Here is a 144,179-nt window from a genome sequence, read left to right on the forward strand (position 1 = left end):
ATTTTAACGGACTTTGTTATTCTTAATATTCCCGAGGACAATAGCATGTCTATTATTCTTGGAAGACCCTTTTTGAATACTGCAGGGGCTGTAATTGATTGCACCAAAGGTAATGTCACTTTTCATGTTAATGGTAATGAGCATACGGTACACTTTCCGAGGAAACAACCTCAAGTCCACAATATCAATTCTATTGGAAAAATTTCAACAATCACAATTGGAGGTTTCGAATTTCCTCCTCCTACTGTCAAGAAGAAATATGATATTCTTATTGTTGGGGATGTGCATATCCGCGTTGAGGTAACCTAGTGTTATTCAAAAATTCTCCAGTTTCATGTTATTCGAAATGAGTTTGTTAAAAAGACCTAATCAACCTTGTTAGTGGATTCCTTTTGATGAGCATGAGATGGATGAATTTAGAAAACACAACTCTCTGTGCCCTCTTTTTACCTTATGTTATTTATATTAAATAAAGCAAAAATAGTATTTTCTGTCTGTTTTTTGAATTATCCATGCAATAAAACATACCCCGAAAATAAAAGTTCTCCAAATGCCGTGAAATTTAAATATGATTTTTTCTAGAATATTTTAGAATATCTGGCATTGAAAACACACGAGGGGGAGCAGCCATGTGCCCACGAGGGTGGAGGGCGCGCCCCTGCCTCGTGGACCCCGCGTGGGTCCCCTCCACTTATTCCAGCCACCACACACTCCTTCCTCCCAAAAAAATCACTAGCATACATTTTCCTGTTCTACGGGGCTGTTTGGATCGATGCCCAGAGATGCCCTGCCAAAATTTTGGCGTTGACCTGGCCTAGCGCTTGTGTTTGGATGGTTACCAAATCATTGGTGTGCCCTGCCCTGGTTGGCTGTCCTAGTTCAATCTAGCGCCAATTTTTTGGCTAGGCGCTGGTGGTGGAATCGGCCGCCAATTAATTGGCGCGCCCGCAGTTGGCGAGGCTGGTGCTGGCGCAATCCAAACAGCCCCTAAGTTACTTTGCAATATTTACTAGTAGATGCTTAATTGGTCGCGGCAACTGTTGGAACCTTAGTGCTCCTGATATTGTTATTTTGCACCTGCCTTATTCCAAGATACTACTTTCAGTTTAGGCGCTATTGTTGCTAAACGTTTAAATCTGAACCGTACTAAGGGCCCCGTCCTTGGAGGCATTTTTGCCTCGCGCCTAGCTGCACACTATAACATACCTATCAGGCATTATGAGAAAGAGGAAAAGTTGATGCCTAATATTTTTCTAGATTATAAGAGCATGGTAGCACATGATTTTATTATTAAGAATAAGAAGAAGATGCTTAACTATAGACTGATTTTTGGTAAGAATAACTTTGAGACTATTACCTTGCCTGCTCCCTCTTTGTTTAACATATTTTCAGGCAAGTACCTTGTTTTACCGAAGGACATTTATTCATACTGGAGTGTGACACCAGCTCCAGAGCCTGAGCCGGAACCACCCCAGGACCCTTATCGATAGTCAGTTTATCAATGGAATCCTGAGGAGATTGCCAACCAGTGGCACCCAGAGGACACTCCTCCTTACACCGGAGAGGGCCACTTTGATCCATGGGCATAGACCAACTTAGGCCAAAATCCTAAGCTTGGTGGAGTACGTATTTCTCACCTTCATTACATTTATGTTCACACACTCATGCCAGTTGTCGGTGCTCATACTTTTTCATTGTATCATCCATGCTAGTTTATTTTCTTTTCAAGCTTTCTTCTTGTGTGTTTGAAAAACCTTAAGAAAAACCAAAAAAATTAGTTGTAGATTTTAGTTAGTTTACTTTCCATGCCTGTAGTAGTAGTAATTAAAAAGAAAACCCAAAAATATTTCTCGTTCTTATTTTTCTTGTTGGGAGCTTTCCCGTGTAAATAGTTTTGTTTCTTTTCTTTTTCCTTGGGGGTCGAGAGGAGAAGACCATAATGAAAATTTTGAGTGGCTCTTATATGCATTATTGTTGATCTAACAAAGAGCCCATATTACCTTGTCTTCTCTCTTGAATTGAATGCTTGCAGATTCCAGCTTAGTCGAATGCACGTGCACTATTATTATTATCCACACTATTCGGTCGTGCAAGTGAAAGGCAGTAATGATGATTATATGATGAACTTATTGAGATGAGGAAAGCTGGTATGAACTCGACCTCTCTTGTTTTTGTAAATATGATCAGTCCATCGTTCCTGATTCAGCCTATTATGAAAGAAACATGTTTGCAATGACAATTAGAGATTATAGTTGCTTATGCCATGCTTAATTAGCTAGGAGTTTATAATGGTTTACCTTGCGTGCCAACATGCTATTAAAATGGTTGTGTTGTGGTATGATAAGGTGGTATCCTCCTTTGAATGATTCGAGTGGCTTGACTTGGCACATGTTCACACATGTAGTTGAAACAAAATCAACATAGCCTCCACGATATTTATGTTCATGGTGCATTATATCCTACTCATGCTTGCTTTCGGTGTTGATTAATTTTAATGCATGTTCATGACTGTTGTCGCTCTCTAGCTGGTCGCTTACCAGTCTTTTTCTAGCCTTAACTTGTACTAAGCGGGAATACTGCTTGTGCATCCAATTCCATAAACCCCAAAGTTATTCCATGTGAGTCCACCATACCTACCTATACACGGTATCTACCTGCCGTTCCAAGTAAATTTGTATGTGCCAAACTCTAAACCTTCAAATAAACATTCTATTTTGTATGCTCGAATAGCTCATGTATCAACTAGGGATGTATGTATCCTCCATGCTAGGCGGGTTATTCTCAAGAGGAGTGGACTCTGCTCCTCATTCATGAGAAAATGGCTGGTCACCGGGATGCCCAGTCCCATGCTCAAATCAAATCAAAATAATTGCAAACAAAACTCCCCCAAGATTGTTGTTAGTTGGAGGCACCCGTTGTTTTGGGAGAGCCATGGATTGATGCTTGTTGGTGGCGGGGGAGTATAAACTTTACCATTCTGCTTGGGAACCGCCTCTAATGTGTGTAGCATGGAAGATATCGAGATCTCTCGGTTGTTATGTTGACAATGAAAGTATACCACTCAAAATATTATTCATATCTATTTCAAAACCAAGCTCTGGCACCTCTACAAATCCCTGCTTCCCTCTACGAAGGGCTTATCTATTTACTTTTATGTTGAGTCATCATCCTCTTATTAAAAAGCACCAGTTGGAGAGCACCTCTGTCATTTGCATCCATTACTGTTAGTTTACATTGAGTATGACTGTGACTGGATCTTTTTACCATGAATTACAATGTCTAGTCAGTCCTTGATCTTTAAAGGTGCTCTGCATTTATGTTTTGCGGTCTCAGAAAGGGCTAGCGAGATACCATCTTGTTATATCATATCATGATTGTTTTGAGAAAGTGTTGTCATCCGAGATTTGTTATTATTGCTCGCTAGCTAATTATGCCATTGATATGAGTAAACATGAGACCTAAATGTTATTGTGAATATGGTTGGTTCATAATCTTTGATGAAAACTTGAATACTGGCTTTACATATTTACAACAACAAGAGCAAACAGAGTTTGTAAAAGTTTTTCTTTATCACTTTCAGTTTATCAACTAAATTGCTTGAGGACAAGCAAAGGTTTAAGCTTGGGGGAGTTGATACGTCTCTGTCGTATCTACTTTTCCAAACACGTTTGCCCTTGTTTTGGACTCTAACTTGCATGATTTGAATGGAACTAACCCGGACTGACGTTGTTTTCAGCAGAACTGCCATGGTGTTATTTTTGTGCAGAAATAAAAGTTCTCGGAATGACCTGAAAATCAACGGAGATTATTTTTGGAATATATAAAAAAATACTAGAAGAAGAATCCGCGTCAGGGGGCCCACACCCTGTCCACGAGGGTGGGGGCGCGCCAACCCCCTGGGCGCCCCCTGCCTTGTGGGCCCCCTGACGCTCCACCGACCTCAACTCCAACTCCATATATTCGTGTTCGGGGAGAAAAAAAATCAGAGAGAAGGATTCATCGCGTTTTACGATACGGAGCCGCCGCCAAGCCCTAAACTCTCTCGGCAGGGCTGATCTGGAGTCCGTTCGGGGCTCCGAAGAGGGGAATCCGTCGCCATCGTCATCATCAACCTTCCTCCATCACCAATTTCATGATGCTCACCGTCGTGCGTGAGTAATTCCATCATAGGCTTGCTGGACGGTGATGGGTTGGATGAGATTTATCATCTAATCGAGTTAGTTTTGTCAGGGTTTGATCCCTAGTATCCACTATGTTCTGAGACTGATGTTGCTATGACTTTGCTATGCTTAATGCTTGTCACTAGGGACTGAGTGCCATGATTTCAGATCTGAACCTATTATGTTTTCATGAATATATGTGAGTTCTTGATCCTATCTTGCAAGTCTATAGTCACCTATTATGTGTTATGATTAACGTTAACCCTGAAGTGACAATAATCAGGTCCATTACCGGTGATGACCATAGTTTGAGGAGTTCAGGTGTTAATGCTTTGGTCCGGCACTCTATTAAAAGGAGGCCTTAATATCCCTTAGTTTCCAATAGGACCCCGCTGCCACGGGAGGGTAGGACAAAAGATGTCATGCAAGTTCTCTTCCATAAGCACGTATGACTATATTCAGAATACATGCCTACATTACATTGATGAAATGGACCTAGTTCCGTGTCACCCTATGTTATAACTGTCGCATGATCGATCGCATCCGACATAATTCTCCATCACCGATCCAATGCCTACGAGCTTTTCATATATTGTTCTTTGTTTATATACTTTTCCGTTGCTACTATTACAATCACTATAAAACCAAAACTACTACCGTTACTTTTGCTACCTTACCACTACTATCATATTACCTTGCTACTAAAAACTTTGCTGTAGATACTAAGTTTCCAGGTGTGGTTGAATTGACAACTCAGCTGCTAATACTTGAGAATTTTCTTTGGGTCCCCTTGTGTTGAATCAATAAATTTGGGTTGAATACTCTACCCTCAAAAACTGTTGCGATCCCCTATACTTGTGGGTTATCAATGCTCCCTGGGCACTTACGTGGGAAGACGGCAAGAGACCGGGGTAATCGGCTATGATGGACACTTCTGTGCCATCGTAGCTTGCCTGATGGAAAACCCCCTCCTTAAGCTCTACAAATATATTCGGATCCTCCTCAAATCCGGGATCTAGGTCCCGAATATGATTCTCCAGCTGCGGAGTAGGGCTATAGATCCCCGCGGTGGCCTTCCGCCATTCTTGTTAAAGATGGTCGGTTTGAGTCCAATTAGTTGAGGCTTAAGATAAGGATTGAATAAGATTCTGGATTGAAAGCTTACCTAGCTAGGGGGTTGTACATGGAGAATCCGTCCCGGCACTTAAGATGAGTAAATTCTTCTTTCTCCGCTTTATAAAGATCCGCCAGCATGGAGGCTAGGGTGGCAAAGTCATATGGACCCTTACACCCGTAGAGAGATGTATCATCCTCCCCAATGTAGTTCCACATGGGGAGTCCTCTGGATTGGAATGGCTAGACGCCTCGCGTTATGGAAATTTCCATGACCTCGATCATGGATAATCCGGATTTGGCGAGTATTTTTATCTTGTCCATTAACATCTTGACTTCCACGCTATCTTCCTCCTCGAGGCTCTGAGGGCGCCAGCTATGGCGTTTCTTTAGTGGTGCGCTGGAAAATTCGGTAAGGCCCATTCGGACTGGGTCGGGGAGGGCGACATCTTCAATATAAAACCACTCTGGGGGCCACTCCTCGGATGCCTTCTTTGACGTGCCGGACAGGTATCCGGTTCCGGCTATGCGCCATATCTCGACGCCGCACACCTCGAATATGGATCCCTTTTGGGAGCGAGGGACGAGGAAGGACAATTTTCTCCATAACTCAAAGTGGGCCTCGCAACCTAGGAACAACTCGCAAAGAGCGATGAAGCCCGCGATGTGTAGAATGGAGCCCGGCGTAAGATTGTGCACTTGGAGGCCATAATACTCCAGGAGACCTCGGAGGAAAGGATGGATTGGAAATACAACGCCCTTCAAGAGAAAGGAAAGGAAGCACACTTGCTCCCCTTCTGAAGGATTCGAGAAACTTTTCGCCAGGGCTTCGCCCGTAAAAGAAGTTAATCCCGCCCGTACCAGGACTAGATCCGCAGGGGGAAGGTAGTCTTGCGCCTGGAGCTTGGTCAGCTGGGCGTGGGATATTGAGCATCTCTCCCAATCGCCTTTTTCGGAGCCATGAGGGCGGGAGTAAGAATTGGGAGCGCTAGCCATGTTTGAGTGGTTTCTCCTAGCAAGCTCTAAAGATTTTCCGCCTGGTGTGGAATGGCATCTGAGATCCAATCCCTTTAAAGAGATGCCTTTTTTTACGTGTTATGTGCAAAAAATACTATAACCTTTTGTATTCGTTCGACATGTGGAAGCAGAAGAGACGGAGGCGCGGGAGCCAAATGGTATGACATTAAATGAAAAGCCAAACATAACTCTTCGGGTCAAGATGCTTTGAAGTATTCGGAGGAGGAACCTGCCTTGCAATGCCAAAGACAACCTGCGCGCCAGACACACCGTCATTGAAGCCTGGTTTGGGGGCTACTGAGGGAGTCCTGGATTAAGGGGTCCTCGGGTGTTCGGACTATATGACATGGGTCGGACTGATGGGCCGTGAAGATACAAGACAGAAGACTTCCTCCCGTGTATTGATGGGAATCTCCTTGGTGTGGAAGGAAAGCTTAGCGTGCAGATATGAATATTCCTTTCTCTGTAAACTGAATCTGTACAACCCTAGGCCCCTCCGGTGTCTATATAAACCAGAGGGTTTAGTCCGTAGAGGCAATCATAATCATATAGGCTAGACAATTAGGGTTTAGCCATTATGATCTCATGGTAGATCAACTCTTGTAACCCCTATACTCATCAAAGTCAATCAAGCAGGACGTAGGGTATTACCTCCATCAAGAGGGCGCGAACCTGGGTAAAACATCGTGTCCCTTGTCTCCTGTTACCATCAATCCTTAGACGCATAGTTTGGGACCCCCTACCCGAGATCTGCCGGTTTTGACACCGACAGCATGACCACAGAAGGTTTTATTCATGTAAACAGAACAACAATTATTCTCTGACTTAAATGAATAACAGTATTGCAATAAACATGATCTAATCATATTCATGCTTAATGCAAACCCCAAATAACATTTATTTTAGGTTCATCACTAATCCCGAAGGTAGAGGGAGTGTGCGATGGTGGTCTTATCAACCTTGGAATCACTTCCAACACACATCGTCACCTGGCCCTTAACTAGTCTCTGTTCATTTTGCAACTCCTGTTTTTGAGTTACTAATCTTAGCAACTGAACCAGTATCATATACCCTGGGGTTACTATGAACACTAGTAAAGTACACATTAATAACATGTATATCAAATATACTTTTGTTCACTTTGCCATCCTTCTTATCCGCCAAGTATCTGGGGTAGTTCCTCTTCTAGTGACTATTCCCTTTGTAGTAGAAGCACTCAGTTTCAGGCTTAGGTCCATCTTTGGGCTTCTTCACGGGAGTGGCAACTTGCTTGTCATTCTTCTTGAAGTTCCCTTTCTTTTCATTTTCCCTTATTCTTGAAACTAGTGGTCTTGTCAACCATCAACACTTGATACTTTTTCTTGATTTCTACCTTCGCCGATTTTAGCATCGCGAAGAGCTCGGGAATCGTTTTTGTCATCCCGTGCATATTATAGTTCATCACGAAGTTCTAGTAACTTGGTGATAGTGACTAGAGAAGTCTCTCAATCACTATATTTTCTAGAAGATTAACTCCCACTTGATTCAAGCTATTTTACTACCCAAATATTATGAGTACATGCTCATTGGCTGAGCAATTCTCCTCCATCTTGTAGGAAAAGAACTTGTCAGAGGTCCCATACCTCTCGACATGGGCATGATTCTAAAATACCAATTTCAACTCTTGGAACATCTTATATGCTCTGTGTCATTCAAAACGTTTTTGAAGTCCCGGTTCTAAGCCGTAAAGCATGGTGCACTAAACTATCATGTAGTCATCATATCGAGCTTGTCAAACGTTCATAATGTCTGCATCTGCTCCTGCAATAGGTCTATCACCTCGCGGTGCATCAAGGACATAATTCTTCTATGCAACAACGAGGATAATCCTTAGATCATGGACCCAGTCCGCATCATTGCTACTATCATCTTTCAACTTAGTTTTCTTTTGTCACAGCAGATGTCCTAGAGGAAGGACTTAGTCGTGGAGCCATCGCGATGGGTTAGCTTGAAGGGGTTAAAGCGGACACAAGGACACAAGAGAGTTTATACTAGTTCGGCCCCTTCGAGGAAGGTAAAGCCTACGTCTAGTTGTGATGGAATTGATGGGGTTTCGATGACTAGGGAGCAAACAAGCTTCGCCTATGTCTCGAGTTGTCGTCTCTGTCCTTGAACCGCCGCCGGGTCGTCCCCTTATATACATGGGTGACGCCTGCCGGTTCAGAGAGTCCCAACACCGGTTCATACTTGTATCCGGGTTGGTCTCTCCTTGTTCCTAACTTATATTACAAGTATATGCACAAAGCTGATGTACGGCTACAGGTTGTAAACCGACTACGGGCCCTGGGCCTTTATCTACCTCTTTGGGCTTTAACACCTTTGAACTACTGATGGAGTTAATCCGGCCCAGGTAGGCCGGTTTATGCCCAGTACTAATATCCCCAACATTAGGCCCCAGATTGATTTGAACAGGTTCATGTCAATCCTTAGCAACAATCTTCATCTTCAACATCTTCTTGTAGTTGTTGAACCGCCGTGACGTCATCTTCTCTGTTTGCTGTAAACCGGCGTGACATCATCTGTCATAAAGAAAACATCCATGATATCTTCTTGTTTAATAGATTCGCAATGACCGAGGTGACCGCCCTACTTCCAAAATCTGCGGTCCCTTGATTCCCGCGCCTGACACATGTCCTTTGCCTTATAAATAGGCCCGAAGGGTCATTTCTTTTCTTCCCTTCGTGCCCTTCCTCTTCGTCTTCCTCGCGTCGCCAGTCTCAGAGCTCCGCCGCCGCCGTCGTCTTCTGCATCACCCTTGGCCGCTGCATCAACTTGAACGCGCCAGAAAGCCGTGGCGACCTTCCGCGTTTTCCTCAGCTCTGGTAGGTCTTCTGTTCTTCTCAACATAGATCTGATCTAGGGCTTCGTGTTCTTGCGGTGTTCCTCACTTGTTCATACTCATGTACTAGCTCCTGGATGCACATGTAAACCCTTGCTTTGTGTAGCGGTAACTTTCAGTATCCGCCGCTAGTTTCCTGCCCAAAACCATAGATCTCACATATACTTCTGCTCATTGATTCAATACTGTTCTGCTTTGATCTTCGACTATTTTTCTTATTTTCTGAACTTGCTTCAGATCCAATGCCGTAATAAGATCTTGTGAAACCTGTTTCTGCATACTTAACCATCCGCAATCTCAATTGCTTCAATGTTTAGGTCAGGCGGTTTAACCTTATAGAAAATTTTCCAAACCGGTATATGCCATTAGTCCCCTTGTTGAACTGCCAGATGTTGGTTGCTTCATGAAACTCCGGTTTAAATAGATCTGCTTCCAGTTTAACATTGCACATACCAATGTACTTTGTAGATTTCATCATGGCCAAGCAAGTGTATGAGTGCAATTGGGTCCCTTCTCGCGTCACAGAGGATCAACTGGACGATTTAGTCCTGATTGGCGCCTTGGGCAGCAAAGACACCGTCCATTGGAGGGCTCCTGGCAAAGAATGCCCCCCCACACCTCGAGAAGGAGAGGTTGTTGTTTTCGTAGACCACTTAGCCCGGGGTTTTAAACCGCCCGGTTCTAAATTCTACCGGGATGTTCTAGCTGATTTCCAACTCCATCCGCAAGACACTGGCCCCAACTCTGTTACAAATATGTGCCACTTCCAAGTGCTCTGTGAGGTTTTCTTTCAAGAGGATCCCACAGTGGAATTATTCAGAGATCTTTTCCGTCTAAACCGCCGTACTGAGTTTACTGATGGCTCTAATACGGAGTTGGGTGGCATGGCGATTCAAAAAAAGGAAAGAGGTCACATACCCTCACGCCAAGCTGCACAGTCACCCCAAGGAGTGGAATCAGACATGGTTCTACTGCAAAGACACCTCCCCTGCTGGTGAGAATCCCTTGCCTGGCTTTCGTCCGGAGCGGCTCAGCAATACCCATCCTTTTCCTCAACAATTGACTGCCCAGGAGAGAAGCAAATATGCTCCTCAGCTGTCAAAGCTCAGGGCCTTTATGGCCAACGGTTTAACAGGGGTTGACCTTGCTCGCTGTTGGATATCATGGAGCATACTGCCCCTTAGTCAGCGCTCCGGTTTGATGTGCAAATATACTGATAGTGTGGATGACCCACTGCGACATTCAAGACTCCAGCTCTCCGGTGAAGAATCACAGAGGCTGTGCGTAAGATATTGAATGAACCGGAGCACATCTGCGCTAGAACCGGCCTACTTCCCTTCTGTGCTACCAAAAAACCGCCAGCTGTAAGACTTTGATTTTTCTCTTTGCTGAATCTGTTATTGATATGTCTGGTCATTGTTTTTAATATCAGTGTCTGCATAACCAGGGCGATGATCCATTTTGGAGCAAAAAGCTGCCGCAGGAGAAACTAGAGAAAACAAATAAACCGAAAAGAGCAACCCGGCAAAAAACTAAAGCTGTGAAGAAGACTGCCCACCGGAAAAGAACCACTGCATCTTCTAATCCGGCCCCTGATGACGAGGTGGATAATCCAGACTTTGAGGTAGAGCTTGACTCACTTGGTTTATTTTTCATGCATCTTATTGATGATGATATTTGTCAGGATGATGCCGAAGCCAGCTATGCGGATGTTGCAGAGGTAATTATTCTCTCTTTCGATTCAGAAACTTTGCCTTCACAAAAAATCCGCCAGGCAAACCGGAAAAGTTAAATTTTCTCATCCTCTTGCTTATTTGGATCCTAAACTTCTTATGAAGACTCAACAACACGAAGCTCGCCGCACCACCCGGCACAGCGGCCAGGTAGTTACCTCCACCGGTTTACCGAACAGTCCGGTTCGGAAACATCATTCCGAGGTCTCTAATTCGCTTGTCAGTGCTTGTCCTAAAGCGGGCTGCTTTCGTCAACCTCTTAATCCGTCTAACTCCGATTATCAGGTTATTTCCCACTCATCTTTTGGCGAGTCGTCGGCTACTCAGCTCCCACCGCTCAAAACAGTGCTTGGGTAAGCTATATTTATTGTGATGTTTGTAGTATATTGTCTTAGAACATATGCTATATTTAATTTTGTTATTCTTCTCAGGGCCAAACCTAGGCCGAGCAAGAAGGCCCGCCTGGATAAAGCGGCCGAAGAAGATGTCATTCTTGAGCCAGGCACCACACCCAATCTTGAAGCGGCTATTCCTGAGGATATTCCCAATGATCCACCACAGCCAGATGATGATCTTACTGCTGAGGAAATACCTACTGATACCTCAGGTCCTATCCATCAGCCCACAGGTTCCCTCCGGGTTGAAAGCTCCACCGGTCCTGCAAAACCTACTGACAAGCCAACAGCTCTAGTGCAAACCGGTGGTACCAATGATGATGAAGTTGTCATTACTGGCACTGGCCATACTGAGCCAAGCAATCCTGTCGCTTTATCCAAACATTCTGCCAAGGAAGAACTAGCTGCTTTTGGGAAAGGCAAGTGGAATGCTGATCTGACGGCTTACGCTGCTCTGAACGCCCAAGATATCCATTCCGGCTATCTGAACCGGCTGTATACCAGCCGTGACTATGAAGCCGGTCTGGTTAACATGATGAAGGATAAATATGAGGTAACTTCCATATGCTCCTTCCTACTTGTATGCTTTCATTCTTGCTGACTCTCCTAGCCCCTAAGGGCCGATTTGAAATATTCTTTCAAACCGGGACTTAATAATATGAATCTTAATGCTTTGAAATTTGCTGATGTAGTCCCCAAGGGCCGGTTCAACTTAGCGTAGTTAAACCGGTACTTTAAGTAATTGAAATTGCCGCATCAGAATACATATGATCAAATAGCCATTAGCCCCCAAGTGCCAAGTTGAATACTTGTATTGATCTTGGGACTTTGTAAACAATCGAAAGATGAAGCGGTAAATCGGAGGCCGCTTTAGATCAAATATGCATTAGCCCCCAAGTACTAAGCGCATAACTTGTTATGTGGTTGGTACTTGAATCCTTCTACCAGTTTGCTGAAGCATATATCTGTATGCATGCAGGCGGAGCTGAAGACGAAAGAGAACCAAGTCATCGATCTTCAAGAAGCCCTGAAAACCCAACAAGCTGAAACCTCCAAAGCAAAAGAGGAATTGGCCAGTGCTTTAAGCGCCATGGAACAACTTAAGGAAAACTTCAAAAAGAAACGGGCGGACTGGGCCACTGAGAAATCCACTTTGATCAAACGAGCAGAGGATGCTGAGGCTGCACTAAAACCAGTGGCAGATGAACTGACCAGCATAAAGCGGCACGTGCATGCCATGACTGCTGCTATCTTTGGTAAGCCAGTTTTCCTACTGAATTGGCTCTGCCTTCTGACAAAGTCGCCGCCTTATTAACCCTTTATGGTATTTCAGGGACACGCATTGGTCACTTGGGGTCAGATGTACGGAAGAAGCTAAAAGCCGCCTATACATTAGTTGAACAATTGTATACTGGTGCCCAGCGGATCATCTGTACCGCCTCTCATAACAAACCGGCGCCTACTTTGATTCAAGACACTCTGATGAAACTGTCGGTGCTTCCTGCCCGGATTGAAGAGCTAAAGAAATCTGCTGCTCGAACCGGCGCAATCAATGCTTTAATCCGGGCAAAAGCCTGGGTGCCGGACCTTGATCCTGTTGAAGCGGCTCAGGGCTATCCCAGCTTGAAGGAAGACGGATCAGAATTCGGTGAAGCGGATCTACGAGCGATAAACCGGGAGGTGCGTCCACTAGCTTGTCAGTTGGCTGAGGAAGCAGACTTGTCTCGTTATCAAGTGCAATATGATAGTCAGAACAAGCGAATAGCTGCGCCAATCCATGAATCGGAAAATCTGATTCCTCCAATCTGTAAGCATACTTACGCTCCCGATATTGACCCGTCCTTGTTGATCCACGATGAAGCTGTTTTTCAAGCATTAATGGGAATCGACTGGACAACTGTGGATTTCCAGCCACTGGGTAGGGATACGGAGTATGAAGCGGCGCAGGACGACCCACAACCATCAGGTCAGGCTGGTGACCAAGCTTGAACCGAACGCCGGTTTAAAACTGCCTCTTCTTCACGAAAAACAATTATATTATTATGGGCACCATGTTGCCTTGTAATAGGCTAGCTGATACCTTTGATGTTGATATGCCTTCGTGTGTAATTTGTTCTTCCTGTGGCAATGAACTTTCCAAAACACTTTCTGAAATAAAAAATTCGTCAAGTGCCACCGCGGTTGTACCGTCAGGCGGAATATGATGTCTGCATATATGAAATCAAAACAAAGTTTTAAGTATGACCAAATTTTGAGATACATAATACCTGCCGTCATTGAGCATGAAGTTGGCTTGGCCAATCTTGAAGCGGAGTTTTGCAAACCCATACTGTTTGGAGGAGATAACAGCTCATGTATATATATGACGCTGGTTTACCATGTAAACCGTGCCGGGTTATGATAAACACCGTGTTACTCCATAAGAGGATGTTAACAACAAGGATCAAACCGGACAAGTAGTCTCCGGATTGACGTGAACTGTGTTCCGTCAATTGATTGGTTAAAAAAAACTTTGTCGGTTTAAAGAACACAATAAAAAGCAAAAACCCCCCCCTTCAAAGAAAAGTATGAAGCAAAAGCAACAACAAAAACGTTTGCCAAAAAAGATTTATTTAAGCTGATCAAATGGCGTAACCATGGCCAAACACGACCAAGCTCCCGTTTGGTGTAACTATGGTTCTAGTTAGCCAGGTCCCCAAGTGATTCTTGTGGCATTTATGCCGACCAAATGGCGTGGTCATGGTTCGGGTTCGACCAAGCCCCCAAGTGATTCTGTGGCCTTAGGCCGATCAAGAGGCATGACTGGTTCAGACATGACCAAGTCCCCAAGTGATCTGGTGGCTTTCGCCTATCAAGAGGCATGGTATTGGTTCGGACACGACCAATCCTCCAAGTGATATAACACGATGCTTTTAGCAAAGCGAACTCAAGGGGTAAACCGGAGGCCGTTTTAGAGCAACTCCGTGTAACCTCACATGATGTAAAAGAACAGATACCCCGCTTTAGCTGAGGTTCCGGTTTATTATACTTAATCATAATATATACATTGTATGTACATAAGTATAGCCAATGGCTCAGGTATAGTAAGGCTGAAGATGAGCTATATCCCACGGCCTGTTAGTCTCTTCCTCTGATGTACGTGAGTCCTTATGCTCTCGAATATCGATCAGATAGTATGACCCATTGTGTAGATTCTTGCTGACCACGAAAGGCCCCTCCCAAGGTGGGGATAGCTTATGCATATCAGTCTGATCTTGGATGAGCCGAAGCACCAAATCTCCTTCCTGGAAGGCTCTGGTTCTGACTCGGCGACTGTGATAACGATGAAGATCCTGCTGGTAAATCGCCAACCGGGCGGCTGCGATGTCACGCTCTTCATCCAACCGGTCCAAAGCATCTTGTCGTGTTGTCTCGTTGTCCGCTTCAACATAAGCCGTGACACGAGGTGAGTCATGACGGATATCGCTGGGAAGAACCGCCTCCGCTCCATAAACCATGAAGAACGGTGTGTATCCTGTTGATCTGTTGGGTGTTGTATTGATGCTCCATAACACAGATGGTAATTCTTCTACCCAACAACCCGGCGTTCTCTGCAAAGGAACCATGAGCCGGGGCTTGATGCCTCTCAAGATCTCTTGATTAGCTCTTTCTGCTTGACCATTGGACTGTGGATGTGCCACTGATGAAACGTCGAGCCGGATGTGCTCCCGTTCGCAGAACTCCTTCATAGCACCTTTGGATAAATTGGTACCATTATCTGTGATAATACTGTGCGGAAAGCCAAACCGGAAAATCACCTTTTTGATGAACTGAACCGCCGTGGCCGCATCACACTTGCTAATAGGTTCTGCCTCCACCCACTTTGTAAACTTGTCCACCGCCACCAGGAGGTGGGTCTTCTTATCTTTGGACCTTTTGAAAGGCCCAACCATATCCATCCCTCAAGTCGCAAACGGCCAAGTAATTGGAATCATCCTCAATTCTTGAGCCGGTACATGACCACGTCTTGAAAACCTTTGGCAACCATCACATCGTCTGACCAGATCCTTCGCATCAGCATGAGCAGTTAACCAATAGAAACCATGGCGAAACGCTTTAGCCACTAGAGACTTTGAACCGGCGTGGTGACCACAATCTCCTTCGTGGATCTCCCGCAAAATTTCACGGCCTTCTTCAGGAGACACGCAACGTTGAAAAGCTCCTGATACACTGCCATGATGCAACTCACCGTTGATGACAGCCATGGACTTGGATCGCCGGATTATCTGCCGGGCAAGAATCTCATCTTCTGGCAACTCGCCCCGGTTCTTGTACGCCAGATAAGGAAGCGTCCAATCTGGAATAACATGAAGAACTACCACCAATTGAGCCTCCGGATCAGGAATGGCCAAATCCTCTTCACCAGGGATCTTCACCGACGGGTTGTGCAGCACATCCAGAAAAACATTGGGTGGGACCGGTTTGCGCTGAGAGCCCAACCGGCTTAAGGCGTCCGCCGCTTCATTTTTCCGCCGGTCCACGTGGTCCACCTAATAGCCTCTGAAATAACCTGCAACAATATCCACCTCATGACGATATACTGCCATGAGTGGGTCCTTGGAGTCCCAAGTGCCAGACACTTGCTGAGCCACAAGGTCCGAATCACCGAAGCACTTAACTCGACTTAGATTCATCTCCTTAGCCATCCGAAGACCGTGGAGCAAGGCTTCATACTCAGTTGCATTGTTAGTACAAGGGAACATTAAACGGAGAACATAACAAAACTTATCACCTCGTGGGGAAGTTAATACGACTCCAGCCCCCGAGCCTTCCAACTGCCTGGATCCGTCAAAATGGATGGTCCAATACGTATGATCCAGCTTTTCTTCAGGTGCTTGCATTTCCGTCCAATCATTGATGAAATCAACAAGTGCTTGAGACTTAATCGCTGTCCGAGGCACATATTTCAAACCGTACGGCCCCAGCTCTATAGCCCACTTTGCAATCCAGCCAGTTGCTTCCTGGTTCTGGATGATATCTCCCAAAGGAGCAGAACTGACCACTGTAATTGGGTGCCCTTGGAAGTATTGCTTAAGCTTCCGGCTTGCCATAAAAACTCCGTACACCAGCTTCTGCCAATGCGGATACCTTTGCTTGGACTCAATGAGTACCTCACTGATATAATAGACCGAACGTTGAACCAGATGCTCCTTACCTCCCTCCTTTCGTTCCACCACAATAGCCACGCTGACCGCACGACCATTAGCAGCAACATATAGCAGTAACGGCTCCTTGTCAATGGGAGCGGCGAGCACAGGCGGATTGGCCAATTGCCGCTTTAAGTCCTCAAATGCTTCATCAGCAGCAGAACTCCAGATGAACTGATCCGTCTTCTTCAACATCTGATACAAAGGGATCGCCTTCTCACCAAGGCAGCTGATAAACCGGCTTAACGCGGCAATTCAGCCTGCCAAGCGTTGAACATCATTGATACACTTCGATTTAGCCAGGGAGGTGATGGCTGTGATCTTCTCCGGATTAGCCTCAATTCCCCTGTTGGACACTAGAAAACCCAATAACTTGCCCGCCGGTACACCAAAGACACACTTGTCCGGATTAAGCATCATCTTGTACGTCCTTAGGTTATCAAAGGTTTCCTTCAAATCATCGACCAGAGTCTCCTTCTCCCTGGATTTAACCACGATATTATCCACGTAAGCATGTACATTATGGCCAATCTGCTTGTGAAGACAGTTTTGTACACACCGTTGATAAGTTGCCTAGGCACTTTTGAGCCCAAAGGGCATAGACACATAGCAGAAGGCTCCAAAGGGAGTTATGAATGTCGTCTTCTCCTGGTCCTTAACTGCCATTTTGATCTGATGATAGCCAGAATATGCATCCAAAAAACTTAAACGCTCACAACCCGCCGTAGCATCAATGATTTGATCAATACGGGGGAGGGCAAAAGGATCTGCTGGACAAGCTTTATTAAGATTTGTGTAATCCACACACATACGCCAGTTGCCGTTTTTCTTAAGGACTAGCACCGGATTGGCAAGCCACTCAGGGTGAAAAACTTCAACAATAAAGCCAGCTGCTAAGAGCCTGGCTACCTCTTCTCCAATCGCCTTGCGTCTTTCTTCGTTAAAACGGCGGAGGAACTGTTTCACCGGTTTGTATTTAGGATCCACATTAAGTGTGTGCTCAGCGAGTTGCCTCGGTACACCTGGCATGTCAGAGGGCTTCCATGCAAAAATGTCCCGATTCTCACGGATGAACTCGATGAGCGCGCTTTCCTATTTCGGATCCAAGTTGGCACTAATGCTGAACTGCTTGGACGAATCGCCAGGTACGAAGTCAACAAGCTTAGTTTCTGCTGCCGATTTGAACTTCAGGGCCGGATCATGCTCCGTAGTTGGCTTCTTCAACGGAGTCATGTCTGCCGGATCAACATTGTCTTTATAGTACTTCAACTCTTCGGTGGCACAAACCGACTCTGCATAAGCCGCATCTCCTTCCTCGCATTCCAAAGCGATTTTGCGGCTTCCGTGAACCATTATTGTCCCCTTGTGACCCGGCATCTTGAGCTGCAAATACACATAACAGGGCCGAGCCATAAACTTGGCGTATGCCGGATGCCCAAACAGGGCATGATATGGACTTTGGATTTTCACCACTTCAAACGTTAATGTCTCCGACCTGGAATCACGATCATACCCAAAGGCCACTTCAAGAGCTATCTTAGCAACGGTATAGGCTGATCTTCCAGGCACTACACCGTGGAATACTGTATTGGACGGTTTGAGATTCTTATCTGTAAGTCCCATACGTCGAAAGGCCTCATAGTATAGGATGTTAATGCTGCTCCCTCCATCCATGAGCACCTTGGTGAACTTATAACCTCCCACCTGAGGCACCACCACTAGAGCCAACTGACCCGGATTATCGACCTGGAGTGGGTGATCCTCTCTGCTCCATATGATTGGCTGTTCAGACCAACGTAGATAACGGGGTGTGGCCGGTTCAACAGAGTTGACTGCCCGCCTCTGAACCTTCCGGTCTCGCTTGTCCAAGCTAGTGGTAAAGACATGGTACTGCCCATTACTCAACTGCTTTGGGTTGCTTTGGTAACCTGACTGTTGCTGCTGTTGGTTGTAACCACCCTGGTTGTTCTGACTATTTTGACCATTATGTCCGCCCGAATTACCATTAAATCCTGAATCGGAACTTCCTCCACCGTAACCTGGTCCGGACCCTGAGCCACCGCCAGATCCATGATCATACCGGAAATTATTAGAATTCTTGAACTCCTGCATAATAAAGCAATCCTTCCAAAGGTGGTTTGCTGGCTCCTCCTTCGTCCCATGTCTTGGACATGGCTGGCTTAGCAGATAGTTCAGGCGGTTTGGGTTGGGGTTGGGCGCTCCACTACGATTTTTCGGCCTACCCTTGCGCCGTTGGCCATTGTCCTGTACGTTGGTATTAGCCACAAAATCCATGTTACCATCCGCTTTACGCTTGCCTCCTCCGCCATTGCCTACCCAGTGATGCTGCTGACCTTTGGAGCTGCTGTTCTTCTTCCCCTTCCCTGTCTTGTCATCATCAGATTCGGGATCCTTGGTACTATCAGAATCAGCATATTTTACCAAAGCGGCCATGAGGGTCCCCATGTCGGTGCAATGACGCTTCATCCGTCCCAATTTCAACTTCAGGGGCCCAAACCGGCAGTTGCCTTCTAGGGTTAATACTGCGGTGTCAGCGTTGATGCGGTCTGAGGAGTGCAACACTTGTGAAACCCGACGCACCCAATGAGTCGTTGACTCTCCTTCCTCCTGGACGCATGCAGCTAAGTCCACTATCGACATAGGCTGTTTATAGGTATCCTTGAAATTGTTGATAAACCGGGCTCGTAATTGGGCCCATGAACTGATAGAATTAGTGGGCAAGATTTTTAACCAAGTACGGGCCGTTCCTTCAAGCATCATGGTGAAGTATTTCGCACATGCCGTGTCATCCACATCAAGCATCTCCATGGCCATCTCATAGCTCTCTACCCATGTCTCTGGCGGTTGATCCGCCGTATAATTTGGTACCTTGTGTGGGCCCTTGAAATCCTTGGGCAAACGCACGTTGCGTAAAGCGGGGACGAGGCAAGGCACCCCCAAAGAACTAGAAGTAACACCAGGTTCGATCGAAATGGTTGGACGAACCGGCGTGAGCTGCCGAGCCTGATGCTGTGCGGCTAACTCGGCCTCCCTACGCGCTCGGGCCCGGTTCACCACTTCCTAAGCGTCATCAGCACCACCCGTCGGGTTGTTACCACGGGGTGCTCCACGTCGTTCATTACTCGACACTGCTGGTTCATCCATATGTCTGCTATAGCTCCGGCTTGGACGGGGGGTCGAGTGGACTCGGTCGCGGCTGTACGAGTACGCCTCCTGTTGGGCCAAAGCTGTCCTTAGAAGTTCCTTGACCCGTCGCGTCTCTACTGCTTGCAGCGAGTCACCTTCAACTGGAATGGCCTCCAGTCGTGCAGCAGCGGCAACAAGATTGTCCATTGGGTTGGAGTAGTGACCCGGAGGTGTTAAAGCATCCCGAGGTATAAAGGTGTTTTGACGAGGCGGGTCCATCTGACGGGGCTGAACCGGTGCACCGGTCCCAGGGGCTTCTGCCCGGTTCCCCTCCAGTGGATTACTGGCTCTTGGTCCTGGAGTGTTGAAAAGGTCTCTGGCCTCGAAAACCGGAGGTAAGCGGGATCGGTGCTTCCTTCTCATGACTTCATGTGATGCGCTCTGGTCTAACATAAGCCTGTAGGCCTGTGCGTCTAAAGCAGCCCGCTCTACGGCCATCCTGGTGTCCTCAGCCGCCAGATCCGCCTTGGCCTGGGTGATATGTTCCTTTACCTTTGCAATCTCCGTGTTGTGAACGTCCTGATCTGGCGGATTAACTTCCGCCATAAGCACAGCCAACGCATCAAATAGCTCTGATAGAACCTGAGCCGGCGGGCACACATGGCCTCCTGCCCCGGCGGCCGTTGCTGCTGCTGAACCAGAAATCGTTGCCGCAGCTGTCGAAGAATGAAGCGCTGCTTGTGTTCCGGCCATGAATATTCCAACCCGGTTGGGCAGATCAGAGGGGTCCAAAATACTGTCGCCATCGGAACAGCTCCCAATCCGGCCATCTTGTAGCTGATAAAGAGATTCGGTTTCTCCGGTCGAAGATTCGTCACCGGAACAAATGATAGTCGCCCCGTGAAATCCCGATCCGTCCTCATGACTTCCTCCATGGATGACTCCCACGAAGGCACGCTTCATGGCCGGTTTAACCCGGGCGGATTGCGCATGCTGAGCCGTCTCGATGAGGTCGGTGCAGATGTCCGGCTCAGGGCCCGGTTCACCGATCTTACCAATGAAAACGTGAATGCTACCAAAGGGGACCCGGTACCCGTACTCAACCGAGCCGGCCTCGGGGCCCCAGCCTGCATCGTCGATGTAGAGCCTGCCGCGACAACTCTTAGTCATCCGGCCTACAGCATAGCCCTCGAGTCCTTCAAAGCGGCCCTCCAAGAACCGGAAACCATCGTGCGATAGCCCCACGGTGGGCGCCAACTGTCGTGGTTTTGTCACGGCAGATGTCCTAGAGAAAGGACTTAGTCGTGGAGCCATCGCGACGGGTTAGCTTGAAGGGGTTAAAGCAGACACAAGGACGCAAGAGAGTTTATACTAGTTCGGCCCCTTCGAGGAAGGTAAACCCTACGTCTAGTTGTGATGGAATTGATGGGGTTTCGATGACTAGGGAGCAAACAAGCTTCGCCTATGTCTCGAGTTGTCGTCTCTGTCCTTGAACCACCGCCGGGTCGTCCCCTTATATACATGGGTGACGCCTGCCGGTTCAGAGAGTCCCAACACCGGTTCATACTCGTATCTGGGTTGGTCTCTCCTTGTTCCTAACTTATATTACAAGTATATGCACAAAGCTGATGTACGGCTACAGGTTGTAAACCGACTACGGGCCCTGGGCCTTTATCTGCCTCTTTGGGCTTTAACACCTTTGAACTACTGATGGAGTTAATCCGGCCCAGGTAGGCCGGTTTATGCCCAGTAGTAATATCCCCAACAAGGAACATATCAAAAAAACATTGGGGAGCTACAACGCGAGCTATTGATCTACAACATAGATATGCATAAACTATCAGGACTAAGTTCATGATAAATTAAGTTTAATTAATCATATTACTTAAGAACTCCCACTTAGATAGACATCCCTCGAGTCATCTAAATGATCACGTGATCCAAATCAACTAAACCATGTCTGATCATCACGTGAGAACATATCTATGTTGATCATATCTACTATATGATTCACGTTCGACCTTTCGGTCTCCAGTGAGGCCATGTCTGTACATGCTAGGCTCGTCAAGTTTAACCCGAGTATTCTGCATGCGCAAAACTGTTTTGCACCTGTTGTATGTGAACTTAGAGCCTATCGCACCCGATCATCACGTGGTGTCTCAGCACAACAAACTGTCGCAATGGTGCATACTCAGGTAGAACACTTATGCCTTGAAATTTTAGTGAGGGATCATCTTATAATGCTACCGCCGTACTAAGCAAAATAAGATGCATAAAAGATAAACATCACATGCAATCAGAATATGTGACATGATATGGCCATCATCATCTTGCGCCTTTGGTCTCCATCTCCAAAGCACCATCATGATCGCCACCGTCACCAGCTTGACGCCTTGATCTCCATCATAGCGTCGTGGTCGTCTTGCCAATTATTGCTTCCACAACTATCACTAAAGCATAGTGATAAAGTAAAGCGATTACATGGCGTTTGCATTTCATAAAATAAAGCGACAACCATAAGGCTCTTGCAAGTTGCCGATAACTTCTACAAAACATGATCATCTCATACAATAATGTATATCACATCATGTCTTGACCATATCACATCACAACATGCCCTGCAAAAACAAGTTAGACGTCCTCTACTTTGTTGTTGCAAGTTTTACATGCTGCTACGGCCTTCTAGCAAGAAACATTCTTACCTACGCATCAAAACCACAACAGTGCTTTATCAAGTTTGCTGTTTTAACCTTAAACAAGGAATGGCCGCAGTCAAATTCGATTCAACTAAAGTTGGAGAAACAGACACCAGCCAGCCACCTTTATGCAAAACTAGTTGCATGTCTGTCGATGGAACCAGTCTCATGAACATGGTCATGTAAGGTTGGTCCGGGCCGCTTCATCCAACAATACCGCCGAATCATAATAAGACATTGGTGGTAAGTAGTATGACTATCACCGCCCACAACTCTTTGTGTTCTACTCGTGCATATCATCTACACATAGACCTGGCTCGGATGCCACTGTTGGGGAACGTAGCATGCAATTTGAAAAAATGTCCTACGATCACGCAAGATCTATCTAGGAGATGCATAGCAACGAGAGCGGCAGATTGTGTCCACGTACTCTCGTAGACCGAAAGTGGAAGCATTAGTTTAACGTGGTTGATGTAGTCGAACGTCTTCTCGATTCAACCGATCAAGTACCGAACGTACGACACCTCTGAGTTCTGCACACGTTCAGCTCGATGACTTCCCTCGAACTCTTGATCCAGAAAAGTGTCGAGGGAGAGTTTCATCAGAATGGCGGCATGGTGATGGTGATAGTGAAGTGATCCGCGCAGGGCTTCGCCTAAGCACTACGACAATATGACTGGAGGAGTAAACGGCGGAGGGGGGGCGCCGCACACGGCTAGGAACAATTGTTGTGTGTTAGAGGCGCCCCTGCCCCCATATATAAAGGAGGGAGAGGGGAGGAGGCTGGCCTAGGGGCACCCCAAGTGGGAGGAGTCCCACTTGGGCTCCTAGTCCAATTCGCCCCCTTCCTTTTATCGGACAGGGAAAGGGGAAAGGAAAGGGAGAAGGAGAAGGGAAGGGGGGCCGCGCCCCCTCCCCTAGTCCAATTCAGACTCCTCCCTTGGGGAGGGTGCGCCACCCTTGTGGGCTAGCTTGCCTCCCTCCTATGGCCCATGTGGCCCATATCTTCCCCCCCAGGGTACCGGTAACCCCCGGTACTCCAATACGTACCCGATACATTCCGAAACACATCCGGTGTCTGAATACTATCGTCCAATATATCAATCTTTACCTCTCGACCATTTAGAGACTCCTCGTCAGGTCCATGATCTCAACTGGGACTCCAAACAATCTTCGGTCACCAAAACACATAACTAATAATACAAATCGTCATCAAATGTTTAGCGTGCGGACCCTATGGGTTCGAGAACTATGTAAACATGACCAAGCCACCTCTCCGGTCAATAACCAATAGTGGAACCTAGATGCTCATATTGGTTCCTACATATTCAACAGAGATCTTTATCGGTCAAACTGTAATGACAACATACATCATTCCCTTTGTCATCGGTATATTACTTGCCCGAGATTCGATCGTCGGTATCTTCATACCTAGTTCAATCTCGTTACCGGCAAGTCTCTTTATGACGGAAATATGCCCTAGAGGCAATAATAAAGTTGTTATTTTATTTTTCCTTATATCATGATGAATGTTTATTATTCATGCTAGAATTGTATTAACCGGAAACTTGATACATGTGTGGATACATAGACAAAACACCGTGTCCCTAGTAAGCCTCTACTAGACTAGCTCGTTAATCAAAGATGGTTAAGTTTCCTAACCATAGACATGTGTTGTCATTTTATAAATGGGATCACATCATTAGGAGAATGATGTGATGGACAAGACCCATCCGTTAGCTTAGCATTACAATCGTCCAGTTTTATTGCTATTGCTTTCTTCATGACTTACACATATTCCTTTGACTATGAGATTATGCAACTCCCGAATACCAGAGGAATACCTTGTGTGCTATCAAATGTCACAACGTAACTGGGTGATTATGAAGATGCTCTACAGGTATCTCTGAAGGTGTTTCCTGGGTTGGCATAGATCAAGATTAGGATTTGTCACTCCGAGTATCAGAGAGGTATCTCTAGGCCCTCTCAGTAATACACTTCATGATAAGCCTTACAAGCAATGTGAATAATGAGTTAGTTACGGGATGATGCATTACGGAAAGAGTAAAGCGACTTGCCGGTAATGAGATTGAACTAGGTATGAAGATACCAACGTTCGAATCTCGGACAAGTAACACACCGATGACAAAGGGAATGACGTATGTTGTCATTGCGGTTTGACCGATAAAGATCTTCATAGAATATGTAGGAACCAATATGAGCATCCAGGTTCCATTGTTGGTTATTGACCGGAGATGTGTCTCGGTCATGTCTACATACTTCTCGAACCCGTAGGGTCCGCACGCTTAACGTTCGATGACGATTTGTATTATGAGTTATGTGTTTTGGTGACCGAAGATTGTTCGGAGTCCCGGATGAGATCACAGACATGATGAGGAGTCTCGAAATGGTTGAGAGGTCAAGATTGATATATTGGATGATAGTATTCAGACACCAGAATGGTTTTGGAGCGTTTTGGGAATTTATCAGAGTATCGGGGTTACCGGAACCCCCCGGGGGAAGTAATGGGCCTTATGGGCCATAGGGGAGAGGCAGGGCAGCCCACAAGGAGTTGGCACGCCCCCTCCCATGGGGAGTCTGAATTGGACCAGGGGAGGGGGCGCGTCCCCCCTTTCCTTCTCCCTCTCCCTCTCCTTTCCCCTTCCCCCCTCCGGTAAAACAAAGGGGGGGCGAATTGCAATTGGAGTTCTAGTAAGACTCCTCCCCCCTTGGGGGCATGCCTAGGCTGGCCTCCTCCCTCTCCCTCCTTTATATACGGGGGAGGGGGGCACCTCTAAGCACATCAATTGTTTCTTAGCCGTGTGTGGTGCCCCCCTCCACCGTTTACTCCTCCGGTCATATTGTCGTAGTGCTTACGCGAAGCCCTGCGCGGATCACATCACCATCACCGTCACCACGCCGTCGTGCTGATGAAACTCTCCCTCGACATTTGCTGGATTAAGAGTTCAAGGGACGTCATCGAGCTGAACGTGTGCTGAACTTGGAGGTGTCGTACGATTGGTTGAATCGAGAAGACGTTCGACTACATCAACCGCGTTAAAGTAACGCTTCCGCTTTTGGTCTACGAGGGTACGTGGACACACTCTCCCCTCTTGTTGATATGCATCTCCTAGATAGATCTTGCGTGATCGTAGGATTTTTTTGAAATTGCATGCTACGTTCCCCAACACTTTGCTCGTTCCGTTATGCATCATCCTGTAACTAACTCATTAGTCACATTGCTTGCAAGGCTTATCATGATGTGCATTACCGAGAGGGCCCAGAGATACCTCTCCGATACTCGGAGTGACAAATCCTTATCTCGATCTATGCCAACCCAACAAACACCTTCGGAGATACCTGTAGAGCATTTTTATGATCACCCAGTTACATTGTGACATTTGATAGCACACAAGGTATTCTTCCGGTATCCGGGAGTTGCACAATCTCATAGTCAAAGGAATATGTATAAGTCATGAAGAAAGCAATAGCAATAAAATTTAACGATCAATATGCTGAGCTAACGAAAGGGTCTTGTCCATCACATCATTCTTCTAATGATGTGATCCCGTTCATCAAATGACAACACATGTCTATGGTTAGGAAACTTAACCATCACTGATTAACGAGCTAGTCTAGTAGAGGCTTACTAGGGACATTGTGTTTTGTCTATGTATCCACACATGTATCAAGTTTCCGGTTAATAAAATTCTAGCATTAATAATAAACATTTATCATGATATAAGGAAATATAAAATAACAACTTTATTATTGCCTCTAGGGCATATTTCCTTCAAAACGCACCAGCCACAAGGGGCTGTTGCGCCCCCCATATGGGCCAGCATAAGAGGAGAAGGAAAGAGGGGAAGGGGAAGGAAAGAGTGGAATATGATTCCCCCTTCCTTCTCTCTCTCCCCTCTCTTTCCTTCCCCCTCTAACAAATATGGCAGGGAGGCGCATGGCTTGGGAGGAGCCCAAGTAGGATTCGCTCACATGACTTAGCCGTGTGCGGCGCCCCCCTCCACTGTTTACACCCCCGGTCATATCTTCATAGTGCTTAGGCAAAGCCCTACCAGGATCACTTCACCGTCACCGTCACCATGCCATCATGCTAATGGAACTCATCTACTACATCGACATCTTGTTGGATCAAGAAGGTGAGGGATGTCACTAAGCTGAACGTGTGCAGAACGCAGAGGTGTCGTGCATTCGGTACTTGATCGGTTGAAGCGAGAAGAAGATCGACCACATCAACCGCGTTGAGAAAAGCTTCCGCTTACAGTCTACGTGGGTATGTAAACACACTCCCCCCTTGTTGCTATGCATCTCCATGGATAGATCATTGCATGTGTGTAGAATTTTTGGTTTTCCATGCAACGGTTCCCAACAAAGCGGAGGCGTGCGCGTCCCGTCGATCACCACACGTCATCCTGGCCTGCAGGCGGTTGGGGCCTGCGGAACTTCGCCCTTGCCCTTTGGCTTCGCCTCGAAGCCAAGCCCGAGCGTGCCTTGGGCCCAGGGGCTACTGTCGGCGTTCTAGGAACTAGGGTACCTAGACCTGTCTGCCTGCAGCCCACAGCGTGGCTCCCTCGACGGCTTGGTACGGCCCATCTGCAAGACCGCCAAGACAAGACCCTCGCGAGGGCCCCCTGGCCTCGCGAGGTAGACGACACCAAGACCTCCAGAAGGAGCAGTATTCCCAGGCTACCTCCTGAGGAGCAGAGATTTCTATGCAGGTACCCAGCCTCACGAGGCTGCCATGACGCAAGCCATGACGACCAAGGCCAGGCGGGCGCCAGCGGGCGCACAGGAGGCAGTTTTCTCTTTGGTTCTAAGGAGGCAAGGACAGGCGTGGGTTCCGAGGAATCGGCCAAAGGTTTCCATTATGATGCAACGAGACCAAGACCATGAGCTCGGCAGGACAGATGTCATCGCCGAGCCCACCGTTGTGTCACGACGAGAAGCTTTGCAGGTGAAGATCACCTTTTGTTAGGATAAGATGTACTACTTGTACCCTTTCAAATTGGCCATTGTGGGATCCCTTCCCGCCTACATTTCGTGGAAGAGTACCAAGGCCACTATAAATAGAGGTTAGCCACTGATACGTCTCCAACGTATCTATAATTTTTGATTGCTCCATGCTATATTATCTACTGTTTTGGACTATATTGGGCTTTATTTTCCACTTTTATATTATTTTTGGGACTAACCTATTAACCGGAGGCCCAGCCCAGAATTGTCGTTTTTTGCCTATTTCAGTGTTTCGGATAAACAGAATATCAAACGGAGTCCAAATGGAATAAAATCTTCAAGAACGTGATTTTCTCACCGAACGTGATCTAGGAGACTTGGACCCTACTGCAAGGGATCAAAGAGGAGGTCACGAGGGTGGGGGCGCCCCCCTAGGGCACGCCCCCTGCCTCATGGGCCCCTCGGTGCTCCACCGACGTACTCCTTCCTCCTATATATACACACGTACCCCCAAACAATCAGAACAGGAGCCAAAAACCTAATTCCACCGCCGCAACTTTCTGTATCCACGAGATCCCATCTTGGGGCCTGTTCCGGAGCTCCGCCGGAAGAGGGCCGTCATCACGGAGGGCTTCTACATCATCCTAGCCCCTCCGATGAAGTGTGAGTAGTTTACCTCAGACCTTCAGGTCCATAGTTAGTAGCTAGATGGCTTCTTCTCTCTCTTTGAATCTCAATACAAGTTCCCCCCCTCTCTTGTGGAGATCTATTCGATGTAATCTTCTTTCTGCGGTGTGTTTGTTGAGACTGATGAATTGTGGGTTTATGATCAAGTCTATCTATGAATAATATTTGAATCTTCTCTGAATTCTTTTATGTATGATTGGTTATCTTTGCAAGTCTCTTCGAATTATCCGTTTGGTTTGGCCAACTAGATTGGTAGTTCTTGCCATGGGAGAAGTGCTTAGCTTTGGGTTCGATCTTGCGGTGTCCTTACCCAGTGACAGAAGGGGCAGCAAGGCACGTATTGTATCATTGCCATCGAGGATAACAAGATGGGGTTTATTTCATATTGCATGAATTTATCTCTCTACATCATGTCATCTTGCTTAAGGTGTTACTCTGTTTTTAACTTAATACTCTAGATGCATGCTGGATAGCGTTCGATGAGTGGAGTAATAGTAGTAGATGCAGAATCGTTTCGATCTACTTGTCACGGACGTGGTGCCTATATACATGATCATGCCTAGATATTCTCATAACTATGCTCAATTCTGTCAATTACTCAACAGTAATTTGTTCACCCACCGTAGAATACTTATGCTCTTGAGAGAAGGCACTAGTGAAACCTATGGCCCTCGGGTCTATTCTCATCATATCAATCTCCATTACTTTAATATTGTTTTGCTTTTTACTTCGCCTTTACTTTTTACTTTGCATCTTTATATCAAAAATACCAAAAATATTATATCTATCAGATCTCACTCTCGTAAGTGACCGTGAAGGGATTGACAACCCCTAATCGCGTTGGCTGCGAGTAGCTATCGCTTTGTGTAGGTACGAGGGACTTGAGCGTGGGCTCCAACTGGATTGATATCTTGGTTCTCAAAAACTGAGGGAAATACTTACGCTACTCTGTTGCATCATCCCTTCCTCTTCGGGGAAAACCAACACAAGCTCAAGACGTAGCAAGATGGATTTGTGGCGCCGTTGCCGGGGAGTCTACGCAAAAAGTCAATATACCAAGTACCCATCACAATCCCTATCTCTCGCATTACATTATTTGCCATTTGCCTCTCGTTTTCCTCTACCCCCAATTCACCCTTGCTGTTTTATTCGCCCTCTCTCTCTATCCTCCCTCTCTGTTCGCCTCTTTGTTTGCTTGTCGTCATGGCTAGTCTCATATCTTCTCCGTTGTCTCCCGAGAGTGAAGTTCTAAATTTTAAACAAAGGGAGGGAGAAAATCTAAAAGATGCTTGGTATAGAATTTGCAATGGTCAAAATAGATCTACCAGGAAACAATCTACCTTAGTTCTTCTTCGCAATTTTTATGTAGGTGTTAATCCTTGGTATAGATATATCCTCGATACCATTACCGGTGGGAACTTCTTGGGTAGCCATACTTTTGATTCTTATAATGCTATGATAGATTTATTTGGCTCACCACCTCTTTTGGTTAATGGAACCATGTTAACTTTGGAGCATGTTATGCAAAGACTTGAAATTATTGAAAACAAAGTTGCCACTCTTGAATCAATTGAAAATCTAGATAAAAATATCCACAATCAAATTACTCAATATGGATCTAAGGTAGGAATGACTTTGAAACATATTAAGGAAAAGGAACCCGTAGTTAATGAGAAGATGAACTTAGATTCTACTAGAATTGATAAACTTGAGGGTATCATTACAAATTTGGGAACCGCTTTTTCTTCCGTAAAAAATATTCCTAGTCCTCCTACTAAAATTGCCAAGCTTATGTATATTCCTAAAAATAAGGGTGAATCATCTAGTAAGGAAACTACTGATCTTAAATCTATAAGTATTCATCCCAATCTTTTTGCTATCATTAAAGAACCATTCATTACAAATGAATTTTTCGATCTTGTGCCTAAAATTTTGATAATTAATAAAAGAAAGAAATTCCTAAATATGGTAGATTTCTAATTGAAGAATTTCCTACCAAAGATGGCAATACCTAGATCTATCCTTGCTTGTTATGCCTAGCTAGGGGCGTTAAACGATAGCGCTTGTTGGGAGGAAACCCAATTTTATTTTTATTCCTTGCTTTTTGATCCTGCTTAGTAATAAATACATTATTTAGCCTCTGTTTTGGTTGTGTTTTTTGTGTTTAATTAGTGTTTGTGCCAAGTAGAACCGTTGGGAAGACTTGGGGAAAGTCTTGTTGAACTTGCTGTAAAAAACAGAAACTTTAGCGCTCACGAGAACTGCTGTCATTTTTATTTGAAGAGTTCTATTTAGTTAATTCTTTTTGCAGATGATTAATAGATAAATTCCTCACGTCCAGCAATTTATTTTAGAATTTTTGGGGTTCCAGATCTTGCGCTAGCTACAGATTACTACAGACTGTTCTGTTTTTGACAGATTCTGTTTTTCGTGTGTTGTTTGCTTATTTTGATGAATCTATGGCTAGTAAAATAGTTTATAATCCATAGAGAAGTTGGAATACAGTAGGTTTAACACCAATATAAATAAAGAATGAGTTCCTTACAGTACATTGAAGTGGTCTTTTGTTTTCTTTCGCTAACGGAGCTCACGAGTTTTCTATTTTGAGTTTTGTGTTGTGAAGTTTTCAAGTTTTGGGTGAATTCTTTTGATGGATCATGGAACAAGGAGTGGCAAGAGCCTAATCTTGGGGATGCCCATGGCACCCCCAAGATAATCCAAGTACACCAAAAAGTCAAAGTTTGGGGATGCCCCGGAAGGCATCCCCTCTTTTCGTCCACTTCCATCGGTAATTTACTTGGAGCTATATTTTTATTCACCAACATGATATGTGTTTTGCTTGGAGCGTCTTGTATTATTTGTGTCTTTGTTTGTTAGTATTCCACAATCATCCTTGCTGTACACACCTTTTGAGAGAGCCATACATGAATTAAAATTTGATAGAATACTCTATGTGCTTCACTTATATCTTTTGAGCTAAGTAGTTTTGCTCTATGTGCTTCACTTATATCTTTTGAGCATTATAATTTTGCTCTATGTGCTTCACTTATATCTTTCGAGCTAGATAATTTTGCTCTATGTGCTTCACTTAAATCTTTTAGAGCATAGTGGTGGATTCGTTTTAAAGAAACTATTGATCTCTCATGCTTCACTTAAATTAATTTGAGAGTCTCTTAATAGCATCGTAATTTGCTTAATAATAATATGCTTGGTATTCAAGATTTGTGAAACTTTCTTTTGAGTGTGTTGAATACTAAGAAAAGATTGAAGCATGATAATTGTTTTGAGATATGGAGGTGATAATATTAAAGTCATGCTAGTTGAGTAGTTGTGAATTTAAAGAATACTTGTGTTGAAGTTTGTGATTCCCGTAGCATGCACGTATGGTGAACCGTTATGTGATGAAGTCGGAGCATGATTTATTTATTGATTGTCTTCCTTATGAGTGGCGGTCGGGGATGAGCGATGGTCTTTTCCTACCAATCTATCACCCTAGGAGCATGCGCGTAATACTTTGCTTTGATAACTTCTAGATTTTTGCAATAAGTATATGAGTTCTTTATGACTAATGTTGAGTCCATGGATCATACGCACTCCCACCCTTCCACCCTTGCTAGCCTCTCTAATACCGCGCAACTTCCGCCGGTATCATACACCTACCATATACCTTCCTCAAAACAGCCACCATACCTACCTATTATGGCATTTCCATAGCCATTCCGAGTTATATTGCCATGCAACTTTCCACCATCTAGTTCATCATGACACATCCATCATTGTCATATTGCTTAGCATGATCATGTAGTTGACATAGTATTTGTGGCAAAGCCACCGTTCATAATTCTTTCATACTTGTCACTCTTGATTCATTGCATATCCCGGTACACCGCCGAAGGCATTCATATAGAGTCATACTTTGTTTTAGTATCGAGTTGTAATCATTGAGTTGTAAATAAATAGAAGTGTGATGATCATCATTCAATAGAGCATTGTCCCAAAAAAAGGCCAAAAAAAAGAAGGCCCAAAAAAATAAGGGGCAATGCTACTATCCTTTTTTTCCACACTTGTGCTTCAAAGTAGCACCATGATATAGCGAGTCTCATGTATTGTGCTTCAAAGTAACACCATGTTCTTCATATAGAGAGTCACATATGTTGTCACTTTCATATACTAGTGGGAATTTTACGTTATAGAACTTGGCTTGTATATTCCAATGATGGGCTTCCTCAAATTTCCCTAGGTCTTCGTGAGCAAGCAAGTTGGATGCACACCCACTAGTTTCTTTTGTTGAGCTTTCATACATTTATAGCTCTAGTGCATCCGTTGCATGGCAATCCCTACTCACTCACATTGATATCTATTGATGGGCATCTCCATAGCCCGTTGATACGCCTAGTTGATGTGAGACTATCTTCTCCTTTTTGTATTCTCCACAACCACCATTCTATTCCACCTATAGTGTTATATCCATGGCTCACGCTCATGTATTGCGTGAAAATTGAAAAAGTTTTGAAAAAGTTAGAGTATGAAACAATTGCTTGGCTTGTCATCGGGGTTGTGCATGATTTAAATACTTTGTGTGGGGAAGATGGAGCATAGCCAGACTATATGATTTTGTAGGGATAACTTCCTTTGGCCATGTTATTTTGAGAAGACATAATTGCTTTATTAGTATGCTTGAAGTATTATTATTTTCTATGTCAATATAAACTTTTTTCTTGAATCTTTCTAATCTGAATATTCATACCACAATTAAGAAGATTTGCATTGAAATTATGCCAAGTAGCACTCCGCATCAAAAATTCTCTTTTTATCATTTACCTACTCGAGGACGAGCAGGAATTAAGCTTGGGGATGCCTGATACGTCTCCAACGTATCTATAATTTTTGATTGCTCCATGCTATATTATCTACTGTTTTGGACTATATTGGGCTTTATTTTCCACTTTTATATTATTTTTGGGACTAACCTATTAACCGGAGGCCCAGCCCAGAATTGCTGTTTTTTGCCTATTTCAGTGTTTCAGATAAACAGAATATCAAACGGAGTCCAAACGGAATAAAATCTTCGGGAACGTGATTTTCTCACCGAACGTGATCCAGGAGACTTGGACCCTACTGCAAGGGATCAAAGAGGAGGTCACGAGGGTGGGGGCACCCCCCCTAGGGCGCGCCCCCTGCCTCGTGGGCCCCTCGGTGCTCCACCGACGAACTCCTTCCTCCTATATATACACACATACCCCCAAACGATCAGAACAGGAGCCAAAAACCTAATTCCACCGCTGCAACTTTCTATATCCACGAGATCCCATCTTGGGGCCTGTTCCGGAGCTCCGCCGAAAGAGGGCCGTCATCACAGAGGGCTTCTACATCATCCTAGCCCCTCCGATGAAGTGTGAGTAGTTTACCTCAGACCTTCGGGTCCATAGTTAGTAGCTAGATGGCTTCTTCTCTCTCTTTGAATCTCAATACAAAGTTCTCCCCCTCTCTCGTGGAGATCTATTCGATGTAATCTTTCTTTTGCGGTGTGTTTGTTGAGATCGATGAATTGTGGGTTTATGATCAAGTCTATCTATGAATAATATTTGAATCTTCTCTGAATTCTTTTATGTATGATTGGTTATCTTTGCAAGTCTCTTCGAATTATCCGTTTGGTTTGGCCAACTAGATTGGTAGTTCTTGCCATGGGAGAAGTGCTTAGCTTTGGGTTCGATCTTGCGGTGTCCTTACCCAGTGATAGAAGGGGCAGCAAGGCACGTATTGTATCATTGCCATCGAGGATAACAAGATGGGGTTTATTTCATATTGCATGAATTTATCTCTCTACATCATGTCATCTTGCTTAAGGCGTTACTCTGTTTTTAACTTAATACTCTAGATGCATGCTGGATAGCGGTCGATGAGTGGAGTAATAGTAGTAGATGCAGAATCGTTTTGATCTACTTGTCACGGACGTGATGCCTATATACATGATCATGCCTAGATATTCTCATAACTATGCTCAATTCTGTCAATTGCTCAACAGTAATTTGTTCACCCACCGTAGAATACTTATGCTCTTGAGAGAAGGCACTAGTGAAACCTATGGCCCCCGGGTCTATTCTCATCATATCAATCTCCATTACTTTAATATTGTTTTGCTTTTTTTTACTTTGCCTTTACTTTTTACTTTGCATCTTTATATCAAAAAATACCAAAAATATTATATCTATCAGATCTCACTCTCGTAAGTGACCGTGAAGGGATTGACAACCCCTAATCGCATTGGTTGCGAGTAGCTATCACTTTGTGCAGGTACGAGGGACTTGAGCGTGGGCTCCTACTGGATTGATACCTTGGTTCTCAAAAACTGAGGGGAATACTTACGCTACTCTGCTGCATCATCCCTTCCTCTTCGGGGAAAACCAACGCAAGCTCAAGACGTAGCAACCACCACCGTAGAGGGGGATCAGATCCTTTCCACCCTCACCTCCTGAGCCCTCGCGAGGCAGCTCCGCCACTGTACTAGTTCATCCCCAAACCTCCTTGTGAGGCCAATCCGCCACAAAGCAGGAGTAGGGTTTTACACCGCAAGGTGGCCCGAACCTAGGTAAACTATTGTGTTCATCTTCCTCCCTTCTCATGTGGATCCGGAAAGGCTATGCTATAGGGCGACGAGTTGGCGGGCTCAAGAGGTTGAGTTCTTCACACACGCCCTAGAGTTCTAACCTTTGTGGGTCTGCGGAGCCCCGAATCTGACAGTATTGCAGTTCTTTTCCTCGGTTTGCTAGTGGCCGCAATAAGAATGGTCCACATATGGGCCATTGTCACCATGGCCCTCCTACGGGCCGTAGGATCCATGGTTCATTTCCAACTTAATCAAGGGCCATTGATGGGTATAAATCATTTACTGTTCATTATGGGCCAAAACCACCACAGGTCGTTAAAGGGCTAAGAGATACAAGAGGCCTCATATGGGCCGAAAGACGTCACGGGTCATACATGTGTGGAAAGTGACAATGGGCTAGAATTATATTTGATGGCCCACATGACGCTACTATGCTGAAATCGGAAAGACCATAATGGGCCGTGAGTTACCGGGCCGTAAATGGGCTATATGCTAACAGGCCATTAACAGGCTTTCTATGGGCCGACCCGCTAAGTTTTGACCAAGTCAAATAGACCGGACTTTTTAGCCTATATGGGCCACTGTTGGACCATGACATGTGTCGACATATCATGGATGCGTACCGTCCATTGGATGGATGACATCTGTCCTAGCGTGGAGCTGACACATGGTTCCTTCGGCCAATAAAATTTTACACATGGAAAATCACCATTGGGTCGCTCTGTTAACGGGTTATCGGATCCAAGCCGGAACCTGATAGCTTAACGACAACCCGTTACGGTGGATGCCACGTGTTGGTTACCCTTGACGAAAATACTTCCATGACATGGCATTTATCGTTATGAAAACTGACACTTTCGTGAGATAATTTGAGTACTGTCATGGAACACTTCTACGACAACACATATATTACTATCTTGATTCTATCATTAAATCGTCACGGATGTAAATGCATGATAGAAAACGTGACCTACCATGACAAACACGTATCATCACGTAAGTGTTTTTTTTGTAGTGATCACATGATATAAGTTTTGCTTGGAGCGTCTTGTATTATCGGAAGAAATACAAAGCTATAAGAATCATGTATAATAAAGTTCAAAAAAGACTCAATTACTTTCAATGAATAATTATGATCATAAACCCCCAATTCATCGGATCCCAACAAACACACCACAAAATAAAATTACATCGGATAGAACTCCGAGAAGATTGAGGAGAAAATGGTATTGAAGATCAAAGAGAGAGAAGAAAGCCATCTAGCTACTACCTATGGGCCCGTAGGTCTGTGGTGAACTACTCGCGCATCATCGGAAGGAAGCAAGGATGACGTAGAAGCCCTTCGTGACCGATTCTCCCTCTGACAGAGTACCCAAAAAGGCCTCCAGATGGGATCGCGGAAGAACAAAAGCTTACGGTGGCAGAAAAAGTGTTCCGGGTGGTTCTCTGTTTGTTTTGGAATATTTGGGAATTTATAGAAGTGGAATTAGGTGAAACGGAGTTGCATGGGAGTCATGAGCTCAGGGGGCACACCTACTCCCCTGGGGCACGCCCTGTGAGCTCATGGCTTCCCGTAAATATTTTGGCCTCCTCCCGAACCTTCTAGGGTCCCTTCTAATCCAAAAAAATCACTGTAAAGTTTCATCATGTTTGGCCTTTGTTTGGTACTAATTTTTTGAAAAGGCAAAAACAAGAAAAACACGAACTGACACTGGGCACTGGATTAATAGATTAGTCCTCCAAAATGATATAAAATTGCATAAAATGCATATAAAGCATCCAAGATTGATAATATAACATGAAACAATAAAATATTATAGATACGTTGGAGACGTATCAATAGCAACCGTGTTGGGGAACATAGTATTCAATAATTTTCATATGATCACGCAAGATCTATCTAGGAAATGCATAGCAATGAGAAGGGAGAGTGTGTCCACGTACCCTCATAGACCAAAAGCGGAATCGTTTAGTAACGCGGTTGATGTAGTCGAACGTCTTCGCGATCCAACCGATCCTAGCACCGAACGTATGGCACCTCCGCGTTCAGCACATGTTTAGCTCGATGACGTCCCTCAATCTCTTGGTCCAGTTGAGGACGAGGGAGAGTTCCGTCGGCACGACGGTGTGGCGACGGTCATTATGAAGTTACCGGCACAGGGCTTTGCTTAAGCACAACGAAGATATGACCGAGGTGTGTAACTGTGGAGGGGGCACCGCACACGGCTAAGAGAAGACTTGGTGTGTCTTTGGGGTGCCCCCTGCCCACGTATATAAAGGAGGGAGGGAGAGAGGCCGGCCCCCTAGGGGCGCGCCAAGAGTATGGAGTCCTACTAGGACCTCCAAGTCCTAGTAGGAATCCCTTTCCTTTTCAGAGCAGGAGAGAAGGAAAGAGGGAAAGAGAGAGGGAATAGGAAATGGCAAGGGGGCACTGCCCCCTTCCCCTAGTCCAATTCGGACCCATGGGGGCGCCACCTCCCCTTGGCCTGCCTCCTCTTTTCCCGTATGGCCCAATAAGGCACATTACTTCTCCCGGTGAATTCCTGTAACTCCCCGGTACTCCGAAAAATACCCGATCACTCGGAACCTTTCCGATGTCCAAATATAGCCTTCCAATATATCGATCTTTACCTCTCGACCATTTCGAGACTCCTCGTCATATCCGTGATCTCATCCGAGAGTCCAAACAAACTTCGGTCATCAAATCAACTCACAATACAAATTGTCATCGAACGTTAAGCGTGCGGACACTACGGGTTCGAGAACTATGTAGACATGACCGAGACACATCTCCGGTCAATAACCAATAGCGGAACCGAGATGCTCATATTGGTTCCTACATATTCTACGAAGGTCTTTATCGGTCAAACCGCATGACGACATCGTCATTCCTTTTGTCATCGGTATGTTACTTGCCCGAGATTCGATCATCGGTATCATCATACCTAGTTCAATCTTGTTACCGGCAAGTCTCTTTACTTGGTCCGTAATGCATCATCCCGTAACTAACTCATTAGTCACATTGCTTGCAAGGCTCATAGTGATGTGCATTACCGAGAGGGCCCAGAAATACCTCTCCAATACTCGGAGTGACAAATCTTAATCTTGATCTATGCCAACTCAACAAACACCATCGGACACACCTGTAGAGCATCTTTATAATCACACAGTTACGTTGTGACATTTGATAGCACACAAGGTGTTCCTCCGGTATTCGGGAGTTGCATAATCTCATAGTTAGAGGAACATCTATAATTCATGAAGAAAGCAATAGCAATAAAACTAAACGATCATAATGCTAAGCTAATGGATGGATCTTGTCCATCACATCATTCTCTAATGATGTGATCCCTGCTACCTCTTGAGAACTGCGTTGGTTTTCCCTTGAAGAGGAAAGGGTGATGCAGCAAAGTAGCGTAAGTATTTCCCTCAGTTTTGAGAATCAAGGTATCAATCCAGTAGGAGGCCACACGCAAGTCCCTCGTACCTACACAAACAAATAAGAACCTCGCAACCAACGCGATAAAGGGGTTGTCAATCCCTTCACGGTCACTTACAAGAGTGAGATCTGATAGAGATAATAATGATAAGATAAATATTTTTGGTATTTTTATGGTATAGATTGAAAGTAAAGATTGCAAAGTAAAATAGATTGGAAACTTATATGATGGAAAATAGACCCGAGGGCCATAGGTTTCACTAGTGGCTTCTCTCAAGATAGCATAAGTATTACCGCGGGTGAACAAATTACTGTCGAGCAATTGATAGAAAAGCGAATAATTATGAGAATATCTAGGCATGATCATGTATATGGGCATCACGTCCGTGACAAGTAGAGCGACTCCTGCCTGCATCTACTACTATTACTCCAAACATCGACCGCTATCCAGCATGCATCTAGAGTATTAAGTTCATAAGAACAGAGTAACGCCTTAGGTAAGATGACATGATGTAGAGGGATAAACTCAAGCAATATGATATAAACCCCATCTTTTTATCCTCGATGGCAACAATACAATACATGTCATTTCCCTTTTTGTCACTGGGATCGAGCACCGCAAGATTGAACCCAAAGCTAAGAACTTCTCCCGTTGCAAGAAAAATCAATTTAGTAGGCCAAACCAAACTGATAATTCGAAGAGAATTGCAAAGATAACCAATCATGCATAAAAGATTTCAGAGAAGAATCAAATATTGTTCATAGATAGACTTGATCATAAACCCACAATTCATCGGATCTCGACAAACACACCGCAAAAAGAGTTACATCGAATAGATCTCCAAGAAGATCGAGGAGAACTTTATATTGAGATCCAAAGAGAGAGAAGAAGCCATATAGCTAATAAAGATGGACCCGAAGGTCTGAAGTAAACTACTCACACATCATCGGAGGGGCCATGGAGTTAATGTAGAGGCCCTCCGTGATCAATGCCCCCTTAGGCGGAGCTCCGGAAAAGGCCCAAAGATGGGATCTCTTGGGTACAGAAGGTTGCGGTGGTAGAAATAGGGTTTCGTGGTGCTCCTGGATATTTTCGGGGTATGTGAACATACATAGGAGGAAGAAGTAGGTCGGTTGAGCCACGAGGGGGGAGGGTGCGCCCAGGGGGGTAGGCGCGCCCCCTGCCTCATGGCCACCTCGTTGGTTGCTTGACGTCCACTCCAAGTCCTCTGGATCACGTTTGTTCCAAAAATCAGCCTCCCAAAGGTTTCATTCCGTTTGGACTCTGTTTGACATTCCTTTTCTACGAAACACTGATTAGCCGTGTGCGGCGCCCCCCTCCACTATTTACACCCCCGGTCATATCTTCGTAGTGCTTAGGAAAAGCCCTACGAGGATCACTTCACCATCACCGTCACCATGCCATCATGCTAATGGAACTCATCTACTACATCGACATCTTGCTAAATCAAGAAGGTGAGGGATGTCACCAAGCTGAACGTGTGCAGAACGCGGAGGTGCCGTGCATTCGGTACTTGACCGGTTGAAGCGTGAAGAAGATCGACCACATCAACTGCGTTGAGAAACGCTTCCGCTTACGGTCTACGTGGGTATGCAGACACACTCCCCCCTCATTGCTATGCATCTCCATGGATAGATCATTGTGTGTGCGTAGATTTTTTTGTTTTCCATGCAACAGTTCCCAACAAAGCGGAGGCATCCGCGTCCCATCGATCACCATGCGTCATCCTGGCCCGTAGGCGGTTGGGGCCTGCGGCACTTCGCCCTTGCCCTTTGGCTTCGCCTCGAAGCCAAGCCCGAGCGCGCCTTGGGCCCGAGGGCTACTGTCGGTGTTCTAGGAACCAGTGTACCCAGACCTGTCTGCCTGTGGCCCACAGCATGGCTCCCTCGACGGCCTGGTACGGCCCATCTGCAAGACCGCCAAGACAAGACCCTCGTGAGGGCCCCCTGGTCTCGCGAGGCAGACGACACCAAGACCTCTAGAAGGAGCGGTCTTCCCGGGCTACCTCCTGAGGAGCGGAGATTTCTATGCAGGTACCCAGCCTCACGAGGCTGCCATGACGCAAGCCATGACGACCAAGGCCAGGCGGGCGCCAACGGGCGTAGAGGAGGCAGTTTTCTGTTTGGTTCTAAGGAGGCAAGGACAAGCGTGTGTTCCCGAGGAATCGGCCAAAGGTTTCCATTCTGATGCAACGAGACCAAGACCACGAGCTCGGCAGGACGGATGCCATCGCCGAGCCCACCGTTGTGCCATGGCGAGAAGCTTTGCAGTTGAAGATCACCTTTCATCAGGATAAGATGTACTAATTGTACCCTTTCAAATTTGCCACTGTGGGATCCCTTCCCGCCTACATTTCATGGAAGAGGACCAAGGCCACTATTAATATAGGTTAGCCACCACCATAAAGGGGGATCGGATCCTTTCCACCCTCACATCCTGAGCCCTCGCGAGGCAGCTCCGCCACTGTACTAATTCATCCCCAAACCTCCTCGTGAGGCCAATCCGCCACAAAGCAGGAATAGGGTCTTACACCGCAAGGTGGCCCGAACCTGGGTAAACTGTTGTGTTCATCTTCCTCACCGCTCACGCGAATCCGGAAAGGCTAGGCTATTGGGCGACGAGTTGGTGGGATCGAGAGGTTGAGTTCTTCGCACATGCCCTAGAGTTTGAACCTTTGTGGGTCTGCGGAGCCCCGAATCTGACAGTATTGCAGTTCTTTTCCTCGGTTTGCTAGTGGTCGCAATAAGAATGGTCCACATATGGGCCATTGTCACCATGGCCCTCCTACGGGCCGTAGGATCCATGGTTCATTTCCAACTTAATCATGGGCCATTGATGGGTATAAATCATTTACTGTTCATTATGGGCCAGAACCACCACAGGTCGTTAAAGGCTAAGAGATACAGAAGGCCTCATATGGGCCGAAAGACGTCACAGGCCATACATGTGCAGAAAGTGACAATGGGCTAGAATTGTATTTGATGGCCCACATGACGCTACTAGGCTGAAATCGGAAAGACCATAATGGGCGGTGAGTTACCAGGCCGTAAATGGGTTATATGCTAACAGGCCGTTAACAGGCTTTCCATGGGCCGACCCGCTAACTTTTGACCAAGTCAAACAGGTCGGACTTTTAAGCCTATATGGGCCACTGTTGGACCGTGACATGTGTTGACATATCATGGATGCGTACCGCCCATTGGATGGATGACATCTGTCCCAACGTGGAGCTGACACATGGTTCCTTCGGCCAATAAAATTTTACACATGGAAAATCACCATTGGTTCACTCTGTTAACGGGTTATAGATCCAAGCCGAAACCTGATAGCTTAACGACGACCCGTTATGGTGGATGCCACGTGTTGGTTACCCTTGACGAAAATACTTCCATGACATGCCATTTACCGTTATGGAAATTGACACTTTCGTGAGATAATTTGAGTACTGTCATGGAACACTTCTACGACAACACAGATATGATTATCTTGATTCTATCATTAAATCGTCACGGATGTAAATGCATGACAGAAAACGTGACCTACCGTGACAAACACGTATCATCATGTAAGTGTTTTTTGTAGTGATCACATGATATGAGTTTTGCTTAGAGCATCTTGTATTATCGAAAGAAATACAAAGCTATAACAATCATGTATAATAAAGCTCAAAAAAGACTCAATTACTTTCAGTGAATAATTATGATCATAAACCCACAATTCATCGGATCCCAACAAACACATCGCAAAAGAAGATTACATCGGATGGAACTCCAAGAAGATTGAGGACAACATGGTATTCAAGATCAAAGAGAGAGAAGAAAGCCATCTAGCTACTAGCTATGGGCCCGAAGGTCTGTGGTGAACTACTCGCGCATCATCGGAAGGAAGCAAGGATGATGTAGAATACCTTTGTGATCGATTCTCCCTCCGACAGAGTACCAGAAAAGGCCTCCGGATGGGATCGCGGAAGAACAGAAGCTTACAGTGGCAGAAAAAGTGTTCCGGGTGGCTCTCTGTTTGTTTCGGAATATTTGGGAATTATAGAAGTGGAATTAGGTCAAACGGAGTTGCATGGGAGTCATGAGCTCAGGGGGCGCGCCTACTCCCCTGGGGCACACCCTGTGAGCTCATGGCTTCCCGTAAATATTTTGGCCTCCTCCCGAACCTTCTAGGGTCCCTTCTAGTCCAAAAGAAATCACTGTAAAGTTTCATCGTGTTTGGACTTTGTTTGGTACTAATTTTCTGAACAGCCAAAAACAAGAAAAAACACGAACTCGCACTAGGCACTGGATTAATAGGTTAGTCCCCCAAAATGATATAAAATTGCATTAAGTGCATATAAAGCATCCAAGATTGATAATATAGCATGAAACAATAAAATATTATAGATACATTGGAGACGTATCAATAGCAACCGTGTTGGGGAACACAGTATTTCGATAATTTTCCTACGATCACGCAAGATATATCTAGAATATGCATAGCAACGAGAAGGGAGAGTGTGTCCATGTACCCTCGTAGACCAAAAGCGGAATCGTTTAGTAACACGGTTGATGTAGTCGAACGTCTTCGCGATCCAACCGATCCTAGCACCGAACGTACGGCACCTCCGCGTTCAGCACACGTTTAGCTCAATGACGTCCCTCGATCTCTTGATCCAGTTGAGGACGAGGGAGAGTTCCGTCAGCATGACGGTGTGGCGACGGTGATGATGAAGTTACCAGCGCAGGGCTTTGCCTAAGCACTACAAAGATATGACCGAGGTGTGTAACTGTGGAGGGGGCACCGCACACGGCTAAGAGAAGACTTGGTGTGTCTTCGGGGTGCCCCCTGCCCACGTATATAAAGGAGGGAGGGAGAGAGGCCGGCCCCTAGGGGCGCGCCAAGAGTATGGAGTCCTACTAGGACTTCCAAGTCCTAGTAGGAATCCCTTTCCTTTTCGGAGCAGGAGAAAAGGAAAGAGGGAAAGAGAGAGGGAACAGGAAAAGGCAAGGGGGGCGCCGTCCCGTTCCCCTAGTCCAATTCGGACCCATGGGGGGAGCCACCTCCCCTTCGCCTGCCTCTTCTTTTCCCGTATGGCCCAATAAGGCCCATTACTTCTCCCGGTGAATTCCCGTAGCTCCCCGGTACTCCGAACAATACCCGAATCACTCGAAACCTTTCCGATGTCCAAATATAGCCTTCCAATATATCAATATTTAGCTCTCGACCATTTCGAGACTCCTCATCATGTCTGTGATCTCATCTGGGACTCTGAACAAACTTCGGTCATCAAATCAACTCACAATACAAATTGTCATCGAACGTTAAGCGTGCGGACCCTACGGGTTCGAGAACTATGTAGACATGACCGAGACACATCTCTGGTCAATAACCAATAGCAGAACCTAGATGCTCATATTGGTTCCTACAAATTCTACGAAGATCTTTATCGGTCAAACTGCATGACAACATCGTCATTCCTTTTGTCATCGGTATGTCACTTGCCCGAGATTCGATCGTCGGTATCATCATACCTAGTTCAATCTTGTTACCGGCAAGTCTCTTTACTTGGTCTGTAATGCATCATCCCGTAACTAACTCATTAGTCACATTGCTTGTTAGGCTCATAGTGATGTGCATTACCGAGAGGGCCCAGAGATACCTCTCCGATACTCGAAGTGACAAATCCTAATCTCGATCTATGCCAACTCAACAAACACCATCGGACATACCTGTAGAGCATCTTTATAATCACACAGTTACGTTGTGACGTTTGATAGCACACAATGTGTTCCGGCGAATAAAACGGCAAGGGTGAAGTGGGGGAGAGGAAAATGAGAGGCGAATGACAAATAATGTAATGCGAGGGATAAGAGTTTGTGATGGGTACTTGGTATGTCTTGACTTGGCGTAGATCTCCCCGGCAACGGCGCCAGAAATCCTTCTTGCTACCTCTTGAGCATGCATTGGTTTTCTCTTGAAGAGGAAAGGGTAATGCGGCAAAGTAGCGTAAGTATTTCCCTCAATTTTTGAGAACCAAGGTATCGATCCAGTAGGAGACTACACGCAAGTCACCTAGTACCTGCACAAACAAACAAGAACCTCGCAACCAACGCAATAAAGGGGTTGTCTATCCCTTCACGGTCACTTACGAAAGTGAGATCTGATAGAGATAATAAGATAAGTATTTTTGGTATTTTTGTTGTATAGATTGAAAAGTAAAGATTGCAAAATAAATAGTAAACTAGAATTGTAGATCGGAAACTTATATGATGTAAAGTAGACCCCGGTGCCACAGGTTTCACTAGTGGCTTCTCTGAAGATAGCATATATTATGGTGGGTGAAAAAATTACTACCGAGCAATTGATAGAAAAGCGCATAATTATGATGATATCTAGGCATGATCATGAACGTAGGCATCACGTCCGTGTCAAGTAGACCGAAACGATTTTGCATCTACTACTATTACTCCACACATCGACCGCTATCCAGCATGCATCTAGAGTATTAAGTTCCAAAGAACAGAGTAACGCATTAGGCAAGATGACATGATGTAGAGGGATAAACTCAAGCAATATGATATAAACCCCATCTTTTTATCCTTGATGGCAACAATACAATATGTGCCTTGCTGCCCTTGCTGTCACTGGGAAAGGACACCGCAAGATTGAACCCAAAGCTAAGCACTTCTCCCATTGCAAGAAAGATCAATCTAGTAGGCCAAACCAAACTGATAATTCGAAGAGACTTGTAAAGATATCAAGTCATGCATATTAGTATTCATAGAAGAATCAAATACTGTTCATAGATAATTTTAATCATAAACCCACAATTCATCGAATCTCGGCAAACACACCGCAAAAAGAATTACATCGACTGGATCTCCAAGAACATTGAGGAGAACATTGTATTGAGATCCAAAGGGAGAGAAGAAGCCATCTAGCTAATAACCATGGCCCCGAAGGTCTGTGGTAAACTACTCACACATCATCGGAGAGGATATATTGTTGATGTAGAAGCCCTCCGTGATCGAATCCCCCTCCGGCAGATCGCCAAAAAAGGTCCCCAGATGGGATCTCATGGGTACAGAAGGTTGCGGCGGTGGAAAAGTGGTTTCGTGGTTCCCCTAGGTGTTTTCTGGGTATAAGACTATATATAGGCGAAAGAAGTAGGTCGGTGGAGCTGCGAGGGGCCCATGAGGGTGGGGGGCGCGCCACCCTACCTCGTGGCCACCTCGCTGCTTCCTTGGCGTCCACTCCAAGTCTCCTGGATTTCGTTTGTTCCAAAAAAGATCCTCACGAAGGTTTCATTCCGTTTGGATTCCATTTGATATTCCTTTTCTGCGAACACTGAAATAGGCAAAAAACAACAATTTGCACTAGGCTTTCGGTTAATAGGTTAGTCCCAAAAATAATATAAAAGTGCATAATAAAGCCCATAAACATACAAAACAGATAATATAATAGCATGGAACAATAAAAAATTATAGATATGTCGTTCATCAAATGACAACACATGTCTATGGTTAGGAAACTTAACCATCTTTGAGTAACGAGCTTGTCAAGTAGAGGCATACTAGGGACACTCTGTCTGTCTATGTATTCACACATGTAATAAGTTTCCGGTTAATACAATTCTAGCATGAATAATAAACCTTTATCATGATATAAGGAAATATACATAAAAACTTTATTATTGCCTCTAGGGCATATTTCCTTTAGTCTCCCACTTGCACTAGAGTCAATAATCTTGTTCACATCGCCATGTGATTTAACACCAATAGTTCACATCACCATGTGATTAACACCCAAAGGGTTTACTAGAGTCAACAATCAAGTTCACACCGCCATGTGATTAACACCCAAAGAGTACTAAGGTGTGATCATGTTTTGCTTGTGAGAGAAGTTTAGTCAGCGGGTCTGCTACATTCAGAGTCGTATGTATTTTGCAAATTTTCCATGTCTACGATGCTCTGCATGGAGCTACTCTAGCTAATTGCTCCCACTTTCAATATGTATCCAGATTGAGACTTAGAGTCATCTGGATTGATGTAAAAGCCTGCATCAATGTAACTCTTTACGACGAACTCTTTATCACCTCCATAACTGAGAAATATTTCCTTATTCCTCTTAGGTAACTAAGGATAACTTTGACCACTGTCTAGTGATCCACTCCTGGATTACTATCATACCCCCTTGCCAAACTCATGGCAATCTACACAATAGGTCTGGTACACAGCATAGCATACTTCATAGAACCTATGACTGAGGCATAGGGAATGACTTTCATTCTTTTTCTATTTTCTGTCGTGGTAGGGTTTTGAGTCTTACTCAACTTCACACCTTGCAACACAGGCAAGAACTCCTTCTTTGACTGTTCCATTTTTGAACTACTTCAAAATCTTGTCAAGGTATATACTCATTGAAAAATATTATCAAGCGTCTTGACCTATCTCTATAGATCATGATGCTCAATATGTAAGCAGCTTCACCAGGGTCTTTCTTTGAAAAACTCCTTTCAAACACTCCTTTATGCTTTCCAGAAAATACTACATCATTTCCGATCAACAATATGTCATTCACATATACTTATCAGAAAGGTTGTAGGCTCCCACTCACTTTCTTGTAAATACAGGCTTCACCTCAAGTCTGTATAGCACTATATGCTTTGATCAACTCATCAAAGCGTATATTCCAACTCCGAGAGGCTTGCACCAGTCCATAAATGGATCGCTGGAGCTTGCACACTTTATTAGCACCTTTAGGATCGACAAAACCTTCTGGTTACATCATATACAACTCTTCTTTAAGATATCCATTAAGGAATGCAGTTTTGACATCCATTTGCCAAATTTCATAATCATAAAATGCAGCAATTGCTAACATGATTCAGACAGACTTAAGCATCGCTACAGGTGAGAAGGTCTCATCGTAGTCAACTCATTGAACTTGTCGAAAACCTTTCGCAATAAGTCGAGCTTTGTGGACAGTAACATTACCATCAGCGTCAGTCTTATTCTTGAAGATCCATTTATTATCTATGGCTTGCCGATCACCGGGCAAGTCAACCAAAGTCCACACTTTGTTCTCATACATGGATCGTATCTCAGATTTCATGGCCTCAAGCCATTGTGCGGAATCTGGGCTTATCATCGCTTCCTCATGGTTTGTAGGTTCGTCATGGTCAAGTAACATGATCTCCAGAACAGGATTACCGTACCACTCTGGTGTGCACCTTACTCTGGTTGACCTAAGAGATTCGGTAGTAACTTGATCTGAAGTTTCATGATCATCATCATTAGCTTCCTCACTAATTGGTGTAGAGATCACAGGAACTGATTTCTGTGATGAACTACTTTCCAATTCGGGAGAAGGTACAATTACCTCATCAAGTTCTACTTTCCTCCCACTCACTTCTTTCGATAGAAACTCCTTCTCTAGAAAGGGTCCATTCTTAGCAATGAATATCTTGTCTTCAGATCTGTGATAGAAGGTGTACCCAACTGTTTCCTTTGGGTATCCTACGAGGACACATTTCTCCAATTTGGGTTCGAGCTTATCAGGTTGAAACTTTTTCACATAAGCATTGCAACCCCAAACTTTAAGAAACAGCAACTTTGGTTTCTTGCCAAACCATAGTTCATACAGTGTCATCTCAACGGATTTAGATGGTGCCCTATTTAACGTGAATGCAGCTGTCTCTAATGCATAACCCCAAAACGATAGTGGTAATCAGTAAGAGACATCATAGATCGCACCATATCTAATAAAGTACGGTTACGATGTTCGGACACACCATTACACTGTAGTGTTCCAGGTGGCGTGAGTTGTGAAACTATTCCACATTGTTTCAAATGAAGACCGAACTCGTAACTCAAATATTCGCCTCCGCGATCAGATCGTAGAAACTTTATTTTTCTTTTTACAATGATTTTCCTCTTCACTCTGAAATTCTTTGAACTTTTCAAATGTTTCAGACTTATATTTCATTAAGTAGTTATACCCATATATGCTCAAATCATCTATGAAGGTCGGAAAATAACGATACCCGCCGCGAGCCTCAACACTCATCGGACCGCATACATCAGTATGTATTATTTCCAATAAGTTAGTGGCTCGCTCCATTGTTCCGGCGTACGGAGTTTTAGTCATGTTGCCCATGAGGCATGGTTTGCAAGCATCAAATGATTTATAATCAAGTGATTCCAAAAGTCCATCCGCATGGAGTTTCTTCATGCACTTTATACCAATATGACCTAAACGGCAGCGCCACAAGTATGTTGCACTATCATTATCCACTTTGCATCTTTTGGCATCAATATTATGAATATGTGTATCACTACGATCGAGATTCAACAGACCATTTATATTAAGTGTATGACCATAGAAGGTTTTATTCATGTAAACAGAACAACACCTATCTTTGACTTAAATGAATAACCGTATTGCAATAAACATGATCCAATCATATTCATGCTCAACGCAAACACCAAATAACATTTATTGTAGGTTCAACACTAATCCCGAAGGTAAAAGGAGTGTGCGATGGTGATCTTATCAACCTTGGAATCATTTCCAACACACATTGTCGCCTTGCCCTTAACTAGTCTCTATTCATTTTGCAACTCTTGTTTCAAGTTACTAATCTTAGCAACTGAACCGGTATCAAATACCTAGGTGTTACTATGAACACTAGTAAAGTACACATCAATAATCTGTATATCAAATATACCTTTGTTCTCTTTGCCATCCTTCTTATTCGCCAAATGTTTGGGGTAGTTCCGATTACAGTGACCATTCCTTTTGCAGTAGAAGCACTCAGTTTCAGGCTTAGGTCTAGCTTTTGGTTTCTTCACAGGAGTGGCAACTTGCTTGCCATTCTTTCTTGAAGTTCCCTTTCTTTTCCTTTGCCCCTTTTCTTGAAACTAGTGGTCTTGTTAACCATCAACACTTGATGCTCTTTCTTGATTTCTACCTTCACCGATTTTAGCATCGCGAAGAGCTCGGGAATCGTTTTCTTCATCCCTTGCATATTATAGTTCATCATGAAGTTCCAGTAACTTGGTGATAGTGACTAGAGAACTCTATCAATCACTATCTTATGTGGAAGATTAACTCCCACTTGATTCAAGAGATTGTAGTACTCAGACATTCTGAGCACATGCTCGCTGGTTGAGCTATTCTCCTCCATCTTGTAGGCAAAGTACTTGTCAGAGGTCTCATACCTCTCGACTCGGGCATGAGTCTGAAATACCAATTTCAGCTCTTGGAACATCTTATATGCTCCGTGGCGTTCAAAATGGTTTTTGAAGTCCCTGATTCTAAGCCGTAAAGTATGGCGCACTAAACTATCAAGTAGTCATCATACCGAGCTTGCCAAACGTTCATAACGTCTGCATCTTCTCCTGCAATAGGTCCATCACCTAGCAGTGCATCAAGGACATAATTCTTTTGTGCAGCAATGAGGATAATCCTCAGATCACGGATCTAGTCCGCATCATTGCTACTATCATCTTTCAACTTATTTTTCTCTAGGAACATATCAAAAATAAACGGGGAGCTACATTGCAAGCTATTGATCTGCAACATAATTTGCAAATACTACCAAGACTAAGTTCATGATAAATTAAAGTTCAATTAATCATATTACTTAAGAACTCCCACTTAGATAGACATCCCTCTAGTCATCTAAATAATCACGTGATCCATATCAACTAAACCATGTCTGATCATCATGTGAGATGGAGTAGTTTTCAATGGTGAACATCTCTATGTTGATCATATATACTATATGATTCATGTTCGACCATTCGCTCTCAGTGTTCCGAGGCCATATCTGCATATGCTAGGCTCGTCAAGTTTAACCCGAGTATTCTGCATGTGCAAAACTGGCTTGCACCCGTTGTATGTGAACGTAGAGCTTATCACACCCGATCATCACGTGGTGTCTCGGCACGACGAACTGTCGCAACGGTGCATACTCAGGGAGAACACTTATACCTTGAAATTTAGTGAGGGATCATCTTATAATGCTACCGTCGTACTAAGCAAAATAAGATGAATAAAAGATAAATATCACATGCAATCAAAATATGTGACATGATATGGCCATCATCATCTTGTGCCTTTGATCTCCATCTCCAAAGTACCGTCATGATCTCCATCGTCACCGGCATGACACCATGATCTCCATCATCTTGATCTCCATCAACGTGTCGTCACATGGTCGTCTCGCCAACTATTGCTTTTGCAACTATTGCTATCGCATAGCGATAAAGTAAAGCAATTATATAGGGCTTGCATCTTATGCAATAAAGAGACAACCATAAGGCTCCTGCTAGTTTTCGATAACTTCAACAAAACATGATCATCGCATACAACAATTTATATCTCATCACGTCTTGACCATATCACATCACAAAATGCCCTGCAAAAACAAGTTAGACGTCCTCTACTGTGTTGTTGCAAGTTTTACGTGGCTGCTAGGGGCTTCTAGCAAGAACTGTTCTTACCTACGCATCAAAACCACAACAATTTTTCGTCAAGTGTGCTATTTTAACCTTCAACAAGGACCGGGCATAGTCAAACTCGATTCAACTAAAGTTGGAGAAAAAGACACCCGCTAGCCACCTGTGTGCAAAGCACGTCGATAGAACCAGTCTCATGAACGCGGTCATGTAATGTCGGTCCGGGCCGCTTCATCCAACAATACTGCCGAATCAAAGTAAGACATTGCTGGTAAGCAGTATGACTATTATCGCCCACAACTCTTTGTGTTCTACTCAGGCATAAACATCTACGCATAGACCGGGCTCGGATGCCACTGTTGGGGAACGCAGTATTTCAAAAAAATTCCTACGATCATGCAAGATCTATCTAGGAGATGCATAGCAACGAGAAGGGAGAGTGTGTCCACGTACCCTCGTAGACCAAAAGAGGAAGCATTTAGTAATGCGGTTGATGTAGTCGGACGTCTTCGCGATCCAACACGATCCTAGCACCGAACGTATGGCACCTCCGCGTTCAGCACACGTTTAGCTCGATGACGTCCCTCGATCTCTTGATCCAGTTGAGGACGAGGGAGAGTTCCGTCAGCACGATGGTGTGGCGACGGTGATGATGAAGTTACCGGCACATGGCTTTGCCTAAGCACTACAACGATATGACCGAGGTGTGTAACTGTGAAGGGGGGGCACCACACACGGCTAAGAGAAGACTTGGTGTGTCTTTGGGGTGCCCTTGCCCACGTATATAAAGGAGGAAGGGAGAGAGGCTGGCCCCCTAGGGGCGCACCAAGAGTATGGAGTCCTACTAGGACTTCCAAGTCCTAGTAGGAATCCCTTTCCTTTTCGGAGCAGGAGAGAAGGAAAGAGGGAAAGAGAGAGGGAACAGGAAAAGGCAAGGGGGCGCCGCCCCCTTCCCCTAGTCCAATTCGGACCCATGGGGGGTGCCACCTCCCCTTGGCCTGCCTCCTCTTTTCCCATATGGCCCAATAAGGCCCATTACTTCTCCCGGTGAATTCTCGTAACTCCCCGGTACTCCAAAAAATACCTGAATCACTCGAAACCTTTCCGATGTCCGAATATAGCCTTCCAATATATTGATCTTTACCTATCGACCATTTCGAGACTCCTCGCCATGTCTGTGATCTCATTCGGGACTTCTAACAAACTTCGGTCATCAAATCACATAACTCATAATACAAATTGTCATCGAACGTTAAGCGTGCGGACCCTATGGGTTCGAGAACTACGTAGACATGACCGAGACACATCTCCGATCAATAACCAATAGCGGAACCAGGATGCTCATATTGGTTCCTACATATTCTATGAAGATCTTTATCGGTCAAACCGCATGACAACATACGTCATTGCTTTTGTCATCGGTATGTTACTTGCCCAAGATTCGATCGTCGGTATCATCATATCTAGTTCAATATCATTACCGGCAAGTCTCTTTACTCGGTTCGTAATGCAGCATCCCGTAACTAACTCATTAGTCACATTGCTTGCAAGGCTCATAGTGATGTGCATTACCGAGAGGGCCCAGAGATACCTCTCCAATACTCAGAGTGACAAATCCTAATCTCGATCTATGCCAACTCAACAAACACCATCGGAGACACCTGTAGAGCATATTTATAATCACATAGTTACGTTGTGACGTTTGATAGCACACAAGGTGTTCCTCTGGTATTCGGGAGTTGCATAATCTCATAGTTAGAGGAACATGTATAAGTCATGAAGAAAGCAATAGCAATAAAACTAAACAATCATAATGCTAAGCTAACGGACGGGTCTTGTCCATCACATCATTCTCTAATGATGTGATCCCGTCCATCAAATGACAACACATGTCTATGGTTAGGAAACTTAACCATCTTTGATTAACGAGCTAGTCAAGTAGAGGCATACTAGGGACACTCTGTTTGTCTATGTATTCACACATGTAATAAGTTTCCGGTTAATACAATTCTAGCATGAATAATAAACATTTATCATGATATAAGGCAATATAAATAACAACTTTATTATTTCCTCTAGCGCATATTTCCTTCACACCCCTCTCCAACGAGTTCCGTTGGCTGCTTCCCTTGAGATTCTAAGAAGATTGATTGAGCACCCCTCTCTTAGAGATTTGAGTTTAAAATCAACTGAGAAAAAATCAAGAGATATAAACTTAGATGGTGGTTGAGCATCACAGTAGATTTGAGTTGAGAGTTCTTGTACCTATCACTCCTGAGAGTCGCATACTCTCTAGACAGATAGGTGTCGGCTCAAGTGATGAAGAATAATTGTCATCTCTGAGTCAAATTCTTCAGCAACCAAGAGTCATTGTGGTTTGCAAAGAGTGACCAAGAGTAATTGTGGTCACCAAAGACAAAGTCTATCGAAGGTTTGGATATTTCCAAGAGGAACCTACGAGGAGTAAAATCAACGAAAGTTCGAGGGACTTATAATTGAGGAGAATAGGACGGAGTGAGTTTATCTCCCGTGTTTAATCATAAGTCTCTCCAACCAGACGTTGCTCTTTTGCAAAAGAGTGAACCGGTGTACCAAATCATGTGTTGCCATCTAGCACCACTGGTCATTTCTATCCTAATCCATTTCTTTTAGTAGTTTATTTTTGGTGTTCTTTATTGTCGATGGATATCTATCTATATACTGTGATACTTTGTCTCCCAAGCTTCTTTTTAGTACTATGATAGTGTTGGTGTTGCATATTTTCTTTCGCGGAACTTAAGGTTGTTTGTCTGTATGTTCATCTGCTTTTCATATGTTGCTACTTACTCATTGTGCCAAGTCTTGATCTAATGAACATTTCACAGTAGTGTGCATGTTTTGAATCTTTGATGTCTGTAATTCTATCTATGTTAATCTTTTGTTTATGTAGTAGTTTTGTTTCGTAGAACTGAAACTGTTCAATTCTATTTTTGAAATAGTTTTTTTTCGAGAATAGTTTTTCAGAAATAGTTTTGTTTAGGAAATAGTTTTCTTTTGTTGAACTAAATTTGTTTAGTTTCCAGATGTGATGTATTGGAGTATTTAAGTTTTGAAAGAAATTTTAAATCTCCCCATTCACCCCTCACTGGTCGATATACTTTGGCCCTAACAATTACCCATAATGAATCGTACCCTCCTCCAAGTAGATGGCCCTCTCAGTGTTAGGCATTGCTAGCAATCACCAGAGTACTTGCCTGAGGACAAGCCAATCCACGGAGAGCAAGTGGACTTAACCTCACCTTAGGTTTGTAAAAGTAAATGTTGACACTACCTATTTTCAAGATGAAGGATTGGGAGCTACTGATACGTCTCCAACGTTTCTATAATTTTTTTATTATTTTATGCTATTATATTATCAATCTTGGATACTTTATATGACTTTTTGTGCTGTTTTATATAATTTTTGGGACTAACCTATTAACCTAGTACCTAGTGCTAGTTGTTGTTTTCTGCTTGTTTTTTCTAGAAAATCAGTACCAAGTGGAGTCCAAACGCTACGAAATTTTTTGATATTTTTTTCTGGACATGAGAGACCCTAGAAGTTTCGGAAGGAGACCAGATGACGATCGAGGAGATGGCAAGGCAACAAGGCGCACCCTGTTACCTCGTGGGCCCCACGAGGCTCCATTTGACCTAATTCCACTTCTATAAATTCTCAAATATTGAGAAACCAACAGAGAGCCGCCTAAAACCCTTTTTCCATTGCCGCAAGCTTCTATTCTTCCACGATCCCATCTGGAGGCCTATTATGGTACTCTGCCGAAGGGGGAATCGATCATGGAGGGCTTCTACATCATCCTTGTTGCCTTTCGATGATGCGTGAGTAGTTCACGACAGACCTACGGATCCATAGCCAGTAGCTAGATGGCTTCTTCTCTCTCTTTGATCCTCAATACCATGTTCTCCACGATCTTCTTGGAGTTCTATTCGATGTAATCTTCTTTTGCGGTGTGTTTGTTGGGATCCGATGAATTGTTGGTTTATGATTAGATTATTCATTGAAAGTAATTGAGTCTTTTCTGAACTTTATTATGCAGGATTGTTATAGCTTTGTATTTCTCTCCGATCTATCCGTTTAGTTTGGCCAACTAGATTTGTTTATCTTCAGTGGGAGAGGTGCTTTGTGATGGGTTCAATCTTGTGGTGCTCTATATCCCAGTGACAGAAGGGCACAAGACACATATTGTATTGTTGTCATTAAGTATAAAACGACAGGGTTCATTCATATTGATTGGGTTTACTTTGTCTACATCATGTCATCTTGCTTAAGGCGTTACTCCGTTTTTTATGAACTTAATACCATGTATGCATGTTGGATAGCGGTCGGCTGGTGGAGTAATAGTAGTAGATGCAGGCAGGAGTCGATCTACTAGTCTCGGACATGATGCATATATACATGATCATTGTCGTGAATAAGTCATAACTATACGCTTTTCTATCAATTGCCCAACAGTAATTTGTTCACCCATCGTATGTTGTGTGTCTGAGAGAGAAGCCTCTAGTTAAAACTATGGCCACCAGGTCTACCTTTGTCATTATAAAATCCAAAATACCTTTGCTGCAATTTTATTACTTTTATTTTACTTTGAAATTTATCCATCTACCTATACACTTGCAAGTAACGAGTTCAAGGAGATTGACAACCCTCTTGCATGCGTTGGGTGCAAGTATTTGTTTTTGTGTGTGCATGTGTTATTCACGAGGCTTCGCGTGATTCTTCTATTGGTTCGATAAACCTTGTTCTCATTGAGAAAAATATTTATCTCTACTGTACTGCATCTCCCCTCCTCTTCGGGGAAATCCCAACACAGCTCACAAGTAGTAGCTACCGCTACAATACTAAGTGATGAGAAGGGAGGCTTTGTTGCATCCTAATGTAAGTATATCGAGTATGCATCAGATGCTACCACAACAGATGCGTCAAAAATGCCTGATGGCCTCTCTTTGGCAAACTCTTTGGGGTTTAATCGGGTGGAGGTGGAATCTGACTCGCAAATTGTGGTTGATTTTCTGCATCGGACAATCAAGATGGTGGGACGAGGCTTCGATGATTCTTGCAGAGTGTGTGACGTTACTTCAATGATTGGGAAGGTCAATTATACACATTGTCTTCGCATGTGCTAGCTAATTTCTTTTATTGTAATAAGACTTTGTCTAGTTGCTTTGAGGGGTCTCCTGACCAAATTGTGAGCGAGCTTGCAAATGAAGTACTCCTTATTTCTTAATAAAGCTAGCCATAATGACCTTCCTTAAAAAAGGACAATTGACCATTAACTTCTCTGAAAAAAACTCATGGAGTTAAAAAATCATAAATTTAAAGAAAATATTTATGTGTTTTCATAAATGTTCACTGAATTTAAAATGTGTTTTTGAATTCAAAAATTATTTATTTCAAAAGGTTCATGAATTTCTAAAAAGTTCATGGTTTTTTAAAATGTTTATATGTTAGAAAAAATGTTCACGATTTAGAAAAGAGTTCATGGATTAAAAACATGTTCACACATTTGAGAACATTTCAGGGATTATCAAAAAGTGCATGGATTTTGCGTATCTTAAAAAATATGGATTTGAAAATAAAATCTCAAGTTTGAAAAAAGGTTCACCAATTTTTAAAAATTCCACACATTTGAGCAATATTCATGATTTTTTTAATAAATTATGAATTTGGAAATGTTCCTGGATTTAAGAATGTTTAAAAAATAAAAGTAATAAAAATGCAATAAATTAGAAAAAGTAAACCTAAAAGAAAAATTAAATTGAGAAAAAAGTTAAAAAGAACAAAAAATGATAGAAACCCCCAGCAGAAAAACGTAGAAAAGAGCAAACCGAAAACTGGTAGGATTCCAAAACCGGAACTAGTAGAAGATCACATGGACCTGCCCAGTAGGGGATGCACGTGAGCGCTACTTATACTAGAAACAAAGGAGCTCTAGTCCGGCGCCTAAAGCGTTCGAAGAGGGTGCAAGCGCCCTCGGAGATGGAAATTTGGGGTGGCCCATTAGGCTGGCCGTAACGGCGAGTATCATATACTAGTATCATACATATGATACTAGTGTATAATACTATATTCATAGTGCATAATAGTCATAAGTTAGTATCATAGCTAATATTATTTATTGTCATGCATGACATATAGTAGCGCACCATATGATACAGTATCATGATATGATACTTAATTCTTTCTTTTTTTTCATTTAATTCTATGCCACCTCATCAAATTTTTCTAGTTGGCAGGCATGATACTACCTATTATACTACCATTACGACCAACCTTATACACGAGCGCTTCGTTCGATCGCTCGATTTTTTTTGTCGGATCACTAGATGAAAAAAAGTGGTTGGTTGACCTTTGACCACGACCATGCACCACTGTCCAGGTTGTTGAGTGTTGACTTTTAAATAAAAGTTAACCAAAACTCATAAAAATCATCAAAAAAATAAAAAAATCGAATTTGAAAAGAGTTCATCAAATTTGAAAAAGGTCATCAAATTTGAAAAAAAAATCATTCAATATGAAAAAAGCTCACCAAAATTGCAAAAAGTTCATCTAATTTAGAAAAAAAGTTCATCAAATTTGAAAAAAATGTTCATCAAATTTAAGAAAAGTTCATCCAATTGAAAAACTTCAGCGAATTAAAAAAATGTTGAACTCATCGCATTTGAAAAAAAATCATCGAATATAGAAAAAAAGTTCATCGAATTTGAAAACAGTTAATCAAAATGGAAAAACTTCATCAATTTTGATTTGAAAAAAAAATCATGAATTTAAGAAAAGAAAAAAAGAAATAGGAAAAAAGGAAAACATAGAGGGGCATTGTGTGTATGTAGAAACGAAAAAAAGAAGCACTTATACATAAGCGTGAAGATGGTGTGGTGGCTAGGGCAGTTGGGTTGAAGCAAGGAGATTGCGAGTTGGGATCCTATCACTCTCATTCCCGAACCATTTTCGAGTTTTAGAACAGAAAAAAAACATAAAAATGGGCCGACATGGAACTGAGGTGTAGTGTGCGTCGGTTTCTAGGTTGAAATGAAACCGGCGCCTGAAGCGCCAAATAGGGTCAGCCAGAAATAAAAGAAACAACGCCAAAGGTGCCTTACAGGAAATGGTGGCAGATCCTACCTCCCTTGACATCACGCGCCATATTGGACCCACCCAGTTGGGTTGTTTCTCGCCGGTTTTTGGAAGGATCTAAAACCTTCCTACAACATTTTTCTTTGTCTTTCTATGTTTTTCTGTTGTTGTCTTTTTTTCATTTTCTTCTCTATTTTCAATTTCACAAGCATTTTTCGAATTTTTTTAAAAATTTGGAACATTTATTGAATCTATGATTTTTTTCAAAATTAAGAGAATTTTTTTAATATGCCAACATTTTCTCACAATCATTAATATTTTTTGAATCCATGAATATTATTTCAAAATCGTGAACATTTTTAAAATTTGCGAAAATTTTGTCATATTTAAGAATTTTTTCAATACACAAACATTTTTTTAGAAGTCACAAAGTTGTTAACCAGGTTCTATTTTAATTTATTGCTTGAATAGAGAAGTTACCTGCAGACGCCACAACAAACATGTACTCACTATTATAAGACTATTTTTGTGCCTACTATCTAGTTCGAGTCAAAGCATAAAGCTTGTGACTAAATTTAGTGCTTGCTTATAAAAAAGAAATATTGAAGAAAAATATTAGATTTGAATCAATATGGCACCCCTGGACCCTTTTATTTATTAAACGAAAGCACAGTATCAGGTAGAAGTTGATTCTGCTTATGGAAAAGAAAGCGACTTCTCCAACACGTTTGCTTCCCTTGTTGGGTCCATTTTTTGTATATCCCTAGTTGGGTCCAGTTGAACCCTTAGACAACACACAAGCTTCCATAGGAGTGAGAAGTGGAAGTACCTAACAAAAGAATCTTTTTAATACCTGAACATTTCATGATTTTTTTTATTTTTTTTTCAAAATCATGAACAGTTTTTGAATTTACACGATCTTTCTAAATTCACAAATATTTTTGAGTATGCGAACATTTATTTTGAAATCATGATGATATTTCCACAGTGCGCGAGGGTGGAGGCTATGAGTTTGCACGCTATCTCCGGACCTGCCGCAGGAGCTATATCTCACCCAAGGCGCTGCGCGACAGGGCCTGCCCAGAACAGTAGTTGTTTTGTGTGCTTCTTTTCTATGTGGTTTTTCTTTCTTCGGTCTTTCACTGTTTGGGTCCCGTTTTTCCTGTGTCATTTTCTTTGTCCAATTTTCACTATTTAAATCGGGTTTTCTTGTTTTTTGTTTCTTATTTCTTCTGTTTTCTCTGGTTTTGCTTTTCATTTTTATGTTTCTCTTTGTTTTTTTGGTTTAACAGATTTTCTTTGGCTTTCTTTCATTTTCATTTCCCTTTTTCTTTTAATATACATGCTACATTTTATATCGTAAACATTGTACATTTATATATGCATCAAGAACATTTTTCTAACTTTAACATTTTTCGTACACACTAGCCACCTCCCAACCATAGGTATAGGAGCCACACACGTGCCCCTCTCAGCCCAGGGGCCCTCCGCCGCCGCCGCGGCAACCATGGCAGCCACCACCGGTGATGTCACGGCCGCTAACGAGGGAGCCGACAAAGCTGTATGCAACAAGACGCCCACAGGCGTGGGACGCATCGCTTGCCCAACAGCGTCGTGGCGTGGCAACGGCCAGATCCGGTGCGCAGTCGACCTTGCGCCATGCCCACAAGGCGCGAATGGGTGGCATTGCCCGGTCACGAAGGAGCTGTGGGGAAATGTAGTAGAAAACAAAAAAATCGCCATAAGATCACCCAGGAACACTCTGAAGATGCGATGAACGGTTTGGATCAGATCGTTACCGACTCGGAATTGCAACGGAAAAAGATGAGTCAGCGTAGATCGTACTTGGAGTCCCGTGAACCATACATGAACGCTCCCGCGAACCGCCCACACACAGTCCTCGAACGGAAGGTTGAAAGCACGGCCTCTCTACGAGTTGCAAGCGTACAGTCTTCATGATCCAGTAGCGCTTCGCCGTCCAAATCTAATCATGCCCTGAGAATTAAAGGGAGGAGAATATAACCACACTAGGCTTCTAATTATTAGGATTAGAGAATCTAGGCCAGTCTCTAATTGAGCAACTAGGAGCAACTAGAATTAGAGAACTAGAGGAGGCTCCAAAACTTGTCTAGAGAGAAGGTGCAAAAGCCTCTAGTATATATAGGTTGAGGGGGGAAGGAGGGGCACCACACAAGGGGAAGGACCCCCTCCCCTTGCGCCGGCCCTAGGGGGACGAGGAGTCCTCCCCTTGTCCAATTCGGCCTCCCCAAGTGGGGAAAGGGGGCGCCTCCCCTATTGGGCCCTTGTGGCCCAATTCCCCTTCGACCTTTTGGGCTTTTACGGCCTGTTGATATTTAATTAAACCCCTTTGTTCAATGACTGATAGCGGAACCGTGGATGTCCATATTGATCTTTATGAGTACACGAATGACATTCGAGTGAACCTTTGGTTATCATGTGATATTCCCTTTGCTTCGTGATACTTTACGAAATCCGAGGTGAGATATATCGTATCCTCTTGAGTCATACATATGCTCACAATATCGTTCTCCGCGTTACTGGTTTTGTTCTTCTTTCTCGTTGACATGTTTCGACATCCCCGTGACATGGTCACCTATGTATGGCTAGACAATGATGGATGATGATATCACAAGAGAGGGACCTAATAATATCTCTCCATCGTTGGAGGAGCAAATTCCACTCTCGAGCTATCTAGTCCCTTGTAAAACTTTCTGATGAACCTGTAAGTTGTCGTTATGAATCACCGTGTTACAGATAACATTTGAGCAACCCCAAAGTCCACCGTACGATAATAAGTGACTACGATACTCTCATGGTCTAAGGAAATAAAACACACGTTAACACTCCGTGTCATAACAATTGAGTTATGACGATATTATCTCAGAGTATAACAAACAAGTTTGGGTCAATTCAATATGGCCGTTCTTCTAACGTCATACTCTCAATGTTGTTTTAGGGCTATCATTACACTTAACGATATCCTAAGATCCAGAAAACATGATCACCAACAACACTTGAGACAGTCTTAGAGGCAAGACTAGGAACCTATTCTTTACCTTTACCGTTTATCATTCCACACGTACATATGAGTTTTCCACTGAATCGCTTATTTAGGATCATAGCAGTTATAGCATAGAATATAAACTCTTAATTTATGAATATGGTATAATAATACACTATTATTTTCTTTAGGGCATATTTCCAGTAGTCTCCCACTTGCACTAAAGTCAATAATCTAATTAATATAGTTTCTCTAACACTTAGACTACCCACAGTGGGAGTAACATAGGTGGTAACATCATATATCTCTAGGCAAAACAAATGATGTGTCGAGTAATTAATGAGGAAAGAGAGGCATGTGGTAACATAGCTAGTTACTGTAACATCACACATACCAAGACAAGATGAGTCTACAACCTAATAAATGAAGTGTTGCATGACACCACACATATGTTACTCCCCATTATGGAGGTAGTAACATAGACTAGTAACATATGCATGTTACTAGTCAAAGTTACTATCAGTTGTGACTAGTCTTATGGCTATCCGGTGTTGCTTATGCTTTGCTCGTGGTAGAGCCTTCGTTGTCGGGTCTGACACATTCAAATCAGTGTCAACCTTGAGAACTTTCACAAAACCCTTCTCGACATACTGTCAAATAATGTGATACTTGTGTTTGATGTGTCTGGTCTTCATGTGGGATCTTGGTTCCTTTGCTTGAGCAACAACACCATCATTATCACAATAGAGCGTCATCACATTCATTGCACTTGGGACCACACCAACTTCTTCAAGAACCTACTTGATCCAGACCGCCTCCTTTGAAGCTTCTGAAGCCGCAATATACTCTGCTTCTGTCATAGAATCCGCAATCGTGTTCTGCCTAAAACTCTTCCAAACCACCACACCACCATTAAGTGAATAAACATATCCTGATTGAGATTTATAGTCATCTATATCAGTCATGAAGGTAGCATCGGTGTAACCATTTACTGATGGAAATATGCCCCAGAGGCAATAATAAAATGGTTATTATTATATTTCCTAAATCATGATAAAGGTTTATTATTCATGTGAGAATTGTATTAACCAGAAACTTAAATACATGTATGGATACATAAACAAATACCGTGTCCCTAGAGAGCCTCTACTAGACTAGCTCGTTGATCAAAAGATGGTTAAGGTTTCCCAACCATAGACATGAGTTGTCATCTGATAACGGGATCACATCATTAGGAGAATGATGTGATGTTCAAGACACATCCGTTAGCTTAACATATGATCGTTCAGTTTATTACTATTGCTTTCTTAATGTCAAATACATATTCCTTCGACTATGAGATTATGCAACTCCCGGATACCGAAGGAATACCTTGAGTGCTATCAAATGTCACAATGTAACTGGGTGATCATAAAGATGCTCTACAGGTTGATACATCTCCAACGTATCTATAATTTTTGATTGTTCCATGTTGTTATATTATCATTCTTGGATGTTTTACAATCATTTTATATCATTTTTTGGTACTAACCTATTGACATAGTGCCAAGTGTCAGTTGATGTTTTCTGCTTGTTTTTTACATCGCGGGAAATCAATATCAAACGGAGTCCAAATGCAATGTAACTTTTTGTGGAATTTTTATGGACCAGAAGACACCCAACGGGCCGGAGAAGCACCTAGGGGGTGCCCCGAGGGGGCACAACCCACCAGGGAGCGCCTAGGACCCCAGGCGCGCCCAGGTGGGTTGTGCCCACCTCGGTGGCCTCCCACACCACCTCTTTACTCTATAAATACCCCAATATTCCAGAAACCCCAGGTGGAGTCGACGAAAATCAATTCCAGCCGCCACAAGTTCCAGAACCACCAGATCCAATCTAGACACCATCACAGAGGGGTTCATCGTCCTCATTGGTGCCTCTTCGATGATGCGTGAGTAGTTCATTGTAGACCTACGGGTCCATAGTTAGTAGCTAGATGGCTTCCTCTCTCTCTCTTTTTATTCTCAATACAATGGTCTCTTGGAGATCTATTTGATGTAACTCTTTTTGCGGTGTGTTTGTTGGGATGGGATGAACTTTGAGTTTATGATCAGATCTATCTTTTTATCCATGAAAATTATTTGAGTCTTCTTTGATCTCTTATATGCATGATTGCTTATAGCCTTGTATTTATACTTCGATATTTGGGTTTTGTTTGGCCAACTTGATCTATTTATCTTGCAATGGGAAGAGGTGCTTTGTGACGGGTTCGTTCTTACGGTGCTTGATCCCAGTGACAAAGGGGAACTGACACGTATGCATTGTTGCTATTAAGGATATCATGATGGGGTCTATTTCTACATAAATAGATCTTGTCTACATCATGCCATCGTTCTTATTGCATTACTCCGTTTCTCTATGAACTTAATACACTAGATGCATGCTAGATAGCGGTCGATGTGTGGAGTAATAGTAGTATATGCAGGCAAGAGTCGGTCTACAAATCTTGGATGTGATGCCTATATAATGATCATTGCCTGGATATCGTCATGATTATTTGAAATTCTATCAATTGCCCAATAGTAATTTGTTTACCCACCGTTTGCTATTTTTCTCGAGAAAAGCCACTAGTGAAATCTACGGCCCCGGGTCTCTTCTTTATTATATTTGCCTTCGCGATCAATTTTTATTTGCTTTTATTTTCATATCTATTAAACCAAAAATACAAAAATACCTTGCTGCAATTATTATATATTTATTTTATCTCGTGTTCCCGCGAGATCTATTTATCCAATCTACTACAATTTTACCTATCTTTTTACCCGTGAGGGATTGACAACCCCTCTCTTACGCCGGGTTGCAAGTATTTGTTCTTTGTGTGCAGGAGCTATTTACGTGGTGTTGCGTGGTTCTCCTACTGGTTCGATAATCTTGGTCTCATCACTGAGGGAAATACCTACCATTGCTATGCTGCATCATCCCTTCCTCTTTGGGGAAATCCCGACGTAGTTCAAGCAAGCATCACAGGTATCTCCGAAGGTGTTTGTTGAGTTGGCATAGATCGAGATTAGGATTTGTCACTCCCAATATCAGAGAGGTATCTCTGGTCCCTCTTGGTAATACACATCATAACAAGCCCTGCAAGCAAATGAGTAATGAGTTAGTTACGAGATGATGTATTACGGAACGAGTAAAGAGACTTTCCGGTAACGAGATTGAACTAGGTATGGAGATATCGACGATCGAATCTCGGGCAAGTAACATACCGACAGACAAAGGGAATTACATATGTTGTCATAACGGTTCGACCGATAAAAGATCTTCGTGGAATATGTAGGAATCAATATGGTATCCATGTCCTGCCATTGGTTATTGATCAGAGAGGTTTCTCGGTCATGACCACATAATTCTCGAACCCATAGGGTCGCACGCTTAACGTTCGTTGACGCTAGAGTAGTATTGGGATATTTGATGAGTGGTAACCAAATGTTGTTCAGAGTCCCAGATGAGATCCCGGATGTAACGATGAGTCTTGGAATGGTCGAGAGGTAAATATTTATATATGGGAAATCATATTTTGGGTTCCAAAAAAAGGTGCAATTTTTTCGGTATTGTACCGAGAAGCTTCCAGAAGGTTCCGGAGGATTTCGGAGGGGTCCGGAAGTCCACAAGTGGGTTCACCATGACCCAAGGGCTAGCATGGGCTATGGGGAGGCGCTCTGGCCTTATTGGTCTAGGCGCACCAAGTCCTCAAAATCCCATGTGGCTAGGGAAGGCAAAAAGGAAGGAGTCCTAGTTAGGAATAGGATTGGACTTGGAGTCCAAGTCCTCTCCCCCTTAGCTATGCCCTATGGCTTGGAGGGGCTGTTTCCCACGCCTCTCCACCTATATATAGAGGGGAGGGGGCGCCCCAAGAGGATACACCAAGCCCTTGGCATCCTCTCTCTCCCGTTACTCCGTAGTTCCACCGCCTTGTCCCGACGACGCTTAGCAAAGCGTTGTCAGTGCTCCACCACCACCATCACCACCACGCTGTCATGTTGATTGTGATCCCATCTAATTATCCTATCCCGCTTGCTAGATCAAGAAGGAGGAGACATCATCGAGCCACACGTGTGCTAAACTCGGAGGTGCCGTCCGTTTGACACTAGATCGGTTGGATCATGAATGGATCACGAAGAGTACGACTACATCAACCGCGTGATAAATGCTTCCACTTAGCAATCTACAAGGGTATGTAGATGCTCCCCCCTCTCGTAGCTATGCATTTACATGGATAGATCTTATGTGTGCGTAGAATTTTTTTGTTTTCCATGCAACGTTCCCCAACAGTGGCATTCGAGCCAGGTCTATGCGTAGATGATATGCACGAGTAGAACACAAAGAGTTATGGGCGGTGGTAGTCACAGCTTACCACCAACGTCTTATTTTGATTCGGTGGTATTGTGGCATGAGACCGGTTCCACCGACTGACATGCAACTTGTTTTGCATAAAGGTGGCTGGCGAGTGTTTGTTTCTCCTATTTTAGTTGAATCGAAATTGACTACAGTCGGTCCTTGAATAAGGTTAAAACAGCAAACTTGATAACTCACTGTTGTGGTTTTTGCGTAGTTAAGAACGGTTCTTTCTAGAATCTCATAGCAGCCACGTAAAACTTGCAACAATAAAGTAGAGGATGTCTAACTTGTTTTTGTAGGGCATGTTGTGATATGATATGGTCAAGACATGATGTGATATACGTTGTTGTATGAGATGATCATGTTTTATAATATCGACAACCGGCAGGAGCCTTAGGGTTGTCTCTTAATTATTGTATGAAATGCAAGCCCCATGTAATTGCTTTACTTTGTTGCTATGCATTAGCACTAGTTGTAGAAGCAATAGCTGGCAAGACGACCACGACGCAACGATAGAGATCAAGGTGTCGAGCCGATGATGATGGAGATCATGATGATGCTTTGGAGATGGAGATTAAAAGCACAAGATGATGATGGCCATATCATGTCACATATGTTGATTGCATGTGATGTTTATCCTTTATGCATCTTACTCTGCTTAGAACGACAGTAGCATTATAAGATGATCCCTTCACTTAATTTCAAGATAAAGGTGTTCTCCCTGAGTATGCACCATTGCCAAAGTTCGTCGTTTCGAAGCACCACGTGATGATCGGGTGTGATAAACTCTACGCTCACATACAACGGGTGTAAGCTAGATTTACACACGCAGAATACTTGGGTTAAACTTGGCGAGCCTAGCATGTACAAACATGCACTACCGCAGGATGCTGCTAACACGACACTAAGATCAGAGAGCCTCCGACGAAAATGTGTGCGATGCAATAATCGCAAACGGTGGTGTAAAAAACCCATCAAAAAAGATGCAAAACATTTGCGATGGAGGATGCATCAAACACGGTTCAGATTTTAGCTGCGTGTGCGATGTAGGGCATACAGTTCAGTTCAATTAACTGTTTGCGATGAGGAGGAACAAAAGAAATGGGCAGCCAGATGAAGGTGTTGCGATATAAAGCATACGGTTTGATCGGATGAACTGTTTGTGATTAGGCAACACAGAAGAAATGGTCAGCCAGATGAAGGTGTGTGCGATATATGACATGCGGTTCACTCGGATGAACTGTTCGCATAGAGACAATAGAACAAACGGATCAACTTAACAAGATGTGTGTGATATGCGGCAAATAGGTCTGTAATCGGAAACGTGTACGAAGACCGATAACAACGCTGACGATTGTTGCTAACAAGCCGTGTGTGTTGTGAGCAAACGATTGCTGGTATACAATTGTGAGTGATTGATGAAAACATCACCGACGGGTTCCATTGTTTAGTCCGTGTGCGATGTGATTTTCTTTGTCCTCACAACATCTACGCTCTGTCTACAGAGCATCAACATATATACTTAAAAAGACAGCATTGCATAACCAAATTAAGCATACAATTACACAAGTGACTACACACATAACATTTCCACACACCAAAGTAAGCAATTACATGCATACTAAACTAGGAGAAACGAGGATCTAATCATCTACTTATTGTTGTGACGATGCTTGCCATTGCTCTGCTTCCGGCTGGATCCCTGGCCGTTTTGGGGAAGGAGGCACTTCCTCATGTCAACGATCCTCCTATACATGTCATAGCTCGTGTATGCCTCCTTGGACGCATACACGACATGAGCTTTGTCGAGTTTCTCCATCCAGGCCGAGTGCCAGGCATGCTAGTCCTTGTTGCACGAATCCTTCATGTCTCTGTAGTAGGGGTCGATGATGGCCTCGGTGAGGTGAACCAGTGAGTCCTTCTCATGCTCCTTGCTGCCCCAGATCTTGTATTGGCCCTGGATGTCAACAAGATTCTGGCAGGCGATGCCCGAATTCTCGAGCGCCTTTACATCATTGGTGATGTCCATCGTAGCGAACATGTAGTGGGGGCTATTGACAAACCTGGCGAAACGTTCGCAAGGACTTGTGGCCAGGCAGTAGTGGTAGACGAGGACGTGGTGGCGCACGCACATCTGGGCGACGACGACCTTGGGACGAGACCCGACACGAGCGTGGGTGTACTGGAGGTCGAACCTGACCACCTTGTACTTCTCCTCGGCAAGCAACAACTCCATGATGTGGATGGAGTGCTCCACCCAGACCGGTTCGTTGGTGTACACCACCGAGAGGTCCATGAACCTTCATTTTTGTGAAATAAATGTAGGGCAAACCTCATTACCTTCAGCACCCTTGCTCTGAGAACAAAGAACATAGCGAATATAATCTCCGGTCAGGTCCCTCAGTAGGAGTTCAAAGTAATTTCTGAGAGATGCAGATCTAGGCATTTGACATGATTGTTATATTGTATCACATTATCCACCACTAGGCCTAATCTTATGTACAAAAGAAGAAAACGTGTTAGTGCCTACATGCAGTTTTGAACACTACTACAGGCCTATTTGGTTTGCAAGATTTGTAAAATGCACTAACATGCCATCTTTGATCTAACATGATTAACATGGGCATTTGATTACATTCTATAAAAATGCAGCCTTCTTCACAAGAGGTTGGAGTGGATGAAAAGTTCCCTAATAAAACTAGTACAGATGAATCCAAAGGAGAAATGCTTATTGATTGTAACCATATGGATCAAGCAACCAATATGGGGGGCATGTATGTACTGAAATCCTCCAAAAGAATCCTTCGGAAATCGTAGTACATTGTCATTGTAAACTTGGAAAAAGGTGTCACAAATTGAACTCCCTTATGGTTAACATTTAACAGGAAAGGAACATCACGTCGATATATAGCTTCTCCAGGCACGGAAAGCATCTCAGGAAACTGATGTACCTCTTGAGCTTGCGTTGGTTCTTCCCTTGAAGAGGAAAGGGTGATGCAGCAAAGTAGCGTAAGTATTTCCCTCAGTTTTGAGAACCAAGGTATCAATCCAGTAGGAGACAACATGACAAGCCACCGAATACCTGCACAAACAAACACCAACTTGCAACCAACGCGACAAAGGGGTTGTCAATCCCTTCACGGTTATTCGCAGAGTGGGATCTGATAGAGATGGATAAACGGTAAAGTAAATTTTTTGGTATTTTGGGTTTATGGAACAGAAAGTAAAAGATTGCAAAAGAAAGTAAACAGGAAACTAGAATTGTAGATCGGAAACTTATATGATGGAAAATTGACCCGTGGGCCATAGGTTTCACTAGTGGCTTCTCTCAAGAAAGGAATTATTACGGCGGTTTAGCAAATTACTGCCGAGCAATTGATAGAAAAGCGCAAAGTTATGACGATATATAAGGCAATGATCATGAATATAGGCATCACGTCCGTGTCAAGTAGATCGAAACAATTCTGCATCTACTACTGTTACTCCACACATCGACCGACTCCTACCTGCATCTAGAGTATTAAGTTCATAAGAACAGAGTAACGCATTAAGTAAGATGACATGATGTAGCGAGATTAACTCAAGCAATATGATGAAAACCCCAGCTTGTTATCCTCGATGGCAACAATACAATACATGTCGGTTCCCCTTCTGTCACTAGGATCGAGCACCGCAAGATTGAACCCAAAGCTAAGCACTTCTCCCATTGCAAGAAAAACCAAATCGATAGTTCGAAGAGACTTGCAAAGATATCAAATCATGCTTATAAGAATTCAGAGGAGATTCAAATAATATTCATAGATAAGCTAATCATAAATCCACAATTCATCGGATCTCGGCAAACACACCGCAAAAGAGTATTACATCGAATTGATCTCCAAGAACATCAAGGAGAACATGGTATTTAGAATCAAAGAGAGAGAAGAAGCCATCTAGCTACTAGCTATGGACCCGTAGGTCTGAAGTAAACTACTCACGCTTCATCAGAGAGGCAATGGTGTTGATGTAGAAGCCCTCCATGATCGAATCCCCCTCCGGCAGGATGCCGGAAAAGGCCCCAAGATGGGATCTCACGGGTACAGAAGGTTGCGGCGGTGGAAAAGTGGTTTCATGGCTCCCCTAGATGTTTTTGGGGTATAATAGTATATATAGGAGGAAGATATAGGTCAGGAGGTCGACGAGGGGCCCACAAGGTTGGGGGGCACGCCCTCCACCCTTGTGGCCGCCTCGTAGCTCTTCCAACTTGCACTCCAAGTCTCATGGGTGTCTTCTGGTCCAAGAAAGATCATCACGAAAGTGTTATTCCATTTGGAATCCGTTTGGTATTCCTTTTCTGTGAAACTCTAAAACAAGGAAAAAACAGAAACTAGCACTGGGCTCTAGGTTAATAGGTTAGTCCCAAAAATCATATAAAATAGCATATTAATGCATATAAAACATCCAAAACAGATAATATAATAGCATGGAACAATAAAAAATTATAGATACGTTGGAGACGTATCAAGCATCCCCAAGCTTAATTCCTGCTCGTCCTCGAGTAGGTAAATGATAAAACAGAATTTTTGATGTGGAATGCTACCTAACATATTTATCCATGTAATTCTCTTTATTGTGGCATGAATGTTCAGATCCGTAAGATTCAAAACAAAAGTTTAATATTGACATAAAAATAATAATACTTCAAGCATACTAACAAAATAATTATGTCTTCTCAAAATAACATGGCCAAAGAAAGCTTATCCCTACAAAATCATATAGTCTGGCTATGCTCCATCTTCATCACATAAAATATTTAAATCATGCACAACCCCGATGACAAGCCAAGCAATTGTTTCATACTTTTGGCGTTCTCAAACTTTTTCAACTTTCACGCAATACATGAGTGTGAGCCATGGATATAGCACTATAGGCGGAATAGACGATGGTTATGGAGAAGACAAAAAGAAGGAGATAGTCTCACATCCACTAGGTGTATCAATGGGCTATGGAGATGCCCATTAATATATATCAATGTGAGTGAGTAGGGATTGCCATGCAACGGATGCACTAGAGCTATAAGTTTATGAAAGCTAAAAAATAAAACTAAGTGGGTGTGTATCCAACTCGCTTGCTCACAAAGACCTAGGGAAATTTGAGGAAGCCCATCATTGGAATATACAAGCCAAGTTCTACAATGAAAATTTCCCACTGGTATATGAAAGTACAACATAGGAGACTCTCTATGATGAAGATCATGGTGCTACTTTGAAGCACAAGTGCGGCAAAAGGATAGTAACATTGTCCCTTCTCTCTTTTTCTCTTTTTTTATTTGGGCCTTCTCTCATTTTTTGGCCACTTTTATTTATTTATTTATTTATTTTTCGTCCGGAGTCTCATCCCAACTTGTGGGGGAATCATAGTCTCCATCATCCTTTCCTCACATGGGACAATGCTCTAATAATGAAGATAATCACACTTTTATTTACTTACAACTCAAGAATTACAAGTCGATACTTAGAATAAAATATGACTCTATATGCATGCCTCCGGCGGTGTACCGGGATGTGCAATGGATCAAGAGTGACATGTATAAAAAATGATGAACTGTGGCTTTGCCACAAGTACGATGTCAACTATATGATCATGCAAAGCAATACGACAATGATGGAACATGTCATAATAAATGGAATGGCTATGGAAATGCCATAATAGGTAGGTATGGTGGCTGTTTTGAGGAAGTATATGTGGTGGGTTTATGGTACCGGGGAAAGTTGCGCGGTACTAGAGAGGCTAGCAATGGCGGAAAGGTGAGAGTGCGTATAATCCATGGACTCAACATTAGTCATAAAGAACTCACATGCTTAGTGCAAAAATCTATTAGTCATCAAAAAAAAGTACTATGTGCATGCTCCTAGGGGGATAGATTGGTAGGAAAAGACCATCGCTCGTCCCTGACCGCCACTCATAAGGAAGGCAATAAATAAATAAATCATGCTCCGACTTCATCACATAACGGTTCACCATACGTGCATGCTACCGGACTCAAAAACTTTCACACAAGTATTTCTCAAATTCACAACTACTCACTAGCATGACTCTAATATCACCATCTTCATATCTCAAAACAATCGTAAGGAATCAAACTTCTCATAGTATTCAATGCACTTTATATGAAAGTTTTTATTATATCCCTCTTGGATGCCTATCATATTAGGACTAATTTTATAACCAAAGAAAATTACCCATGCTGTTCTAAAGACTCTCAAAATAATATAAGTGATACGAGAGATCATCAATTTCTATAAAATAAAACCCCCGATGTGCTCTAAAAAGCTATAAGTGAAGCAATAGAGCAAATTGCCTAGCTCAAAAGATAAAGTGAAGCACATAGAGCATTCTAATAAATCACGATTCATGCGTGTCTCTCCCAAAAGGTGTGTACAGAAAGTATGATTGTGGCAAAATAAAAATCAAAGACTCAAATCATACAAGACGCTCCAAGCAAAACACATATCATGTGGTGAATAAAAATATAGCCTCAAGTAAAGTTACCAATAGACGAAGACGAAAGAGGGGATGCCTCCCGGGGCATCCCCAAGCTTAGGCATTTGAAATCCTTTAATATTACCTTGGGGTGCCTTGGGCATCCCCAAAGCTTAGGCTCTTGCCACTCCTTATTCCATAGTCCATCAAATCCTTACCCAAAACTTGAAAACTTCACAGCACAAAACTTCCAATAGAAAATTTCATAGCTCCGTTAGTATAAGAAAATAATTCATCACTTTTGGTACTGTTGTGAACTCATTCTTCATTTATATTGGTGTAATATCTACTTTATTCCAATTTTTCCATGGTTCATACCCCCCGATACTAGGCATAGATGCATCAAAATAAGCAAACAACATGCGAAAACAGAATCTGTCAAAAACAGAACAGTCTGTAGCAATATGGATATTTCGAATACTTATATAACTCAAAAAATTCTGAGAAATTAGGAATCCTAGATAATTTGTTTATAAATCCTCTGCAAAAAGAATCATATTTTATCGCGCTTCTATTAATAATCAAAACTAATCTCCTGGGTGCAAAAATTTCTGTTTTTCAGCAGGATCAAATCAACTGTTACCATAAGCTATCCCAAAGGTCTTACTTGGCACAAACACTAATTAGAACACAAAACCACATATAAACAGAGGCTAGATGAAAAATTTATTGCTAAACAGGACCTAAAAAGCAAGAACAAAAAAAAATTGGGTTGCCTCCCAATAAGCGTTATTGTTTAACGCCCCTAGCTAGGCATTGAGATTTCAATGATGCTCACATGAAAGACAAGAATTGAAGCACAGAGAGCATCATAAAACATGTGACATACACACTTTAGTCTAACATACTTCCTATGCATAGGTATTTTATAAGCAAACAAATTATCAAGGCAAGCAAAAACTAGCATATGCAAGGAAGAAGAAAGAGACGATAGCAATCTCAACATGAAGAGAGGTAATTTAGTAACATGAAAATTTCTACAACCATATTTTCCTATCTGATAATAATTACATGTACGATCATAAGAAAATTCAACAAAATAGCTATCACATAACATATTCTCAACATGAGCCAGATGCATGCGAAGTTGACACTCTTCCAAAATAGTGGGATTAACATTAACTAAAGTCATGACCTTTCCAAACCCACTTTTATCAAAAATTGCATAAGATTGAACATTCTCCAAATACGCGGGATCTAAAGTTGACACTCTTCCAAACCCACTTTCAATATTATTGCAAGCATTATTATCAATCTTATATTCATCATGGGGCTTAAATATATTTTCAACATCATAAGAAGAATTACCCCAATCACGATCATTGCAATAAGTAGTGGACATAGCAAAACTAGCATCCCAAGCTTAGGGTTTTGCATATTATTAGCACAATTGACACTACTAGAATTTATAATAACATCATTGCAATCATGCTTTTTATTCAAAGATCTATCGTGAATCACTTCATAAAGTACTTCATCACAATTTTCAGATTCACGAATTTCAAGATAAACTTAATAAAGATAATCTAGTGCACAAAACTCACTAGCAATTGGTTCATCATAATTGGATCTCTTAAAAATATTGGCAAGTGGATGAGGATCTATAGATCTTAGGTTCTCTGATTTGCAATAAATACACAATTATTCCAACCAAACGAGCAAATGAGCCAAATAAGACATCAAGACAAACGAAAAGACGAAGGGAAGAGTGGCAAAGAAAAGGTAAATCTTTTCGGAAATCGTTTTAGAAGTGGGGGATAAAACGAGAGGCGAATGGCGAATAATGTAATGCGAGGGATGAGAGTTTATGATGGGTACTTGGTATGTCTTGGCTTGGCATAGATCTCCCCGGCAACGGCGCCAGAAATCCTTCTTGCTACCTGATGTCGCTTGAAGCTACATCGGTATTTCCCCAAAGAGGAAGGGATGATGCAGCACACCGGTGGTAGGTATTTCCCCCAGACATGAAACCAAGGTTATTGAACCAGTAGGAGAACCAAGCAACACAACGTAAACAACCCCCGCACACAAATAACAACCACTCGCAACCCGATGTGTTAAAGGGGCTGTTAATTCCTTTTGGGTAACGGCGCCAGAAATTGGTGCATGGACGGGAGAAAGTTGTAATAGATTGAATAAATAGATCGCGAATAAAATAAAGTGCAGCAAAGTATTTTTGTATTTTTGTGATTAATAGATCTGAAAATAAATGCAATGGAAAAGTAGATCGCAAAGGCAAATAATATGAGAAAGAGACCCCAGGGGCCGTATGTTTCATTAGTGGCTTCTCTCGAGAAAAATAGCAAATGGTGGGTGAACAAATTACTGTTGGAAAATTGATAGAACTTCAAATAATCACGACAATATCCGGGCAATGATCATTACATAGGCATCACGTCCAAGATTAGTAGACTGACTCTTGCCTGCATCTACTACTATTACTCCACACATCGACCGCTATCCAGCATGCATCTAGTGTATTAAGTTCATGGAGAAACGGAGTAACGCAATAAGAACGATGACATGATGTAGACAAGATCTATCTATGTAGAGATAGACCCCATAGTTTTATCCTTAGTAGCAACGATACATATGTGTCGGTTCCCCTTCTGTCACTGGGATCAAGCACCGTAAGATCGAACCCACTACAAAGCACCTCTTCCCATTGCAAGATAAATAGATCAAGTTGGCCAAACAAAACCCAAATATCGGAGAAGAAATACGAGGCTATAACAGATCATGCATAAAAGAGATGAAAGAAAATCAAATACTTTCATGGATATAAAAAGATAGATCTGATCATAAACTCAAAGTTCATCGATCCCAACAAACACACCGCAAAAAGAGTTACATCATATGGATCTCCAAGAGACCATTGTATTGAGAATCAAGAGAGAGAGAGCGAGAGCAAGCCATCTAGCTACTAACTACAGACCCAAAGGTCTACAAAGAACTACTCACGCATCATCGGAGAGGCACCAATGGAGGTGATGAACCCCATACGAGATGGTGTCTAGATTGGATCCGGTGGTTCTGGACTCTGTGGCGTCTGGACCAATATTTCGTCGACTCCCCTAGGGTTTTGGGAATATTAGGGGTATTTATAGAGCAAAGAGGCGGTCCCGGGGGCACCCGACGTGGGCACTACCATAGGTGTTGTATCAAACCAATTCATATTCTGTTTTTGCATCATATGTACTGTATTTCAACTTTTCTATGGCAAAACTCATCAAAGAAAACCATAGAGCCATCAAAACAAGCACACAACACAAAGAAAACAAAATCCGTCAAAAACAGAATAGTCTGTAGTAATCTGGAGGTTTCGAATACTTCTGTAACTCCAAAAATTCTGAAACATTAGGATGACCTGAGCAATTTGTATATTGATCTACTACAAAATGAATGGGTATTTTATCGCTCTTTTGTTAAAAATGAGAATTATTTTGGTGAGCGCAAAAGATTTTTTTTCCAGCAAGATCAAACAACTATCACCCAAGAAGATCCTAAAGGCTTTACTTGGCACAAACACTAATTAAAACACAAAAACTACAATTATAATAGTAGCATAATTGTGCTAACACTCAAAAACAGGAAGCAAAAGGGTAAAAATAAATTTTATTCATTGAGTTGCCTCCCAACAAGCGCTAGTTTTACACCCTTAGCTAGGCATAAAGCAAGGATCTAAGTTTTGTCATCCTTGTTTCGAGATCCATAAGATGCTCTCATGATTGATTCGTAAGGTGGCCTAATTCTTGTTCTAGGGAAGTGTTCCATACCCTTCCACAAAGGAAATTGGAACTTAATATTGCCTTTTTAATATCAATCACGACACCAATAGTGCGTAAAAATGGTCTACCAAGAGTAATTGGACAAGACGGATTACAATCAATATCAAGAACAATAAAATCTATGGGCACATAATTCCTATTTGCAAGAATAAGAACATCATTAATTCTTCCCATAGGTTTTTCATATTAGAATCCGCCAAGTGCAAATTCAAAGAACATGATTCAATATCGGTAAGACCAAGCACATCACATAAAGATTTCGGAATAGTAGAAACACTAGCACCCAAGTCACACAAAGCAAAACACTCATAATTTTTAACCTAAAATTTGATAGTAGGTTCCCATTCATCATGTAATTTTCTAGGAATTGAAACTTCCAATTCCAATTTTTCTTGAAGAGCTTTCATTGTAGCATCAACAATATCTTTAGTAAAAGCTTTATTTTGTTCATAATCATGGGGTGAATTTATCATGGATTGCAGCAAAGAAATACAATCAATCAAAGAGCAACTATCATAATTAAAGTAGTTGTAATCCAAAAGGGTGGGCACATCACTAGCTAAAGTTTTGACCTCTTCAAACCCACTTTTATCAATTTTCTCAACAAGATTTTCACCCTCCGAATTATCGGGATGCCTTCTAGCTAAAGTTGACTCTTCTCCAGTCCCTTTTTCATCAATATTAACTTTACTAAACAAGGAATCAATAGAAGAAATACCAATCATTTTATGATCTTCATCATTTTTATCTTCTAACGAGATTGGTTTAGTGGCCATTTGATTTACTAAGGTGGCTTGTGCATCGGATATATTTCCTAGCAAGCTTTCAGCAAAAGCATACTTAGATTGGAGATTGCAAACTTCTCTACTAATACCATTAAGTTGTTTTGTGATAGCATCCAACACAATGGAGTGCTCCTTAAGTTCTTCAGTAAAATACTTATTGTGCTCAAATTGTGTAGTCATATACTCCTTAGTACTTTTCTCAATTTCAAGCAAAATATTGGGGTAAGGAACATCATAATATTTTCTTTGAGGCATCATGACTATGCAAACAAGAATGCACACAAAAACAGATCCGGCAAGAAAACGACGAACGAAAAAGAGGGACGAATAAAAACAGAAATTTTTTATGAAGTGGGGGAGAGGAAAATGAGAGGCAAATGGCAAATAATGTAAATTGTGAGGAGATGAGATTTGTGATTAGGAACTTGGTATATGTTGAAGATCCTCCCCGGCAACGGCGCCAGAAATTCCTTTTGATGTCGCTTGAAGCTACGTCGGTATTTCCCCAAAGAGGAAGGGATAATGCAGCACGGCGGCGGTAGGTATTTCCCTCAGATATGAAACAAAGGTTATCGAACTAGTAGGAGAACCAAGCAACACAACGTAAACAACCCTGCACACAAATAACAACCACTTGCAACCCGACGTGTTAAAGGGGTTGTCAATCCCTTTCAGGTAACGACGCCAGAAATTGGTGCGCGGATGGGAGAAAGTTGTAATATGTTGAATAAATAGATCACGAATAAAATAAAGTGCAGCATAGTATTTTTGGGATTAATAGATCGGGAAATAAATGCAAAGGAAAAGTAGATCACAAAGGCAAATAATATGAGAAAGAGACCCGGGGGCCGTAGGTTTCACTAGTGGCTTCTCTCGAGAAAAATAGCAATTGGTGGGTGAAAAAATTACTGTTGGGAAATTGATAGAACTTCAAATAATCATGACGATATCCAGGCAATGATCATTACATAGGCATCACGTCCAAGATTAGTAGACTGACTCCTGCCTGCATCTACTACTGTTACTCCACACATCGACTGCTATCCAGCATGCATCTAGTGTATTAAGTTCATAGAGAAACAGAGTAATGCGATAAGCATGATGCCATGATGTATACAAGATCTATCTATGTAGAGATAGACCCCATCGTTTTATCCTTAGTAGCAACGATACATACGTGTCGGTTCCCCTTCAGTCACTGGGATCAAGCACCGTAAGATCGAACCCACTACAAAGCACCTCTTGCATTGCAAGATAAATAGATCAAGTTGGCCAAACAAAACCCAAATATCGAAGAAGAAATAGGAGGCTATAACAGATCATGCATAAAAGAGATCAAAGAAACTCAAATACTTTCATGGATATAAAAAGATAGATCTGATCATAAACTCAAAGTTCATTGATCCCAACAAATACACCGCAAAAAGAGTTACATCATATGGATCTCCAAGAGACCATTGTATTGAGAATCAGGAGAGAGTGGAATCCATCTAGCTACTAACTATGGACCCGAAGGTCCACAAAGAACTACTCACGCATCATCGGAGAGGCGCCAATGGAGGTGGTGAACCCCATCCGAGATGGTGTCTAGATTGGATCTGGTGGTTTTGGACTCTACGGCGGCTGGATCAATATTTCATCAAGTCCCCTAGGGTTTTGGGAATATTGGGGTATTTATAGAGCAAAGAGGCGGTCCGAGGGGCACCCGAGGTGGGCATAACCCACCAGGGCGCGCCTGGGCCTCCTGGCGCACCCTGGTGGGTTGTGCTCTCCTTGGAGCACCCTAGGTGCAGCCAGGGAACATTACGTGTCTTCTGGTCCATAAAAAATCTCCATAAAGTTTCGTGGCATTTGGACTCCGTTTGGTATTGATTTTTTGCGATGTAAAAAATATGGAAAAAACAACAACTGGCACTTGGCACTATGTCAATAGGTTAGTACCAAAAAATGATATAAAATAACTATAATATGATTATAAAACATCCAAGATTGATAATATAATAGCATGGAACAATAAAAAATTATAGATACGTTGGAGACGTATCTGTAGCGACCAGACCTCAAACAGTCTGATCTCTATGCTCCGGTGTCATCCCTGGATCAGTAATGCTGACACCACACAGTACTCGGAGGATTTATAACAGAGTAGCAATCACACACTTATTACATCGAGTGTCTCAAAAGAGAACTTATTACAATAAGTATGGCTTAAGGCCATCTAATAACAATAACAGCGGAAGGCTTGGAAGATAAGTGAGTCCATCAACTCCAACGGCATCACTGAGTATAGAACCATGACCTAAACTCCTTAATCATCGTCTGAAAAGTCTGCAACATTAATGTTGCAGCCCGAAAACGGGTCAGCACATGGAATATGCTGGTAAGGTAACACATAGAGAGTAATGGAATGAAATAGCTATACTATATGCATATTTGGCTGGTGGAAAGCTCTATGGTTACAGTTTTGCGTAAAGCCAATTTTTCCCTACTTCAAAGGAATAAAATTTAATTACTATCATGGTGGTTGTTAAACATTGAGAATGGTTGACAATATTCTCAATCCCAATTAAGCATCATCATTAACAAAACCCAACAAAATTAATTTAGAGTAACATGTTGAGATTCACATGAAAATCCAAGTACTAGATACTCAAGATGTCCATAACCGGGGACACGACTAACCATGATTAGTTTATTACACTCTGCAGAGGTTTGTGCACTTTTCCCCACAAGACTCGATCGCCTCCGTTGGGTTTCTCGCACTACATGGTGTTTGAGAAGACGGATGACCGAGACCTAGTCTTTCAGAAGCGCTAGCACCTTACGATCGGGTAGACCGTACCACCTACATCCCCTACATCTGCTAGTCTACCACTGTAAGAGTTCGCACAACTTAGTCAACTATGCTAGAGCCCATAATAGCTTGTGACTGCACACAGAAGTTTCTAGTATGAATAGTCTCATGATCCCTTTGAGCCTGGGTGGCGGTCCAAAAGAAAATAGGCAAGTCTTGGAATACCCAGGTGCCTCAATGCACCCAGATGTGTGTTTAAGTTGCCACCTTAGATAAACCATTAATTAACAATCTCACATCTGTCATGGATTTCACTCACCCAATCCACGTCTACTAGCATAGCATGGCATAATAAGCAAACGTAGAAGTAACTCTCAAAGGTTTGATAATAAACAGGTAATAGGTACTACCTCATCTACTTCCCATCCCACAATTTAATTAGATCCTAATCATGCAATGTGTGAGGATTGATCTAATGCAATAAAACTGGGTAGTAGAAAAGGTATGATCAAAGTGTTACTTGCCTTGCTGATGATCCACGAAACCTAACGATTCGAAGTAACAGGCGGCGCACTCCGGGTATTCTATCGCAGACAAACAAACAAGCATACAATAAGTACTCATCTAATGCACAGGTAAAACTCAAATAAGAGATCTAACCAGAAGGTTCAACTTAAGAACTCCGGTTGGCAAAAAGAATCAAATCGAATGAAACAACGAAAGACAAACGGCGAAAGAAAACAACTTCGTTCTAGTAATCTGGATCTAGGGAAAATTTTACAGTAACAAAAACTTGTTTAAGTTGGTTAAACGGATAGAGGGTTTCGAGACGAATCCCTAGGCGCTTGAATCGCCTGATTCCGATAAACGAGCGAAAAGTTAAACTAAAACGAAAATCGGATCTTATTTTATTTTATTATTAAATCCTCAATATTTCTTTATGTTGGGAAAGTCATTTTATTCCCTCTCTCATATTTTTGTAGTATAAATAATTGATGATAAAATAAATAAAATCAAATGATCCTATTCTCAAAATTTGAGAGAACTCAAAAATGAAAATAACGAAATCCCTAACTCTCTCCGTGGGTCATTGAGTTGCGTAGAATTTCTAGGATCAACCAAAATGCAAAATAAAATATGATATGCATGATGATCTAATGTATAACATTCCAAATTGAAAATTTGGGATGTTACAAACCTACCCCCCTTAAGATGAATCTCGCCCTCGAGATCCGGGTTGGCTAGAAAATAGGTGAGGGTGGTCTTTGAGCAAATCTTCCTCTCGTTCCCAGGTGGCTTCATCCTCCGTGTGGTGGCTCCACTGAACCTTGCAAAATTTGATAACCATGCTGCGAGTAACTCGGCTGGCAAACTCGAGAATCTTAACTGGTTTCTCCTCGTAGGTCAAATCGTTATCCAACTGAATAGTTTCTAATGGCACTGTGTCTCTCAACGGTATGTCAGCCATCTCCGCGTGACATTTCTTTAACTGAGAAACGTGGAACACATCATGTACTCCTGACAATCCTTCGGGCAATTCCAACTTGTAGGCCACTTCTCCCATACGCTCCAAAACTCGATATGGTACTACAAATCGTGGCGCTAACTTCCTTTAACTCCAAAACGCTTTGTTCCCCGAAGTGGAGATACTCGAAGATAAGCTCTGTCTCCGACTTCGTAAACTGTCTCCTCGCGTTTAGAATCTGCATAACTTTTCTGTCTGGACTGGGCTACCTTGAGCCTATCACGAATCAGCTTCACCTTCTGTTCAGACTCCTTAATCAAGTCAGGACCAAACAACTGGCGGTCTCCAACTTCGTCCCATGACAACGGTGTCCTGCACCTCCTTCCGTACAAGGCTTCGAAAGGGGCCATCTTTAAACTGGTTTGGTAACTGTTGTTGTAAGAGAACTCTGCATATGGCAAATTATCGTCCCAACTAGATCCGTAATCTAGCACACAAGCTCTCAGCATATCCTCCAAAATCTGATTGACTCTCTCGGTCTGTCCATCTGTCTGTGGATGAAAAGCTGTACTGAATTCTAGCCTGGTTCCCAAAGTTTCGTGCAACTGCTTCCACAACTTTGAGGTAAACTGGGTTCCTCTATCCGATACGATACTCCTTGGAACTCCATGAAGACATATGATCTTGGTCATGTATATCTTTGCCAACTTAGCACTGGTGTAAGTGGTCTTTACTGGGATGAAATGAGCTACTTTCGTCAATCGATCAACTACAACCCAAATCGAGTCATAGCCTGAACGAGTCCTGGGGAATCCCGTGATAAAATCCATGCCTAGCTTATCCCACTTCCATTCGGGTATCGGCAATGGTTGTAACAATCCTGCTGGCTTCTGATGCTCTGCCTTTACTCTCTGACATACATCACAAACTGCTACATACTCCGCTATATCCTTCTTCATTCCGGTCCACCAGAAAATATCCCTCAAATCCAGATACATCTTGGTATTTCCTGGGTGAATCGAATATGGCGAGTCGTGTGCCTCTTGCAAAATCAACTTCCTGATCTCCGGGTCATTGGGCACATAAACGCGGTCTTCAAACCATAAGGTGTCGTGCTCATCCTCATGAAATCCTTTAGCTTTTCCTTTGCTCAGTTTCTCCTTTATAGCGGCAATCTCTCTGTCATCTTTCTGAGCTTCCCTGATTTTATCCATCAAGGTTGACTGAATCTCCATTGCTGCTACATAACCTCTCGGAACTATTTCTAAACATAGTTCACGAAGATTTTCGGCTAACTCCCCTTGGTATTTCTCCCGTCATTAATGTATTGACATGGCTCTTACGGCTTAATGCGTCAGCTACTACATTAGCCTTTCCGGGGTGATAATGCAATTTCATATCATAATCCTTGATAAGCTCCAACCATCTCCTTTGTCTGAGATTTAACTCCTTCTGTGTGAAAATGTACTTCAAACTCTTATGATCCGTGTACACCTCACAATGGTTTCCAATGAGGAAATGTCTCCATGTTTTCAATGCATGCACTACGGCTGCTAACTCCAAATCATGCGTGGCATAATTCAACTCATGAGGCTTCAGTTGTCTTGAGGCATATGAAACAACTCTCCCTTCCTGCATAAGCACTGCTCCAAGTCCTCGACGTGAAGCGTCGCAATACACCTCATAATCTTTGGTCTGGTCTGGCAAAATCAACACTGGTGAGGTAACCAAACGTTTCTTCAACTCCTGGAAACTAGCCTCACATTCCTCTGTCCATATGAACTTGGTATCTTTCTTTAACAACTCAGTCATAGGCTTCACAATCTTTGAGAAATTCTCAATAAATCTCCGGCAGTATCCTGCGAGTCCAAGAAAACTGCGGATCTCTCCAACCGTGGTTGGGGATTCCCACTTGGTCACGGTTTCAACTTTAGCGGGATCTACTGCTATACCTTCTCCAGATATAACATGTCCAAGGAATCCTACTTCCTTCAACCAAAAATCACATTTGCCGAACTTGGCATATAATTGATGTTCTCTGAGCTTTCCAAGTACCAAACGCAAATGCTCCTTATGTTCCTCTTCATTCTTCGAATAAACCAGGATATCATCAATGAACACTACGACGAACTTATCCAAAAACTCCATAAACACTTTGTTCATCATGTTCATAAATAGGCAGGTGCGTTAGTCAGACAAAATGACATAACAGTATACTCATACAACCCATACCTGGTGGTAAAAGCTGTCTTCGAAATATCCTGTTCTTTGAATCTTCAACTGGTGGTATCCTGATCGCAGATCGATCTTGGAAAATACCTTAGCTCCTTGCAATCGATCAAACAGATCGTTGATCATTGGTAGCGGGTACTTGTTCTTGATCATTACTTCATTCAATCCTCGATAATCAACAACCATCCTTAACGATCCATCCTTCTTCTCCACTAGAAGTACTGGCGATCCCCAAGGCGAAGAACTTGGGCGAATATATCCCTTATCCAGTAACTCTTTAATCTTCTTCTTAATTTCCACCAAATCCTTTGCTGGCATCCTATATGGTCTCTTTGATATTGGACCTGTGCCTGGCAATAGCTCAATCAAAAACTCAATATCTCTATCCGGTGGCATGCTTGGCAACTCCTTTGGAAATACATCAGGGAAATCCCTTACCACTGGTACTTCCTCCTGCACAACTCCTGTCAGGCAATTTACTTGAGTCCTCTTTGGCACATGCCGGGATACATACTTGATCCTTCTCCCTTCTGGGGTGGTAAGAAAAATTGACTTACTAGCACATTCAATATTCCCTTCATACTTTGATAACCAATCCATGCCTAATATCACATCCAATCCTTGAGATTCTAATACTATTAGGTCTGAGGGAAAAACATAGTTACCAATCCTTAATGGTAACCGATCACACCATAGACTAGCCACATACTCTGCTCCAGGTGAGGTTACTAGCATGGGTGACCTAAGGGCTTGGGTTGGTAGGTTATACTTATCCACAAATCCCCTTAAGATGTATGAATGCGATGCACCAGTATCAAAAAGAACGAGTGCAGTAAATGACTTAACCAAAAACTTACCTATTACTGCATCGGCCTGAGCTTCAACCTCCTCCACGCTAACGTGGTTCACCTGTCCCCTGTTGAAAGGGTTCGACTTCTTCCCTGAACTTCCATTGCCATTTCCATTTTGTAATTCAGGACATTCATTGGCATAATGTCCTGTCTTCGAACACTTAAAGCAAGTGACTTGGCTTAGGTCCTTCTTGGCTGGGGTTGATGGGTTGGTGTGGTTCTGGCCGTTGCTTCCTCCATTGCCATTACCATTTTGGGTGCCATTGTGATTGTGCGAGCTACCTCCTCCATGGGTATTATGAAAATTTCCTCCCAGTCTAGGGGTAAAACGTGGCTTATGCCGAGCTCCTGAATTGTACTTTCCTTGTCCATACTTCCTCTTGCAATTCTCAATCTGCTGCTGCTTCCCTTCAATCATAAGAGCACGATCTACCAACTCCTGGTAGTTGTTGAAGGTGGCTACCATCAACTGCATGCTCAACTCATCATTCAGTCCTTCTAGAAACTTCTCCTGCTTAGCTGCATCCGTAGCGACGTCATCTGGGGCATAACGTGCTAGCTTACTAAATTCCTCCACATACTGGCCAACTGTCCTTCCTCCTTGGCGCAAGTTGCGAAACTCACGCTTCTTCATGGCCATAGCTCCTGCTGAAATGTGTGCAGTATGAAAAGCCTGCTGAAACTGGTCCCATGTGACAGTGTCAACTGGGAAAGTGGTTGTGAAATTCTCCCACCATGATGCTGTGGGTCCTTCTAGCTGATGTGCGGCAAACTTCACCTTCTCCGCATCTGTGCATCCTGCCGTGGTCAACTCCCTAGCTGTCTTGCGGAGCCAATCATCTGCTACTATCGGCTCGGTGCTACTGGAAAACACCGACGGATTCAACCTAAGAAAACGGGCTAAGTGGTCAACAAGTGGTGGTGGGTTGTTGTTGTTGTTCCCCTGATTCTGATTCTGGACTAGTAACTGCATCAATGTGTTCTACTACTGGATCAACTGGGTGAGCTCCGGTGGAAAGGCAAATCCGGGGTCATGTCTCGGAGGCATCTGAGGGTTTAGAAAAGATGAGATATAAGAATAGAGGGGGTCTAAGGAGAAAACACTACCCATATGCACATGAGGCAAAAGCAAACAATTCACTTCATTCAATCAAACAAGGGCATACAATCGATCTATCTATCGCAAAAGTGCTCGGACTACTATATTTACATGGTGGACTACTACTACTGATGAGGTGGTCTACTAGAAATATTCTACGGTCGTTGACTCCATGATATCTGCTCCAGCTTCATCAACATAGTCATCATCGCTACTATCTGCTTCCGAGTCGGTGCCGTCGATGATGATGTAGTCTTCCGGGCTAATTTCCTGGGGTTCTTCGTCTTCATCTACTGGCGTAGGGTCTCCCATAAATATTCCAATCTTCTTGATCAGGTCGTCATTCTTCTCGACCAATACTTCAATTTCTTCTTCATAATCTTCACGTCTAGCCTTGAGTTCTTCCTCCAGTTCCTTGATTCTAGTCTTAGCCTTCTTCAGATCTATCATGTCGGCGCACATCTGGTTCTCCTCTTGTCGAATGTGCTGATTTAACTCCTGGATAAAAGCTGCGTTTGATCTATCCTTCCTAGTGCTGATCATCTCCCAGTGTTCATCTCGGCACCCACAAATCTGGTAGATAGTATCCTTGAGATCCTTGCGGTAGACTTCTCCAATGTGTCCCATGGCGATGTGAGCTGCCATGCTCTTTCCTAGATTCCAAGTTGGTGCATCAAAAGAAAATTCTATGGGCTCAGTGACTGGCATGAACGTCCTTCCTGGAACTTGAACTTGAATCATCCAGCGCTCTTCTTCAGGTAAAGTGGCGTTGTAGGTTCCCGTGAAGCTTGGTACTCCTATATTCAGGTATCTAGTGACTTCCTTCAAGTGACGTCCAAAGGGTGTATCTTCATCCGGTTGTGTGAACTTGTTCCTTGCATCCGCTATCCTAAAGAGTAGAAAGGATGAGACGTCAGAAGAGAAGAGAGTGAATAGTGATCTAGGTCTTTAGCTTAGTGGTCGTGTCCTACAGTCAGCGTGTGCTCTGATACCATCTCTGTAGCGACCAGACCTCAAACAGTCTGATCTCTGTGCTCTGGTGTCATCCCTGGATCAGTAGTGCTGACACCACACAGTACTCGAAGGATTTATAACAGAGTAGCAATCACACACTTATTACATCGAGTGTCTAAAAAGAGAACTTATTACAATAAGTATGGCTTAAGGCCATCTAATAACGATAACAACGGAAGGCTTGGAAGATAAGTGAGTCCATCAACTCCAACGGCATCACTGAGTATAGAACCACGACCTAAACTCCTTAATCGTCGTCTGAAAAGTCTGCAACATTAACGTTGCAGCCCGAAAACGGGTCAGCACATGGAATATGCTGGCAAGGTAACACATAGAGAGTAATGGAATGAAATAGCTATACTATATGCATATTTGGCTGGTGGAAAGCTCTATGGTTACAGTTTTGCGTAAAGCCAATTTTTCCCTACTTCAAAGGAATAAAATTTAATTACTATCATGGTGGTTTTTAAACATTGAGAACGGTTGACAGCATTCTCAATCCCAATTAAGCATCATCATTAACAAAACCCAACAAAATTAATTTAGAGTAACATGTTGAGATTCACATGAAAATCCAAGTACTAGATACTCAAGATGTCCATAACCGGGGACACGACAAACCATGATTAGTTTATTACACTCTGCAGAGGTTTGTGCACTTTTCCCCACAAGACTCGATCGCCTCCGTTGGGTTTCTCGCACTACATGGTGTTTGAGAAGACGGATGACTGAGACCTAGTCTTTCAGAAGCGCTAGCACCTTACGATCGGGTAGACCGTACCACCTACATCCCCTACATCTGCTAGTCTACCACTGTAAGAGTTCGCACAACTTAGTCAACTATGCTAGAGCCCATAATAGCTTGTGGCTGCACACGGAAGTTTCTAGTATGAATAGTCTCATGATCCCTTTGAGCCTGGGTGGCGGTCCAAAAGAAAACAGGCAAGTCCTGGAATACCCAGGTGCCTCAATCCACCCAGATGTGTGTTTAAGTTGCCACCTTAGATAAACCATTAATTAACAATCTCGCATCTGTCATGGATTTCACTCACCCAATCCACGTCTACTAGCATAGCATGGCATAATCAGCAAACATAGAAGTAACTCCCAAAGGTTTGATAATAAACAGGTAATAGGTACTACCTCATCTACTTCCCACCCCACAATTTAATTAGATCCTAATCATGCAATGTGTGAGGATTGATCTAATGCAATAAAACTGGGTAGTAGAAAAGGTATGATCAAAGTGTTACTTGCCTTGCTGATGATCCGCGAAACCTAACGATTCGAAGTAACAGGCGGCGCACTCCGGGTATTCTATCGCAGACAAACAAACAAGCATACAATAAGTACTCATCTAATGCACAGGTAAAACTAAAATAAGAGATCTAACCAGAAGGTTCAACTTAAGAACTCCGGTTGGCAAAAAGAACCAAATCGAACGAAACAACGAAAGACAAACGGCGAAAGAAAACAACTTTGTTCTAGTAATCTGGATCTAGGGAAAATTTTACAGTAACAAAAACTTGTTTAAGTTGGTTAAACGAATAGAGGGTTTCGAGATGAATCCCTAGGCGCTTAAATCGCCTGATTCCGATAAACGAGCGAAAAGTTAAACTAAAACGAAAATCGGATCAGGAATCGCGATCAGAAAAATCGCGGATTTAATCCGAGAAAAAGAAAACGACGAACGCCGAATTTTCCCCCCTTTTTTTGGCACGGAAAACGAGGCGCGACAAACCTTGGGCGGCGGGATCGTCGGCGGCGGCGGCGGCTCCGGCGGCGCACGCGGATCGAGGCGGGGCTGATGGGCTGGGGCGGCGCTATTTAAAGGCTGCCCCCGGGCGGTGTCCCGCTCGGGTATGGCCCGAAGTCGGTTCGTTTTTTTATTCCGCTCGGAAGAAAAAAATAAAAAGAAATACTAAAGGAATCCAAAAATTCCGAAATAAATTTTCACGGGCTTCTAAAATCAAGCCGCACAAGGTGAACATTTATTTGGGCCCTAAAGGCAATTTTGAAAAACACACTTTTTTTCCTAAATTCAAATAAAACACCGAAAAACTCCGAAATAAAATCTTATTTGATTTTTTTTATTAAATCCTCAATATTTCTTTATTTTGGGAAAGTCATTTTATTCCCTCTCTCATATTTTTGTAATAGAAATAATTGATGATAAAATAAATAAAATCAAATGATCCTATTCTCAAAATTTGAGAGAACTCAAAAATGAAAATAACGAAATCCCCAACTCTCTCCGTGGGTCATTGAGTTGCGTAGAATTTCTAGGATCAACCAAAATGCAAAATAAAATATGATATGCATGATGATCTAATGTATAACATTCCAAATTGAAAATTTGGGATGTTACAGTATCACTACCTCTTGAGCTTGCGTTGGTTTTTCCCTTGAAGAGGAAAGGGTGATGCAACAAAGTAGCGTAAGTATTTCCCTCAGTTTTGAGAATCAAGCTATCAATCCATTAGGAGACAACGGGACAAGCCACTGAATGCCTGCACAAACAAACACCAACTTGCAACCAACACGACAAAGGGGTTGTCAATCTCTTCACGGTTATTCGCAAAGTGAGATCTGATAAAGATGGATAAACGGTAAAGTAATATTTTTGGTATTTTTGGTTTATGGAACAGAAAGTAAAAGATTGCAAAAGAAAGTAAGCAGGAAACTAGAATTATAGTTCAGAAACTTATATGATGGAAAATAGACCCGGGGCTATAGGTTTCACCAGTGGCTTCTCTCAAGAAAGGAATTATTACGGTGGGTGAACAAATTACTGCCGAGCAATTGATAGAAAATTGCAAAATTATGACGATATCTAAGGCAATGATCATGAATATAGGCGTCACGTCCGTCTCAAGTAGACCGAAACGATTCCGCATCTACTACTATTACTCCATACATTGACCGACTCCTGCCTGCATCTAGAGTATTAAGTTCATAAGAACAGAGTAACACATTAAGTAAGATGACATGATGTAGCGGGATTAACTCAAGCAATATGATGAAAACCCCATCTTGTTATCCTCGATGGCAACAATACAATACGTGTCGGTTCCCCTTCTCTCACTAGGATCGAGCACTGCAAGATTGAACCCAAAGCTAAGCACTTCTCCCATTGCAAGAAAAACCAATCTAGTTGGCCAAACCAAATTGATAGTTCGAAGAGACTTGCAAAGATATCAAATCATGCATATCAGAATTCAGAGGAGATTCAAATAATATTCATAGATAAGCTGATCATAAATCCACAATTCATCGGATCTCGGCAAACACACCGCAAAACCGTATTACATCGAATAGATCTCCAAGAACATCGAGGAGAACATGGTATTGAGAATCAAAGAGAGAGAAGAAGCCATCTAGCTACTAGCTATGGACACGCATGTATGAAGTAAACTACTCACGCTTCATCGGAGAGGCAATGGTGTTGATGTAGAAGCCCTCTGTGATCGAATCCCCCTCCGGCAGGATGCCGGAAAAGGCCCCAAGATGGGATCTCATGGGTACAGAAGGTTGCGGCAGTGGAAAAGTGGTTTCGTGGCTCCCCTGGATGTTTTGGGGGTATAAGAGTATATATAGGAGGAAGATCTGGGTCAGGAGGTCTACAAGGGGCCCACAAGGTTGGGGGCGCGCCCTAACCCCTGGGCGCGCCCTCCACCCTTGTGGCCGCCTCGTGGCTCTTCCGACTTGCACTCCAAGTCTCCTGGGTGTCTTCTGGTCCAAGAAAGATCATCGCGAAAGTTTTATTCCATTTGGACTCCATTTGGTATTCCTTTTATGAGAAACTCTAAAACAAGGAAAAAAACAGAAACTAGCACTGGCACTGGGCTCTAGGTTAATAGGTTAGTCCCAAAAATCATATAAAATAGCATATTAATGCATAGAGAACATCCAAGACAGATAATATAATAGCATGGAACAATAAAAAATTATAGATACGTTGGAGACGTATCAACTGACAACTTTCTCCAGGTTGGGGCCGATAGATTCTAGTGCCAAGACCTTCGTTGTGCGCAGTTTCGGGGTCAAGTTTGTCAGAATCATTTTCCGAATGACAAAAGAACAAACATCTTCAAAATTAGAAATAATGTTAATTTGTAGGAGAGGTAGAAGGCGGCTGTTGTACTTGAACGGGTGTGGATCCAATAACAAGTTCAGTGTATTTGTCAGATGAGTAGCCCACCACTGTCAATTTCGGCGTAGAAATGACATTGATTCTTGTTGGACCTTCTTGATCAACTACAAGTAATCTATCAAGTGCAGGTGTGTCCTCAATGACCATATTGTGGTACACATCTTGTGATGTCTTCCTGCCGCACCAGCAACACACATAAATAGTTCGGAGAGTCATGGAGGTGATGTGGAAGGTACTCAACCCATTGATCGCCTGAAGACAAAGGTACTCGAGTGCATTACAACCATGGAGCATGTGCTCCATGTCACCATTTGAGAGGTAGACGACGACGAGCTCGAGGTGCTTCAGTTGTGGTAGAATAAGAGCGAGCGCGTCATTAAGGGGGGGGGGATGGCAGTTCCTGAACTTGGCGACGCGCAGCGTGGGCGTGAGGCAGAGTGCGGACGTTGGCAGCGAGTGCATATGCCCATAATCAAAAGTGAGCTCCTCGAGCTGATCTAGGGCGGGGGATCGGAACCAGTCGTCAAGCTTGGCTTGGTCCCTGCTGTTGGAAGGGAACCTCCCATTCTAAGGCCTCTGGTTGGGCCAAGGTGACTGCCGAGGATCTTGGAGAACGCATCCAACCTTTTGCGATAGCCATGGCAGAGCTTGTGGGTGTTGATGAGGTCGAGAGGGCTGGAGTTCCATTGGGGGCGCCACCGCCGGGAAAGGACGGTTGTTCGCGCCCCATATTTGGTTGGGAGGAGGGAGATGATGATTGTCAACATATCATCGGGGAGGCTGCTGATGAAGTCTAGGCCTGCTGGAGTCACTTGCGGCTCTAGCTCGCCCCGCCTCCGTTTGTTGGAAGCCCCATTCTCCACCTCTGAAGTCTCCTTGTCAGCGGCGCTTTCTGATAGAAATGGGAGTACATGGAATATTTAGTTAAAACAGGGCAATAGAAAAGTGTATTGGTAACTAGAAGTTACTAGGTAGGAATATAGTAAGAAAAGGGAATAACAATTGGTTGCTTAAATACTACACAATTCATTTGATATTGCTGGGTAAGTCAACATGTAGATAGTTGAAAAGAAAACTTACTTACAAAGTCTGGACAGATGATATCATCGGGGAAGTTACCATATATCTCATGACCAGGCCCTTTTATGTGCAGTGCAATTCCAGTGCCAGCTTTCAGTTCATAAAACTTAGAAATTTCTTTCCAAAAGCCAGTGCCAAAATAGGAGTCACCACGTTCATCAATTCTTACAGTAGCAACGATTGCAAATCCTGGTTTGTGTGCAGTATGGCATCCCTGCATTCTTGATTTATGTAAAGGGAAATATTGTGCACTACAGATTCTGTTGCATAGCAGGGACGCGCTGCAGAAAATGGTAGGATTGTTAAAGAAAATATGGTAACATGCAAATATGGGCCCAAATTGAAAGAACTGTATTGTAGTCGAAATCGAAGGACAAAAATCTATAATTAAACAGATAGGATAAACATGATGTCATGGAAATATGAGAGTAATTGAAAGAACAATACATCATTAATTTGCCTAATATAGAAAGAAGAGGGGGAAAATCCCCTTTGACGTATATGGTGCATGTGGCACCTTTTATCCAAACGTAGTAATATTTAGAATATGTTCAGGAAAGTAGGCCATGCCAGCCGATTTAGGGTGATATTGAACATACCACGCGCATCCTCAAGTCATCTGGTACGGTGAGATGGAATGTCTGGCAGAGGCCGCAAGGTCCTGATGTGTCCGCGCACTGTACACTCTATGAACGGAAGAAAACCCTCAAATCAGCTCGAATAAAAATGAATTCACGGCGATTTCGGCCGGGTGATTAAAGGAGGCACATGAACTGGGATAGGAGATGAGATAATATCTCATTAAATTAGTTACCTTGTTGTCCATGAGAAAGAACCCTCAGTAGAGCTGATTCCCCAACCAAGAGGAGCTGGGTCGACCGCGAGCAGCGTCGAGAAAGTCGATGGCGATAGGCGGCGGCAAGCAGAAGTGGCAAAATTCAGTGGGCTTTGCTGGCAGCCTGGCGGTAGCGGCAGGCGTCGAGCTAAGTGGTTACCGTCGCGATAGGCGGTGCCATGCATACACGCGGAGGAGCTTGTGCAGGTGTGAATTGGGACCAGAGGGGGTGGCGGGCGGGGTGAGGGTTTTTGTGACGTGGGGATGATGATGGTTTTCTTTTTTCTTTTTTGAATCGGGTGGTGAGGGTTGCCTATCCCACAAAGAATTTTGGGGGCGACGGTTTGCTAGAGTCAACCGCTTGTGATTGACACAACAGGCAAAATGAAAGTAGTTGCACACGGTTCCAATTTTGGGAACTGTGTGTGATTGAGTACTACCTCCGTCCTGGTTTATTGGTCCCCTTTGTAATTTTTACCAAATTTTGACCAAATATTTAAAGAAATGTTTACGCATGTCACCAAAAATTATATCATTGAACACTATGCTCAAATACCCATCCAACAATATAATTTTTGCCGACCTGCACTAACATTTTGTCTGTTAAACCTTTGGTCAAGCTTTAACACAAATTATAAAGGGGCCAATAGACCAATACGGAGGTATATTCCATCAACCAAACTGATTGCATCCATATCCCACGGTTAGACATAAGTAAACATAGATTAAACATACTCATACATAGATAATAAGCGTACACGCACACAAGCATAGTTCAACCATAAGTACATAGTTCAACCGTCATTAAGCATACTCAAGCGTACATAGTTCGATCCTACATCGCATAGCACATGCTGGCACGATCCTGAAGCTTCTCCAGGTGCTCGGCGTATGCGCCGTGCGCCACCCTACGAGAATACTTCTGCTTAAAGGAGCCAACGGCCCGTCCTCTTCCATGCGCTAGAACACTTAGATATGCGTCATGAAGCTTGTGGTTGCAAAATGGGCATTGATAGCCGCCGTTCCAGGTCCTAATATGCCTGTTATGCTTTCCCGCATAAAGCTCCCTCAGGATTTGCCTCTTGTACCTCCTCTGGCCATCTTCATCCTCGTTGTCCACATCGTTAGACAACACCTATACAAATAGTAAAACAAATTTGGCATCAAATCAATGTTTACATGCCGTGAAGTAGGATTAGGAATTTATGGCTATTTATTTATACACATCCAGAGATTACGTTTTGATTTTTAAGCACAATCATCTATGTACAGACAAATCTTGAAGAAAATAATGGCACAAATATATGTAGGTCATTCAAAATCAATTGTCAAGTCCTGGCTAGGAATTATTAGCACGAACACTAACCATAGTCGGATTACTAGCAGCAATCATTTGCACAGATGAAACAACTAATCACTTATCACTTGTACCATTCAAACAATCAATACACTACACGGATCTAACGAAACTTACTCAGATTTCATGGATTGGGAGAACATAACCATATGATTTCTATTCCAAAAAGGGGGAGGCAGGAGTAACCAGAGAAACCTATGATCTATTTGACACATAAATGGGTATAGATGACTAACTAGCTATTCGTCGTCGTCGGAGTCATCGCCGGAGTGGTCGTCGAAGTCGCCGGTGTCGTCACCAGAGTCGGTGTGGAACTCCGCCTCCGGCTGTGGAAGCTTAACGCCGTCGGCGACGTCAGGGTGCAGCGATAACTCGTCGGCGGTGACGGCAACCTTTGTCTCCATCTCCACGCCGTGCTCCTGTGCTTTAGCAGCCCCGGTGTCGCCAATCCCTCCGATGGGGCGCTTCGGCAATATCCTCATACACTGACGGCTTTGAGGACTGAGAGTGGTGTCGAGGATGCAAGCGGAGGGAGAGGATTGTGTGTGTGGTAAGGATGGGGGGTGCAGCCGCTCGGGCGCACCATTAATATGGAGTAGTGGGAGTTGTGGGAGAGAGGCGGACGACAGTCAAACCGATGGCTCGCCTCCCGGTGAGCCTGCGCACCGGACTGCTGGCATGCCTACCAAAGTTTCACACAGCTACTCACATGCCTCCCGATGACACTTTGCAGCAAGCACGCCTCCGTCAGTTCACACACCGTCATGCACGCCTCCCGGTCTGCCTGCATGGCGGACTGCTCGCATGCATTCCGTCAACTCACGCCTGCTCGCATGGCACATGGGTCGCGTGGCGGCACATATATTGTTTTTCTATTTGGATGATTAGTGCTGCCGCTTTATTTCTTAACCGAAGCATGGTACTTATCCATTGTTGGTCTATTGCTCACGGTTCGAATAAATAATCCGTTTGGGATGTTGGTTCCCAATTATTAATAATCTCCCGTTTGTAATTAGATAAAGATTACATCAAAACTAGTCTCAAATTTGACCAAAAAACTACATTGCCATTTTGTATTGGTGTCCATATGACAACACGATAAGTTTCATGAACTTCAGATAAGTTTTGGATGTACTACAATTTAAAAATCAAGATTCTCAATATTTGAAATTTGTTGCACGGGGAGTAAATATGCACCCAGTGAGACACATGTGTTTTTGCAATCCATTTAGCTGCACTGTCACATGTGCATGTAGCTCAAATTTGATTTTTGCACATTATACCCGTAGAAAATCAATCAATGAATGTACTAAAACATCTTAATGATCTCTGTTTTTTTGAAATTAAAACGCCCCTCCTTTGGTAACATATGTTCACCGCGGGATAATTAATTTAACATGCATCGTAGTTGCGGTGGATTCACGGTGTGTGTGTGGGTGTGTGCGTCTGGGGGTGGCGGGTGGCTCGCAGTACACTACGAGTTGTGAGCCACCGTGTGGGTTGGCCGTTTTGTTAGGCAGGCCGGTGCCACATCAGAGTCATGAATTCGTTATTTAAAACATTACACAACCTTTTCGTACATACATGTTTTGGCCACATGCAGTTGATGGTTGTCCTACATGACACTCGATACTCGCGTGTGATGCTTTTTGTGGGCCCGCGAGGTCGTTGTCCATCACTTTGACGAATAGCCGGTGATAACCCACAAGTATAGGGGATCGCAATAGTTTTCGAGGGTAGAGTATTCAACCCAAATTTATTGATTCGACACAAGGGGAGCCAAAGAATATTCTCAAGTATTAGCAACCGAGTTGTCAATTCAACCACACCTGGAAACTTAATATCTGCATCAAGGTATTTAGTAGCAAAGTAATATGATAGCAGTGGTAACGGTAGCAAAAGGTAACGGTAGCAAAAGTAATGTTTTTGGTGTTTTGTAGTGAGGATAGAAATAGCAACGGAAAAGTAAATAAGCGAAGAACAATATATGGAAAGCTCGTAGGCAATGGATCGGTGATAGAGAATTATGCCAGATGTGGTTCATCATGTAACAGTCATAACCTAGGGTGACACAGAACTAGCTCCAATTCATCAATGTAATGTAGGCATGTATTCCAAATATAGTCATACATGCTTATGGAAAAGAACTTGGATGACATCTTTTGTCCTACCCTCCCGTGGCAGTAGGGTACTAGTGGAAACTAAGGGATATTAAGGCCTCCTTTTAATAGAGTACCGGACCAAAGCATTAACACATAGTGAATACATGAACTCCTCAAACTACGGTCATCACCGGAAGTGGTCCCGATTATTGTCACTTCGGGGTTGCCGGATCATAACACATAGTAGGTGACTATAGACTTGCAAGATAGGATCAAGAACTCTCATATATTCATGAAAACATAATAGGTTCAGATCTGAAATCATGGCACGCGGGCCCTAGTGACAAGCATTAAGCATAGCAAAGTCATAGCAACATCAATCTCAGAACATAGTGGATACTAGGGATCAAACCCTAACAAAACTAACTTGATTACATGATAAATCTCATCCAACCCATCACCATCCAGCAAGCCTATGATGGAATTACTCACGCACGACGGTGAGCATCATGAAATTGGTGATGGAGGATGGTTGATGATGACGATGGCGACGGATTCCCCTCTCCGGAGCCGCGAAAGGACTCCAGATCAGCTCTCCCGAGAGAGTTTAGGGCTTGGTGGCGGCTCCGTATCGTAAAACGCGATGAATCTTTTTCTCTGATTTTTCTTCTCTCCGAACACGAATATATAGAGTTGGAGTTGAGGTCGGAGGAGCTCCAGGGGGCCCACTAGGTAGGGGGGCGCGCCCAGGGTGTGGGCCCCTGGTCTTAATCTTTTGCCAGTATTTTTTATTATTTACAAAAATAATCTCCGTGAAGTTTCAGGTCATTCAGAGAACTTTTGTTTCTACACATAAATAACACCATGGCAATTCTGCTGAAAACAGCGTCAGTCCAGGTTAGTTCCATTCAAATCATGCAAATTAGAGTCCAAAACAAGGGCAAAAGTGTTTGGAAAAGTAGATACGACGGAGACGTATCAACTCCCCCAAGCTTAAACCTTTGCTTGTCTTCAAGCAATTCAGTTGACAAACTGAAAGTGATAAAGAAAAACTTTTATAAACTCTGTTTGCTCTTGTTGTAAATACGTAAAGCCAGTATTCAAGTTTTCAGCAAAGATTATAAACTAACCATATTCATAATAACGCTTAGGTCTCATGTTTACTCATATCAATGGCATAATCAACTAGCGAGCAATAATAATAAATCTCGGGTGGTAACACTTCCTCAAAACAATCATAATATGATATAACAAGATGGTATCTCGCTAGCCCTTTTTGAGACCACAAAACATAAATGCAGAGCACCTTTAAAGATCAAGGACTGACTAGACATTGTAATTCATGGTAAAAGAGATCCAGTCAAGTCATACTCGATGTAAACTAATCAGTAATGAATGCAAATGACATAGGTGCTCTCCAGCGGGTGCTTTTTAATAAGAGGAGGATGGCTTAGCATAAAAGTAAATAGATAGGCCCTTCGCAGAGGGAAGCAGGGATTTGTAGAGGTGCCAGAGCTCAGTTTTGAAATAGAGATGAATAATATTTTGAGCGGTACACTTTCATTGTCAACATAACAACCAAGAGATGGCAATATCTTCCATGCTACACCATTATAGGCGGTTCTCAAATAGAATGGTAAAGTTTATACCCCCCTCCACCAACATGCATCAATCCATGGCTTGCTCGAAACAATGAGTGCCTCCAACTAACAAGAGTCCCAGGGGGAGTTTTGTTTGCAATTATTTTGATTTGATTTGCATAAAGCATGGGACTGGGCATCCCGGTGACCAGCCATTTTCTCGTGAGTGAGGAGCGGAGTCCACTCCTCTTGAGAATAACCCGCCTAACATGGAAGATACAGACACCCCTAGTTGATACATGAGCTATTCAAGCATACAAAACAGGAAATTTATTTGAAGGTTTAGAGTTTGGCACATACAAATTTACTTGGAACAGCAGGTAGATACCGCATATAGGAAGGTATAGTGGACTCATATGGCATAACTTTGGGGTTTATGGAGTTGGATGCACAAGCAGTATTCCCGCTTAGTACAAGTGAAGTCTAGCAAAAGATTGGGAAGCGACCAACTGGAGAGCGACAACAGCCATGAACATGCATTAAAGTTAATGAACATTGAGTGCAAGCATGAGTAGGATATAATCCACCATGAACATAAATATCGTGAAGGATATGTTGATTTTGTTTCAACTACATGCGTGAACATGTGCCAAGTCAAGTCACTTAAATCATTTAGAGGAGGATACCACCCTATCATACCACATCACAACCATTTTAATAGCATGTTGGCACACAAGGTAAACCATTATAAACTCCTAGCTAATTAAGCACGGCATAAGAATATATGATCTCTAATTGTCATTGCAAACATGTTTATTCATAATAGGCTGAATTAGGAATGATGAACTAATCATATTTACAAAAACAAGAGAGGCCGAGTTCATACCAGCTTCTCCCATCTCAATCAGTTCATCATATATCGTCATAATTGCCTTTCACTTGCACGACCGAACGATGTGAATAATAATAATAGTGCACGTGCATTGGACTAAGCTAGAATCTGCAAGCATTCAATAAATAGGAGAAGACAAGGCAATATGAGCTCTTTTGTCAGATCAACAATAATGCATATAAGAGCCACTTCAACAATTTAATCATGATCTTCTCCTATCGACCCCCAAAGAAAAGAAATAAAACTAATACATGGGAAAGCTCCCAACAAGCAAAAGAAGAACAAGAAATATTTTTGGGTTTTCCTTTTTTTAATTACTACTACAAGCATGGAAAGTAAACTAATTAAAAGCTACAACTAATTTTTTTTGTTTTGTTTTTTTAAGGTTTATTAAACACACAAGAAGAAAGCAATAAAAAGGAAATAAACTAGCATGGATATTACAATGAAAAAGTATGAGCACCGACATCTAGCAATGAGTGTGCGATCATGAATGTAATGTTGGTGAGAAATACGTACTCCCCCAAGCTTAGGCTTTTGGCCTAAGTTGGTCTATGGCCACGACTGGCCTGGCAGATATCCAAAGTAATAGTTGGGGTCGTACTGCGAAGAAGAAGACTCTGATTGCCGCTGGTTGGCAATCATCTCCGGATCCCACTGGTAATTAGACTGTCGTGGAGGATCAAATTGTGGTTCCGACTCTGGCTCTGTGGCTGATGTAGGGTTCCGGTAGGCGTGAATAGCCTCCGGCGAGACAAGGTACTGGCCTGTAGATAAATCAAACAAGGAAGGAGCAGGCAAGGTGATAGTCTCAGGATGACGTTTATCAAAGAACACTTTGTATTTAAGCTCCCCTTCCCTATCCTTTACAATAAAATCATGCGCCACCATACTCTTATAATCTAAATAAACAGTAGGCAACATTTTTTCTTCTTTTTCATAGTGCCTAATAGGTATGTTATAGTATGCAGCAAGGCGTGAAGCATAGATACCTCCAAAGATGGGGCCCTTTGTACGGTTCAGACTTAACCGTTTAGCAACAATACCGCCCATACTAATAGAGTCGTCACGGAATAAACCATGGAACAAAATAAAAATATCAGGAACACTAAGGTTTCCACAGTTTCCGCGACCAATTAAGCAACGACTAGCAAATATTGCAAAGTAGCGTAAAATAGGAAAATGTATGCTAGTGATTCTTGCATCAGAAACTTTCCTAGATTCCCATACAGTGATAGTGTCAATAAACCCGTCCACATCTCTACGATGTGGTTCCTCTAAGCTACCCTCGAAAGATACCCTGCAAAAGTCATATAGTGACATTTTCTTAACCACATCATATAAATGAAACTCTACTGAAGGAGGTGATTCCCTAGGATAATAGTAGAAGTTTTGCACAAAAGTATTGGTGAGTAAGAGATATTGTTCGTGTTGGTCGCGGAGGAAGTCGGTGAGGCCTGCATTCTTAGCCAATTCATAAAAATCATCATAAATCCCGGCTGCTCTCAAGAAATCATCGGAAGGCCATTCACACGGCCGAACCTCTGTGGTGCGAGGCAGATTATATTTGGGCCTCTCTGCTTCTTCATTTTGCTTTTCCTTCGAGCTTCGGCTCGATGAGCCCCTCAAAAATCTCTTCATTATTTTCTGAAAAATTCTGAAATTTTTAGTAACTTCAAATAAAAGTAAACCAAACTCAATAAAATTGATAGCAGCTACTCCTACAAGTTCCTAGAGCCTATATCATGCATTAGAACTACTTGGAACCATATAAATTTGACATGCAAGCTCAAGAACATGGTCACCTAGGCAGCACAAATTTGCAATGAATAAAGCACTAGAACAAAAACTAGTTGGACCAATGGAGGAGTCACATACCAAGGAACAATCCCCCAAAGCAGTTTTGTGAGAGGTGCTTTGAGCAAGGAGATCAAAAATCACAGCAAAATGAGCTAGAACTCGTGCTTGAGCTGGATAATGGTGTTTGTGGGAGGAAGAAGGAGTGTGTGGGTGTAGGAATAAGTGGAGGAGGGCCACTGTCGATGTCAAAACCGGCGGATCTCGGGTAGGGGGTCCCGAACTATGCGTCTAAGGCGGATGGTAACAGGAGGCAGGGGCACGATGTTTTACCCAGGTTCGGGCCCTCTTGATGGAGGTAAAACCCTACGTCTTGCTTGATTTATTCTTGATGATATGAGTATTACAAGAGTTGATCTACCACGAGATCGGAGAGGCTAAACCCTAGAAGCTAGCCTATGGTATGATTGTATGTTGTCCTAGGGACTAAAACCCTCCGGTTTATATAGACACCGAAGGGGGCTAGGGTTACACAAGGTCGGTTACAAAGGAGGAGATATACATATCCATATCGCCTAGCTTGCCTTCCATGCCAAGTAGAGTCCCATCCGGACATGGGACAAAGTCTTCAATCTTGTATCTTCATAGTCCAACAGTCCGGCCAAAGGATATAGTCCGGCTGTCCGGAGACCCCCTAATCCAGGACTCCCTCAGTAGCCCTTGAACCTGGCTTCAATGATGATGAGTCCGGCGCGCAATGTTGTCTTCGGCATTGCAAGGCGGGTTCCTCCTCCGGATACACCACAGAAGAGTTCGAATAAAAGGATAGTGTCTGACCCTGCAAAATAAGTTCCACATACCACCATAGAGAGAATAATATTTCCACAAATCTAATCTGCTGACACGTTTTGGCAGCATGACATCATGCCATGGCGCGGTGATCATTCGAACCGTTTTTATAGCCCCGCACATAACGCGAGGCAGTTTCTTAACACGTCTTGTCAAAGCAAAGATCGTGTCCCCCTTATTACGGGATTCTCATCAATACGGGTGTGGGTAACCCAACCGCGCCATCAATTACGGCGCTTGGGGGATAAGCGAGTTTTACCAGGCTAGTGGGGGCGCATAGTTTCGGCCGCCCTTATAAGGGGATAAGGTTTAACCTTTCTCTACCCACGCCTTCTTCCTCCTTGCTCATCCATTCTTGCGCACTCGAGCTCCAACGCCCAAGTCCACATCCTTCTCCTCAACCTTCTCCAAACATGTCCGGAGCGGGAGGCAAGTGGATGGCTTCTTCCGTCATGGAGGGACACATCAAAAAGCTGCACGGAGCCGGATACTTATCTGCGAATATCGCGCATCGACTGCCCGCTGCGGGGCAGATCGTCCCCACCCTGGAACCTCACGAGAGGGTAGTCTTCCTCCACCACTTCCTCTGCGGACTGGGGTTTCCCTTCCATCCATTCGTCCGTGGTCTCATGTTCTACTACGGGCTGGACTTTCATGATCTGGCCCCGAACTTCATCCTCAACATTTCGGCGTTCATCGTCGTGTGTGAGGCTTTCCTCCGCATCCAGCCCCACTTCGGCCTGTGGCTGAAGACCTTCAATATCAAGCCGAAGGTGGTGGGAGGCCAACAAGCGGAATGCGGCAGAGCCATGGTGGGCAAGATGCCCAATGTTACATGGCTTGAAGGCTCCTTCGTGGAGACCATAAAGGGGTGGCAATCGGCGTGGTTCTACATCACCGAGCCGCGCGACACCAACTGGGTGGTGGCCCCCGAGTTTCGATCCGGAATCCCCACGCGGCTCACCTCCTCGAAAGAGAAGGGCCTATCCTGGGGTTCATCGGTGGAGCTGGACGGAGTCCAGAAATGTATCCGGAATATGGCAAGCAAGAAGCTCAAGTTTGTCAACATAGTCCAGGTCATGCTCTTCCGTCGGATCCTCCCGTGTCAACAACGGGATTTCAACTTGTGGGAGTTCGACCCGGCCCAGCACCAGACTCTGAGCGAGCTCTTTGACATGACGCACAAGGACGTCTGGAGGGTGCTGTTCAAGGGCGCCGAGGTCCCTCCTTCTCTTACCGAGGACCGCGGGCTAAGCGCGAAGCGCCTAGTGCATTCGGTGAGTCCGATACATCCGGTAGGATATTTATTTCCCCTAGCTTAACCATGTGCGGGGTCTGAGCTCCATACCTTTGACAGGACTGGGTGGAGACGTCGGGGCAGATTAACTGTCCGGCCCCTCTGCCCGAAGACACTGCGGACGCTCTCCTGACAGAGATGCTGACTCCGGCTCCTTACAAGGTGCCGGAGAAGACCAAGAATGCCAAGGGAACCCGAAAGAGTTCCCGACGCCAGGTGGTATCGGACTCATCGTCCGATAACTCCGTGATGCACTCCTCCCCCGAAGACGAGGAGGAAGATGAAGATGCTCCCCCTTCAGTCGGGGGAGACAAGAAAAGGAAGGCCGCCCCGACCGGGGGGCTGAAGGGTCCAAGAAGGGGAGGACCCTCCTTCCAGACTACTCCACCACCGCCGCCGAAGGTGAAGACGAGTGGCTGCTCAGGGCCAAGCCCCTGGCGAAGTCGTAAGTATTCGGACACCAGAGTAACTCATAGCATACCTTTGTTGCAATGCTTCCCCTAACGCCGAATATGATTATGCAGACCGCCCCAAGCCCGTATCGACGTATCTTCGTTGGGCGGCTCCTTGGACTCGTCGGATATGGATAGCGATCCACTTCCGACCGCCACCTCCCCTTGCCCTACGAACAATGCCGAGGTATTGTCTCAAGAGGCACCGGGTCGAGGGGAGACAATCCCGGAGGCGCCTCAAGGCGACCTTCCGGACTCCAGGAGCAGAGGGAGAGAGGCTCCCGAGGGCTCCGAGTTCGGCCTTCAGCCGAACACCGCGCCAGAACCTCCAGTGGTTCCGGACTCAGGCAGGCGGCCTCCTTCCAAAAGGGGCAAGACACCTGTGCCGCTGACCTCTGTCCATCCAGAGGCACCGGACAATCTGCTGGGAGCGCTTCGCAGCGCTTCCATCGACGAAGAGCACCGCACTATTATTAGTGCGGTGATCCAGAAGGTTCAGTCCGCCAAGAGTGGACTAACTGAAACCCGTGCCAGCCTTCTAACAGGCTTTGAGGTAAGTATTTGAAATATAGGAAAAATATTACCGCATAGACAGTAGCCCCTGATGCTCTGTTTGGTGTTCAAAAAGAAAAGCCGAATAGAGGATCAACTAATATCTGTAGGAGTCTAATATAAGTATGTCTATATGCGTATGCAGGCTTCGCTGCTGACCTCTGCCGCACTGACTGTGGAGGTCGCCGTACTGAAGCAGGACCTCGAAGGGTCCAAGAAAGAGCTCGGCCTTGCCAAGAGGCAGCTCGAGGAGAACAAAGGTAAGTAGTACCTAGTCTATGGATATATATATAAAAAGAATGCAATTGCAAAATGACAGGATCATCGTAAATTTGCCAGGGCCATGACCGAGGTGGAAACCCTGAAGCAAGCGCTATCCGAGGCTGAAAACAAAGCAGCCAAGGAGCGCACCGAGTGGGAAAGCCAGGAGGCATGGGTGGGCGAGGTGCAGCAAGAGCTCCACGCTCTCGTGATGAAGCACGAGGCGTTGGAGATTGACTTGAACACGCGAGAGTCCGAGCTTGCCGCGGCCCTTGAAAGTGCAAAGAGTGCCAAGGCCGAAGCCCAAAAGGCCTTCCAGGATATTGATGCGATGAAGAAGATAGTGACGGGTAAGGCATTCTATATGCAAAGAAAGCACGTGAAAGTAAATTACTTGTTACTTACCCGAATCCAGAGCTCTCCAAGAGCATTCACAGATTTGCCTCATAGCGTGTCGGATGCCGCACAGTTTTACCAGGCCGAGGAGGGAAGCTCAACGGAGAAGCTGTTCTGTTCTCAGTATACTGGGACCGAACACCCGATGCCTCTGAGCGACCAACTGAAGCAACTGGTCGAGCTGCACAAGGCGGCCGAACAGGCCATGAAGGGCTTTATAGTTCGGATGTGGCCTGGCGATGCCCTTCCCAACAGCTACTTCGGTCTGGTGAGGCGGCTTGTGGATGCCTGCCCACGGATGGAAGTCATCAAGCGGTCCGTCTACATCGAAGGTGCACGCTGGGCTTTCGCCCGTGCGAAGGTGCACTGGGCCAAGATGGACGCCGTGAAGCTGGTGGAGGAAGGGCCGCCGTAGGGCAAGGAGCATCACCACCCCGAGATGTACTATGAGGGTGTCCTGAAGGGTGCCCGTCTCGTAGCGGACGAATGTACGAAAGATGTAATATTTGAGTAAACTTGCTCATGTAATCCTGTATTATGAAAACTTGTTCATATGCTCTATGCAACACTTGTTTGAATTTAAAATATTACCTTCTGTTCGACTGTTTATCAAATCTGAGAGATGGCTAGTCGTCGGCTTCTGCCCCCACGCCACGAGTGCTGGGGTGTTTGGGATAAACCTGAGCACTCTTGTTCCCATTTTTGGGTCCTTCGAGGGAGGTGCTCAGCACAACGAACAAGGCAATCAGACTATAATGCGTTATCACTCTCACTTAGCCATAGAATTCTATAATTTTAAATTTCGGCGAAGCCCCTAGTATTCGGAAGGCCGAATTCGGGGCTCTATACACGCCTTAAGCCGGACAGGGCCGACTCCTCGCTCTAAGCGGCATAAGTCTTTAGGGACTCGAAACCTCTCGAACAGCGACCAGTCTCTCGCCTTATCATGACAGTCAGTTTTAGCTTTCTCTACTGAGGTGATTAGCCCAGCAGAACCGGGGCACAATCGCAGTAGTTCTCCCAGTGCTACCTTAGCCGATATAGTGGAACGTAAGGTACCAAAACATGGGAGTCGGACAAACCCAACTATTGACCCAAGACATGATTTGGAGCTGATGCATATAATGCTATAAGTTCGGGGTGCCGCACTGTCGAAAGTGTTCGGACTTCTCACGCCGTATTATGGGGTATGCTTAAGCCCCTAGCGTATTGGCCGTACCAGAGTGTACGGGTGCTAGATGTCGTGAATGAACATATATATATATAAAGGAAGAATGCAATAATAGTCTTAATGCTATGCAATGTTTATTCAAAAAGGTGTGTTAAAGCAGAATGATACAAGTAGTGCGATAAGCAAAAAGTAGGACTGTTTGACATGTCCCTTCCAAGGGCAAGCTGAGGAATAGTATTAAAGCAAATATTTCACTCGTTATCGTAATCCACCTAGGAGTTCCGTGGTGTGACGTAGCTTTCTGCCTCGGTTGCTGCATCATGTGTTCGGCAATCATGCTGCCGGATAGGGTTTCCAGAGATTAAAGTCCTGAAAGAGAAAAATAACAAAGTGGGAAGCCCCTAGTGCGGTTTAAGCCGCGACTTGGAGCGTGCCGCAATCATGCCCCCCCTCCCCGCCTGTGCCCATGGTATTTTTAATGCGTAATTATGTACGCATGGCACGGATTTTGCCGTTTGGCTGGGACCGGGGTGGGGCCACATTGCTATGCGATCTCAGAACGTGCCAGGCGGTCCTGTTGCCGATTACTCCGGGCGCGCTTGAAGGTGTCCGGGTCCTTAATCGCCGAACTAGTGGATTGCCTTAAGAGGCTGCTTTGTGCTTCTGCTGTGAGGGCCGCAGTGTGCTCCTCCGTGCGGAGAGAGCGCTCTGTGTTTCCATTGACTGTGATGACCCCCCAAGGTCCTGGCATCTTGAGCTTGAGATATGCGTAATGCGGTACCGCATTAAATCTCGCAAATGCGGTTCGCCCGAGCAGTGCATGGTAGCCACTGCGGAACGGGACTATGTCGAAGATTAACTCTTCGCTTTGGAAGTTATCCGGAGATCTGAAGACCACTTCCAGTGTTACTGAGCCTGTGCAATGGGCCTCTACACCTGGTATGACGCCTTTAAAGGTCGTTTTAGTGGGTTTGATCCTTGAGGGGTCTATACCCATTTTGCGCACTGTATCCTGATAAAGCAGGTTCAGGCTGCTGCCGCCATCCATAAGGACTCGAGTGAGGTGAAATCCGTCAATGATTGGGTCTAAGACCAATGCGGCGAATCCGCCATCAAGGATACTAGTGGGGTGGTCCCTGCGGTCGAAGGTGATCGGGCAGGAAGACCATGGGTTGAACTTTGGGGCGACTGGCTCCAACGCATATACATCCCTGAGTGCACGCTTCCGCTCCCTCTTGGGGATGTGGGTTGCGTATATCATGTTCACCGTCCGCACTTGTGGGGGGAACCTCTTCTGTCCTCCGGTGTTTGGCTGCCAGGGCTCCTCGTCATCGCTATGTGAGCCCTTATCTTTGTTTTCGGCATTTATCTTGCCGGCCTGCTTGAACACCCAACAATCCCTGTTGGTGTGGTTGGCTGGCTTGTCGGGGGTGCCGTGTATTTGGCACGAGCGATCGAGTATACGGTCCAAACTGGACGGGCCTAGAGTGCTTCTTTTGAATGGCTTTTTCCACCGACCGGGTTTAGAGCCTTTGAATCCGGCATTGATTGTCGTATCCTCGGTATTGTCGCTGTTAATGCGGCGCTTATGTTTGTTGCGACGTGACCTGCCATTGCCATCCTTGGTATCCGAAGTACCATGGTTCTTTGATATGTTATTGCTGCGAGCCAGCTAGCTGTCTTCTCCCGCAAAAAAGCGGGTCATGAGTGTCGTGAGGGCTGCCATAGATTTTGGCTTTTCCTGACCAAGGTGCCGGGCGAGCCATTCGTCGCGGATGTTGTGCTTGAAAGCTGCTAGGGCCTTTGCATCCGGACAGTCGATGATTTGATTTTCCTTTGGCTGCTGAATTATGTGGCTCAAGTCATCGACATCTGGTGCTCGCACATAAGTGCCCTGAAAGTTGTCGAGGAATGCGGCTTCCAGATCTTCCCAACAGCCAATGGACTCTGCTGGCAAGCTGTTGAGCCAATGCTGAGCTGGTCCTTTGAGTTTGAGTGGGAGGTATTTGATGGCGTGTAGGTCATCACCGCGGGCCATGTGGATGTGCAGGAGGAAATCCTCGATCCATACCGCAGGATCTGTTGTGCCGTCGTATGATTCAATATTTACGGGTTTGAAACCCTCTGGGATTTGATGATCCATTACTTCGTCTGTGAAGCATAGGGGGTGTGCGGCACCTCTGTACTGGGCTATATCGCGACGCAGCTCAAATGAGTCTTGCCCACTGTGTTCGGCCCGGCCGGACTTACTTTTACTGTATCCGGCGTGACGATTATCATCTCGCATAGTGGCGCGCCCTCGTGATCCGTAGATCGATCTTGCGTGTTTTGCTTTGTCCTCCAATACATCTTGCAGGTCTGGCGTATTTCCCCATGCCTTTTTATTTGAATGGTGTCGGGGTGCGGGCTGGGTTTTTGGCTGGAATGCCTCTCTGTCGCGGCCATGAGGTGGCCGATCAGCCGCGTCATACACCGGGGATGTGGGTTTCGGTGCTTCCTCCTCCAGTCGGGGTAGCAACCTGTACTTTGGGTAACTCTTGGAGGGGCGTTCGAGTTTATATTCCTCGGCCGCCAGGACTTCAGTCCATCTGTCAACTAGCAAATTTTGATCAGCTTGAAGCTGCTGCTTTTTCATAAGGCTATTTGCCGTGGCTATAAGCCGGCGCTTGAAACGCTCTTGTTCGACGGGATCCTCTGGCACGAAGAATTCGTCATCGTCGAGGCTTGCCTCGTCTTCAGAGGAAGGCATGTAATTATCATCCTCTGCCTCTCCATCTGCCGCTCTCTCAGGAGGGTTGGCTCCTCCATCCTCCTGCCCTAAATCTTGCTGGAGGGGATTGTTGCCGTCTTCGGCACTGTCCGGAGTGCTATTATCTCTTGTGCCGGTATCACCGCTTTTGCCTTGGCGGGACTTAGAGCGGCGCCGCTGACGCCGGTGCTTGGGTTGCTTCTTGGAGGGGTCATCCTCCGTTGTCTCGTCGCCATTGCCTTCTTTGGGTGTGTCCACCATGTATATATCGTATGATGAGGTGGCTGTCCAGTGCCCTGTGGGCAGTGGTTCCTCTTCGTCTCCTGCATCATCGTCCATACCGTCGATGTCTTCGGAGTCGAAGTCGAGCATGTCGGTTAAGTCGTCGAAAGTGGCTACTAAGTGGGTGGTGGGTGGGCGGCGAATTTCTTCGTCATCTGCATCCCAATCCTGCCGAACATAGTTCGGCCAGGATCCTCCTGACAAGGAGAGAGACCTTAATGAGTTCAGTATGTCGCCAAAGGGCGAGTGCTGAAAAATATCCGCGGAGGTAAACTCCATGATCGGTGCCCAATCGGATTCGATAGGAACGAGTGCGGGCGGTTCGGAGTCCGTGGCCGGAGAAGGACCCGACCGTTTGGCAACACGAATCTCGTGAAGGGTAAGGTTGATATTCGGCTCGATCGCCGCTGAGGATACGGCCTCCGTGACGGGGTCTATCCACCCGTCCATGGATGGCGCAACTGGCTCCGAATTGAGGCTCGGAGCGGCTGTCGGTGCGATCTCCTGAATACGGTCCGATGGCTAAATCATACTCATCGTGACCACGTGGCGCACAAGGCAGGGGCTCGAATCCGTCGAAGATCAAGTCTCCGCGGATATCGGCCGTGTAATTTAAGCTTCCAAACCTGACCTGGTGGCCAGGGGCGTAACTTTCGATTTGCTCCAGATGGCCAAGCGAGTTGGCCCGCAGTGCGAAGCCGCCGAACACAAAGATCTATCTGGGGAGAAAAGTCTCACCCTGGACTGCATCGCTATCGATGGTAGTAGGAGCCATCAAGCCTAACGGCGACGACACAGAGGAACTCTCAATGAAAGCACCAATGTCGGTGTCAAAACCGGCGGATCTCGGGTAGGGGGTCCTGAACTGAGCGTCTAAGGAGGATGGTAACAGGAGGTAGGGGGCACGATGTTTTACCCAAGTTCGGGCCCTCTTGATGGAGGTAAAACCCTACGTCCTGCTTGATTTTATTCTTGATGATATGAGTATTACAAGAGTTGATCTACCACGAGATCAGAGAGGCTAAACCCTAGAAGCTAGCCTATGGTATGATTGTATGTTGTCCTACGGACTAAAACCCTTCGGTTTATATAGACACTGGAGGGGGCTAGGGTTACACAAGGTCGGTTACAAAGGAGGAGATATACATATCCGTATTGCCTAGCTTGCCTTCAGTCCGGCCAAAGGATATAGTCCGGCTGTCCGGAGACCCCCTAATCCAGGACTCCCTCAGCCACCATGGGCCCACAAAGCAGGGGGCGTGCCCAGGGGGTAGGGCGCGCCCTCCACCCTCGTGGCCAGGTGGATGCCCCCCTGCTGTGTTCTCAGTGCCAAATATTCTCAAATATTCCAGAAAAAATCATATTTAAATTTTAGGGCATTTGGAGAACTTTTATTTTCGGGGTATTTTTATATTGCACGAATAATTTAGATAACAGACAGAAAATACTATTTTTACTTTATTTAATATAAATAACAGAAAGTGAGAGGAGGGCACAGAAGGTTGTGCTTTCTAACTTCATCATTCTCATGATCATCAGAAGGAATCCCTTAACAAGGTTGATCAAGTCTTGTTAACAAACTCATTCCGAATAACATGGAACCGGAGAAATTTCGAATAACACTATGTTACCTCAACGGGGATATGCACATCCCCAATAATTAGAATATCATATTTCTTCTTGATAGTAGGAAGAGGAAATTCAAAACCTCCAAAAATAACCGATGGAACTTTTCCAGTAGAATTAATACTATGAACTTGAGGTTGTTTCCTCGGAAAATGTACCGTATGCTCATTACCATTAACATGAAAAGTGACATTGCCTTTGGTGCAATCAATAACAGCTCCTGCAGTATTAAAAAAGGGTCTTCCAAGAATAATAGACATACTATCGTCCTCGGGAATATCAAGAATAACAAAGTCCCTAAAATAGTAACGTTTGCAACTACAACAGGCACATCCTCACAAATACCGACAGGTATAGCAGTTGATTTATCAGCCATTTGCAAAGATATTTCAGTCGGTGTCAACTTATTCAAATCAAGTCTACGATATAAAGAAAGAGGCATAACACTAACAGCGGCTCCAAGATCACATAAAGCAGTTTTAACATAATTCCTTTTAATGGAGCATGGTATAGTGGGTACTCCTGGATCTCCTAACTTCTTAGGTATTCCACCCTTAAAAGTGTAATTAGCAAGCATGGTGGAAATTGCAGCTTCCGGTATCTTTCTTTTATTAGTAACAATTTCTTTCATGTACTTAGCGTAAGGATTCATTTTGAGCATATCAGTTAATCGCATACGTAAAAACATAGGTCTAATCATTTCAGCAAAGCGCTCAAAATCCTCATCATCCTTTTTCTTGGATGGCTTAGGAGGAAAAGGCATGGGTTTCTGAACCCAAGGCTCTCTTTCCTTATCGTGTTTCCTAGCAACAAAGTCTCTCTTATCATAACGTTGATTCTTTGATTGTGGGTTATCAAGATCAACAACAGGTTCAATTTCTATATCATTATCATTGCTAGGTTGAGCATCATCATGAACATTATCATTAACATTATCACTAGTTTCAGGTTCATTACCAGATTGTGTTTCAGCATCAGAAATAGAAATATCATTTGGATTCTCAGGTGTTTCAGCAATAGGTTCACTAGAAGCATGCAGAGTCCTATAATTTTTCTTTTTCTTCCTTTTAGAAGGACTAGGTGCATCTATATTATTTCTCTGAGAATCTTGCTCAATTCTCTTAGGGTGGCCTTCAGGATACAAAGGTTCCCGAGTCATTTTGCCAGTTCTAGTAGCCACTCTAACAACATAGTCCTTATTCTTACTATTCAATTCACTGAGCAAATCATTTTGAGCTTTAAGTACTTGTTCTACTTGAGTGGTAACCATAGAAGCATGTTTACTAATAAGTTTAAGTTCACCTTTGACATTAGCCATATAATCACCCAAGTGTTCAAGCATATCAGCACTGTGTTTTAATTCTCTACCAAAATAAGCATTGAAGTCTTCTTGCTTAACCATAAATTTATCAAACTCATCTAAGCATGGGCTAGCAAACTTGGTGAATGGGATTTCAGCTTTATCATATCTATAGAGAGAATTTACCTTTACTACCTGTGTCGGGTTATAAAGACCATGTGTTTCTTCAATAGGCGGTAAATTAAGACCATGTATTTCTTCAATTGGAGGTAAATTCTTAACATCTTCAGCTTTAATACCCTTTTGTTTCGTGGATTTCTTTGCCTCTTACATATCTTCAGGACTGAGAAATAGAACACCCCTTTTCTTCGGAGTTGGTTTAGGAATAGGCTCAGGAGCTGGCTTAGGAAGTGTCCAATTATTTTCATTTGTCAACATATTACTCAATAAAATTTCAGCTTCATCCGGTGTTCTTTCCCTGAAAACAGAACTAGTACAACTATCCAGGTAATATTTGGAAGCATCGGTTAGTCCATTATAAAAGATATCAAGTATTTCATTTTTCTTAAGAGGATGATCAGGCAAAGCATTAGGTAATTGGAGAAGCCTCCCCCAAGCTTGTGGGAGACTCTCTTCTTCAATTTGCACAAAATTATATATATATCCCTTAAGGCAGCTTGTTTCTTATGAGCAGGGAAATATTTAGTAGAGAAGTAATAAATCATATCCTGGGGACTACGCACACAACCAGGATCAAGAGAATTAAACCATATCTTAGCATCGCCCTTTAATGAGAACGGAAATATTTTAAGGATATAAAAGTAGCGAGTTCTCTCATCATTAGTGAACAGGGTGACTATATCATTTAATTTAGTAAGATGTGCCACAACAGTTTCAGATTCATAGCCATAAAAAGGATCAGATTCAACCAAAGTAATTATCTTAGGATCAATAGAGAATTCATAATCTTTATCAGTAACAAAGATAGGTGAAGTAGCATAAGTAGGATCATATTTCATTCTAGCATTCAGAGTTTTTTTGTTTAAGCTTAGCTAATAATTTCTTAAGATCACTTCTATCATTTCAAGCAAGAAAGTCTCTTTTAGTTTCTTCATCCATAACATAGCCCTCAGGCACAACAGGTAATTCATATTTATTAGGAGAGCCTTCATGATCACTTTCATCAGTATTATCAGTTTCAATAATTTCATTCTCTCTAGCCCTAGCGAGTTGTTCATCAAGAAATTCACCGAGTGGCACAGTAGTATCAGGCATAGAAGTAGTTTCATCATAAGTATCATGCATAGGAGAAGTGGCATCATCAATAATATGTGACATATCAGAAATAATAGCAGAAGCAGGTTTAGGTGTCGCAATCTTACTCAAAACAGAAGGTGAATCAAGTGCAGAGCTAGATGGCAGTTCCTTACCCCCCCTCGTAGTTGAGGGATAAATCTTGGTTCTTGGATCTTTCAAGTTCTTCATAATGATAAGCAGATATAAATCCCAAGTGACTCAAAGAATAGAGCTATGCACCCCGGCAACGGCGCTAGAAAGTAGTCTTGATAACCCACAAGTATAGGGGATCGCAACATTTTTCGAGGGTAGAGTATTCAACCCAAATTTATTGATTCGACACAAGGGGAGCCAAAGAATAGTCTCAAGTATTAGCAGCTGAGTTGTCAATTGAACCACACCTGGAAACTTAATATTTGCAGCAAGGTATTTAGTAGAAAAGTAATATGATAGTAGTGGTAACGGTAGCAAAAGTAATGTTTTTGGTATTTTGTAGTGAGGATAGCAATAGCAACGGAAAAGTAAATAAGCGAAGAACAATATATGGAAAGCTCGTAGGCAATGGATCGGTGATAGAGAATTATGCCAGATGTGGTTCATCATGTAACAGTCATAACCTAGGGTGACATAGAACTAGCTCCAATTCAGCAATGTAATGTAGGCATGTATTCCGAATATAGTCATACGTGCTTATGGAAAAGAACTTGCATGACATCTTTTGTCCTACCCTCCCGTGGCAGCGGGGTCCTAGTGGAAACTAAGGGATATTAAGGCCTCCTTTTAATAGAGTACCGGACCAAAGCATTAACACATAGTGAATACATGAACTCCTCAAACTACGGTCATCACCGGAAGTGGACCCGATTATTGTCACTTCAGGGTTGCTGGATCATAACACATAGTAGGTGATTATAGAATTGCAAGATAGGACCAAGAACTCTCATATATTCATGAAAACATAATAGGTTCAGATCTGAAATCATGGCACTCGGGCCCTAGTGACAAGCATTAAGCATAGCAAAGTCATATCAACATCAATCTCAGAACATAGTGGATACTAGGGATCAAACCCTAACAAAACTAACTCGATTACATGATAAATCTCATCCAACCCATCACCGTCCAGCAAGCCTACGATGGAATTACTCACGCACGGCGGTGAGCATCATGAAATTGGTGATGGAGGATGGTTGATGATGACGATGGCGATGGATTCCCCTCTCCGGAGCCCTGAACGGACTTCAGATCAGCCCTCCCGAGAGAGTTTAGGGCTTGGCGACGGCTTTGTATCGTAAAACGCAATGAATCTTTTTCTCTAATTTTTTCTCTTCGAACATGAATATATAGAGTGGAGTTGAGGTCGGAGGAGCTCCAGGGGGCCCACGAGGTAGGGGGGGCGCCCAGGGGGGCAGGCGCCCCCCACCCTCGTGGATAGGGTGTGGGCCCCGTGGTCTTGATCTTTTGCCGGTATTTTTTATTATTTCCAAAAATAATCTCCGTGAAGTTTTAGGTCATTCCGAGAACTTCTGTTTCTGCACATAAATAACACCATGGCAATTCTGCTGAAAACAACGTCAGTCCGGGTTAGTTCCATTCAAATCATGCAAGTTAGAGTCCAAAACAAGGGCAAAAGTGTTTGAAAAGTAGATACGACGGAGACATATCAACCGGCAGTGAGGTTAATTTGACCAGCAAGGTATAATCTTTTTTGTTTGTGTTATGGTGGTATATATATAGTACACGTCGAAGAGGTGGGAGCGGACTAGCATATATACTATACGTACTCGTCCGTGAACAAGTACACCTCACTCAGTGTCGGGACTTATCGGTTTCCGAGTCACGTGCCACATCAAAATTGTGAAATTGGCTATTCAAACATCACACAACACCTCTTTGGGCCACATGCATGCACGTGGTGGTTATCCTAGCTAGGACACTCACGTGTGACGCTTCCATCTATGGGCCCACGAGGCCATCGTTGCTGTATGCATGCATCACTTTGACCTACATCGGGAGGGGTTAATTAATTTCACCATTGATGAGGATTCTTTTTGGGTTGTACATATTATGGTAGGAGCATATAGTATGCGTCGAAGAGGGGGGAAGAGGACCATCATATGTAGTACGCTTGATGAACCTCGCTCTGTGCGGGTGCATGGTTTACGGTTTTTGAGGCATGTGGCACATCAAAGTTGTGCATTTTGGGTATTCAACATATATATGTTTGGCCCACATGCAAAGCGATGGTGGTTGGCCTCTCGCACCCACTTAAGTGGTTATCAGCGATATCGATGCTTTCCATCTGTGGGCCCGCTTGGTCCATCACTAATTTTTGCCTGACAACGAGAGAGGTTAATTTGACTTAGGAGGGGATTATTTTTTTTCTTGTAATACGGTATATATATATAGGTCATGCTCTGGGATGACATGCATGATACAGTTTGAGCACACACACATGCATGTGTGCGCATGAATCCCTCCCATCGAGTCGAAGTGGCTGGTACAACGACACGTCATGAACCGATCTCGCTCTGTGTGGGGAGTGTACAATTTTCGACGCACGCGCCACATCAATGTTGTGCCATGGTATTCAAACATGCATGCGTGTATCACCTCCATACATATGCATGTAGTGGTTGCCTTCAGACGGTACACTCCCTCGCGTGGTTATCGGCAACAAGCCTATATATTCGTGGGCCCGCGTGGACATCCATGATCACCTTGACCGACAACAAGATAGTTTACCATGGCGGATCCTTCATTTGGTTCGTGTTATCGTAGTATAGGTCATGGTGAGATTCAGACCTAAATAAGTTTGAGCGCATATACTATGCACGCATGCATGCATGAATCCCCGTCGTTGGCTTGAAGTGTGCTGTAACATACATATGCATCGTCAACCTAACCCTCACTCAGTGTGGGGATTTCTAGTTTGAAATCACGGTCCCACATCAAAGTTGTTCCATTGTGTACTAAAAAACACACCTCTCCATACATATGTTTGGGCCACACGCATGCAGTGGTTGTCTTCGGGGACTAGCTACTTGCGTGATTATTGGCAAGCTAGCCCATATCCAGGGTCACATGGACGACCATCACTTTGACCAACAACAAGAGAGAGGTTGTACGACCAAGGTGGATTATTCTTGGTCCGTTTTACGATCCATCTTGGTGAGATATGCCTCTGTGGCCCGTCGACTGAAAGTGTGTGGGGGGGGGGGCTACTACTTCACACTTTGCTAGGTGAACCTCGGTTGGGGGGGCATGCATTCATAGCTTATGATTTCCTTCATGCCGACATGAGGGTGGGGGGGGGCTGCTAGCTACTTTGCACTTTGCTAGGTGAACCTCGGTTGGGGGGGCATGCATTCATAGCTTAGGATTCCCTTCGTGCCAACATGAGGGAGGGGGGCTGCTAGCTACTTCGCACTTTCCTAGGTGAACCTCAGTTGGGGGGGGGAGGGGCATGCATTAATAGCTTAGGATTCCCTTCGGGCCGACACGAGGGGGTGGGGGCAAGCAATACCATGCGCTTTGCGAGATAGGTGCCACATCGAAGTTGCATTTGGTATTTGAAAATCAAACCACCCTTTTCATACATAAATTTGGTCCACATGCAAGTGTGTTCGTGTTATGAACCTCTCCCATGTCATTTTCGCCAAATTTATGAACATTAGACAAGTCGGATGATGCAACAGACACGGTTCACTCAAACTAACCATGTGCATTGGGCTCCATGAGGCTTCCCCTCTCAAAAATATCTACCTGCCTGTAGCTTTTTTCTGTTTGATAACACACGGTTATTGTGTTTCGATCGTGTGTGATGTTTCTTGTTCCCAATCCCGCCCGCATCCCTCAAAAATATATGCCTGCCTCGAGGGTTTTTCTGTTTCATAACACACAGCTGTTATCTCCGTCCCGTGTGCGATGCACCATCATCAAAAATTTTAATAGCCCCAGCATTTCACTCCCGCTTTTGACTCTCGCATAGTAAAATTTTCAGTACTCGCGTCATTTCCTGAAACACACCTCCTGCCCCCCTCCCCACCCACCCACACACACACACACACCAAAAACCTCCTCGGGCTTGCGCGCACACACACACCCCTCCCTCACTCAAAACCCTAGCAAGGTCCCCACCGCCGCTGCCGCAAGGCCTCCATTGTCAACATTTGCCGGTTTGCTCTTGTAGCTTACCCACCGATCTCCATACCCAGGCCGCCCCGAGTTTCTTAGATGACACCTGCCAAATGCCCCCTTTCCCACAGATCCCCATCCCCCACTCCAGAGCGTCGCAACCTAAGCCCGACTACGCTTTCCATGGAGCTCGAGGAGCGACTGGCCCAAAAGTGGTGTATCGTGGTCTCTTCGCCCGACGTCGCCGAGGAAGCTGACGACCATTACTGGTGGCAGGCACTCAAGCAGTGGTCTAGAGTATGCGGGCATGTCTTGGCCTCCGGCTACGACATCGAAGTCATCGACAGCGATGGCCTGAGGCAGGCTATGTCATAGGTTAAGTGGCCCACCCCAACCCCTTGGGTTCAACCGCCGCCGATCTCATCCATGGCCCCGCCGCTGATCTCCTCTGGCTCGCTGTCAACAATTTGCCATCCTACATCACCATCGAGCCCCTTTTGTCATTTCTGAAGGACACGTTTTGCGACGCTTGCTTGGGATCCACAGCTTCCAAGTCAGACCTCATCGACGGCGACCACGAGGAGGGCACCCTCTCCGACTCTTCTAAGGGGAAAGAGCCCATCTGCTCTTCCAAGGGGAAAGCGCCCGTCTGTGACATCAGGGAGGGCACCCTGCAGCCTTGCTCTTCCAAGGGGAAGGAGCCCATCTGCGACAAGATGGAGCGCATCCAGGGTTCGTGCTCTTCCCACGAGAACGAGCCCATCTGTGACAAGTGAGGAAACCCATGATTTGTTTTGTCGAGTCCCTTTTGTAGTGTAGTAAGAATATGTCCAGTTTTAATTGCTATATCTGGTTGTTTGTAGTATGCCTTGTTTATTTCAGTTGTTCATAGTGTGATGCCCTACATGTACAATTATTTACTATGTAGTACATTTCATCAATCCAGTTTTAAACATACCGATAGGAATGCATATATTTGCTTGTTGTTAATCCTGTTATAGCTAGCATATGCCTCTTTTAAAGTTTTTTGATTGTTCGGTTGTTTGTAGTTAGCATATGTCCAGTTTGAAATGCTATCTTTGGTTGTTATAGTATGCCTTGTTTATTCCAGTTATTCACAACGTGATGTTCTATATGTGCAAGTATGAACTGTGCAGTTCAATTTCATCAGTACCAGTTTCAACAATACCACTATGAATGACTACATTTGGTTGCTGCATCTTGTAGTTAACACGCATTTCCATTTTTATTTAACAATAACCAGTGTACTTAGACCGGCACAATACCAGTTTGAATGACCATGTTTGATTGTTGTTAAATGTTAGGCCTATTGCAGTTAACACATTTTCCCACTTGTTTTGCTTTACTAGCGTGCTTAAACCTGCACACTAAAGCTACCCTTTGGAGATTATTTTGTTTGCCATGGATAATTTTGGTTGATTATCCTGTTGTGCTTAACATGCTTCTCGATGTACCTACATAGGACAATTTTGGGAACGACTGTTGTTTTCCATCACAGTTAGTTTCATCCCATGGCTTATATATGCTCACTGTTCAGGATATCAGTAGCTGGTACCATATAGGTCGGGGGCTGATAAGGGACTAATCCGTGAATCACACTTTTAACTGAATATATCTGCAACCCATTTATTGTTAGGTTAACTAGGGCCATATGTAATATATCTAAGGCTACATAGCAACATGCACTGTACTTAATGTCTAAATATGCAATCCTAGGCTACATAGCAACAAGGAAGAGTGTTACATTAATATTCTGATGATGTCTAGATATACGTAGAAGAGCAACAGCAGCAACAACAACAACAACAACAAAAACACAGCCCTATTTGGATACTCAACTTAGCTAGAGGTTAGAGTTAGTTTCTAGCTCATGACTAACCCTGCACTAACTCCATCCAAAGAGTTGTTTGGATGGCAGGGTTAAATTGACAATAAATGCACTAGGAGAGCTAGCTCCAATTAACACCTCTTGGGTTGGATAGTTTTTTTGGGTGGGTTATAGATGCAACTAGGTCAAACTAGCCCTCATGTTTAGATATACTTTAGGGCTATTTGAGCCCGAACTAGCTCAAACTAACTGTAACCCATGGATACAACATCAGTTAATCAACCATAATTTGTAAGAATGCAATAGACTCCTTCCGGCCCATAATATAAGATGTTAATTAATCTAATATGTGAGTATATTGGATGTTATAAGATATTATAAAAGAGTGTTGTGCTACATAATTGTGCAATTGTTGTTTAGCTTCTAATATTAACTTGGTGCTTTTAGGTACATATGTCATTGGTAAAGATCCGCGCTTCGACCCTTTCTGCGTATGGGGCAATGAGACATCGATGAACCAGCATCAAGTGAGGAAGCTGATAAATATTGTTAGTAAAATGGGTCCAAAGATGGCAATTAAACTATTTGTTTACACTTTATCCAAGACAACAGCAAACTGCAGGATGGTAAGTAATAACTCTGCAGCCTTCTTTTTAATGCCATAATGAGTTGTGTTAGATGACAATGTCTGAATCTTTTTTTCCTTTGTAGTGGTTTCCAAAGCAGTTTACTCAAGATTACCTCTCAAACTACATGATTGGTGGGCATGCAAAGGTTAAAGTATTTCTATCAGAACACAATGATTATCTAGATGTTTTCATGAAGACCGTGAAGGATGGGCGGTCGGCTATCACAAGGGGTTGGACTAGAGTCGTGCGTGCCTTCTGCATGGAGGAGGGCACAATATGGGCATTTCGCTTCACCTTGTTCAGCAACCAGAATGTATTTCGCCTCTTTCTTTACCGTCTTTAATAGTACAAGTATACAACCGTGGTTCATCATTCTTTATTTGGTTCTTATGTAATTCTTGAACATATGTACCTATGAATCGAATAATTCATTGGCTGTTTGAACCTGATGGATATGAATAAAGCTATAGCATACATTCAAATTCAAATTCAAATCCAGTACAATCTGAAATAGCAACAATTAAATTATGGTGAAATTATGCTCTACAGGTCATTACGACACACATAGTTGGTAAAACACAAACGTTTGTGATATACACCATAACCCGAGACGGTTCACAGAGAGGAAACGTGTGCAAGCATGCACACAGTTGCTGTTTGCAAAGCGTGTGCGATGTCAGACAATATCACAAATGATGGGGGCAAACTAAACATTTGTGTTAGTTGCCTTATCGTACACGATTCGCAACCATGAACTGTTTCTGATGAAGTATGCATCGTAAACGTTGCACCACATAATAGCGTGTGCGATAGTTGTCGTGTACGACGATGTTACGACGATCCGATGTTTCGTAATCCTGTCCGACACTCGTATGACGATTAGCTAATCTTATTAATTAGTTATCGCATACGGTTTGGGAAAAGCGAATGTATGTGATTGTATGCTTATCATACACGTTCTATAATAGTGAACCGTTTGTGATGGGCCACGCATCAACGTAGCACTACAGAATACCGACTGCGATGGCAATGCGAGCACAAACGAGTAGGAGTACTGTATATGCATCTTGGCTCCCTATCCCTGATGGTTTCTGTGTCGTGTGGGAAGGACCCCCCTATCGCCGTTACTCACTAGGCGGCAGTTCCAAATGCCATCGCAGAAAGGGGTTAAAAACCGTTTGTATAGCACCGGCGCGTACCAGTGATGGTCTCGGAACACTGGAGACAGAAAGGTCGAACATGAGTCATATAGTAGATATGATCAACATGGAGATGTTCATCATTGAGGACTACTCCATCTCACATGATGATCGGACATGGTTTAGTTGATTTGGATCATGTAGCACTTACACAACTTGAGGGATGTTGATTTAAGTGGGAGTTCATTAGTAATTTGATTAATTGAACTTAATTTATCATGCACTTAGTCTTAATAGTTTTTGTATATCTTTGTTGTAGATCAATAGCTCACAATATAGCTCCCCTATTTTTGATACGTTCCTAGAGAAAACTAAGTTGAAAGATAATGGTAGCAATAATGCGGACTGGGTCCGCGATCCGAGGATTATCCTCATTGTTGCATGGAAGAATTACGTCCTTGATGCACCGCTAGGTGACAGACCTATTGCAGGAGCAGATGCAGACGTTATGAACGTTTGGAAAGCTCGATATGATGACTACTTAATAGTTTAGTACGCCATGCTTTACGGCTTAGAACCGGGACTTCAAAAATATGTTGAACGCCATGGAGCATATGAGATGTTCCAAGAGTTGAAATTGGTATTTCAGACTCATCTCCATGTCGAGAGGTATGAGACCTCTGACAAGTACTTTGCCTACAAGATGGAGAAGAATAGCTTAGCCAATGAGCATGTGCTTAGAATGTCTGGGTACTACAATCGCTTGAATCAAGTGGGAATTAATCTTCTAGATAAGATAGTGATTGACATAGTTCTCTAGTCACTATCACTAAGCTACTAGAACTTTTTGTGATGAACTATAATATGCAAGGGGTGACAAAAACGATTCTCGAGCTCTTCGCAATGCTGAAATTAGTGAAGGTAGAAATCAAGAAAGAGCATCAAGTGTTGATGGTTAACAAGACCACTACTTTCAAGAAAATGGGCAAGGGAAAGAAAGGGAACTTCAAGAAGAATGGCAAGCAATTTGCCACTCCCGTGAAGAAGCCCAAAAGCTGGACCTAAGCCTGAAACTGAGTGCTTCTACTACAAAGGAAATGGTTACTAGAAGCAGAACTGCCCCAAATACTTGGCAGATAAGAAGGATGGCAAAGTGAACAAAGGTATATTTGATATACATGTTATTGATGTGTACCTTACTAGTATTCATAGTAGCCCTAGGTATTTGATACTAGTTCAGTTTCTATGATTAGTAACTCGAAACAAGAGTTGCAGAATAAACATAGACTAGTTAAGGCCGAGGTGATGATGTGTGTTGGGAATGATTCCAAGGTTGATACGATCACCATCGCACACTCCCTCTACCTTTGGGATTAGTGTCGAACCTAAATAAATGGTATTTGGTGTTTGCGTTGATCATGAATATGATTTGATCATGTTTATTGCAATACGATTATTCATTTAAGTCAGAGAATAATCGTTGTTCTATTTACATGAATAAAATCTTGTATGGTCATACACCCAATATAAATGGTTTATTGAATCTCGATCGTAGTGATACAGATATTCATAATATTGATGCCAAAAGATACAAAGTTCATAATGATAGTGCAACATACTTGTGGCACTGCCGTTTAGGTCATATTGGTGTAAAGCGCATGAAGAAACTCCATGCGGATGGACTTTTGGAATCACTTGATTATGAATCATTTGATACTTGCGAACCATGCCTCATGGGTAAGATGACTAAAACTCCGTTCTCCGGAACAATGAGCGAGCTAATGACTTATTGAAAATAATAGATGCCAATGTATGCGGTCCAATGAGTGTTGAAGCACGCGGCGGGTATCATTATTTTTTGACCTTCACAGATGCTTTGAGTAGGTATGGGTATATCTACTTGATGAAACGCAAGTCTGAAACATTTGACAAGTTCAAAGAATTTTAGAGTGAAGTGGAGAATCATCGTAACAAGAAAATAAAGTTTCTACGATCTAAGCGCGGAGGCGAATATTTGAGTTACGAGGTTGGCATTCATTTAAAACAATGTGGAATTGTTTCACAACTCACACCACCTGGTACACCACAGTGTAATGGTGTGTCCGAACATCGTAACCATACTTTATTGGATATGGTGCGTTCTATGATGTCTCTTACCGATTTACCACTACGTTTTGGGGTTGTGCATTAGAGACAGCCGTATTCACGTTAAATAGGGCACCGTCTAAATCCGTTGAGATGACAACGTATGAACCGTGGTTTGGCAAGAAACCCAAGCTGTCGTTTCTTAAAGTTTGGGATGCGACGCTTATGTCAAAAGGCTTCAGCCTAATAAGCTCAAACCTAAATCAGAGAAGTGTGTCTTCATAGGATACCCTAAAGAAACTATTGGGTACACCTTCTACCATAGATCCGAAGGCAAGATCTTTGTTGCTAAGAATGGATCCTTTCTAGAGAAGGAGTTTCTCTCGAAAGAAGTGAGTGGGAGGAAAGTAGAACTTGATGAGGTAATTGTACCTTCCCTCGAATTTGAAAGTAGCACATCATAGAAAATTGTTCCCGTGATGCCTACACCAACTAGAGAGGAAGCTAATGATGATGACCATGAAACTTCAGATCAAGTTACCACTAAACTTCATAGGTCGACCAGAGCACGATCCACACCACAATGGTACGGTAATCCTATCCTGGAAGTCATGTTACTAGATGAAGGCAAACCTACAAACTATGAAGAAGCTATGATGATCCTAGATTCCGACAGATGGCTTGAGGCCATGAAATATGAGATAGGATCCATGTATGAGAACAAAGTATGGACTTTGGTGGACTTGCCCAATGATCGACAAGCCATAAAAAATAAATGGATCTTCAAGAACAAGACTGACGCTGATGGTAATGTTACTATCTACAAATCTCGACTTCTTGCGAAAGGTTTTCGACAAGTTCAAGGAGTTGACTATGATGAGACTTTCTCACTCTTAGCGATGCTTAATTCTGTCCAAATCATGTTAGAAATTGCCACATTTTTTGATTATGAAATCTGGCAAATGGACGTGAAAACTGCATTCCTTAATGGATGTCTTAAAGAATAGTTGTATATGATGCAACCAGAAGGTTTTGTCGATCCTAAAGGTGCTAACAAAGTGTGCAAGCTCCAGAGATCCATCTATGGACTAGTGCAAGCATCTCAGAGTTGGAATATATGCTTTGATGAGGTGATCAAAGCATATGCTTTTATATGGACTTACGGTGAAGCCTGTATTTACAAGAAAGTGAGTGGGAGCTCTGTAGCATTTCTGATATTATATGTGCATGACATATTTTTGAATGGAAATGATATAGAATTCTGGATAGCATAAAAGGATACTTTAATAAGATTTTTTCAATGAAAGACCTCGGTGAAGCTACTTATATATTGGGCATCAAAGTCTATAGAGATAGATCGAGACGCTTAATAGGACTTTCACAAAGCACATACCTTGACAAAGTTTTGAAGAGGTTCAAAATGGATTAGTCAAAGAAAGGGTTCTTGCATGTGTTGCAAGGTGTGAAGTTCAGTAAGACTCAAAGCCCGACCACGGCAGAAGATAGAGAGAGAATGAAAGTCATTCGCTATGCATTAGCCATAGGTTCTATAAAGCATGCCATGTTGTGTACCAGACCTATTTTGTACCTTGCCATGAGTTTGGCAAGGGGCTACAATAGTGATCCAGGAGTAGATCACTGGACAACGGTCAAAATTATCCTTAGTTACCTAATAGGACTAAGGAAATATTTCTCGGTTATGGAGGTAATAAAGATTTCATCGTAAAGAGTTACGTCGATGTAAGCTTTAACACCGATTCTGATGATTCCTGAGTCTCAATCTAGATATATATTGAAAGTGGGAGCAATTAGCTAGAGTAGCTTCATGCATAGCGATGAAGACATAGAAGTTTGCAAAATACATATGGATCTGAATGTGACAGACCCGTTGACTAAACTTCTCTCATAAGAAAAACATGATCACACCTTAGTACACTTTGGGTGTTAATCACATGGCGATGTGAACTAGATTATTGACTCTAGTAAACTCTTTGAGTGTTGGTTACATGGCGATGTGAACTATGGGTGTTAATCACATGGCGATGTGAACTAGATTATTGACTCTAGTGCAAGTGGGAGACTGATGGAAATATGCCCTAGAGGCAATAATAAAATGGTTATTATTATATTTAATAAATCATGATAAATGTTTATTATTCATGCTATAATTGTATTGACCGGAAACTTAAATACATGTGTGGATACATAAACAAATACCGTGTCCTAGTGAGCTTCTACCAATGTTGGGGATATCGCTTATCGGGAACTTATCGGTCGACCCATGATAAGGGGTAAATCGGCCAGTTTATCGGCATATCGGCCAATTTATCGCCATATTGGCTAATTTATCGGCCGATTTATCTTATCGGTCAGACACCGATAAGTGATAAATCGGCCGATTTATCGGAATATCGGAAGATATCTTGAACAGTGGCTTCTACTATACTAGCTAGTTAAGGTTTCCTAACAATAGATATGAGTTGTAATTTGGTAACGGGATCACATCATTAGGAGAATGATTTGATGGACAAGACCTATCCGTTAGCTTAGCATATGATCGTTCAGTTTATTGCTATTGCTTTCTTAATGTCAAATATATATTCCTTCGACTATGAGATTATGCAACTCCCAGATACCGGAGGAATACCTTGTGTGCTATCAAACATCACAACGTAACTGGGTGATCATAAAGATGCTCTACAGGTATCTCCGAAGGTTTTTGTTGAGTTGGCATAGATCGAGATTAGGATTTCTCACTCCGAGTATCGGAGAGGTATATCTAGGCCCTCTCGGTAATACACATAATAAGAAGCCTTGCAAGAAAATGAATAATGAGTTTGTTACGAGATGATATATTACGGAACGAGTAAAGAGACTTGACGGTAACGACATTGAACTAGGTATGGAGATACCGACGATCGAATCTTGGGCAAGTAACATACCGACAGACAAAGGGAATTACGTATATTGTCATAACAGTTCGACCGATAAAAGATCTTCATGGAATATGTAGGAATCAATATGGGCATCCAGGTCCAGCTATTGACTGGAGAGGTGTCTCGGTCATGACTACATAATTCCCGAACCCGTAGGGTTGCACGCTTAACGTTCTTTGACGCTAGAGTAGGATTGGGATATTTGATGAGTTGTAACCAAATGTTGTTCGCAGTCCTGGATGAGATCCCAGACGTCACGAGGAGTCTCGTAATGGTCGAGAGGTAAAGATTTATATATGGGAAGTCATATTTTGGGTTCCGAAAAAAGGTGCAGTTTTTTCGGTATTGTACCGGGAAGCTTCCAAAAGGTTCGGGAGGATTCCGGAGGGGTCCGGAAGTCCACAAGTGGGTTCACCACGACCCAAGGGCTAGCATGGGCTGCGGGGAGGCACTCTGGCCTTATTGGTCTAGGCGCACCAAGTCCTCAAAAGCCCATGTGGCTAGGGAAGGCAAAAAAGGAAGGAGTCCTAGTAAGAATAGGATTGGACTTGGAGTCCAAGTCCTCTCCCCCTTAGTTGCGCCCTAGGGCTTGCAGGGGTTGTTTTCCATGCCCCTCCACCTATATATAGAGGGGAGGGGCGCCCCAAGAGGATACTCCAAGCCCTGGGCGCCCCTCTCTCTCCCGTTACTCTGTAGTTTCACTACCTCGTCCCGGTGACGCTTAGCGAAGCACTGTCGGTGCTTCACCACCACCATCGCCACCACGTCGTCGTGTTGGTTGTGATCTCATCTACTTCTCCTACCCCGCTTGCTGGATCAAGAAGGAGGATACTCATTGATCCGCATGTGTGCTAAATTCGGAGGTGTCGTCCGTTCGACACTAGATCGGTTGGATCATGATCGGATCGTGAAGAGTACGACTACATCAATCGTGTGATAAACGCTTCCGCTTAGCGATCTACAAGGTTATGTAGATGCTCCCCCCTCTTGTAGCTATGCATTTACAAGGATAGATCTTACGTGTGCGTAGAATTTTTTTTGTTTTCCATGCAACGTTCCCCAACATTTATAATGAGTTCTTCATCCCTCCATAGACAAGGAGAATGTCCATTGTCCTTTTGAGGTACTTACGAATATTTTTTAGAGATGTCCAGTGAGCCAATCCGGGATCACTTTGGTACCTGATGCTAACACTTGGTGCATAAGAAACACCTGGGCTAGTACATATCATAGCATACATGATGGATCCAATTGTTGAGGCATATGTAACTCCACTCATCTGTACTCATTCATCATCTGTCCTAGGACATTGATTTCTGCTAAGCGTTGTGCCATGTGACATTGGGATAAATCCTTTCTTTGCATTCTCCATTTTAAACCTACTTATAACCTTGTCAATGTGCATGCTTTGGCTTTGCGCAATTAGACGTCTTGATCTATCTCTATAGATCTTTATAGATCTTTATGCCCAATATATAAGCTGCTTCGCCTAAGTCTTTAATTGAGAGCACACTCTTTAAATTATCTTTTATTGTGCTAAGAACTTTGTATTATTTCCAATCAACAATATGCCATCGATATATAAAGATTAGAAATGCTATAGATATCCTACCAAACTTCTTGTATACACAAGCTTCTTCAACATTTTTAATGAAGCCAAACTCTTTAACCACTTCATCAAAATGTTGATTCCAGCTCCTTGATGCTTGCTTCAAACCATAGATAGACCTTTGAAGCTTGCACACCTTTCTGGCATCTTTAGGATCGACAAAACCTTCTGGATGTATCATATATACATCCTCTTTGAGATATCCATTTAGGAAAGCAGTTTTGACATCCATTTGCCATATCTCATAGTCAAAATATGCAGCAATAGCCATCATAATCCACACAGAATTTAGCATAGCTATTGGTGAGAAAGTTTCGTCATAATCAACTCCTTCAACCTGTGAAGACCCTTTCGCAAGTAGCCTTGCTTTAGTGATAGTAGGATTATCATCCGCGTCTGTTTTTCTCTTGAAGATCCATTTACATTGTATGGGTTTCACACCCTCTAGCGGATCAACCAAATTCCAAACTTGATTCTTGTACATGGACCCCATTTCGGATTGCATGGCCTTAAGCCATTCTTTAGAGCTAGGTGCTGCCATCGCTTCTCTGTAGTGCGCAGGTTCATCTTCCTCTGAGATGAATATTTCATTGTGAAACCATTTAGGAGGTTCTATAACTCTTCCTGGCCTACACGGTTCAGTTACAGGCTTAACTTGAGTTTCTACAGCTAGCACAGTAACTTCCGAATCAGTTGTGCACACAACTTTCGGATCATAGTCTCGCTTACTTCCGCTGGAGATTCAGTAATCTCGTCAAGATGTACTATCCTCCCACTTACTTCTTTAGAAAGAAACTCCTTCTCTAGAAAGTGTCCATTCTTTACAACAAACACTTTGTCTTTAGACTTTTGGTAGAAGGAATACCCAGTTGTCTCTTTGGGATAACCTACAAAGAAAAATTTGTCTGCTTTGGGGTCGAGCTTATTAGGTTGTAAATGCTTAACATAGGCTTCACAACCCCAAATCTTGAGATGGGACAAATTGGGTTTCTTCCCATTCCATAACTCATATGGTGTCATCTCAACAGACTTAGATGATGCTCTGTTTAGTGTATATGTTGTTTTATCAAGTGCATATCCCCAAAATGATAAAGGTAGATCCATAAATGACATCATTAACCTTTCCATGTCTAACAAGGTTCGGTTACACCTCTCAGATACTCCATTTCTTTGTGGAGTTCCGGGAGGAGTAAGTTGTGAAACAATTCCATGATCACTTAGATGTTTGCTAAACTCATGACTTAGATATTCTCCACCACAATCTGATCATATAAACTTTATCTTTTTGCCACGATGATTCTCTACTTCGTTCTGCAATTCTTAGAACTTTTAAAATGTTTCAAACTTATGTTTCATCAAGTAAATATAGCCATATCTACTCAAATCACCAGTGAATGTTACAAAGTATAAATATCCATCACGCGCCGGTATGCTCATTGGACCACATACATCACTATGTATTATTTCCAATAATTCATGTGCCCGTTCAAGATGACCAGTGAACAGTGTTTTAGTCATTTCCCCCATCATACAAGCTTCACATGTGTCAAACGATTCAAAATCAAATGATGTTAACACTCCAACTTTATGAAGTTTATTCATATGTTTCTTCCCGATGTGACCAAGACCGCAGTGCCACATGTAAGTGGTATTATCAGTCTTCTTAAGACGTTTAGCATTAATGTTGTAGATATCTTTTCACGTTCAATATCCAATAAGAATAAGCCACCAACCCTGGGTGCAAATCCATAAAACATATTCTTATAATATATTTAACAACCATTATTCTTAGATTTATAAGAATAACCGTCATTTATCCAACATGATCCAGAGATAATGTTCTTACATAACTTTGAAACAAAATAACAATTACTTAGTTCTAAGATAAATCCCAAGGGTAAACCTAAAAACATGACACCGACGGCTTCAACAACAATCCCATCACCATTCCTGACACGCATCATGACTTTGTTTCTACTCAGCTTGCGAATCTTCCGTAGTCCTTGTGTCTTGTTGCAAATGTGAGAAACATATCTAGTATCAAATATGTTGGGGATATTCCCCTCGACCAAGACCCGGCTCATAAGGATAAGCTGCCCTAAGGCTTAAGTCATCTCTGGGTTTAAGTCGTCCTGACATTAAGTCACCCCAGATCCTAACCCGGCTGGTGAGACCCAGCTGGTGAGACCCGACAGACAGTTGTAAGCTGGCATGCAGTCTCTGACCCGGCAGATAGTTGTAAGCCGGCAGATAGTCTTTGACCCAACAGACAGTTATGACCCGACAGACAGTTATGACCTGGTAGACAGATTGTGACCCGGCGGATGCATGGAGCCATGGAGATGAGTCTCAGATATGAGTCGCCTGGGGTTTAGAAGCCCAAGACATTAAGAAGCCCATGGAGAGAAGCCCAAGATGTTAAGAAGCCCACAGTGAGAAGTTAGAATAGTTTAATTCTTAATCCGACTTGGACTCTACATGTAACCCGCCCCTTCAACTTATATAAGGAGGGGCGGGGCGCCCCAAGAGGGTCAAGTTTTTCTAGACGTTTCAATAGACAGGTATTAGACAATGTTAAAGTAGATGCTCTCAAGATAGAAGTAGCGAAACCTCGCCCTTGTAACCGAGATCTTGATCATCATCAATATGAATCAACCAGGATGTAGGATTTTACCTCCACCGTGAGGGGCCGAACTTGTGTAAAATCTCGTGTCTCTCGTCCCGCTCAACCCCTCTCAAGCTACCAATTAGATGCGTTGGCCTCACGACAAAGATAAGAGGAGGTATGTCGTGACAAATCCATGATAGTTGGCCTCTACTCCCTTACTCCCCCCTATAAGCAAAAGAAAAAAGATAAGAGGAGGTAGGTTGAGAGAAAAGAAGTAGTGGGCAGCTAAAAATTAAATAAAATTACAAGAGGGTCAAAATTGACTAGTGTACATATGGCAATTATTGTGAGCCGCCATAGTGTCCGTTTCAGCTGTGGCCCTATGCCAAGTTGCTCCTACAACTACCTTGCCTCCGCCAGCGCAGCGCCTACAAGTCGCCTCTTCGCCCTTGTTCGGAGCCGCTGGCATTGATCCGCTTCACTAAAATACCGTCACCCTTGCCGCTTCGTTTGCTGCAAGTCGCCTTGGCTCTGCCGGAGAAGGCCTAATTTGCCATTGAAATTACTAGAGATTATCTACGAATGTCATACATGAATCATCTATCATCCGGACAAAGCAGGTGATATCCATCTAAAGTCTATTTTATTAGCACATATTGTTTTTGTTAAAGAATAATTACTTTGATCGGTATATTTTTATATGCAGGACATTTATTCAATGCAAAAGTGGCGTATATCACGGGTACGGAGCACCTACTACCAATAGTCTGCACCGGCGTTCGTCCAGGCCACGTTACTCGATGGACATCTATGCGAGCCCGTCTGCATGGCTCACCGCACCTGCGATTGACTCACTCATCCGCACCGGCTTACAACGCTACAGCCGATTCATGTGTCTGCTCATGTGGCCGACTAGCCCGTGATTGATTTTAGCTTCACCATAGTGATCATCAACTCCGCGACGGATAATTTCCGGCCTAACATATCAGGTGAAATCCATCCAGTATATTCTTATATTACATATTAATTTCTTTAAAAGAGCAATTACTCCGGCTTGCAAATCTTTAATGCGGGATAATTTGTCTACTGCAAAAGTGACCATTATGACACTGAGTTTGTTGAATGACTCATACCAGGAGCATATAACAAGTATTGCAAGGATCATCAACTCGCTTCAAGATTCTAGTTTACATAAATTTTAGCGTTCCGCTGTTCAACTCTATGGAGGTTTATATCACGGTTAAGTATGGAGAATCTCAAGACAACTCCTCGAGTCATCTTAAGACTCGGGTGCTACGATGGCATGACTTAGCAAATTTTGCCAGATTCAAGAACCTCGGGTCATTGGAGAGAAAATAACCCGGTCCCGGAGGCTACTGCCACATTGGTGAAAATTCAAAAGGGTGGCAAACAATTTCTGGCTTAAAAAGTGCCTAGCAATGAATAAAGTTCCGGCTCAATAGAAGAGTTCTGGGTTATAAGAAAAGATTCTGGTTCAATATCCGACTCAAGGGAAATCTATCTCTCACAATGTTTTGAGCTCTCAATATCTGGTTTAAAATCCCAGCTCAAGAAGAATTTATCTCTCACGAAGTTCGAGTTCTCAGAAAGTTAAAGGTTGCCAAAGAGGACCTGCTACCATGATGCGCGGTTCAAACATGGGTATCCTGCCTTATGGGCTTATCATATTATGATCAACACAATAAAGCCGACATCCCTGAAATCCGGGGCCTCTATCGTTTCATCTCCATGTGTGCATGAGTCTTTCATTGGTTGATCATAAGGTCACTTGGGGGCTTCCAACCCAACGGGTTTAGCTTTCTTACCCTTGTGACCAGGCATAAAACGCCAAATTCCGAGTTATCCTACATGTATGCACGATGCTTCTCCACCAGGTAATCCTGAATGACCCACCATACTCTCAACAGCCAAATCTTTTAAATAAGACCCTAAACTCGTTAAGGTTAAAACAATGGTTTGTCATGTGAGGACCGGCCTACGGATAGCGAGGATGACCCAAGGCTATTAAGCCGCCTTCATTGAAACTTGGTTAAACCTTCCTGTTTGCAAGATGCTACTCCGAACCCCGTGTATTCTTGATAAGTTAAATCTTTTAAATAAGACCCTGAACTTATCCAAGTTAAGTGATTGGGTCATGTGGGAGACGGCTTACAGAAAGCGAGGATACTCCAATGGCTTTCATGCTAGTTTCATTGAAGTAAGACTTGAGCTTCGAAAGCCGACATTTTTTATATATTCTGTTATCAGGCACATACATCATCATACATTGCATCATCATAGCAGGCATCATATATGCATGGATATACTGGTTTATATTGCACTGGTTTTTAAACCGGGTTATATTATTCAAATCTTAAATGGCCAACATGGCTGGGTTTTCATTATGGTTATCATAATCAGTATTGACTTGATTGGGGTTTTCAAAGCTCCTTCAGAGTAATGTCTATTATTTTCTCATCCAAGAATACCAGCTTACAATAAAGAGCATGGTTTAGTATTGATATGCAAGGCTTTCAGCAACATCAAGTGGACAATGGATATGGTTTATTTTATAATGGAAGGAATAGTCCCGAGTTGCTGTAGGCATACAGCCCGGCACTTGGGGGCTACATTATTCAAATCATGATTATATCAAGTATGCAAGTCCCATGTCGCTGCAAGCATGCACCATGGCACTTGGGGGCTAATGCAAGTCATTGTTTAAGTCATCACATTATTGAAATCACCGGGTTATCTCAAGAAGATGAGCCGACCTTCTATCTTTTTCCTAGTCCCAGCCCAGTATTATCTTACTAAGCCGGCCCTTGGGGGCTACAATGGTTGAAGTTTTTTATGAGCATAAGGCAATTACGAGTACTAGGTTGCTGCAAGCAAGATAACCCGGTACTTGGGGGCTACATATGTGGAACATTCAGTTTATGACCGGTGGCTCAGATGAACAACTCGGATTTCTCCAAGATTGCAATATTTATATTCAAGCAAGTCTTAAAACTATCACTATGTTCCCCTCTTAAGACTTGGGGGCTACAGGTAATATGGATATGAGGAAGGTATGCCTTCAAATTCTCAGTTATGAGTGAACCAGGTCATATTTTTTTATGAAGTAGTTTGCAAAGGGTTATCTCCTCCGGGCAATTTAGACAACTTAACATCATATGGATTTTTTATCGAAGTCATAACTATTGAAAGTTGGCACAACATCAGACGAATTCTATCAAGCCAAGGCAGTTGAAGATGATAAGGGTTATTTTTTCTCTGAGGAGCCAACATCAGTATATTGATATGACAGAGATTCAGAATTTTAAGGAGCTGGTCAACTAGTATTTTTTGAGTGAGCCGGTCCTTTTACATATTCTTATTTAAGAGTTTAGCATGAATAAATTCAAAGCTAAACTAGGGGCTAATGTTGGGGATATTCCCCATGACCAAGACCCGGCTCATAAGGATAAGCCGCCCTAAGGCTTAAGTCATCTTTGGGTTTAAGTCGTCCTAATGTTAAGTCATCCCAGATCCTAACCCGGATGGTGAGACCCAGCAGGTGAGACCCGGCAGGTGAGACCCGTCTGGTGAGACCCGACAGACAGTTGTAAGCCGATAGACAGTCTTTGACCCGATAGACAGTTGTAAGCCGACAGATAGTCTCTAACCCAGCAGACAGTTATGAACCGGAAGACGGCCATGAACCGGCAAACAGATTGTGACCCGACGGATGCATGGAGTCATGGAGATGAGTCTCGATGAGTCGTCTGGGGTTAAGAAGCCCAAGACATTAAGAAGCCCACAGAGAGAAGCCCAAGATGTTAAGAAGCTCACGGTGAGAGGTTAGAATAGTTTAAGTCTTAATCCGACTTGGACTCTACATGTAACCCGCCCCTTCAACTTATATAAGGAGGGGCGAGGCACCCCAAGAGGGTCAAGTTTTTCCAAACGTTTCAATAGACAGGTCTTAGACAATGTAAATGTAGGTGCTCTCGAGATAGAGGTAGCGAAACCACTCCCTTATAACATAGATCGTCATCATCGTCAATATGAATCAAGCAGGATGTAGGCTTTTACCTCCACCGTGAGGGGCTGAACCTGGGTAAAATCTCGCCTCTCTCATCCCGCTCAACCCCTCTCAAGCTACTAGTTAGATGCGTTGGCCTCACGACTAAGTCCTTTTCACTAAGGACATCTGCCGTGACAAATCCACGATAAAATACCCATGACTTGGAATTTTCACCAAGTAGAGTATCGATAACTTGTATAACTTCTATACCTTTACCAGAAGACGTGTTCTTTTTATCCGCCAAATACTTTAAGCAATTTCTCTTTGCAGTAGAAACATATAGTCTCACAAGATGCTCCACCCTTGTTCCTCTTGGTGTTGCGTTTCTTCTTGAAACTTTTTGTTTTGCTCACTAGCAACTTTTGCTGGCTCTACGTCCCGAATTCATTGGTTTTGATCATCGCTTCATAAAGTGAAGTAAGGATCAAATCATTTTCCTGTGTCTTGGGAAAATCAATACCCATTCCAGTAATACTATCAGAATAGTCTGCAAGCCACCTACCTTGCTCACCAACTTTGGCTATTTTGCATTCTTCCATTGCTTCAGTCATCTCATAAACTTCAGATGTTTCTTTTTGATACAAAACTTCCAGTGCCTCGACAACTTTAATGGTACTGGATTGTTCAAAATGTTTCTATAGCACTGAATCCATGCAAGATAGCATAATACTCTCGACAACACTGAAATCATTCTTGTGAGATATAAACACGTTTGTGACATCCTGGGACGCTCCTGGCATCGGAGGATCACCAAGTTGTTGTTCCAACACATATTCTTTCTTAGCACTTCTGAGAACACATCTCAGAGTGTTGATCCAATCCTCATAGTTTCCACCATTTGCAGCTAAATTTTCTTTCCCAGACAGAGGTGCTAAACTGAAATTATTGTGAGCCATTGATCTACAATAATAAACACAAGATTCACTTAGACAATGTTCATAATTAATCTGCACTAGTGTTTAAACAAATTTTAACATAAAATGCACTCCCACTCAAATCAACATATCTTGTAATTGAAAGTGAGTGATTCAAGATCCTGATCTTATTCACATACATTGATGTGGACATCACTGATGATGTGAATTTTGACCGCTGGGTAAACTTTTGGTGATCATATCTCCATATGACTCTTGTACATCTTTCGATGCTTCGTGATTCGAGCTCAGAACAATTTTGCCAGAACTTCAAGACAACTGAATGCTTTCTGCTTGCATGGTCTGACAATCCACCCGTATTGCACCTCATGATCCATATGTACTCATGTGGACATGAAGCACTCCAGAAAGCTACGTGTTATAGACGGTTGCAATATTGGAAGAGCACCATTTAACTTGATATTTACTATGAGAGATCACCCTAATAATTGACTACTGTGCAATCAAAGGGTGGAGACAACAAAGAGATAAACATCTCAGGCAATTCATAATAGCATGATATGGCATAGCCCTGGGCGCGCCGGGAACGTATCCATGGTCCTTCGAGGTCTTCATGAAATACTTTGAAAGTGTTGCTATGGCGATAATTTTGAAAACTACCGTTGTGGTGACACCTTTGTCCTCCTATGCCTGGTGGAGCTCTGGGGTCCTCTGTCTTACATCTGTCAAATAAATAATGAGATTGACACACATGTCATTAAAATGACAATCCCTTGGCTACAACCATCATGTCGTACTGTGACGCACAGACCACTTAACATTACAATATATAACCATCTCATACATAAACTCATTATCATGATGAAGGATATACCACATCATATGCAACCTACAAAACCAAGTTAGATGTCTACTAATCAGTTTGGCAAATTTTAATTACATGGCTTCTAGGGTTTTCGGATAACACTAGCTATCTACATCCACCATCAAGGCAATAATTCTTGTTGCTAGATTAACTTTTGAGGTGTGTGAGGGAAGAGACTTAATTAAAAATCTCTAGCCCCACACTAAACTTCGTCAATACGCGTGACCCTAGAAGGTCGAACATCTTCATTGCCCTCTTGTGTTTGCGACAATTCACTATTATTCTTGGCTATGATGAGGCCCAAAGAATTGTTAGCGGATTGTCTACAGCCAGAGCTGATCGATTGTCAGAACTTTGTACAAAGCTACATCATGTCGTCAATGAAATAAACCGAAGCAACACTCGAGGGAAGCATAGCAAGAACATCAAACCGTCACATCCACATATGATCTGGATTGAAACCTGCATCTACTCATAGAACCTCTCTTGATGCCACTATTGGGAAACATATAAGAAAAACGAAAAAAATTGTCCTACAATCACCCAGGAACACTACGAAGATGCGATGAACGGTTTGGATCAGATCGTTACCGGATCCGAGTTGCAGTGGAAGAAAACGAGTCGGTGTAGATGGTACTTGGAGTCCCTTGCCGTACATGAACGATCTTGCGAACTGCGCATGAACAGTCCCTCGAACGGAAGACCGAAAGAATGGCCTCTCTACGAGTTGCAAGCGTACGGTCTCCATGATCCGACAGTGATTCGCCATCTAGCGCTAATCATCGCCGGAGAATTGGAGGGAGGAGATTATAACCACACCAGGCTTCTAATTATGAGGATTAGAGAACCTAGGTCAAGATCTAATTGATCAACTAGGACAAACTAGAACTAGAACTAGAGAACTGGAGGAGGCTCCAAAACTTGTGTAGAGAAAAGGTGCAAAAGCCTCTAGTATATATAGACCGAGGGGAAGGAGGGGGTGCCACACAAGGGGAAGGACTCCCATCCCCGTGCACTGGCCATAGGGGGAGGAGGAGTCCTCCCCATTGTCCAATTCAGCCTCCCAAAGTAGGGAAAGGGGGTGCCTCCCCTACTGGGCCCTTGTGGCCGAATTCTCCTTCCACCTTTTGGGCTTTTAAGGCCCGTTGATATTTAATTAAATATAAAAGCCTCCTAACTATTATTAGAGCCTTTTATTATTAATTTAACATCTCCGAAAAAATCCACCTATATCTATACCTACTAATAAAGCAAGGTGCGTTTCTCCAATTTTTTCATCCATTCACCGTTGAAAAGATTTTTTTCTATCCGAGGTGGTACTAAACTTTTGTGCGTTTATCCGCTACAGAAGAAAAAAGTTTGGTCCAAAATTCTGTAATTGGACTGCGCAAGCTCCGGCCCAACGAAGCCAGCCCACTTATTATTGCCCATGTAGTTGGGAAGACCATATTTGTTGCATGGAGCGATAAATAGTTGAAGTTGCCCACACGGCACCTAAGACTGGGTCGGCCTGTTTCCCCCATTTTGATGTTCTATTTCTATTTCTATTTTTTATTTTTTTTTCTATTTCTCATTTCTATTTCCTTTTCCTTTTGTCCTTCTTTATTTTTATTTTTTCTGTCAAGTCAATATTTACAAAAATATTCAGAATTTCAATTTTTGTTCAAATATTCAAAAAATGGCCAGAATTCAAAAGTTTTGTTCCTGATTTGAAAAATGTCCAAAACTTTTTTAAAATTCCTGTTTCGAAAGTTTCTCATTTTTTGTGTTTTCAAAAATTCTTCGAGATTTATTTATAAAAATTACATTTTATAAATGTTCCATATTTTAAAATATTCTTGTTTTAGTGAAATGTTCACAAATCAAAAATAATATTTTCCTTTAAGAAAATATGTTCTAAAATTATTTTGAATGTTCCACTTTTTAAAAAATAAAAAATCGAAAAATGTTTGTGTTTTTATAAAAAAAATTCATGTTTTCATAATATTTTTTGTGAATTTCAAAAACTATTAATGTTTCTAATTTTGTTCGTGTTTTGCCAAATATGGGAATTTCCAAAAAAGAATTGTTCACATTTTTTGAAAATTGTTCAGGCTTCCAAGAATATTCACCAATTCATATTTTTCTGAATGTTCAAAAAAATTATTTCTAATCTGACGCTATACTATTTCCTTAAATATTCACGCCGACAATTGCTTAGCGATGCGTGTTCGTTCTATGCTGGTTGACTATAAATGAAAGAAATTGTGGGCACGTGCCAATAAAAGAGAATATGTTGTTTGGCTTTAACTAGAGCAAAATTATGGGCACTTGAGCACTAAAATAATCATAGAGAATAACCCCCCCCCCCAAGAGAAGGGACATTCATGCCTCATTATGCTAATGAAATAGGATTTATGCATTGCACTTAATAATCCACCTGGTTACGCCATCGTAGGATAGAGTGGTCGAAGCAACCGTGTCCCCAAGGTCGCTGCATAACCACCAAATGAGGAGGCATGCACAACCCCAAGATGGAGGCAGGCTTGGAGGAAAAAAGCATGACTTGGGTGCTCGCCACCATGCCGACCAACCCCACCACTATCAAGATTTCCTATGTCAAACATGTCCAGTGAGAATACCATTAGTCCTTGCTCCGCCGCCTACCATTATGGAGACTCTTTTTTGGATGACACGCAAATCATATTTTTCGTTGCAATGCACGGGCATATGTGCTAGTATTATTTATCGGCAAAACCCGGTATTGCCAAATAAACTCCGAAACCCTTCGTGTGACCCCGAAACGCTTTCGGTTCCTCTTGGAATTATTTTGAATATTAATGAAACTATTTCATGAATATTTCCTTGTTATTCCCATCCTACCAATACTTAGAAAATCATGATTACCTTAAGCTTATGACCGCGTAGGTTCGGTAAAACATAGACATGAACAAAACTCATTTGTTAAATGATCGATAGCGGAACCGTGGACATCCATATCGATCCCTATGAGTACACGAATGACATTAGAGTGAACCTTTGGTTATCATGTGCTATTACCTTTGCTTTGCGATAATTTACAAAACCTGAGGTGTAGGGATGGCAATGGGTAGGGTATGGGCGGGTACGAACTTTTTGTGCCCAAACCCATATCCAATTTTTTCTATACCCATCCATTTCAATATCCATGGGCACAAATTGATACCCATGCCCATACCCATCGGGTATCTTATACCCAATGAGTATCCGGTGGGTATAATATATAATATTGGCATGATAAAGGTAAGACAAGAAAAAGTCCTAAAACTAAAGTTAGGTACTCGGCCATCACAATCTGGTTTGCACTTACATCGGAATTTCACAATGACAATTGACACACGAATGTCTTAATCTCCATCACAAACTAACTTTGAAAAAAAATCAAGTTTGTAAACTTGCAATGCTAATTACTATAGGTTTACCCAGATATTATAGGGTTTAATTCTTTTATTAATTTTTCTGGATATCCATTGGGTTACCCATGGATATAATTTCATACCCATACCCTACCCATGCATTTTGCGGGTATGGATACACATTACTCATGGGTATGAAGTGGTAGAAAGTCTCACCCATGCCCATTGTTTTCGGGTAGGGTACCCGTGGGTATCCATACCCATGGGCAAAACTGCCATCCCTACTAAGGTGAGATATATCGGTATCCTCTTGAGCCATACACATGCTCACTATACCGTTCTCCTCGTTACCAGTTTTGTTCTTCTTTCCCATTGACATGTTCCGGCATCCCTGTGACGTAGTCACCTCTGTCTGGCCGGACGATGTTGGATGCCTTCACATCAAGAGGGCCCTAAGAATATCTCTCCATCATCGGAGGAGAAAATTCCACTCTCGAGCTATCTAGTCCCTTGTCAAACTTTCTGATGAATCTGTAAGTTGGCGTTATGATCACCGTGTTACAGATGACATTTGAGCAACCCCAAAAGTCCATCGTACGGTAATAAGTGACTGTGATACTCTCATGGTCTAAGGAACTAAAACACACATTAAGACTCTATGTTATAACAATTGACTTCTGACAATATGCTACGTCTTGAGCTTGCGTTGGTTTTCACCGAAGAGGAAGGGATGATGTAGCAGAGTAGCGTAAGTATTTCCCTCAGTTTTTGAGAACCAAGGTATCAATCTAGTAGGAGGCCACGCTCAAGTCCCTCGTACCTGCACAAAACGATAGCTACTTGATACGTCTCCGTCGTATCTACTTTTCCAAACACTTTTGCCCTTGTTTTGGACTCCAACTTGTATGATTTGAATGGAACTAACCCGGACTGACGCTGTTTTCAGCAGAATTACCATGATGTTGTTTTATGTGCAGAAAACAAATATTCTCGGAATGACCTGAAACTCCACGGGAGGTCTTAGAAAAAATAATAAAAAATCCTCACCAAATATGAAGACTAGGGGGCCCACACCCTTCTCACTAGGGTGGGGGGCGCCCCCCCTAGGGCGCGCCCCCTACCTTGTGGGCCCCCTGTTGACCCTCCGACGCCAACTCCAACTCTATATATTTGCTTTCGGAGAGAAAAAAAATCAGAGAGAAGAAATCATCGCGTTTTACGATACGGAGCCGGCGCCAAGCCCTAAAACCTCTCGGGAGGGCTGATCTGGAGTCCGTTCGAGGCTCCGGAGAGGGGGATTCGTCGCTGTCGTCATCATCAACCATCCTCCATCACCAATTTCATGATGCTCACTGCTGTGCGTGAGTAATTCCATCATAGGCTTGCTGGACGGTGATGGGTTGGATGAGATTTATCATGTAATCGAGTTAGTTTTGTTAGGGTTTGATCCCTAGTATCCATTATGTTCTGAGATTGATGTTTCTATGACTATGCTATGCTTAATGCTTGTCACTAGGGCCCGCATGATTTTAGATCTGAACCTATTATGTTTTCATGAATATATGTGAGTTCTTGATTGACGGTGTCCTGGACTAGGGGGTACTCACCACGTCATCTCCCGATCTATTAGATTGGGCCGTGGAACCCCATGGCCGTATACTCATGGGCCAGTTCGGACAGCTGCCGCATACAAGGAAGATTCCACAAGACTTGGCGATCAAGACAAGGACTTCTCCCCACCGACGTATTTGGCTAGGACTCTTGTTATCCTAGGCCTCTGGTGCATTATATAAACCGAGGCCAGGCTAGTCGATAGATGATATACAACATACAATCATACCATAGGCTAGCTTCTTGGGTTTAGCCTCTCTGATCTCATGGTAGATCTACTCTTGTACTACCCATATCATCAATATTAATCAAGCAGGACGTAGGGTTTTACCTCCATCAAGAGGGCCCAAACCTGGGTAAAACATCGTGTCCCTTGCCTCTTGTTACCATCTGGCCTAGACGCACAGTTCGGGACCCCCTACCCTAGATCCGCCGGTTTTGACACCGACATTGATCCTATCTTGCAAGTCTATAGTCACCTACTATGTGTTATGATCCGGCAACCCCGAAGTGACAATAATCGGGACCACTCCCGGTGATGACCATAGTTTGAGGAGTTCATGTATTCACTATGTGCTAATGCTTTGTTCCGGTTCTCTATTAAAAGGAGGCCTTAATATCCCTTAGTTTCCAATAGGACCCCGCTGCCATGGGAGGGTAGGACAAAAGATGTCATGCAAGTTCTTTTCCATAAGCACGTATGACTATATACGGAATACATGCCTACATTGCATTGATGAATTGGAGCTAGTTCTGTGTCACCCTATGTTATGACTGTTACATGATGAACCGCATCCAACATAATTATCCATCACTGATCCGGTGCCTATGAGTCTTCCATATACTGGTTCTCGCTTATTTACTTTTCTGCTGCTATTGTTACAATCACTACAAAATACCAAAAACATTACTTTTGCTGTCTTTACTTTTGTTGCCTCTACCACCACTATCATATTACTTTGCTACTAAACACTTTGCTGCAGATACTAAGTTTCCAGGTGTGGTTAAATTAACAACTCAGCTGCTAATACTTGAGAATATTCTTTGGCTCCCCTTGTGTCGAATCAATAAATTTGGGTTGAATACTCTACCCTCGAAAGCTGTTGCGATCCCCTATACTTGTGGGTTATCAAGACCAATTTCTGGCGCCGTTGCCGGGGAGCATAGCTCTATTCTTTGAGTCACTTGGGATTTATATCTGCTAGACACTATGAAGAACATGAGAGATCCAAAAACCAAGATCTATCCCTCAACTACGAGGGGAGGTAAGGAACTGCCATCTAGCTCTGCACTTGATTCACCTTCTGTTATGAGTAAGTTTGCGACACCTACATCTGCTTCTGCTATTCGTTCTGATATGTCGCATGTTATTGATGATGCCCCTTCTGCTATGCATGATACTTATGATGAAACTGCTTCTATGCCTGATACTACTGTGCCCCTTAGTGGATTTCTTGATGAACAAATTGCTAGGGCTAGAGAAAAAGAAATTATTGAATTTGAATACGATGATGATAGTGATGATGAAAATATGCCTGTTATTCCTGAAGGTTATCTTTTTGATATGGAATCTTCTGCTGCTATTTTTGCTTGCAAAGATAGATATGAGCTTAAGAGGTTATTAATTAAATGGAACAAAGAATCACTTAGAGATAGAATGAGACCCGACCCTGCTTTTGCTACTTCACCTATATGCGTTCCTAATAAAGATTATGAATTCTCTGTTGATCCTGATATAATTACTTTGGTTGAATCTGATCCGTTTTATGGCTATGAATCTGAAACTGTTGTGGCACATCTTACTAAGTTAAATGATATAGCTGCCCTGTTCACTAATGGTGAGAGATCCCGTTACCTTTATATACTCAAAATATTTCTGTTCTCATTAAAGGGTGATGCTAAGATATGGTTTAATTCTCCTTAACCTGGTTGTGTGTGTAGTCCCCAGGATATGATTTATTACTTCTCTGCTAAATATTTCCCTGCTCATAAGAAACAAGCTGCTTTGAGGGAAATATACAACTTTGTGCAAATTAAAGAAGAGAGTCTCCCACAAGCTTGGGGGAGGCTTCTCAAGTTACTTAATGCTTTGCCAGATCATCCTCTTAAGAAACCTGAAATACTTGATATCTTTTATAATGGACTAACCGATGCTTCCAGAGATTACCTGGATAGTTGTGTTGGCTCTCTTTTCAGGGAAAGAACACCAGATGAAGCTGAAATTCTATTGAACAATATGTTGACAAATGAAAATAATTGGGCACCTCCTGAGCCAGCTCCTGAGCCATCTCCTGCTCCAATTACTGAGCCTATTCCTAAACCAACTCCGAAGAAGAGATGTATTCTATTTCTCAGTCCAGAAGATATGCAAGAGGCAAAGAAATCTATGAAAGAAAAAGGTATTAAAGCTGAAGACGTTAAGAATTTACCTCCTATTGAAGAAATACATGGTATTAATTCATCGCCTGTTGAAGAAACCTATGATCTCAATTATTTGTTTACTGAAGAACCTCCTGATCCCGATATCCCGACACAGGTAGTAAAGGTAAATTCTCTCTATAGATATGATAAAGCTGAAGTCCCTCCTACTAAAATTGCTAGTCAATGCTTGGATGAGTTCGATAACTTTATGTATAAGCAAGATGACTCCAATGCTTATTTTGGTAGACAATTAAAAGAAAATGCTTATATGATTAGACGCTTGGGTGATTATATGGCTGATATTAAAGGTGAACTTAAACTTGTTAGCAAACATGCTTCTATGGTTACCACTCAAGTAGAACAAGTACTTAAGGCTCAAAAAGAAGTGCTTAATGAAATGAATAGTAAGAAAAATGACTATGCTGTTAGAGTGGCTACTAGAACTGGTAGAATGACTCAGGAACCTTTGTATCCTGAAGGCCACCCTAAGAGAATCGAGCAAGATTCTCAAAGAAATAATATTGATGTTCGTAGTTCTTCTAAAAAGAAGAAGAAGAAAAATGATAGAACTATGCAAACTTCTAGTGAACCTATTGCTGAACCACCTGATAATCCAAATGATATTTCTATGTCTGATGCTGAAACACAATCTGGTAATGAACATGAACCTGGTAAAAATATTAATGATGATCTTCATGATGATGCACAACCTAGTAATGATAATGATGTAGAAATTGAACGTGATGCTGATATTGATAACCACAATCAAAGAATCAACATTATGATAAAAGAGACTTTGTTGCTAGGAAACATGGTAAAGAAAGGGAACCTTGGGTTCAGAAACCCATGCCTTTTCCTCCGAAACCATCCAAGAAAAAGGATGATCAGGATTTTGAGCGCTTTGCTGAAATGATTAGGCCTATCTTTTTGCGTATGAGATTAACTGATGTGCTCAAAACAAATCCTTATGCTAAATATATGAAGGATATCATTACTAATAAAAGAAACATACCGGAAGCTGAAATTTCCACTATGCTTACTAATTATACTTTTAAGGGTGGAATACCAAAGAAACTTGGAGACCCCGGAGTACATACTATACCTTGCTCCATTAAAAAGAATTATATTAAAACTGCTTTATGTGATCTTGGAGCCGGTGTTAGTGTTATGCCTCTCTCTTTATATCGTAGACTTGACTTGAATAAGCTGACACCTATTGAAATATCTTTGCAAATGGCTGATAAATCAACTGCTATACCTATCGGTATTTGTGAGGATGTGCCTGTTGTGGTTGCAAATGTTACTATTTTAACGGACTTTGTTATTCTTGATATTCCCGAGGATGATAGTATGTCTATTATTCTTGGAAGACCTTTTCTTAATACTGCAGGGGCTGTTATTGATTGCAACAAAGGCAATGTCACTTTTCATGTTAATGGTAATGAGCATACGGTACACTTTCCAAGGAAACAACCTCAAGTTCATAGTATCAACTCTATTGGAAAAATTCCATCGATTATATTTGGAGGTTTTGAATTTCCTCTTCTTACTGTCAAAAAGAAATATGATATACTTATTATTGGGGATGTGCATATCCCCGTTGAGGTAACTTAGTGTTATTCGAAATTTCTCCAGTTTCATGATTATCGGAATGAGTTTGTTAACAAGACTTGATCAACCTTGTTAGTGGATTCTTTTTGATGAGCATGAGATGGATGAAACTAGAAGCACAAACTTCTGTACCCCACTTTTATTTTCTGTTATTTATATTAAATAAAGTAAAAATAGTATTTTTCTGTCTGTTTCCTGACTTATCCGTGCAATATAAAAATATCCCGAAAATAAAAGTCCTCACAATGCCATGCCAATTTAATATGATTTTTTCGGGAATATTTGAGGATTTACTGTGCAAAAATTACTGCGAGAGGAGCTGCCACCTAGCCACGAGGGTGGTGGGCGCCCCCCCTATAGGGCACGCCCCCTTGTCTCGTGGGCCCACGGTGGCCCTCCTCCACTTATCCCAGCACCCATCTTCTTCCTCTATATCACACAAACCCGAAAAAGCAACTCAACTATGAGTTCCAGCCACTTTTGCTGCGATTTTCGATCTCCTTGCTCAAAGCACCTCTCGCAAAACTGCTTGGGGAGATTGTTCCTTGGTATGTGACTCCTCCGTTGGTCCAATTAGTTTTTGTTCTAGTGCTTTATTCTTTGCAAATTTGTGATGTATAGGTGACCATGTTCTTGAGCTTGCATGTCAAATTTATATGGTTCCAAGTAGTTCTAATGCTTGATATAGGCTCTAGGCACTTGTAGGAGTAGTTGCTATCAGTTTTATTGAGTTTGGTTCACTTTTATTTTGAAGTTACTAAAAATTTCAGAATT

The sequence above is a fragment of the Triticum urartu genome, chromosome 1, assembly GCF_003073215.2.
Source record: "Triticum urartu cultivar G1812 chromosome 1, Tu2.1, whole genome shotgun sequence".
In the NCBI taxonomy this organism is placed as follows: Eukaryota; Viridiplantae; Streptophyta; class Magnoliopsida; order Poales; family Poaceae; genus Triticum; species Triticum urartu.